The following is a 134,838-nucleotide window of genomic DNA, read 5'->3' as shown; positions in this document are numbered from 1 at the left end:
CCTTGTCGTTAAGCAGTTGTATTTACTGCATATTTCTTTATTTTTTCTTGTTATCAATAAATGACTGTGTTTAAACTTACAAACCCGGTGACTGTAATTATTGGACAGCCAAGAGCCAAAGTTTTGGGGTATTTTTATAAGAATTATTGGTAATATTTACTTGCGTTGTGACTCCGGGACGGGGGGGGGGGGCTGGAATTGACCGCGTACTAACCCATACTCTGCACACTGGGGAATGTTTGCTCATTCTCTCTCTGATCTCCTCTTCCACAGGTCCCCAAGAGATGCCCGACCAGTCCACCTGCCGCCTGCGATTGGCTAGTGCCAAACCTCCCACCTTCTGAGGGAAAAAGGTCGGCATCAGTTAGAACATCAGGCGGTGGCCATGACAGAGGCGACTTGCCGAGCCGGCAGCGAGCCTGGAGTGCGCGGAACTTCCACGATGTTCTGGGGCCATTGTCACAATTGCCGAGAGACTGGCGCGAGTGGACTAATACCGGCCCATTCACAAAACTGGTGGAGAATTGCGTGAGTACATCTAAAGTCGGGTCAGCTTCAGACATGAAATTCACCAGGTCACAAACCTTGGCATCATATGTAAATGTGATGTCATTTACTTAGAATTAGAGAAATTACAGCCCCATAGACAAGGTGAAGGATTAGTACCCATCGATGGTAATTCACCTGAATAACTCCACTGGCGAGGAAGCATTATAAACATCCTCGCGTTGATAAAGAAGTGATTGTGTGCTGCTGGGAGGAGGGATTATGTAATATGATAGACCTTTTACCTAGAATGTTGTACGCTGTGATTGCATTTCCAGACTTAGCAATTGAAGCAGAGACCGTGTCAACATCTGGTAGATGTGCAGTTGCAGTAAATGATGGTTTGGGGAAAAGAATACTGCATCTCCAACCGTGCCCCCCTCCAACCGCGCCCCCCTCCAACCGCGCCCCCCTCCAACCGCGCCCCCCTCCAACCGTGCCCCCCTCCAACCGTGCCCCCCTCCAACCGTGCCCCCCTCCAACCGTGCCCCCCTCCAACCGTGCCCCCCTCCAACCGTGCCCCCCTCCAACCGCGCCCCCCCTCCAACCGCGCCCCCCTCCAACCGCGCCCCCCTCCAACCGCGCCCCCCTCCAACCGCGCCCCCCTCCAACCGCGCCCCCCTCCCGCCGCGCCCCCCTCCCGCCGCGCCCCCCTCCCGCCACAGCCTTCTCCAACCGCATTGCTCAGGGCACCAGGGAGCGGTCCCTGCTCTTTGCTATGGGATGCTATGCAGTCCAAAGATGTGCAGGTTGGGTGGATTGGCCATGACAAATTGTCCAAAATTCTATGATTAACCTAGGACAAAAGTTCGGCGCAACATCGTGGGCCGAAGGGCCTGTTCTGTGCTGTATTTCTCTATCTCTATCTCTATCTTTTTATGTTCACCTGAGAGGATATAGACAGGACCTCCCTTTAAAGGTAACACCTCCTGACAGTACAACATTCCCCCAGTGCTACACTGGAGGGCCAAGCTGGATCTCTGGAGTGGGTCCTGAACTCAAAACCTATTGACTCTGAGGAAGGAGTGTTACGGACTGAGCTATGGCTGACTTCACTTCATATTCAGAGGGTTGACGCAGGTGGCTCAGTGGTTAGCACTGCTGTCTCAAGGCGCCGAGGACCCGGGTTTGATTCCGGGCCCGGGTCACAGTCCTTGTGGAGTTTGCACATCCTCCCCGTGTCTGCGTGGGTCTCACCCCCACAACCCAAAAAGATGTGCCGGGTAGGTGGATTGGCCACGCTAAATTGCCCCTTAATTGGAGAGAAAAAAATAATTGGGTACTCTAAATTTATTTTTTTAAATTCATAGTAAACTGATGAAAGCATCAGAGACGAACTGAGATAACAAGGTTTCCGTCACTCTTACCCATTCCTTCATTTTGTGTTTTATATTTTACACAGGGCAGTAGCAATTCACCGACTGACCAATACACTGAGAACAAGCGGAAAGTTGTGTCTGACTATGCGGCTGGAAACAGAATTGGAGCAGTTATATTCTGATTCTTCAGGAAGTGCTGCTTCATATCCACTCACTCAGTCTGGGCAGAGTCAACGCAAGGTCATCACGGACACCAATTTAAGGCGAGCCTGGTTTGGAAGTCCCTGCTTTGGCTACCGTCCAAATGCCCGTCAACACAACTCTAGCACAGCCTCCTGCTGCCACAACCGTGCCTGGCAGGAACCGGATCTACCGTGTGTGCCGTGCAGTCAAGGGCCCAGCCGCTCAGCAGAGAGCTCCGTGTCAAACAACATCGTCAAACGTTTTCAGACTGATGCTACCAAGACCAGGCACCTGGCAAACGGAACTGACCGGATAACCCTGCCAAAGCCAGTTTTTGTCATTTCTGAAGATCGACAGCCTTTGGTACAAGCTCTAGATCCTGCTAGCCTGTGTGGTGATCTCGGTCACTCTGAGGAAGTAAAGTTTGACGAGGTTAATCGAGCGTCAGAACAGGAACTGAAACGTCCAGCCAATGGGACATCTTAAGTATTCCTGACCTCTGATTCTATCCGATGGATGACGTGTCAAACTTCACGTGTCAACGTAAAGAAACTGAACCGATCCTCCCCCGGGAGAACTGAGGCTGAAATACCAGGTCCATGTGATACATCATCTTCCATAACCACACAAACAGTGACCTACAGCATGGCTGGAAAACATGTAGGAATTACTTGGTACCAGTGACAATGTAATTTATTTTGCTGGGACAATGAGGTTGGAGGAAGTGTGTTCAATATTTTGATTGACAGGTAGTTGGGTTGTCATAAGACAGTTTTCCACTGATTCCTTTAAGCTTGTCAGAACTGCAAGCTTGATAGATCCTGAGGATTACTTATCTCATCGCTAAAATGACAAGAGCTGCATTTGACTACTTCAACTTTCCATTCAGAAGCAACAAAACAATGAGGATTATGGATTTGTACTTGGCTTGAGCTCAGATGACTGTACACCTCAATTACAGGACTACCTTCTGCACAGCTCCTCTGATGAGCTCTTAAGAGTATTTTTGTAGATAAGTGTTGATAACTTTAATTCTGTCATATATTCAATTGGTGAATATTAATTTGCACAATGTGTCAGTGGCAAATATTGGTTTATGAAACTGAAAGTCCTGTATAATCTGTTTACTGAGCTGCAATTCTAAACTTGAGTTGCAGTTTGAAAAATAAATCCATCCCACATTTGGAGACAAAAGCAAAACACTGCAGATCTGAAATAAAAACTCAGCAGGTCGGGCAGCAAGTGTAGAGAGAGAAGCTATTAAAGGTTTGACCATTTGGAAGCATTTTAAAATTCTTGAAATGGGTGGCACCCAATAAGAAATGGCAGTGGACAGTTGATTGGTAAAAGGAAGGCTGATTCATACTTCACCTGTATGATCAGTCAAGCTGGTGAAATATCTGCACACTGCGCACAATCATTTGTCTCTTCCAGTGCAGACCTGAGCAACACAAAAAAAGGTGCAAACTTTATTGGAACAGAGCAGTGGGACACGGATTGAGGGAAGGTTTGAGTTATCTTTTTTTTTTCCTTTTTTCCAATTAAGGGGCAATTTAGCATGTCCAATCCACCTAACCTGCACATCTTTGGGTTGTGGGGGTGAAACCCACGCAAACACGGGGAGAAGGTGCAAACTCCACACGGACAGTGACCCAGAGCCAGGGATTCGAACCCGGGTCCTCAGCGCCGCAGTCCCAGTGCTAACCACTGCGCCACCATGTTCAAGTTAACGATTTTAGATTCTCATGTGGCAATTTATATTCATGGTTAAACTATTATTGCTGGGTTTTTTTCATTCGCACGCATGAAGGGGGTGAAGCTTTTTCAAAATTTAGTGTCAAAATTGTCTTTGGAAATGAGAATATAAAAATCCTGTTTTCTATGCCCAGATCAGTGGGTTGCAGCTTTGTTGTGTGAGATGGTGAATAACCAAGACTGAACTCTAAACCTGATGATCCAATGATAGCTGACGGAACTTCCTCAGCTATCTTGAGTTAACTGTCGAATTGTAGTTTTTTTTTAATGCAAGCTTAATTTAAGAAGAAGAGAACTAGATGAGAATAAATACTTCGACCGAGCTGCAGTGGCCTATTTTCATAGTTGTCATTTGATATGGGCGTTTTGGGTATAGCCATGGAAAATAAACTAAGCTCTGTGCAACTTTCTCTCGGACAATCCCACACTTGTGTCTATGAATGGTTAGGGCTCTGGCTAACGCTTAATGTTACCAAATTCCTGTTGAAGGGACTTTAAAATTAACTTCATCATTCATCACTGAACCAAGTCCGTGCCTTCATAGCATCATACCGCAAATGCTAACTCTTTAAAAAGCAATCGCGCTGGTCCCATTTATTAGCCCTGCCACCATCTCTTTTGCAGGTCCCCTCTTTTTTCCTGCAAGTTTATCCAGTTCCATCGAATCCCCATCCACCATCGTCGCAGTGCATTAATTACACAGAGTACTAAAATAAATTCTCCCACTTTTACTGCCTCACTTTTTACCAATTTAACCTGTGTCCACCGGTTCCCAATATTCCTGCCGGCAGACCTAGTTTCTTTAGCCTTTAATCAAAGACCTTCAAGAGATAGGGCAGCATGGTGGTGCAGTGGTTAGCACTGCTGCTTCACAGCGCTAAGGTCCCAGGTTTGATCCCGGCCCCAGGTCATTGTCCCTGTAGACTTTGCACATTCTCCCCATGTTTGCGCCTCTCCCCCCCCCTCCCCCCCTCCCCCCCCCCCTCTCCCCTCCCCCCCCCCTCTCCCTCCCCCCCCCCTCTCCCTCCCCCCCCCCCCCCCCCCCCCCCCCCCCCTCCCCCAAGAGAGCACTCTTCTTACAAGCCAAAGATGTGCAGGGTAGGTGGATTGTCCATGCAAAATTGCCCTTTAATTGGAAAATAAATGAATTTGGTACTCGGAAGGTAGCACAGGGGTTAGCACTGTTGCTTCACAGCACCAGGGTCCCAGGTTAGATTCCTGGCTTGGATCACTGCACGTTTTCCCTGTGTGCGTGGGTTTCCTCAGGCTGCTCCAGTTTCCTCCCACAAGTCCTGAAAGACGTACTTGTTAGGTGAATTGGACATTCTGAATTCTCCCTTGGTGTACCCGAACAGGCGCCGGAATGTGGCGACTAGGGGCTTTCACAGTAACTTCATTGCAGTGTTAATGTAAGCCTACTTGTGACGCTAATAAAGAATATTATTAGAAATAAAAAAAAAAAATCAAAGACCTTCATGATTTTGAACCTTCCCTGCTCTGAGAATAATCCCAGTTTCCCCAGTCATCAAGATAATTCAACTGAGAGCCTTTAAAATAGATCAAAAATATTGCCAATCCCAGGAGTGATGGTGAACGAGGAGAACAAATACCAGATTTCACTGCATCATGCTCTTCATTTAATAACTATTCCGTCCCGGAGAGGTTTGGGTCATGAATTACTTAATGAGGTCATTCAAATAATAGAAGCTCTATTTTCATCATGATGTGGGAACTGGTACTTGACTAACTGCAGAGAATGATTTTAGTGCTAAATTGTTAAGTATCTAGAGACCGAGGGACCTGCTACTGTCTGGTGTGCCTGAATATCTTGAATAGATGCAAAGAACAGCTGATGTTTGGTACAAATATTAAACATAAGAACTGGTGTTAAAATAGTATCTTGATTATAACTGATCAACAGTCTCAAGCACTTCACAGCCATCAATGCAGGTGAATGCAGCACGCCTCTTCAGCAAATTCACACAAAACAATGAGTTGAATGGCCAGTTAATTGCCTTACCACCCCTCCCATTCTTGTACTTATCGAGGATCTTTGTAGCTAGCCAAGATCTAAACTATCTGCACGAGACACCACAACAGACCATGTCTCAAAGGATTGTTCCGAATATACTTGGGTGAAGCACAGCTGGCAGCACAATGGTGCAGTGGTTAGCACTGCTGCCTCACAGCACCGAGGACCCGGGTTCGATTCTGGCTCCCAGGCCACTGCCTGTGTGGGGTTTGGACATTCTCTCAGTGGGTCTCATTCCCACAACGCAAAACGATATGCAGGGTAGGTGGAATGGCCACGCTAAATTGCAAAGCATATGACTTGGTCCCACTTGGGAGACTTCGAAAGTCGGCAAATGTGCCTGGGATACAGGGGAATTTGATAAGGTAGATTCAATGCTGGCTGAGATGTAGGCGACAGAGGCTGATGATAGATGGCTGCTTTAGTGACTGGAAGCCAGTGTCCAGTGACGTACCACAGGGATTTGTGCTGGGTCCCCTATTATTCGTCATTGGTATAAATGACTATGTTGGGTGGGGGGGGGGGGGGGGGGGGTAGGATCAGTACGTTTGTGGATGACACAAAGGTAGACTAGGTGGTTAACAGTGAGGCTTGGGTTTCAGGAAGATATAGACCGGATGGTCAAATGGGCAGAAAAGTGGCAAATGGAATTTAATCCTGAAAAGATGTTACACTTTGGAAGAAGCAATTTGACAAAAAAATATTCAATGAGGGAGGAAATTGCTGCGGCCTTTACAGTAATCTTTGTATGCTCATTGGCTATAGGTGAAGTTCCCGAGGACTGGAGAGTAGCCAATGTTGTTCCATTGTTTAAGAGCAGCAGGGATAATCCAGGCAATTATAGGCCGGGTGTGCCTTACGTCAGTGGTAGGGAAATTATTGGAAAAGATTCTTCGAGATAAGATTTACTTCCATTTGGAAACAAATGGACTTATTAGTGATGGACTGCATGGTTTTTGTGAAGGGGAGGTTGTGCCTCACTAATTTGATTGAGTTTTTCGAGGAAGTGACAAAAGATGATTGATGAGGGAAAGGCAGTAGATGTTGTGTATGTGGACTTCAGTAAAGCCTTTGGCAAGGTACCTCATGGTAGACTGGCACAAAAGGTGAAGTCACATGGGATCAGAGAGCTGGCAAGATGGATACAGAACAGGTTTGGGCACAGAAGACAGAGGGTAGCAGTAGAAGGGTGCTTTTCTGAATGGAAGGCTGTGACTAGCGGCATTCCAAAGGGATCAGTGCTGGGGCCTTTGTTGTTCGTAGTGTATACAAATGATTTGGAATAAAATGTAGCTGGTCGGATTAGCAAGTTTGCAGACAACAAAAATTGGTGGAGTTGCTAATAGTGAGGAGGATTGTCAGAGGATACAGCAGGATATAAACTGGTTGGAGTGTTGGGCGGAGAAATGGCAGATGGAGTTTAATTCGGATAAGTGTAAGGTAATGTACTTTGGAAGGTCCAATGCATGTAGGAATTACACAACAAATGGTAGAGCTCTTGTGAGTACTGACAGCGAGATCTGGGCATGTCCACCGATCACTGAAAGTGGCAACGCATGTGGATAAGGTGGTCAAGAAGAAATACGGCATGCTGGCCTTCATTGGTCAGGGCATTGAATATAAAAATTGGCAAGTCATGTTGCAGCTGTTCAGGACTTTAGTTAGGCCTTATTTGGAATATTGTGTACAATTCTGGTCACTACACTACAGAAGCAGTTTATTAGGATGTTGCCTGGTAGGGAGGGCATTAGCTATGAGGAGAGGTTTGATAAACTCTGTCTGTTCTCACTGGAACAACGGAGGTTGAGAGACGATGTGATAAGAGGTTTACAAGATTGAGTGGCATGGACAGAGTGGAGTCAGATGCTCTTTCCTAGGGTAGGAGAGTCAAGTACTCGGGGCAATAGGTTTAAAGGGCATGGGGAAAAGTTTAGAACAGATGTGCGAGGCAAGTTTTTTTACACAGAGGGTAGTAAATACATGGAACGTGCTGCCTGAGGAGGTGGTGGGAGCAGTTTCAAGAGCAGCATTTAAGGGACATCTAGACAAATATAGAAGAGGGTGGGAATTGAAGGATACAGACTCCGTAAGTGCATACGGTTTTAGTTTAGGCAGGTACCATGGTCGGCGCAGGCTTGGTGGGCCGAAGGGCCTGTTCCTGTGCTGTATTGGTCCTTGACTGGCACCGCACTGAGAAGTCCTGAGGAACAAAGAGACCGTGGCGTGTTTGGAAATAGATCTCTGAAGGCAGGAAGACAGGTTACTAAGGTGATGAAAAAGGCATATGGTATACTTGCCTTTATCAATCATTGTAGAGATTACAAAAGCAGGGAGGTCATGTTGGAGTTGTATAGAACTTTGGTGAGGCCACAGCTGGAGTACTGGGTGCAGTCCTGGTCGCCACATTATCGGAAGGATGTGACTGCACTGGAGGGGGTGCAGAGGAGATTCACCAGGATGTTTTAGCTGGAGCAGAGAAGATGGGGGGGGGGGGGGGGGGGCGCGCGACCTGATCGAGGGATAGAAGATTATGAGGAGCATGGACTGGGTGGATAGGGAACAGCTATTCCCATTAGTTGAAGGGTCGGTTACGAGAGGACACAAGTTCAAAGTGAGGAGAGGGAGGTTCAGGGGGGGATTTGAGGAAAACTGTTTTTACCCAGAGGGTGGTGACGGTCGAGAATGCAGTGCCTGGGGTGGGGGGGGGGGGGGGGGGGGGGGGAGGCGGGTTGCCTCACATCTTTTAAAAAGTACCTGGATGAGTACTTGGCACGTCTTAACATTCGAGTCTATGGGTCAGGTGCTGGAAAATGGGTTTAGGATTGGCAGATCACGTGACTTTCATGTGGCAGGGTAGACTCGATGGGGGACCTTTTCTGCACTGTATTTTGCTGTTATAAATTGCCCCTTAATTGGGGGAATAAAATGAATTTGGCAATCTAAATTTAAAGAAAAGTGAGGCACTGCTGTGTGTGACGCATTGTCAAAAAAAATCACCAACAGCCATTACCTCTAATATACACAGACTTGCCTGGAGGACAGGAGACTACGTACTAAGATGTGGTTGAAAGGGACAGTAAACACAGCAGTGTTTACAACTTTGAAACCTCATTTGAATGCTAATGAAGTAAAAAAAAATCTGAATTATGTCCTTAATAACAAGTGATTGTTGTGTGGTAACAGGCCCATTTGTTAGTGAGGGAGACCCAGTTATAATTCTATTATCTCTGTGACCTCTAAGTAATTCATGACCTACTGCTAACAAGGACGATTCTGTTATTAAATTGAGGCCACATTGTAACCAATTTGTTCATCAGTCCCGAAACAAATCACAATTTACAATCTAAACAAAAGATTTTTTAAGAAAACAGAAACACTCCATCTGCTTGCAGCTAATTAGTCTTAAATAAATATAATTAAAATATTTTACACTCAGCCCTCAATACATCTTACATTGCTTTCCCAAAATATAATTCAGGACAAAGACTTCTGTAACGAAATTTCAAATTTGTGCTGTTGATGTTCGTTGGAAGGTTTCCAAAATAGTTTGAAAATGGATTCTACAAAGTAGATGATCAGACCTTGGTGCGCTCCTTCTCATCCCTCATTTCAAAAATAAAAATGCTTCCACTAGTTCCTCTCAAGTCCCGAAAGACGGGCAGCACGGTGGCCAGCGCCGGCCCTAGGGTTGCTGCCGCCCCGGGCAAGCTGAACTTCGGCGCCCTTGGGGGGGGGGGCCGAGGGGGGCGGGGCGGACCTGAGGGGGGGGGGGCGGACCCGAGGGGGGGGGGGGAGCGGACCGAGCGGGGGGGGGGGGGGGCCGCCACCACGCATGCGCTGGTTGGCACCTGCCCAACTGCGCATGCGCGGGACCCGAGTCTCTGGCGCCCCCTAGCACATGGCGCCCCGGGCGACTGCCCGAGTTGCCGGTGCCTTGAGCCGGCCCTGACGGTGGCGCAGTGGGTTAGCCCTGCTGCCTCACGGCGCTGAGGTCCCAGGTTTGATCCTGGCTCTGGGTCACTGTCCGTGTGGAGTTTGCACATTCTCCCCGTGTCTGTGTGGGTTTCGCCCCCACAACCCAAAGATGTGCAGGGTAGGTGGATTGGCCACGCTAAATTCCCCCTTAATTGGAAAAAATTAATTGGGTACTCTAAATTTTTTTTTTAAGTCCCGAAAGACGTGGCTGTTAGGTGAATTGGGCATTCTGAATTCTCCCTGCGTACTCGAACAGGCGCCGGAATGTGGCAACTAGGGGATTTTCACAGTGATGTCATTGTAGTGTTAATGTAAACCTACTTGTGACAATAATAAAGATTATTATTACTAGTATTCAGCACCGTTCACCAAATAACAGATACAGGTTGATAAATCCCTAAGGTAGTTTTCTTAATTTTAATTTAGAGTACCCAATTCATTTTTTCCAATTAAGGGGCAATTTAACGTGTTCAATCCACCTACCTTGCACATCTTTGGGTTGTGGGGGTGAAACCCACGCAAACACGGGGAGAATGTGCAAACTCCACACGGACAGTGACCCAGAGCCGGGATCGAACCTGGGACCTCGGCGCCGTGAGACTGCAGTGCTACCACTGAGCCACCGTGCTGCCCCCTAAGGTAGTTTTAATGTTTTGCATTGCTTTGGTTATCCGCTATTCAAGTCGCCTTATCACGAGGTCCAGCTGATGCATTGGTCCACACAAACATAGAGCGAAGTTGGGAGTAACAGCAGTGGACAAATAGGTAACATTCGCTATCCCTCTGTACCCTGACGTGGCTTAGAGAGTTGGAGACAATGGTGATTGTGTGCTGTTCTGTAATGAGAAGAAAGGAATCTGAGAAAGTGGAGGTGAATCATTTTAAATCAATATTTCCTCCTGGAGATACAGATGTGCTGTACTCGGGGTTTCCAAAAGGCCTTTGATAAGGTGTGACAGCAAAGATTATTGCAGAGACGAAAACCATGGTTTAGGGGTAACACAATGGCTTGGATTGAAGATCAGCTCGGTAACCGGAAACAAGAATTGACATAAATGGGTTTTCTGGTTGTGACAAGGGATGTGCCACGTAGATTAGTGCTGGGACCTCAACTTCTTACAATTTATATAAATGACTTGGATGAAGGGACCAAAGTACGGTTGCTAAGTAGGAAAGTAAGTTGTGAAGAGGCCATAAGGCGGCTACAGAGGGATGTAGATAGGTTGCTAAGTAGGAAAGTAAGTTGTGAAGAGGTCATAAGGCGGCTACAAAGGGATGTAGATAGGTTAAGTGAGTGGGCAAAGATCTGTCAAATGGAGTATAATGTGGGCAAATGTGAAAGTGTTTTGCCAAGAATAGAAAAGCTGTTTATTATCTAAATGATGAACGATGGCAGAGCTCGGAGATACAGAGGGATTTCGTGGTTGGAAACCGGAGCACCCATTCAGACACGGGGAGAACATGCAAACTCCACACAAGGCGGAAATTGAACCTGGGACCCTGGCGCTGAGGCAGCAGTGCTAACCACTGTGCCACTCCAGTCATGATGTATTTTTAAAAAATAAATTTAGAGTACCCAATTCATTTTTTCCAATTAAGGGGCAATTTAGCGTGGCCAATCCACCTAGCTTGCACATTTTTGGGTTGTGGGGGCGAAACCCACACAAACATGGGGAGAATGTGCAAACTCCACATGGGTAGTGACCCAGAGCCGGGATCGAACCTGGGACCTCAGCGCCGTGAGGCCACAGTGCTAACCCACTGTCCCACCGTCCTGCCCTAATCATGATCTTATTGAATGGTGAAGCAGGCTCAAGGGGCATGTGGCCTAATCCTGCTCTTACTGTGTTAGTTTGTATGTCAAAGTTTGTATGACACAGGTTGAAGTTCTCAGCTTCTATTGTAATACATTGTGCACATTTCTTGGGTTTTCTTGACAGTGGAAATCATTGTGACAAATCAAGAGCAACAATATTTAGTCTTAGGGTAAAATCTTTTTCCTTTGGACAGTTGTGTCAACAAACGATGGCAAAGGTTTGGGAACAATATCCGTGAGTTCTGAGATAGTGACATTTAAGGGACATCTTGACAAATACATGAATAGGATGGGAATAGAGGGATACGGACCCAGAAAGTGTAGATTTTAGTTTAGACGGGCAGCATGGTCGGCACAGGCTTGGAGGGTTGAAGGGCCTGTTCCTGTGCTGTACTTTTCTTTGTTCTTTGTTCTAACTAAGCAGGGTTCATAGTTAGTCTCCTCTGACCAACTCTTCCAAAAGATCACAAGACAGAGCATCATTAGAAACCTCCCTCTGTACTTCCTCTTCTTTACTCTTTTGTTCTATCTCCTGGAAGTCATGTTACACATTCTTCATAATGATCCTGTGCAAGGAACCAGCTAAGACCATCATGAGTGAGAGGTGGATCTGTTCTGCTGTGTCTCATTGTACCAGCCTCCCCAGACAGGCGCCAGAATGTGGCGACTAGGGGCTTTTCACAGTAACTTCATTGAAGCCTACTCGTGACAATAAGCGATTTTCATTTCATTTCACCAGTGTGTGACTCAGTTCCAACAAACTTTATCATGGAATTAAAGGGTATTCAGACAGAAAGGAACTGAAGCTAATTCCACTCCTTATTTCAATGTTCCGGGCTCCACGTTCCCTATTGGATTTAGTTACATTAATGAGTCCTAGATGTGGTCCCTCTTTAAACGTAAATATCTCTATATCTACCCGACCAAACCCAACTGTAGGCAGCACGATAGCACAGTGCGTAGCACAGTTGCTTCACAGCTCCAGGGTCCCAGGTTCAATTCCCGGCTTGGGTCACTGTCTGTGCGGAGTCTGCACGTTCTCCTCGTGTCTGCGTGGGTTTCCTCCGGGTGCTCCGGTTTCCTTCCAGTCCAAAGATGTGCAGGTTGGGTGGATAGGCCATGTTAAATTGCCCTCGGTGTCCAAAAAGGTTAAGTGGGGTTACAGGGATAGGGGTGGAGGCGTGGGCAGGGTTCTCTTGCCAAGGACCAGTGCAGACTCGATGGGCTGAATTGCCTCCTTCAGCACTGTGAATTCTACAGTTCAAACCCTTGCACAATCCTAACTGATTGCCCTTCCGTCTTCTCTTTTCACCAGTTCAATATGATGTGTGTTTACCATAAGCATGGTTATAAGTTGTATTCTCGAACACCTATAGTGTGGCATGAAGGCCAAGCTGGTCTACATCCTCCTTTAAATCAAAGTCCATCTCCTCGCACAAGATGGGAATCACCGTGGCCATTGTCACAGAAGATCTCAGAATACACCAGACATTGCTTGAAAGGACAGTGGAAGTAGGTCAATATACTTCCAAGAGGAAATAATTATACACTTGGTCCTTTCTCAATGGGTCAGCAATATTCGCCCTTTCCAAGGTCACCAACTCTGGGCAAAAGAAATAAAGGATGTATCACTATAGAGGGTGTGCTGCTGAGTCTTTGAGAGGGGTATGGGGTTCTGCCGAGACCTTTGGGGGGGGGGGGGGGGGGGGGGATAGTATTGGTCATTCACTTGTGCATCACACTACCACTGCAGCCACACAACCCACCCTGAATCCGATAATGCCAGACCCAACCCTGAACCCAAAATCCCAACCTGCCAAGGTCAGGGCACACACGGACAACAAGCCTGCAGAAGATCACCTCACACGGGACGCAAGGCAAAGTTATAGGACAGTCCCAAAAAATCCAGAATGGTTGATTACCCCGAGTGGGACTAACTGGATAGTTCTGTCAAAGATCCAGCACAGGCAGATGGGTCAAATGGCTTCCTTCTGTGTTGCAAGATTCTATGATGATGTCAACTGTGTAATGAAGTCAAAGCCAGAGGTCACAACATGGGTCCTACAGTTTGGTATTTCCACAAGTCAAATTGACCAAATGAACTTTCGGCTCAATATTGAGGCTTATTGTTCCTTCTACACGTTACACATTGTGCCATCATGAAATGCATTGTTCTTGCTAATGGGCATTGAAATGATAAGTTTCTATTTAATGAAGAATCCAATGATATATAATTTATTCTGCAGTAAACCAATGTTTGGAATACATCACCCACAAGCTGAAGCAAAGACATATCCAAAATCTGACATATGAAGCTTGCTATCTTTATTTTATAAATTCCAGTATTGAGGATTGTCTGTTTCTTGGGTGCTGACAGAAACAGAAGGGGCTGACACTTGCCAGTTGAACAATAGTGCAGTTAAAAGAACAATTTGTCTTTAAATGTTCACCCACATATCAAAAACATTTTACAAGTTCAAAAATAATGAAAAAAAAAAATTGTCACAACACTAATGTCGAACCAGTTCAGAATAAACTGCGAATTCTGGAGCTAAGTTTTAAAAGTTAAACTGTGTACTCTTAAATGAAGGTCAATGCAAAATAATTCTGTCCAGGAATGGTTTTTTAATCACGAGGAGTTAACACACAAATTATCCCAGACTGAAACCAGTGCCCTTACTTTTACCCTGTGCTTTAACTCTTATGTACACAATAAGACTATATTTTATTGCAGATAATTAACAGCTGCGTTCCGAGCTCAAACTTAGGCATTAAAGTCATTGAGCTCATCATTTCTATGCAGCTGAGAGGATCTGTGCATCACTTTAATGCCTGAATTTGCTTTTATAAAGAGAAAGAAAACACACCAGGCTGTATACAGTTCTCATCATTTCCATGGAGAATGCAGCAACCTAGCGTTTTAAATGATCTACAACCTTGCTCAACAGAAAACCTTAATATGCCTTTGAAACAGCTACATTGGCTGCATGATGTGCAGGTAAAGAATGTGCCCTGTCATGCTTTCTTGAACCTGAAGCAGTGTTCAAAAGCCCTTCCAGGGAGATTCCAGCAGCTTGCCCAGAGGTAGAAGACATCCAGCAAAATGTCCAACTCAAATTCCTTTGGTCAGAATTGAAAGAAAACTGTTCCTGTTGCAAGAAGCAAATGCAGAAACATCTTGGGTCAGATGGTGAAAATTTGAACAATTCTTTGTATCAACATGATGTATTGTTCCGATTTCCTCGGTCCGAATCAGCTAATTAAAGTTAAATCGCCATGTCACCGGGAAACTGCTACACAGGGTCAAGTAGAAACAGTGTAGGAGCAGCAATCCTGTGACATGCAAAGTTAGAAAACAGCCAGAAGTCTGAATTTATCGATACGTTTGCAATTCCAAGACCATCAGAAACAAAATGGAGTTTGATGTTCATAAATAAAAATTAAGCAGCAATACAGTGCAGATTTATATGTGCCTGGATCTTAATCAGATTGGACTAAACTCATCTGAATCCCTGTGAAACTACTGGCCCATATTACTAACCAGTGCATGTTATTGATACAATAGATACCGTGAAAATAAATACACAACTCGGCTCATTTAATGGATTGATTGAATTCCCAGTTGAAAGGAAGATTGGAAAATTGCATTCATAAGTATCTGCGCACACATACAGACAGATCTAAACATAGCCCGTATAAACTGGTTAAATAAGATCCCCATGGCCAAAGATACACTATTCACTTTAATTAAGTGAACTACAAAAATGTCAGCTATACTCAATTAAATAAAGCAAACTATTCAGATCATCTCTATTACAGATTTTCATCTAAAGTGTTACTTGGAGGTTACTTTTCCGGTTGATTGTTAAACTGCAGAAAACAGTTTAATTTACACATGCCGTTCTGAATTGGAACTATATTCCCTCACAGTGGGTTAAAATCCTGGCACTCCCTCCCTACGATCACTTCAAGAGTACCTAGACCACAAGAATTACAATGAATCAAGGCGGCATCACCCCACCACCTTCATGGACAAATAGAGATTGGCAATAAATGATGTTTATATATCCATTTGGGTTAAAAACAAAAAAGCAATACAACAATCTGCACCCCTCCCCCCCCCCCCCCCCCCCCAAAATTGGCATTTCTTCCAGAATGTTTACCCACCAGTTCTTAACTTGCACCTCATGGCAATTTCAGCAGATCAACATCAAAATTTGAGGACCAGGCCAAATGGGTGCAGAGTTAAGACAGAGGAGGACTGTGACAAAATACTGGAAGGCATAATAAATATGCCGAATGGACATGTAATTGGGAAATGAATTTCAATTTGGATAAGGCAGAGGTGGGACATTAAAAGAAGCAGAGAGAAGAAGATGCACAAATCACTAAAAGTAGCGGTCCAGGGCATCATCAAAAGCAAACACAAGAACTGGGGTTCTCCAGCAAAGGTTGAGGGCTGACTTGATAAATGCCCTCAACATTAAGAAAGGGCTTTATAAGGTGGATGCAAAGCGGGTATTTCTACTTGTCGACTCCAAGGGTAGGGCTATAATCAGAAAGCAGCCACCAACAAATTCAACAGGAAATTCAATTCACCCACAAAGTGGTCAAAATGTGGAATTTGCTACCACAAACAATGACTGAAGTGATTAGCAGACACACATAAGGGGAATCTAGAGGAAGAAAGGAACCAACGGCTATATTAAAGAGGTTACATGAAGGCGGTTGGGAGGCTTCGGTGGAACATAAACGGCAGCATAGACCTACTAGGTTAAATGACCCATTTCTCGATTATAATAACTTTGCAACTTCTCTTAGATAGGAAACAGTCAGAAAGATAAAGGTGCAGATTCCTCCAGCTGCCACAAACATTAACAAATAGCAAAGCGCCGATAAACAGAATAAAACTAACAGTAGGGCAAGTTAACAGGAGCTACATTCATAGTGAACTCCTCATTAGTGAACCAGCAAGGGCAGCATGGTGGCGCAGTGGCTAGCCCTGCTGCCTCACAGCGCCGAGGTCCCAGGTTCGCTCCCGGCTCTGGGTCACTGTCCGTGTGGAGTTTGCACATTCTCCCCGTGTTTGCATGGGTTTCGGCCCCACAACCCAAAGATGTGCAGGGTAGGTGGATTGGCCACCCTAAATTGCCCCTTAATTGGAAAAATGAATCAGGGACGCCAAATTTATAAAAACAAAAGAAAATTAGTGACCCAGCAAACTCTGAACTGACTGTCACTGCATCTGGGGGATGAAGCCAAAAGGGCAACAATTTTTTCTCATTCAATGTCATCCCATCAAACGGCATGTAAAAGTGACTGGGGGCAGCAACAACTCACACTTCATATACTTCAGTAAGAAGTCTTACAACACCAGGTTAAAGTTGTTTGCTTGTTTCTTTCTGGAACCTACCTCTTCATTCACCTGAGGAAGGAGCAGTGCTCCGAAAGCTAGTGATTCGAAACAAACCTGTTGGATTTTAACCTGGTGTTGGAAGACTTCTTACTGTGCTCACCCCAGTCCAATGCCAGCATCTCCACTTCATATACTTGAATCATTAGTGTCTCAAACTCCGGTCAGTCAGATCAAGCAAGTCACACCACAGGGTTTGGACTTGAAGCAGTACAAATGTCGGAACAACCTGACACACAGCTCCAGACCATGGTGGTCCGTTTATTTAATTTTTAAAAGTCACGTGGAAAAGAAAATTCTGGTGCGTTGCCCCAATGAAGACATATAGAGTAGCTGCAGAACTTCCAGGTACCGAGCCCAGACCACCTTGTGTCAACTGAACTGCAGTTTCTGTCCATTTACACTTCTGCTTATACAGTGGTCTTTTCATTAAACAGCCCTAGGTACGATGACTATGCTTATTTTGATTCATTTTAACACAGTAAATTAAAAATCACCGTCTCCTGCTTTGGTGGCTGTGGCTGAAATGATTTTCGCACAATCAGATTTTCAAGGAAATTTAGAAATCAGAAAGTTCAACACAATTTCAAAACTGACGCAGTTAGAGGTTAGGATGGTTCACAGTTCTCATTATCTACAAACACACTCCAGGTATTCACCAGCATGTAGGAAATTAAGTTTTGCTCTTACCTGCCACAAGCACTTATTTTATAAAATGAAACAATAGCAAGGCAAGTTAATACAGAGCCCAATGGGAGCATTGAGATGCCAAATCATTCTGATGGTCCTGCAGGGCTCCTGACCCCATTACGTTCAATCCCAGGATGTCCAAAAATGCATCACAGCCAATGAAGAATTTGTGGAATATCATCACTGTGTAATGCACTGAATTCCTTGTCAGTAATGTACCTTGAATCCCTTGGAATGTTTATCCAAGTTAAAGACACAATCTAAATGCAAGCAGCTGTCGTTGACTGCTGGTACCAGAGATGCATTAGGAACAGGCATAACTGGTGCCTGGTACAGAGACACGAGAAAAAGTCAGCTGTTACCAGGGACATTCACAGTAGTCTTCTGTGTACGACCCAAGTTTTTATTTTGAGTGCTACTGTGGATTCTCATAAAGCAGCAGGGAGAATGGAAGTGCTTATTAAGAATTTTTAAAAAAATACACAAGTACTGAAAAACAATATTGCATGGATTGAACTGTTAAGTCATAATGCCTACTTTACATAAAGTTGCTTGTAACAGCAAGGATATGGCTGTGTATTGAAAAAACTACATGTCATCAAAGCTTTACATATTGCACTCATCAGGACATCTCACAAGAATATCAAATGTAAAGGGAACAATAACTTACACATCATGAAGAGATTTGTTGACAAGTGGACGCAAACTGTATAGGCACTGCCATGGAGAATGCACCAGTTAACTGACTGACAATTAACTGCCAAGTTTTGTTTAAATTCAAACTCGGGAATCTGATTGGTCACAGCATTGCCCTCTTCATTACAGGTACCAACCAGCCCGTGCTTGTAAAATTCAAAATATAGTGTCCAACATTAGATGTGATACCCCGATTGGACTGCACTCGCTAAACAATCCCGAGTGTGCTAAGAATTATACTGACGGGCAGCACGGTGGCCTTGTGGTTAGCACAACCGCCTCACGGCGCTGAGGTCCCAGGTTCGATCCCGGCTCTGGGTCACTGTCCGTGTGGAGTTTGCACATTCTCCCCGTGTCTGCGTGGGTTTCGCCCCCACAACCCAAAAATGTGCAGAGTAGGTGGATTGGCCATGCTAAATTGCCCCTTAATTGAAAAAAATAATTGGGTAATCTAAATTTATAAAAAAAAAAAAAAAAGAAAGAATTATACTGACAACCAGTTTAAGATTATCAGTCAGCCTCGCAGTGTGGATCACTTATGCGGGCTAGAAGCTACAGTGATTAATAAACAAGGCCCTGTTCTTTGCAGACATAAAGAACATGCACAAACATTGTGCCTGTTTCAACTAAACAAAATAGGCAAGAGCCATTCTGATTCATTCTCCAGCACAACACCTTGACCACAGTCATCCTCTGCCTGGTTCAAATTTAAACAACGCTTGGCAATTAATTGTCAGTCGTCAGTTAACTGGTGATTTCTTCAAGGCAATGTCTCTATCAATCAGAGTCCACTTGCTAACTAATCAGCAGTCCTTTCTCATGAAGTATAAATTGCTCTTACGAATTGACCTGATAAATGCAGGACAGAAAACTTTGGAGTATCGTTCTCAGCAATACTCAAGTTCTGCATATGGCTGCATTCATACTCAAACTTTAAAATTAACATCCAACGCCACTTCAGCACTCAAACACATAACCTAGGTGCATACTTCAGTGCAATAGTCAGGGCTGGTTGCATTGCTAAAGATGCCAATTTTCAGTGTTGGGATATATCCCGCTGTCCTGTTCTATATTCCTTCATTAAACACCATAAAAAAAGCAGCTAACTGGTGATGCATCGCACTGCTATCTGTAGAATCTTTCTGTCTGAAGTCCTGTTTGTTTACAGACCAGTGACCACACTGAAATGTGCATTACTGTGAAGAAACTTGGTCACTCCGAGAACATGATAAAGTGCTGCCTAGATGACAAGAGGAAGAAAATTTGTATACTGCCCAAGAACTGACACGTTCAGAGACATTCCTGGATATTTAACGATATCACTCCTTGAATTGATAATTGGCACTTGTGGAGTGTTGGATTACGCCAACCTAACCCATAATATCCGTGTTTGCGTGGGTTTTGCCCCAAAAAACCCAAAGATGTGCAGGGTAGGTGGATTGGCCACGCTAAATTGCCCTTAATTGGAAAAAATGAATTGGGAACTTTAAATTTATTTTAAAAAACTAACCCCTAATCACAAACCAGAAGATGGCGCCGGAGCGAGGCAACGTGAGCTCTCCCCAACAGATCCACTTTTTACTTAACTTATACTCGTTCCTTATTATGTATTTTCTTTTATTCCCCTTTCTTCCCATGTACTTAATGATCTGTTGAGCTGCTCGCAGAAAAATACTTTTCACTATCCCTTGGTACACGTGACAATAAACAAATCCGATCCAAACAGTCCCTTCAATCCAGGAATCTCACTTACCTTTTGGCGCATGCAACGTTTTAAATGCTCGCCTATTATTTAACTTCACTGATCACTAAAATAAACAGAATATTGGAAATATGCAGAAAGAGGCAGATTATCAGAAAATGCTGGAAACAATCCAGGTCAGGCAGCATTTATGGAGGGGGACAAACAGAGTTAACCATCTGGATCGATGACCTTTTAAGGAATTTTTGTTGCTGTTTGTTCCCAAACATTTCTGTTTGTATTTCAGATTTCTAGTTCCCCCTTTTACATCACCTGTCAATCTCCAGCTCAGGGCTTCCCAAACTTTGGGTGAGTGTTGCGAGATGAGATTTTTGGTGCTGTGAGCTGAGTCAGCATTGGCTACTGTGGAACTCGGGCTGAGTGCTAACAACTGCAAAGCTCTCCAAAAGGTAGGTGTTTCTTTTTAAGCAAAAAATGGAAACTTAAACAATTCCCAGCCTCTCCACGCTCCTAGCTCAGAAGCTAAAAACACCCCACCCCACACCAGTTGTAGATAACTCTGAGTTCACATCAAATCTGAGCCATTAAAATGGGGTCATACTGAGATAAAGTTTGGGGAAGCACTGCTCTAACTCTTAAAACAAATGTTTTTGTGAGAAACTCTGACATTTCTCTGACATGAGATAACTCATTCATGGTTAAATGTGGAAGCCAAATAGCCTGAACCTCAACGTAGATTAGAAGATTGAAGTAAATTGAGATTCAGGACACTAGATCTAACATTTACCCTCACTTAACACCTTGCTAGATCCAACGGCATATTTAAATGGTAGCTATTGCTGGAGACTCTGAGCTCAGTAAACTGTTTTTAATCACCATAAAACACACCATTTTTCAAGCAAAAGTTAACGGTTTAGCAGCGCTTATGCAGAATTGAAAAAACATTGCAGAGATTGGGGATCGCCTCAAAACTGCAGAGTCTCATTGTAGAATGACAACCCCCCCCCCATTGTGGTAACACAGGCTGCAGCCGCCGCGCGAGGTCCCTGAACGATGTGAGCACACACGAGCGACACCGTCGAGGACTCGGCCCCATCGGGGAAGGGGCATCGGGGGGAGGTCCTCAGGTGACGGTGGCGTACTCCCCAAGTACGCCGTTTTTAAATGGGCGGAGCATCGCAAAAACAGCATCGCGCGCCCCCCCCCCCCCCCCCCCCCGATTCCGGCGTAAACGGGGATTCTCCGGCCAATTGCCGAACATGATTTTGGCGTTGACAAATCCAGCCCAAGGTGTACAAGTGAACATTTGTTGAGAACATACACACTAGTAAACAGCGAGGGGGATAGTAGCAGATTTCAGGAAGACACTAACTTGTCAAACGGGCAGACGAAATTTAATGCAGAGAAGTGGGAAATAATGCATTTTGGAAGGAAGAAAGAAGTGTATTATCAACAAAATGGAACAAATTTTAAACGGGGTACAGGATGAGAAGTCTGTCGTTTCAGGCAAACAAATTTGTGAAGGCGTCAGGACAAGTTGAGACGGCTGTGAAAAAAATTATTATGGGACCCGGGCTTTATAAAGTGATACATAAGGAAGTTAAGTCTTTTTAAACCACTGCTTTAACCTCAGTTAGAGCAGTGTGCTCAATTCTGCACGGGACTTGGAAAAGGTGCAGAGGAGATTCTGCTACAACTGTACCAGGGATGAAGGGCTTCAGTTGTGTGGAATAAGGAAGTAAGCTGCCATCGTTCTCCTCAAAGTAAAGGTTAGGTTTAATAGAGGTGTTTAAAATTATGAAGGATTCTGGTGGCACGGTGGCGCAGTGGTTAGCACTGTTGCCTCACAGCGCCGAGGACCTGGGTTCAATCCTAGCCCCGGGTCACTGTCCGTGTGGAGCTTGTACATTCTCCCCGTGTCTGCGTGGGTCTCACCCCCACAACCCAAAAGATGTGCCGGGTAGGTGGATTGGCCACACTAAATTGCTCCTTAATTGGGGGGAAAAAAAGAATTGGGCATTTAAATTTATTTTTTTAAATTATGAATATTTGACAAGGAGACTAATTCTTTCAAAGAGCCAGAACAGACACAATGGTCTGAATGGCATGATTCTGGGCAGCACAGAGCTGGTGCAAGGATATTTGCCAGCCTAGGGGAACCTTCAGCCCAATGTGACCCACCCCCACAAATTATTTTTGAGTCTAGTAAAATGTTCCCACACTCATTAACCACTAAAAACTGTCGAACGGATAGGTAGCTGTTGCCTGCCTTCAACCAGGCCAACATGGGCAGCACGGTAGCATGGTGGTTAGCATAAGTGCTTCACAGCTCCAGGGTCCCAGGTTCGGTTCCCGGCTGGGTCACTGTCAGTAGCCAATGTTGTTCCATTGTTTAAGAGCAGCAGGGATAATCCAGGCAATTATAGGCCGGGTGAGCCTTACGTCAGTGGTAGGGAAATTATTGGAAACGATTCTTCGAGATAAAATTTACTTACATTTGGAAACAAATGGACTTATTAGTGATGGACTGCATGGTTTTTGTGAAGGGGAGGTTGTGCCTCACTAATTTGATCGAGTTTTTCGAGGAAGTGACAAAAGATGATAGATGAGGGAAAGACAGTAGATGTTATGGGCAGCATGGTGGTTAGCATAAATGCTTCACAGCTCCAGGGTGGGGGGGGGGGGTTTGTTGGGTTACGGGTATAGGGTGGATACGTGGGTTTGAGTAGGGTGATCATTGCTCGGCACAACATCGAGGGCCGAAGGGCCTGTTCTGTGCTGTACTGTTCTATGTTCTATGTAACCCAGGCACCGGTCTTTGCCTCCCGAGTCCCATCCCACTGCTCCTGCAGCACCATGGCGCTAGTTAGATTTGCGTGACCCCCCCCCCCTCCCGAGGCATGAACTACATCATGAGATCATCACCTGGGGTGGAGTGAGGAAAGGAAGGGAAAGCAATTAAGATGAGCAGCGTGGAGGGAAACGGATGGGAGGCTGCGAGTATGTGGCGCCGGAGCGAGGTGGCTTCTTGCAAGCTGTGCTCAGCATACCCTCTAATTCTATCTTTTACTCTCGTTCTATGCTTCTAAAACTTCATTCTAACTCTTTTAAACTCTCTAACAAGGTCCTTATTCAATTACTTAATTAAGTTGATCTTTTCTCGACACCTTGCTATAACTAACATATTCTACAGTCTCTCCTTCCGTCCCTCTGTACGGTATGCATTGTTTGTACAGCATGCAAGAAACAATACTTTTCACTGTATACTAATACAATGTGACAATAATAAATCAAATCAAATGTGTGGTTTGGGTGGGGCTGGGAAAGAGCGGGTCGCTGTTGTTGCCTGCTGGAAAATTCCAGATGGACAAGGGAGGGATAAAGGCTAGAACTGAAACGGAATAGTGCCCTGCCCCCAGGCACACTTGGTTAAGTTGCTCATGCTCGTAATAGAGTCTTGGCAATATGATTTTAAAGTTTCCGACTTCATCTTATTGCCACGGTGCCAATGCTGGCATCCTGCGACTGCCACCTCCTAAATTCTTGCTGTCCTAGGTGACCACACTAGCCCTGATTTTGCACAGACCACAAATCAGAAGAAGCATCACTTCGAGTACAGTGTGGTTCTCATTCCAGGTGCCCAGTTTCCAACAGAACGGACTGGGCCTCTATATTTCCTACTGCTAGTGTGCGTGCCAACTGGAGAGGAGAGTGAAAACTTATTTAAAACTTGGAAAATGCTAATTAGAATTGTACATCATTACGACAAAATAGTACTCGTAAGTTCCTTAAATTTCTTGCTTAAAATCACTATAGCCTCAGATCGTTATAAACAGCTATGAGCGTTCACGTAAAATAGATTATTCCAGGGTGAAAACATTTGTTCATTTCAAAGATTGATCGATAAAATGTTGAGTGGCAAATACAATTTATCCAAATAAAGTGCTTGTATATAAGACCCAGACTGAGACATTATTAACTGTTTGCAATTGTTCCAGTTTAGTAATTCCAGGTGTGAACCCAGTTTATTTTCTGGCTTTTTCGCTTTGGATAAAGTAATGAGTTACTGTTGGAATTGAGATTTTCGATTGTTCAAATGAACATTCAGATGAAAGTTGGCACCGGATTTAAGATACAGAAGCACTGGAGTGACTATCTCTCTGCAAATTGAAGTTAAACGGTTAAATCATTATTTGGAATTTGCAGCACAGAAGCAGGCCATGCGGCTCCATTGGTCTACACAGGCGCTTACGGCCCACACAGGCGCTTACAGCCCACACAGGCGCTTACGGCCCACACAGGCGCTTACGGCCCACACAGGCGCTTACGTCCCACAAGCCTCCTCCCACCCAATCACCAAAAGCTTTTTTCCTTTCTTTCTTATGTACTTTTCACTGCTCCCCCTCAAATGCATCTAGAATATTTGCCTCAACTACCCCACGATAGCAAGGGCCACTTTCTCACCAGTCTCTAGACAGAGGCAAGTAAAAGTTATAATACAGATCTTGGCTGGCAAAATAAATTAGGAGTAACATAAATGTAATTTCCTCCCCCCGTCCCTTCTGATTGGAAAACTCCTGGCTGGGGCACAGATCCACAGGGAGCTTCTGACATCTCACTCAGGTGATTACTTTTCAACTAAAGACTAGACATTGAGTAAGCAGGCTGGCCCACTACACAATGATTCATGGCTAAGTTCAATATAATCTTCAATTGTCTATGCTCCAACTGCTTGTCACTGGACAATGGATTATCTGATTGCTCTCTTGTCCGGGGACTTTGAAACCAAGTGCTGCAGCCTCACCTCAATCGCGGGAGAGATCAGCGAACAACATTAATGGGAAGTCAAACCTGAGACATGACTGACTTCATGTCTCAGTGTCTTAGTGAATTTACCCATCCAAGTTCTGTTTGAATGCGCACCGGTTTCCGGTGAATACCCTGGGGGTGAGGGGCAGATTTGAGTGCCCTGCCATTTAAGTTTGCCAGGAGCAGGTTCAGGTATGCAGGTATTCAGGTGGCCCATGATTGGGCCACTATGTATAAATGGAACCTGGCTGGCATGGTGGAGGGGGTGAAGGGGGATCCCAAACGGTGGGATGCCCTCCCACTTTCGTTAGCTGGGTGGGTGCAGACGGTCAAGATGAGTGTCTTGCCGAGATTTGTGTTTGTGTTTCAATCCCCCCCAAAGTTCCTGCTAAAGGCGATCTTTGGTAAGGTGGACAGGTTAATGGGCTGGCAAGACACTGCGGATTCAGCGGGTGTCATTACAAAGTAAGCGGCGGTTGGGGGGTGGGGGCCTTGCACTCCCAAATCTGTTGTATTATTACGGGGCGGTGAATCTGGAGAAGGTCTGGCAGAGTTGGTGGGGGAGGAGGGGGCAGAGTTGGTGGGGGAGGAGGGGGCAGAGTTGGTGGGGGAGGAGGGGGCAGAGTTGGTGGGGGAGGAGGGGGCAGAGTTGGTGGGGGAGGAGGGGGCAGAGTTGGTGGGGGAGGAGGGGGCAGAGTTGGTGGGGGAGGAGGGGGCAGAGTTGGTGGGGGAGGAGGGGGCAGAGTTGGTACAGGTGGAGGACGAGGAGGCATTGTGTGGGGGTGTAAGTTTGAGGGCTCTGGCTGCAGCCCCGCTTCTGTTAGCCCCGGGGAAGTATATGGAGAGTCCACGTGGTGGCTTCGTTCTTGAAGGTCTGAAACCATCTAAGGCGGCATTTTGGTTTGTGTGTGTGTGTGTGTGTGTGTGTGTGTGTGTGTGTGTCAGTGCTGGCTCCTATTTGTTTTTTAAAAATAAAGTTAGAGTACCCAATTTCCCCCCCCCCCCAATTTAGGGTCAATTTAGCATAGCCTTGCATCTACCTTGCAAATCTTTTGGGTTGTGGGGGTGAGGCCCAGGCAGACACAGGGAGATATTTTTGTCTTGTTTGTTGCCAGAGGGTGGGGAAGGTTAAGGGGAGAAAATGTCAAACTGTGGGGTTTGTGCTATGATTTTGAAAGATTAATGATTATGTGTTTACGTATGCCCTGGTTTGAATAAAAACATTTTTTTTTTTTTTAAAGAGTGGACGTTGGGCAAGGAATGGTTCAGGGTTGTTCACAATGCTCTCACTGTCAAACAGCATATTGACGTTCGCTACTAATATGTCTCCTTAAATGAAGGAAGGTGTAGGGTGTCCAACGGATCCTAACTCAGGTAAGGAACCTCAGCAGAGGGGAGTAAATCAGAGAAAGACCTGCAAACTTTGGAGAAAGCCCTGAAGAAATTCACTCCAAACAATTCAGAATGATCTTTGTCTTTCTGCAGCCAGACAATGTTTGCATTGGGAGGCGTAGGCAGTCAAAAGTAAGAGCAGGCCCGGAATATAAATTTAAGGGAATTTTTCGCTAAAAATGAATCTGTAGTAATTCTAATTTGTACAATGCTTAGCTTCTATAAAAGATACTGTTCAAATATGTTCAGAGATCATCTGAGTGGGGAATGCTTCAGAAAGCAGCAAATGTTACTTTGCAACTCAGCATTTTTTCGATGCTCAAGTCGTTGAGTTTCCCAGATAATGGTCCAATAAAAGCCACGTTTTTAAAAACATGTTTCAGCTCCAGTTGTTCCAAGCTTAAATAAAAAATATACTCCTATATTGACTGCACAGCAGTAAGAAAAGAACATCAAGAATAATCAATTTTATGTGGAAAACGTGATATTACAGTAGTTTACAGCAGAGCAAACATTTGCAAGCTTTGCTCTGAAACTGCGCACTTTTTTTAATATAGAACTTTTTTTATAATAAATGTTTAAGCACAAGATTCCTACCACATGACAGAAAAATGGATGAACTCCCTGCCAATCGGCTGATCTTGGTCTCATCTTTTAGGTATATTACATTTTACAATGGCCCATAACCTCACAGGTTGATTGTATAAAAAAGATCCCTAAAGACAACTCTTGAAGTTCAAACACAGTCCACCTTCGCCTCCAGGGGCTGCATGGCTTTGATGTCGAGAGACCTCAGTTCTTGAAACGCGTTTGCTCACAGATGTGGTTAAATTTCCTGGAAGGAAAAAGACAAAGGGTTCTGAAAAAGTGGCAAAAGTTCTTTAATTTAACTCATTTCAAAGCAACCCACTTCCCAGTCAATATTAACTCTAATTTATATTACAAGAATCAATCCATATATATATATAAATAATATATATATACACACATCTTGTGCAACCCGGCTGTTCAATGCAATGGGTATACTTGTTGGTCACAAGTAACAACTACATTTATAGCACCTTTTAAGTTGCAAAATGTCCGAAAGTGCTTCATCAAACAAAATTTACGGCGAGCCACAAAAGACAGCATTAAAACATGTGACTAAAAGCTTGGTCGAAGAGGCAAATTTTAAGCATCTTGAAGGAAGTGAGAGAAGAGGATATATTTAGGGAGGGATTCCAGATCTTGGGGTTTGATGAGGTGCCACATAAAAGTCTGATCCAGAAGGAGAGATCACAGGGGATTGGGGGTAGCGTACTAGATTGGACTGAGGATTGGCTGACTGACAGAAAGCAGAGGGTCGGGACAAATGGGTCTTTCTCTGGCTGGTGAACTGTAACCAGCGGGGCGCCACAGGGGTCAGTCCTCGGACCTCAACTGTTTACAATGTACATCAATGATCTGCAAGCAGGAACAGAGTGCAACATAGCAAAATTTGCGGATGATACTAAAATAGGTGGGAAAGCAGGCAGTGGAGAGGAGATAAAGATTTTAGAGACAGATATGGATAGGCTAGGAGATTGGGCCAAAGTTTGGCAGGTGGAGTTTAAGTAGGTAAGTGTGAGATTATCCATTTTGGCCAATAAAAATATAAAGTCAAATTATTTAAATGGAGAGCAGATTTAAGATGTGCCTTGGCAGAGGGATCTGGGTGTCTTGTTAGTGAATCACAGAAAGTTGGTATGCAGGTACAACATATAATTAAAAAGGCAAATGGAATGTTAGCGTTTTTTTTTATAGAACAGTACAGCACAGAACAGGCCCTTCGGCCCTCGATGTTGTGCCGAGCAATGATCACCCCACTTAAACCCACGTAACCCGTATCCCCAATAATACCGCCATTAACCTTACACTATGGGCAATTTAGCGTGGCCAATCCACCTAACCCGCACATCTTTGGACTGTTTATTGCAAAAGAACTGGAGTACAAAAGTAGAGAAGTGTTGTTGCAATTGTATCCAATTGAGGAAGGATGTGGTGGCATTGGAGACAGTTCAGAGGAGATTCTTAAAGGAGAATGGGGATGTGAAACATATCAGCCATGATTGAATGGTGGAGCAGACTCGATGGGCCTAGTGGCCTAATTCTGCTCCTATGTCTTATGGTTTTATTTTGGGGATGAAAGGGTTGACGTACGAGAAGGGATTAAACATTTTGGGCTCATACTTGCTAGAGTTTAGAAGGATGAGAGGGGATCTAGTTGAGATGTATAAAATACTAAATGGGATTGATAAAGCAAACATAGACCAAATGTTCCCCTTTATGGGGTAATCTAGAACGAGAGATCACAGATACAGGTTGAGAAGCGGTAGATTTCGAACTGAGATGAGGAGGAACGACTACTCGCAGAGGTGGTGAATTTGTGGAACTCGCTGCCCCATGGTGCGGTGGAATCTCAATCATTAAATGGTTTCAAGGAGATAGACATATTTCTGATAAAAACAGGTGAAGGGGATATCGGGAACAGGTAGGGAGGTGGATTTGAGGCCATGATATGATTGAATGGCAGAGCAGGCTCGAGGGACTAAATTGCCTGCTTCTGCTCAGAATTCTTATGCTCTTACAACATCAATGGTGGAATGAAGAAAATTAGATTTGAATGAGAAGCCAGTATTGGGGAAAAACAGCATGAGAACATGGAACAGCAAATTACAACTGAATAACCTATTCACAAAAACTCTTGGGTTTCCAAAATGGAGGCGTTGAGAACTTTCAATCAGAAGTCAATTGGAAGCAGCTGGGAAGCCAATCAACCATACTTTTCAGATTAGTCTCAGATTCAGCATCAGCATTTATTACTGGCTCAAATTTATTTTATATATAAACATCCCTCAGCAATGAGCTCATCTCAGATCATTCTCCACAACAAACCAGTTTTTGATCAGACCTCTGCTTTGGTTTGGTGAAACTGAGGCTCTAAATGGACAGGCCATTAAACACAGCTCCTCCACAGCTACAAACATAGAACAGTACAGCACAGAACAGGCCCTTCGGCCCTCAATGTTGTGCTGAGCCATGATCACCCTACTCAAACCCACGTATCCACCCTATACCTGTAACCCAACAACCCCCCCCCCCCCCCCTTAACCTTACTTTTTTATTAGGACACTACGGGCAATCTAGCATGGCCAATCCACCTAACCCGCACATCTTTGGACTGTGGGAGGAAACCGGAGCACCCGGAGGAAACCCACGCACACAGGGGGAGGACGTGCCGACTCCACACAGACAGTGACCCAGCCGGGAATCGAACCTGGGACCCTGGAGCTGTGAAGCATTTATGCTAACCACCATGCTACCCTGCTGCCCTTCCCTTCTGCCTATTAGACAAGTGTTATCAACATAAACACCCACTTTATTCTATAATATACTGACTGGAACAAGGCACAATGATCCTTTTGTAATAACACATCCTCTGATGTATTATGAGCAATGCCACTGGACATCCACTAACGGTGTAAACCTTTTTTGTTCAAACTCGCCGAGACCCTTGCCCCACCCATCCCCTCTCCCTATGTCATCCTGTTCCACATTCAACAGCAGGATTCTGAGGAATGTGGAGGAACAGAGAGATCTTGGGGGTTCATGTCCACAGATCTCTGAAGGTTGCCACTCAAGTGGATAGAGTCGTGAAGAAGGCCTATAGTGTGTAAGTGTTTATTAACGGGGGCTTGAGTTTAAGAGCCGTGGGGTTATGCTGCAGCTGTACAGAACCCTGGTAAGACCACATTTGGAGTATTGTGTGCAGTTCTGGTCACCTCACTATAGGAAGGCTGTGGAAGCATTGGAAAGGGTGGAAAGGAGATTTACCAGGATGCTGCCTGGATTGGCGGGTAGGTCTTATGAAGAAAGGTTGAGGGAGCTAGGGCTTTTCTCTTTGGAGTGAAGGAGGATGAGAGGCGACTTAATAGAGGTTTATATGATGATGAGGGGATAGATTGAGTGGACGTTCAGAGACTATTTCCTCGGTGGATGTAGCTGTTGATAAGGGGGGATAACTATAAGGTTCAGGGTGGGAGATATAGGAGGGATGCCCGAGGTAGGTTCTTTACTCAGAGAGTGGTTGGGATGTGGAATGGACTGCCTGCTGTGATAGTGGAGTCGGACACTTTAGGAACTTTCAAGCGGTTATTGGATAGGCACATGGAGCACACCAGAATGACAGGGAGTGGGACAGCTTGATCTTGGTTGCGGACAATGCTTGGCACAACATCGAGGGCCGAAAGGCCTGTTCTGTGCTGTTCTATTCCACACCTTTCATGCCAGCTCTCTGCCCCCTTGCATAGCCCCTCGTCCCCAAGTCATCTCCACATCCACACTTGCTGACCACTTCACCCCCTCCACTCTGTCCACTTTCTCTTCCCTCTCATTCCCGAGTCATCACCCATCCCTCCTGTGCCAAGCCCTCCCCCCTCAATCCCCACTGCCACCTCTGCCCCCCACAAAGCTATTCCACTCCCCCTCCATCCCCTGTTTCTTGACCTTCCTGTATCACCCCTGCAGCCCATTCTCTTGCGCTGCCCCCCCCCCCCCCCCCCCCCCACACAGCCCCATGCCTCCTAACACATGCAGCCACCTCTCTTCCCTCAGGCTGTCTCCACCACATACCCCTGCTCTCCGACGCCATGTCCTTGTCGTCAATCACCATGAAGATCCCATAATCAAGGCTACGGAACATGGAACACCAAGGGCTCGGCGCCAATAAGTCAGGTCAAAGAGGAGAAGGGGCGAAGGGCCAATAAGCAAGACCAGGAGGCAGTGAGAGCAGAACCAAGTCACTGAGGCCATGGAATTGCAAGAGCAGACGGCCAGTAAGTCAGATGGGTGTGCCAGGCTCCACCCATCAAATCAAACCATTCACCAATCAGAAAATGCAGGCAGACAAAAAGCTGTGCATTACTATTATGGATCACTAAGTGGCTGTGGCAGATTTCATTAAATTGTAGCTAGACATTAAAGCAAGCTGTAAAATGACAGGCAAATGTTTACATTTTTCTCAAGACAAGAGATGAATTAATCTGTTTGGTACTTACATGGCATGATGTGCTTTAACCTGTGTGCGACAGTTTCGACCCCAGTAGCAATTTGGACGTGCAGTTACAGACTCTACAAGATCAATAAGTTGTAATTTAAACCAAAATTTCTTAAAGAGTAGACAAGCTAATTTTGAAAGAATCCTACATTTTCACAGTAACATCATTGCAGTGTTAATGGAAGCCTACCTGTGACACTAATAAAGATTATTATTAGAGCTCTTTTCACTGCACAGAAAAAACATGAAAAATAAAAACATTCTCCCCGTGTTTGCATGGGTCTCACACCCACACCCCAAAGATGTGTAGAGGCAAATTGGCCACACTAAATCGCCCCTTAATTGGAAAAAAAAAAAGAATTGAATACTTTTTAAAAAATGTTAAAAAGAGAAAGAGGCCTATGAGGATACCCTCTGAAAATCAGTGCACAAACAACGATGCTCTTTTTATTATACACAGGTCGGGACACATATTTGTTCTGAGCCAGGGTTTAGAAAACTCCAAAGTACATCATGGAGTTCACCTGACCTACAACTGTTTATTGATTTTGGTTACGATGACGCCTGTCTGAGTTCTTCGGCGCTTTAATCAAAAAACAAATTTTATTCTACTAATTTAGTTAACATTTATATAAACACCACAGTAAGATTTTTTTTATTTTAAATTTAGAGTACCCAATTCAGTTTTTCCAATTAAGGGGCAATTTAGTTTGGCCAATCCACCTATCCTACACGTCTTTGGGTTGTGGGGGCGAAACCCACGCAGACACGGGTTGAATGTGCAAACTCCACACAGACAGTGACCCAGAACCGGGATTGAACCTGGAACCTCGGCGCCGTGAGGCAGCAGTGCTAACCCACTGCGCCACCGTGCTGCCCCACAGTAAGAATTTTTATCAACTACAAACATAAAGGCCCTCACAGCTACAGTATTCTATATAACCCTTAATGGATTCCCCCTTAACGGTTCCAATTCCATAACAAGATCCCATACACCAAAGAAAACTTTTTACCAAAACAGTAGGTAACTATAATCATTGGGGTTTCTTCTTTGTAATAACTTTTTTAAATTGAAAATAGAGACACACTTCTTTCAACCTGTGCAGTTCAAAACCAGTCCAAACTCACAGCGAAAGTAAATCCCACAGATCTCCAAACTCAAAGTGAAAGTAAAAACTCAGCCACAGTCCAGCTCCACCCACAAAATGACATCACTGAAGCCATGTGATAAGACAAAAACATTTCTTAAAGGGACACTCCCATGACATACTAAACTATAATACACTGGGGCACAAATTAACTGAAGTACAATTCATGCCTAATTTAGGAATATCTACTTGAATATTGGTATAAAAGAGACATGTTGAAGTTTTCCACTCATCAGGACACTTTGCAAGAATTTAGAGTACCCAATTAATTTTTTCCAATTAAGGGGCAATTTAGCATGTTCAATCCACCTACCCTGCACATCTTTGGGTGTGGGGGTGAAACCCACGCAGACACGGGGAGAATGTGCAAACTCCACACGGACAGTGACCCAGAGCCAGGATCGAACCTGGGACCTCGGCGCCGTGAGGCTGCAGTGCAACCGTGCTGCCCTTTGCAAGAATGAGGAGAAACAACAATCCATACTGTATGAGTATGGCAGTACGGCAGTATTGTGGATACCACAATTGCTTCACAGCTCCAGGATCCCAGGTTCGATTCCAGCTTGGGTCACTGTCTGTGCGGAGTCTGCACATCCTCCCTGTGTGTGCGTGGGTTTCCTCCCACAGTCCAAAGACATGCAGGTTAGGTGGATTGGCCATGATAAATTGCCCTTAGTGTCCAAAATTGCCCTTAGTGTTGGGTGGGGTTACTGGGTTATGGGGATAGAGTGGAGGTGTTGACCTTGGGTAGGGTGCTCTTTCCAGGAGCTGGTGCAGACCCAATGGGCCGAATGGCCTAATTCTGCACTGCAAATTCTATGATGAGAAGATAATGTTGATTGGTTGACAATTGGACTCTGATCGGTAGAGTCGCTGTGATGCACCAATCGATAGTGACAGACAGATAATTGCCAAGCATCGTTTGAAATTTAAACCAGGCAGCTTGACCCCGACTGATCCAGGCATTGCCCGGAATCAGCAAATGGCTGTTGAGAAACCAGACTTCTTTTGAAAACAAATGTTCTGTTGATTACCTTCAATCTGATCCATAGAGCCCTGAGGATTTATCCAGCCAGTACTCTTATTTTCTAAGAAATGTTTTGGAAATAAATTCCATTTAGATCAATGCATTAATTTGTCCGATTTGCCAGATAATCCTAAGGCTGTTTAGGAAGATACATTTACTCTTGCTTTGAGTTTGGAGCTGGTTTGTGGCTCTCTGGGTTTTACTTTCGCTTTGAGTTTGGACTGGTTTTGAACTGCACAAGTTGAAAGAAGTGTCTCTCTATTTTCAATCTTAAAAGAGTTATTACAAGGAACAAACCCAATGATAAGATGCAATTATTGTTACTTTTCCTCAATGCCCACACTGTGATATTTATCTTCACACAACAGTGCGGAACTTCAAAATTTCCAATAGGCGGGCAGCAACTGTAAATGCTTCCCATCATGGGCGGCACAGTAGCACAGTGGTTAGCACCGTTGCTTCACAGCACCGGGGTCCCGGCTTCGATTCCCGGCTTGGGTCACTGCCTGTGTGGAGTCTGCACGGTCTCCCAGTGTCTGTGACTAGGGGCTTTTCATCGTAATTTCATTTCAGCATTACTGTAAACCTACTTGTGACGCTAATAAAGATTATTATTATTATGGTCCACAAGTGCGTCGAGACATCCCAAGGATGGGACTAGGAATGACATAAAATGTGAGCTACAGCTTCCTTACAAACTGCTGACCAGTCTTTAAATGGAACTAACCTGGAAGTTCTGCAGCAGGAATATTCTGCCTGTACTGATAGGCCAGCTCACGAAAGCTGTGTAGTCCACAACAGTAACAAAGGATAACATTTGTTGTAACATGATAATCTATTTTTTTGAAAAAGTAAAAAGATAAAAATAATGCAGACAGCACTTGTCGATGGAATTAAAGCCCCCACTGTCTTCAGATAACAAGTTAAACCCTTTTAAAATTATTCTGATTTATTACGCTATGCAAAATGTCAAATTTAAAAGAACTGAACATTAGCCAACAGTACTTTACTCCCTAAGTAAAAGCTCCCATGAGGTCTCTTCATTGTCATTTAAATGACATATGATGTCTATGATTGGTTTTTTAACCCAATAGAGAACATGACTGCCATTTAGACAGTAGATAAGCAGCACTGAAGAATTCAAGAGACAATATCCATTGTTATATCAAAGGGCAACCAAATAAAATTTGGCTCTGGTCACCTATTCTCCCTGTGTCTGCATGGGTTTCCTCCGGGTCATCCAGTTTCTTCCCACAGTCCAAAGACATGCAGGTTAGGAGGATTGGACATGCTAAATTGCCCTTAGTGTCCAAAAAAATTAGGAGGGGTTATTGGGTTATGAGGATATGGTGGAAGTGAGGGCTTAAGTGGGTCGGTGAAGACTCGATGGGCCGAATGGCCTCCTTCTGCACTGCATGTTCTATATTCTAATGAGAGTCACATTACTAGTTCCACTCTTGAGACTTAACCACAAAAGCCGAGGCGGACACTCCAGTGTAATGTATGGTCTTTCGGACGCAGGTGGCATGGTAGCACAGTGGTTAGCACTGTTGTTTCATAGTGCCAGTGTCCAGGTTCGATTCCCAGCTTGGGTCGCTGTCTGTGCAGAGTCTGCACGTTCTCCCTGTGTCTGCATGGGTTTCCTCCGGGTGCTCTGGTTTCCTCCCACAAGTCCTGAAAGACGTGTGATTAGGTAACCTGGACACTCTGAATTCTCCCTCAGTGTACCCAAACAGGCGCAGCAGTGTGGGGCTTTTCACAGTAACGTCATTGCAGTGTTAATGTAAGCCTACTTAGGACAATAAAGATTATTATGTTACACTCGGGTCCAGTCAGCCCTGTCAGGTGGAAGCAGAGATCCCATGGCACTATTTTAAAGGGCAAGGTCAGTCTCTTGGTGCCCTGGCCAATATTTACCCCTCAAACATTATCACTAAAACAGATTATCTGGCCATTATCACATTCCTATTTGTGGGATCTTGCTGTGTGCAAATTGGCTGCCACATTACAACAGTGGATAAACTTATGGTACTTCAAAACATTTGCAATGACATTAACATCTTTATTTTAACAGCACTTCTTTCAATTACTCAGGTTAATATCACTGACTTCATTGGCTACAAAGCATTTAGATATTTCCTGTGGTCATGAAAGATGCTAGCTAAATGCAGCTCTTTCTTTAAATAGTTTTCACCATAAATAGTTTTGGTAGTTTTTACACACACCTGCAAGAGCAAACTTGCCTCTCTGAAGAGCCAAAAGACTTTCTTGCAGCATCTCTTTCCAGGTAAGGCCTCTAGATGCAAGGTAGTTCTGAAAGATAATGCCAAGCCATACAAGATTAAGGTTAAATCAAATATCATTACATGCAAAGGCATGTCTGGTATCCAGTTCCAAACTTATTCTGCTCCTGAAATCAGTGTCTAGTTTAACCTTTCACTGGTTTAGCACATATACCAGTACACCGAGAGCAATTCTCCCAAAAGATGAAGCAGTGTTTTGATGATGGGGGTTAAAAGATGTTAGGTGTGGGCAGCACGACGGTGCAGTGGTTAGCACTGGGACTACGGCGCTGAGGACCCGGGTTCGAATCCCGGCCCTGGGGCACTATCCATGTGGAGTTTGCACATTCTCCCCGTGTCTGCGTGGGTTTCACCCCCACAACCCAAAGATGCACAGGTTAGGTGGATTGGCCACGCTAAATTGCCCCTTAATTGGAAAAAATATATAATTGGGTACTCCAAATTTACATTATAAAAAAGATGTGAGGTAACTCATTAGATTACCACAATCTGTTCAAACTTTAAAAAAAAATTCATTTCTGGGATGTGGACATTGCTGTTTAGGCTAGCATTTATTACCCAACCCTAGTGAAAACAAATCCAACACTGATGAATCTAACACTTTAAGGGAATGATCAGCGAAAGGGTTGTTTTTGCAGCCCACAAGAGTTGTGATCAGGCAGTTTTACACAATTGAGGGAAATCATATAGAGCAGAATAGGAGGCCTGGAGTTAGGTAACCTGCCTGTGCCCTCAGCTAGGATCGGAATGCAGTCTCAGGAGAAAACGCTAAAACACATCGACTTACCAAAGTTCTAACTTTCTGCTAATTGACCTCACATCTTGGCACATTTGGTATCAGTCTTAACCGCTCAAGTCTGATGGGTTCAAATCCTACTAAGGGACCCCATAACCTGACTGGAATAGCCAGGACTTCCCCTGGTGCCTTGGCCAACATTATTTTCTCGACCAACACCATGAACAGATTACCCGGCTGATTTGTCTCTGTTTGGAAGACCACACTCTGCACAAAATGCTGCTGTTTAGTTAGAACCATAGCTTCCTTCAAGAGTGCTTTCAGGTGTCCGATTAAGCACCATTCATCCATCCTTCTTCATATTTTGGGTAATAAATTTCCAAATCATGAAGTGGATAGGGAAGCACATTATCAATGCCTACTCTTCACTGTTGCTTCACAGCGCCAGGGACTCGGGTTCGATTCCTGGCTTGGGTCACTGTCTGTGCAGACTCTGCACGTTCTCACCGTGTCTGCGTGGGTTTCCTCCAGGTGCGCCAGTTTCATCCCACAAGTCCTGAAAGACGTACTTGTTAGGTGAATTGGACATTCTGAATTCTCCGTCAGTGTACCTGAACAGGATACAGAATGTGGCGACCAGGGGATTTTCACAGTAACTTCATTGCCGTGTTAATGTAAGCCTACTTGTGACAATAAAGATTATTATAATTGAATGGGAAATATCGGAGGCAGTCCAGGTCACTCTTCCACACATCTCCACAATACCATCAACAAAGGCATGAGAAACAGCAATCCACCTGCCTGGTCGCATCATAGATAACATGCACTCCAGGGTCAACCAGAGACAGGCATCAAAAATGAAAACATTTTTAAAAAATGGAAGCTGGGCATCTTACCTTCAGAATGTCCGATTCGTAGCTATTGCTGTTTAGTATTCCATCCAGACATTTTTCTCCAAAGTTTACATCTGTCAAAAATATATTATCCATTTAGAACTCTCTCAAAGTTCAGATTGACAATTCATAAAAGCCACTGAACAAATGGTTCATATAAGATTTGCTCCTCGGAGACGGGCCCTGCATCAGGTTCTGGAAAACCTAACTTGGAATATAGGGGATGGCAGGACAGCAAGACTAGTTTCATTTCCCCCTAGAAAAAACACATAGAATGGGGCCATCCTGTAAACGTCTACGGTGGTTAACACTGGGGAAGAGTTCCACTCATCAGTACAGATATCTCCCACCACAGTCATTACACAAGAATTCCCGGGAAAAAGGGATTGACAAGTTGCCAAGAGTCAATAATACTGTCGCTGAACTGTAGAATTTACGAACCAGCCAATTACAAACTATCAATCGGGAACCAAGTGGACCTGTAACATCTGTTTAAATAAACTGATCCACGTTAGTGTCTCACTATTGGAGGAGGCCTTTTTTGTACAGTACAATGTATAATGGAAAATATATCTACCACAAAATCTCGCCAAGCAGCCAGAGCATCCCACTCGAGAGCAGCCCCAGTACATGTGGCAGAAGGTCCGTAAACAAATTGTGCCTGGAAAGGACACATTTTCAGAATTACTCGACTGTAACCTGTCCACAAGACAGTCTAGTAATGATACAAAGAGCTGAACAGAGCATTTGTTTAGGCTAAGACAACAGCTGTGTGGAGCAAGGCTCATTTTTGCATTGAGCACTCATGCTCACAGCAAGTTCTACACAAACTAACATTTTAAATGTAGATTTGCACCTCTGGTTTTAAAGGAAAAGGCTGATCTCCATTTTTTCCGTCACTGTTAGAGATCGTAAGTTTTTGAAGGTTTTGAATGGGAACCGCATAGAATACATGTTTAGATTGGACATTAAATAGAACAAGAGTTGAAATGAATTCTACAGAAAGATTAAAATTAATTCAGGGGCGACACGGTGGTGCAGTGGGTTAGCCCTGCTGCCTCAGATACCGAGGTCCCAGGTTCGATCCCAGCCCCGGGTCACTGTCCGTGTGGAGTTTGCACATTCTCCCTGTGTCTTTGTGGGCCTCACCCCCACAACCCAAAGATGTGCAGGGTAGGTGAATTGGACACGCTAAATTGTCCCTCAATTGGAAGAAAAAGAATTGGGTACTCTTTAAAAAAAAGAATTTCGCCCAGTTTCAACTGGCCCATGTTAACTACATTGCAGCAGTCACATGATTATTGTGGACCAATCAGGCTGAAAAATTACATTCCAGAACAAAAATAGGCTATATTTTCAGAACAGCGGGCAGCTAAAGTGCACAAACAACATCTTTAAATTTCAATATCCAATCAATGATTTATGCAAACTGGAGCTCATGCTCATGGTTAAGATCAGCCTTTCCATTGGCAAGGAAGTGGAGTCAGAGATTGCAGTCGCTGCGGCCCAACTCAATTTGTCAGGGCAGCCAAGCAGATGGTTAACCAATAAAAAGTTTATAACGTTGCAAAGTTTCCACGTACATTGCTGAGGTGTAATGGTCGGGTTCTGTTCGCGCTCTGCCCTCCGGTCTGGCATCGGCTGGAAACAGCAAGTGCAAATCATGTGAGGACCACGAGCAGGACAAGTGTAATCCTGGACAGCTTAAAATAAAATCAAAAAACAGACAGCAGTGATACAGTTAGCTGGTTTAGAACGTGCACAAAATAATTCACTTGAGAGATCAGAAAACGTCTACAAATCTGTACATACAAATGGTGTTTTCATCACTGAATACAATCTGATCTAAAAAACAAATGAGAATCTAGATTTCTTCCTCTGTTGCACCGTCAAATGAGTGATCATAATTTAAAGGTAGAAGAGAAAATGCGGGGCAGCACAGTAGCACAGTGGTTAGCACAATTGCTTCACAGCGTCAGGGTCCCAGGTTTGATTCCCAGCTTGGGTCACTGTGCGGAGTCTGCACGTTCTCCCCGTATCTGTGTGGGTTTCCTCCGGTTGCTCCGGTTTCCTCCCACAGTCCGAAAATGTGCCGGTTAGGTGATTTAAAATAGAAGTCAAAATGCTGACGCAATTGAATTTAAAGCAGTTCATTCGCCAGTGCTACAAAAGGTTAGAAGAGTATTGATTATTCTCGTTTGTTATGGGCCAGGGTTTAGAAAACTCCAAAGTATATCATGGAGTTCACCTGACCTACAACTGTTTATTAATTTTGGTTATGAGGAGCACAAGGGCTAACTTTCAGGCGTCATTCAACAGAGGCCTGAAGCACTTTTAATCAAAAACGCAGTTTATTCTACGAATTCAGTTAACATTTTTATAAGCACACAGTGAGCATTTTTATGAACTACAGACATAAATACCCCACACAGCTACAGCACTATGTATAAACCTTAGTAAAATCCCCCTTTAAACTGTCCCAATTTGATAAGATCCCATAAACCAGAAACCCCCTTTCAAAGGTGTGGCCCAGCACACAGCACTCAAGACCTGGTATAGGTACGTCTTGTTTCCTGTCCAAAACAGGTTTGAATTTCCTTCCAGAAAAGAGTTAGCACTTTTAAATTATCAAGTGATCTGGAGACACCTGTTAACAAGTAGAGAGAAAGAGACCAGACAAGACTTCTCTGTCTGAATCCAGCTTCCAAATGTGAAAACAAAAGCAGAAAAATTCAGAGCCACACAACAGCTCCCAGCTCAAAACCTCAGAACCACAGCCCAGCTCCACCCACACAATGACATCACTGAAGCCATTTGATAAGGCAAAACATTTCTTAAAGGGGCAATCCCATGACAGGTTACAAACATATTAAGCAGCATTACAAATCAGATGGTAAACTCAATTTGGAGTGCGTATTAAATCTCACTTGGGATCTACGCTTTTACAGCTCTAACCGAGTTATGCAAAATGATTTTAAATGCAGCTGATTAACATGTTGAAAAAGATGCTGGGAAACGGGATTAGAAGAGTTAGCTCCGACATGGGAACAGTGGGATAAATGCATTCATTCTGCATTGCTGGTTTCATGCCTTTTTCAGGTCTGACATTTCATTGTGGCCAATTCCTGCTGTAATTTTCAATTCACCAGTCAAATCAGCATTGGATAGGAGAATTCAACTACTGACAAATGGCAGACAAGTATTCAAAAATAGGGGCTGGTTTAGCTCACTGAGCTAAATCGCTGGTTTTTAAAGCAAACCATGGCAGGCCAGCACAGGTTCAATTCCCGTACCAGCCTCCCTGAACAGGTGCCGGAATGTGGCAACTAGGGGCTTTTCACAGTAACTTCATTTGAAGCCGACTTGTCACAATAAGCAATTTTCATTTTTCATTTCAAAAGATTAGGTGGGGTTACTGGGATAGGATGGAGCCGTGGGCCTAGGTAAGGTGCTCTTTCGGAGGGTGCAGACTCAATGGGCTGAATTGCCCCCTTCGCCACAGCAGTGACTCGATGAAATAGAGTTAAAATAGGTCAAAACGCAGCCAAAAATACAATCGGTTGGTCTCGTGTGCCATGCCAGTTTGACTCACCAAACACAAATCTGGTTCTATCGTCTCCTTTGACATCACATTTAAAGACTTCTTCTCCCTGTTTAGATCTCTGACAGCTACTCTCATGTAATGGCAACATTACTCATGTTGGTATGTGGATACTTACCAACAGGGATACTGGTAGAGGTTGACGGGTCTTCACTTGTTCTGATACCTGGCAAGAAAGTAGACTGATTGCTCTCAGACCGATACCCAGGACACTGTCTGCAAACAATATGTGGCTGACTGAAAACAGATAGAAAATATAAAATGTAGTCAACCATGGTGAGACAGCAAATTGTATTTAATCTTATTCTAAAGAGCAGGAAAATAAATGTAAAGGAACAACTTGATATACCCTATCAATCCGCAATCAGAATCTATTGTATTATATTGCCATTTCCTATTCTGCATCTCACACGTTTCATGTTGTCTTTGTTAGGAAGTGGAGCTGAATCATCACATGCTTAACGTGCACTAAAGCAGTACCTCTTTATACATTTTATTCAAACATAGTCGTGGTTCGGTCGGTAGCAATCGCGCCCGAGATGGAAGGTTTGGTCCCACTCCAGAGAACAGAGCAGAGGTTGTCTGTCCAGTGTAGTACTGAGGGTGTGCTGTTCTATCCGAGGTGCCGTTCTTCAGAGGTGGTGTCAAACCGACATTCGGTCTGCCCTCAAATAGAAGTAAGAGATTCTATGGGCACCATAACAAATTATTCTGGAACTTTGAGACATGATGGTGTGAAAGGTGCTATACAAATGCAAATTTCTTCTTCCAATTGTCATTAAGCAGTTGAGCCATTTATCCCAAGATCCCTTTAGTGAATCTCAACCAAGGCACAAAACTGCAGCAATAAAACGAGCTTTAACAGCCTGGATATGGGGGTTGAGGAGGGGTGGAGAAGATGAAAAAAATAGATCTGAGATTTCTCTTTGCTATTCAGTGGCATCCTCTCCCAATGTTGTGAATGCACTATACAGTGCACTTTGTACACATTGGGCAAGAACTGGATCAATCGTGACTACAGTGCTGCCATGATTGTGGCCTGATGGCACATATTGTTGATGTTTAAACTTGAAACAAGAGAAGGCCAGTCAACCCCTTGAGCCTGTCCCACAATTCAATGAGATTTTGGCTGACTTGTAACTCCATTCACCTACCCGACCACGCTGACACGAGGAGAATGTGCAAACTCCACACGGACAGTGACCCGGGATCGAACCCGGGTCCTCAGTGGGGTGAAGCAGCAGTGTTAACCACTGTGCCACCGTGCGGCCCATCTTGGGGTTAAAATTAATTGAACCAACTTGTACTGCTTTTTGCAGGAGTGTCTCCTGAATGGATTGGCTCCGGTTTTCAAGTTATATGCCCCTGTTCTAGACTCCACAACAGCAGAAAAAAAACATTTCTCTATCTATCCCATAAATTTGTTTCAAAATCCTGAAACGTTCAATCAAATCACTGCTTAACCGTCTATATCCTACAGGTTACATCTCAGCATCAATTCGCTGTCCTAGCAAAGAACCAACATCGTCAGCACAGGACAGCAGTGGAACAGATGCAGGTTTTTCCCTCCCCTATTAAAATGCAGTTGAAGTCAATATTCATGACACTACAGCTGAGGTATTCCAAGAATGTGACCAGCATTATGTTTGGCTCCTTGGCAATAAAGTTCTGCCAGATGTGGACACTCCATTTTCTGTCTGCGTACTTTCAGTTAAGCTCTGTAACGGTCTGATAATTCAATACAAAGCAGGTCACTTAGTGTTGTTCAGTCATTTCTCCAACTAATTTGGCGTTCTTAAAGCTGCTCAAACTTTAGAATGCGCTTAAACCAACAATCACGCACGTTCTTAACGTGCACAAGGACGGTCTGCTCCTCACACATTTATTCCTGCACATCAAAGCAAGTCTTTCAAAAAACCCACCTAAAATCAGAAGATTCACTGTCGACATCAGACAGTTCCAGAAAATCCTCAGAGCTGACCTCTTCATCGGAGAATGACCGTTTAATCTTCGGCTGTAACATGTCGTGTGTGATTTTATTTCTGGCATCCATGCTTTGCAATTCATCTCCACTACGACACTTCTCTGAAATAGTGAATCACACACAAATGTGATCAAAACAAATCATCAAACCAGTACCATAATGTGGCCATACGTTAGACTGATATCGTGTCCTTTACACTCGCACGTGGACTGGCAAATAAATTAAGATAATTCAAGCAGAAAAGCGGAATTGAGACAAGTGATATATAACACTCTCGGCACCTTTTCCAACAAGGTAGTAATTTCCACTATTTGTGATTTCATAATTGTATTTCTTCTTGTTTATTGCATAAAGTCACTCCCTTTTGCGAGGTTGGATCTTCCTAGCAGAATTAGGTTCCAAGCTAGTAACCAAAAAGTTGTGAATTGCCCAATGTTCATACAATATTTAACACTGTTTCCAATTTGGTCCGTATCTTTATCCCAGATCCATCTTGCCCATTTGCCGCAAACTTAATTATTTTTTAAAAATATATAAGTTTAGAGTACCCAATTCATTTTTTCCAATTAAGGGGCAATTTAGCGTGGTCCACCTACCCTGCACATCTTTGGGTTGTGGGGGTAAAACCCACGCAAACACGGGGAGAATGTGCAAACTCCACACACAGTGACCCAGAGCTGGGATCGAACCTGGGACCTCGGCGCCGTGAGGCAGCAGGCCACCGTGCTGTCCGCCTCAAACTTAATTCTTACTCAGAAGGACAGACTGTGAACTCTCACACAGTATCACTTTGTATTTGTCAACAGGGTTCCCATAAGACAGACACGTTTCTTCGAGATAGTCTCCAGGAGATAACATTTATGAATTTAGACTATCAAGAGGCAATTTCAATGCCTGGTAACTAGGGGCAAGATGTGGATTCACAATTGTGCTATCCACTGATCTTAATAGCTAATCATAAAACTCAAAGGTGCAATTCATGCCCGAAATCACTCCGCAAAACCACACAATGCCCAATATATCAATACACAATTATTTTCCTTTGGATGTGCAGTGATCAGCAAGTCAGCCAATAGCCTCCAATGCGGCTAAATGGAGCTCTCTGAGCCCTCCACTGAATTTTGTCAGAGGTCAGTCTTCGATGATGAGTCATTGACTGGGATGCACCACAGCTGCAGTCCAAATGCCCTGCAAGGAATACGCAATACACAGCCCGTTTTCAGCCACGTAAACGAGTTCAGATTAATTTAATGCAGTAATTATTTGCCTGGGTCTGAGGGGATTGATGCTGGGGTTCGCCGGGGGGGGGGGGGGGGGGGGGGGGGGGTAAAAGGAAAGAGGGAGGCACAGGGGTTGGATAAGGTGGGAAATAGTTAGTAGGAAAGGGAAAGGGGGATTGGGGAATTGTGTATATAAGCCATGTTGGCTGGGGTTTGGTTGTTGGTTGGGTGGGTGTTTTTTACTTTGTTGTTTTTCCTCTTGAAAATTGTTACAATTATACATGCCTTAATAAAAAATTTTTTTTTTTAATAATAATGACTTGCCTGGGTGTTGCAGTAGATAAGCCTCCACCAGATTATTCACCATGTGGTTCTTGCTGATGCGTTCAACGGGACAACGGCAGGTTGGGCAGAGTGAGGAGCGCTCCATCCAGCCCGAGTAACATGCCGCACAGAAAGAGTGCATACACGGTTGAAGGCTGACAAAAGTTGAGGGAGAGGGGAGGCAGAAAGATGAAAATTAGATCCATGGGGTTTATTACTGCCATTCAGTTTTTCCATCTTGCTCCGCAAAGTTTGAACGCTTAATCACTCATTTTTCAGTGTTTCCACTTCTGAACCAATAAATTAGCAAATATGACCAAGCATGCATGTACTACAAGATTTCTTAGCCATTAGCCACCACTGATTGTATGCTAAATACACTACTCTTGGGAGAAATGTTGCTTTCAGTTTGTTTGTCATTGGGACGAGGCAGGTAATACAGCAGCCGAACCTGTCCTGTCATTTCTTTTTGCATCCCCAACCTCAAACTCCACATCACTTGGAGACTATACAAGACTATAGTGTACAAGTTTGTCATTGAAGATAAGAGTATTAAAAATATTATGTTGCGGGGCAGCACGGTGGCCTAGTGGTTAGCACAGCTGCCTCACGGCGCTGAGGTCCCAGGTTCGATCCCGGCTCTGGGTCACTGTCCGTGTGGAGTTTGCACATTCTCCCCGTGTCTGCGTGGGTTTCGGCCCCACAACCCAAAAATGTGCAGAATAGGTGGATTGGCCACACTAAATTGCCCCTTAATTGGAAAAAATAATTGGGTAATCTAAATTTTAAAAAAGAAATAAATAAATATTATGTTGTAGTCTTGCAGCATTGGTAAATAATATTTAAATAAACAATTATTTTAAAGCATGTCAAGTGTTCGGAACTGTCGCTTGTGCCTTAGGAAGGCAAATGCAATGTTAGCATTCATGTGGAGAGGGCTAGAATATACAAGGCCAGGGATGTGCCTCTGAGGCTGTGTACGGCTCTGGTCAGACCCCATTTGGAGTATTGTGAGCAGTTTTGGGCCCCATATCTAGGGAAGGATGTACTGGCCTTGGAAAGGGTTCAGAGGAGGTTCACAAGAATGATCCCTGGAATGAAGAGCTTGTCGTATGAGGAACGGTTGAGGATTCTGGGTCTGTACCCGTTGGGAGTTTGGAAGAATGAGGGGGGGATCTTATTGAAACTTACAGGATATTGCAAGGCCTGGATAGAGTGGACGTGGAGAGGATGTTTCCACTTGTAGGAAAAACTAGAACCAGCGGACATAATCTCAGACTAAAGGGACAATCCTTTAAAACAGAGATGAGGAGGAATTTCTTCAGCCAGAGGGTGGTGTATCCGTGGAACTCTTTGCCGCAGAAGGCTGTGGAGGCCAAGTGTCTTTCAGACACGAGATAGATAGATTCTTGATCAACAAGGGGATCAGGGGTTATGGGGAGAAGGCAGGGGTTATGGGGATAAGGCAGGAGAATGGGGCTGAGAAAAATATCAGCCATGATTGAATGGCGGAGCAGACTCGATGGGCTGAGTGGCCTAATTCTGCTCCTATGTCTTATGGTATTACATAAAGGGCTATTTATAAAGCGTTGACATCTCAATGTACCTGACACAATCATGCAGCAAGTCTTGACAGATGATACAGGTGAGAGTTTCCTCCATTTTGTCTGGCTGCTTTCCTTCCGAGGTCCCTTGATCCTCAGATCTGGCAGTTGAACTTTGACCTTCACTGAGTAGCACTGGATCAGGAATTCCATCATTCTCTATTAAAATATTTTGTATTAAAAATCTATTTAGCAGATGCAAATATTAAAACTCAACTTCTTTGTTGAGTTGGGCAAAAAGAAAAACAGAATCTAACCGTTGAATTTAAAAACAATAGTGCAAATAAGCAATATCTGAATCGTGAAAAGTCTAGCGCAGGCACAATGGGCAAATGGCCTCCTTGTGCTGTCTGATTGTGTTAGTGCTGGAGGTCTGGGTTTTAACCAATTAGAAAAATGATTTGAAGCAAAACATTAAACTGTATTATCTCTCTTCAGATACGGACGTGCCCATTATATTTTTGTTCCAAGTTTTTAAAAAAATGATTGCTCTTCACTTTCTCGTGGGGACAATTATTTACTCGCCTTGCTATTCTTAATTCTTTTTATCCTCTGTTGGAGCAATTGTGCAGAGGTAGGATATATTTCCAGCATCCCTCCTGTACTTCCCAACCGTCGATTCTGCATTAAATTCTACACAGTTAGAGCTGGTTGGCTGTTCTGCTCTGGGGGTAGGCATCACAATACTCACTTGATCTCCACAAATATGCAGGGGTTAACTGGAGAGCAATCACTGAAACTCCGTCTGATATTCCCCCTCCCTAGCTCAGACCAGATGCAGACAATGAAGATTTGGAGATATTCATGGAATGGGGGCCAAGCTGTCTTAAAGACAGAATTTGGGGTTGAAATTCTACAGGGGTTTATGGAGAGGAGTGTGTTTAATTAGTCAACTCTGCAAATAGAATCCAAATACTTATTAAATGAACATGTAAGGTCAATACTTGCCCATTTTCAGTTTCTTTTTGGTTGGTTCTAGGTCCTCTTTGGCCAAGACATCTGAAACAGATGACTTTGGGGTTTCAGGTCCTGGTGTGCTTTCTATATTCACCGGTGTCCTTGAAGGTGATAAAGCAGGACTAGCTGGCTTTGGACACGAAGTCCAAAATGTTGCCAAGCAACTAGGTCCACGTGCAAGCACTGAAGGTCCAGCAGTGGTGGGCACGAGTCCTGTTGAGGAAGTGCATGACTCCATGGTGGAAGCAGTAGGATGGACAATGTCGGAGATTGCTCCAGAGGTACAGAACGGATCGTAGTACGACGTGCATGGCTGTGGTTCCTCTCGGGAAGGATGTTCAACTTGTTTTGAACAAAATGGGGAGGTGACTGCTGTTTGGTCGGAGCTGCTTTCCAAACTCGAGGTTTCTTTAACAATCTGCTCAATCGTACTGCAAGAGGTTCCTGTGCGTGAAAACAATTGGTCGGTAAATGAGAAGCCATTTTCATACTGACATTATAAGTCAATTTATCACTTATTACAAAGCCTTCTAGTTTATGGAGTACTAATTGTGTGCAATTTTCTAACCTGCGATGTGAATAAAATAGGAAGAAAAACCTAGACTGCTACAGCACGGAAGGGGCCATTCAACCCATCACATCTGTGCTGCCCACCAGTCCAATTCTTAGCCTTTTCCCCCTACTCTTCATTTCTTAATTTCTCAAATATTTATCCACTTGTCCTCTACAAGCTATTATGGATTCTGATCTTGACTCTGCATTCAATGTCCGACAAACTCTGTGGAAAAAGTAATCACAAATCTTTCCTGTTCCTTTGGTGAATATCTTCAAATTCACGCCCTTTAATTGTTCATTAGCCAACATAAATAGTTTTCCACAATTTACTTTCATCAAGCTCAATCATTATTAGATCTCTTAACTCTGTGTTCTAATAAAAACAGCTCAGGTTTCTCAAGTTGTGTTCATTTTAAGCAATACTGCAGCACTCAAGTGGGTTCACGTCTCACTGAATTTATAGCACAGTAACAGACCATTTGACCCAAATGTTCCATACTGGTGTTTATTCTCTACAATTAGCCTCGGCCCACCCTGCCTCATCCCATCCCTATATATCATGGAATTAAACATTACAGTTTTCATTAGAAGTTTGCATCTGTTTGGGGTCAATTAGCTCAGTTGGCTGGACGGCTGCTTTGTGATGCAGAGCGACACCAACAGCGGGGATTCAATTCCTGTACCGGCTGAGGTTATTCATCGAGGCCCCGCCTTCTCAACCTTGCCCTTCGCCTGAGGTGTGGTGACCCTCAGGTTAAATCAGCACCAGTCAGCTGTCGAAGGGGAGAGCAGCCTAGGGTCCTCTGGAACTGGGGCACCATTTTTTTTTTTTTTACATTGCATCGGTTTACATTTTCCTTCACCTTTTGGGTAGGAGCAGAAACTGTTCACGTGAACTACCATGAAAATCTAATCGGAAACAATTCTTAATTACCCAATGGATCTTCCAGGTTTTCCTCTTCAGAATTCAGTGCTTTGTACAAATAGGCAACGTCTAAAAGATAAAATAAGAAAGAATATGATGGGGGGAAAAAATCTACTTTTTGCTGAAAATTACATGCCACTAACCAGAGGAAATGGTACAAAAATGTTAGCTGTAAAAGATCCAACTAATGAGGGTGCAATATGCTTCAGGAACTGTCTCCTGGCTGATGTAGGGAGTGTTGAATTATTAAGGTAGATATGGGGGGGAAATTATTCAGTAAAATATCTCATTCCTAATTGCTACGTGTGCACAGTATATGTACTGCAGATGCCAATAAAGCCAAGCTCAGCTATAATCTTTCCTCAAAATTAAATGCCCTGCTTACACTTGAGTCTACAATTACACAAGGAGCTCATCTGTATAACTCTGCTTTAGGAGGGAATAAAAGTTATTGGGGAATTTACCAATGCAAGTCAATTATGCTGATAAAATAACCCCTTTTCTCAATGGCCACAGACTTACCTTAGTGTAGAATAAAATCATTCTGATTTTAGTAGTAAGATTTACTATCTGCAATTCCAAGAAGGTTATCCAGGCTGTGAGATTATCCACACAGTACAATCCAATATCTAATCACACTTCAGAAGTTCTTTCCAGTTTCTGCTCCTTCTGAAGGCATTAGCTCCTTACTGGACAACAAACCCTGGTGCATTTTCAGGCACATGCACAAAGAGACAGAGGCTGATCAGGATCAATGGAGAATAAGGTGCTTGGCGCAACAAATTGTATTTATATTGCACTTTTAACACAATGAAACATCCCCAGGTGCTTCACAGGAGCTTTATGAAATAAAATCTGATACCAAGGTCACATTTAAAAACAAAAATTTAGAGTGCCCAATTATTTTTTTCCAATTAAGGGGCAATTTAGCGTTGCCAATCCACTTAGCCTACACATCTTTGGGTTGTGGGGGCAAAACCCACGCAGACACGGGGAAAATGTGCAAACTCCACATGGACAGTGACCCGGGGCCAGGATTGAACTTAGGATCTCAGCGCCATAGGCAGCAGTGCCAACCACTGTACCACAGCGCCGCCCTTCGAAGGCCACGTAAAGAAGCATTAGAATAGTCTTTTTAAAAAAGCTTGGTCAAAGAAATGTCTTAAAACGAGGCAGAGAGGTTTAAGGAGGAAACTCTAGAGCTAAAGACCTAGGCAACTGAAGGCACATCTGCCAATGTTGGGAGTGATTAAAATTGGGGATGCACAAGGCTGTAAACTGTAAACAGTTCCAGTAAACAGCTACGTAGGACGGCATGGCAGCAAAGGTTAGCACTGCTGCCTCACAGCGCCAGGGACTCGGGTTCAATTCTGGCCTTGGGTAACTGTCTGTGTGGAGTTTGCACATACTCCCCATATCTGTGTGGGTTTCCTCCAGGTGTTCCAGTTTCCTCCCAGTCCAAAGATGGCAGGTTAGGTGAATTGGCTGTGCTAAATTGCCCCTTAGTCCAAAAGGTTAGGTGAGATTACAGGGATAGGGCGGTCTTTTGAATGGTCAGTGCAGACTCGATGGGCTAATGGCCTCCTTCCGCACTGTAAGGACGCAGATATCTGGGGTGGTTTGATGGTTTGGGGCTGGAGGAGACTACAGACATTGGGAGGGAAATGCCATTTGTAAACAAGGATGAGAATTTTTAAATCAACTCTGTGCTTGACCAGGAAGCAATGTAGGTAAGTGAACAGAGAGATGGTGCGTGAAAGAGGACTTGGCTCAAATTAAGACACAGGCAGATGTAGTAGACCAACCAGGTCATAAAGGCACGAATGAGGGCTTCGGCAACAGATGAGTTGTTGCAGGGGCAGAGTTGGGCAATTTTAGAGGTGAAAACAGGTGGTATCAGTGATAGCACAGATAGGTAGTTGGAAGCTTACCTCAAGTTCAAATATAACAGCAATGTTATATGCTGCGAACTGCCTGATTTAGACTCGGGGAGAGGATTGGAGTCAGTAGCTGGGAAATGGAGTTTGGCGTGGGGAACAAAAATAATCTTTAATTAAGGACATTTTTGTTCATTCCGTTCTGGTTGTTGGATAAGCAGCCTGATAATTTTTATTTTTTTAAAATAATTTTTATTGAAATTTTTACAAAATATAAACATCTCAACTCTATTAACAAAACAACCGTGGTAACACCCCAAGAACAATACCCACCCAACTTCAAGAGCAACTACAAACAAAAGAAGAAAAACAAAAGAACACCCAAACAACAATAGGGAAAGAGATAGCACCCGCCACATCCCACAAACCCATGAACACAGTTCTCCCTCCCACCGATCCAAACCGCCCCCCCCCGGGCTGCTGCTGCTGCCGCCGGCCTATTTCCCTACCGTTCCGCCAGGAAGTCCAGGATAGGCTGCCACCGCCTAAAGAACCCTTGTACTGATCCCCTCAGGGGAGCAGCCTGATAATTTAATAACAAATCTTACTTAGCTGTGTACGAGAACAAGCCAAGAACTAACTGCCAAATACAGCTGATTTCTCACGGAGACTGCATAGCAGCTCAAAACGCGATCATGTCCAGACAAATATCAGAAATGGGACATTTCAAATCACAATTAGTACATTTAATCATGCTATCCTTACTCTGATCTGGCTCATTCTTCCTGTAGACAACATAAATGGCATCTCCATTCTGCAACGGGTAAGTCTGTTTCTTCACTACTTTGGATTTGTTGATCACTGTTCCGTTGGTACTGAAAGCAGAAAGTGACAGAACACGTCAGGCTGCTTTCAAGTTTCATGGTGGAGGAGACACATAAAACCAACACTTGTAATGTCAAATCGTCAAAACGCATGCCTTTCAACATTAATTGGGAATCATACCACGCCCAGGTTTAAAACACTACACTTGTTTAAGCAATATAATGAGCGAGTTGACATTATGGTGATAGCATACCCACAAACCACAAATTCTGGTGGCCAAAGTCAAATGCAAAGTAAAACAAGGTGCCACCAGAGTCGGCTTGTGCCTCCGACAGCATCCGACATGCCAGTCAGCAGGGCACCTATTAGGCCACGCAGCGTTGCTCACACACAGCCTGCACACACTGATGTTGTTTCACTAACAATGGTCTGTAAACAACCTCCTGGCCACACAAAGGTATTAATGCCTCAGGGAAAAGTTGCAACTGGTGACTGGAGAGCAAGAACAACTTTGAATTGTTTAATTGCAGATCCAACCCTGGAAAAAGCCACATCATATCGATTCCAGTCTCCCAGGATTTAACCCGCCCAGGGTTCTGCAAGTTTAGCAATTTGCAATGCAAAGCAAACCAAACAGAAGAAGGGAACTTTGTAATTGTTGGATTTGTTATGGGCCAGGGTTTAGAGAACTCCAGAGTGTATCATGGAGTTCACCTGACCCACAACTTTTAATAGATTGTGGTATGGGGAGCACACGGCCCACTCTACAGGTGTGGTACAGCAGAAATGGAAAAGTATTTTGTAAAGCAAAACAATGTTTATTCTATGAACTCAAGTTAACCTTTTTAAAACAGTGAACATCTTAGCAACCATTAATTCAAATACAACCCCCAAAGAATACAACACTAAGTAATCCTTTAAGCTTTCTTTTTAACATCCATAAGACTTAGAACACCTTTTGCCAGAAGCACATTAAGTTTACATTCATTACTGAGAGCATTTATAATTCTGAATTCACCAAATGATCGACACAGTCTTTTCATGGCAGAGAGAACAGTGCACCTGCTCTGTCTGGCTTCAGCTCCAGCTCTGAAAACGAAACTAAAACACAACCTGCAGCCTGCTCAAAAACAAAAGCAAAAAGCTGACAGACAGCCCAGCTCCACCCACTCTCTAACATCACTGCAGTAATAAACACCCACTTCTTAAAGGTACTCTCACTGCAGATATTTGTATACACACCCATTTATAAACACCCATTTCTTAAAGGTACTCTCACATGACAGATTTGATACCATACAAAGTGCAACTCCAGCTGGTGTCAGTGTTACTCAGAAGGTACTCAGCGAGGGTCCCCAAGCGCTTTGAAATTAATGTCAGCTTGGTTTTAAAAGTTCAGAATTGGACTTCACCGCTCTCCAAACATCTGTATCTCTAATTGTCAGAAAACAGCACATGCACATAACAGCTAGAGGTTTCAGCCCGGCAAATATCTACTTTTGTCATGAGCTGCACCATAAATTCAACTGGACTTTTAATGCATTCTGCCGCCATCTGCTGGCAACACAGAACAATTGCAACAAAGAAAAATCTGCAGGATAAAATCTACTTTAAACAGCAAAGTTAGTCAAGCTGGGTTAAGGGGTCACAGGCCAACATTTCAGATTCAGCATTGACCTGTGGTCATGTCTCAGTCAACAAACCACACAAATTGTTTACCTCCCCACCCCTTCCCAGTCTTTCCATCATTGGCTAGACTTTGAGTTAATTGGGTTACAGCTAAATCAGGGGTTTCAGCTTTAACATTTTCACATTAGTATTTTAAATTATAAGTGACCTTTAGAGTCACTCGAACTCCAATACCACATTTAACACCACTACTGCCATGCCCCAAAAAAATAATCTAACCTATAAATCACATCATCTCACTCAAAAATCGTGCTTCAAATTTGTTGCCCGAATATTTTGCATCTAAAATTTGTGTACTTTTTCCGATTTGTAAGGGTTCGAGTTCTCAGCTTCTGGACTGTTTACCCAATATTAATACCACAAGGCTACCTTATAAAAATTAAGTATCACCAGAAGTATAGTAAAGCTCCCTTGACACCCGGAAAGAACCTTAACCCCAAGCGCAGTGCAGAACCTACAAATCCATTAAAATATATTCTTTCCATCTTCCACTCAAGCCACCCTTTCTGTCTTGGGAGTGAAATTGCCACTTTCATGTCAAATGGCTGCCAGTTTGGTTTATTGGCAATAAGAATAGGATTGGGAGTACCCAATTCACTTCAGGCAGGAACCCTGAGGGGCAAAAGGGAAGGTGAAAATTTCATCTCAAGTTTTCATCTCCTTACCTAAAGGAAGATATACTTGCCTTATCTCTCCATGGAGTTAGTGCAACAAAGTTCACCAAACTAATTTCTGGGATGGAGGGATTGCCCAAAAGGGGAAAGATTAAATTGACTTGGGTGGGGGATATTCGGGGATAGTGCAGGAAAATGGTGTTTGAAGGGGCGGCACAGTAACACAGGGGTTAGCACTGTTACTTCACAGCGCCAGAGTCCCAGGTTCATTTCCCGGCTAGTCTGTGCGGAGTCTGCATGTTCTCCCCACGCGGGTTTCCTCCGGGTGCCCCAGTTTCCTCCCACATGTCCTGAAAGACGTGCTTGTTAGGTGAATTGGACATTCTGAATTCTCCCTCTCTGTGTACCCGAACAGGCGCAGGAGTGTGGCGACTAGGGGATTTTCACAGCAACGTCATTGCAGTGTTAATGTAAGCCTACATGTGACAATATTAAAGAGTATTATTATTAATCAGCCAGATTGAATGACAAAGCTGGCTCCAAGGGCTAAATGGCCTACTCCTGCTCTCATTTATTTTGTTTAACGCCATAGGCAGGATCTGAATGCACGTCCCAAAGGTTAGAGGACAGCTTGCTGGAATCCACTGCCCCTCCATTCCAGAAACAGCCAGCATTCTCACATGTGCACAACTAGAGAGAACAGCAGCACCATAGTCTAGCCAATCTTCAGTTTCAGAATAAAAGCAAAATATTGCAGGTGCTGTAAATCTGAAATTAAAAACAGAAAATGCTGGAAAAACCCAAGTCGGTCGGGCAGCATCTGTGAAGAAAACACTCAACCCAGAATATATATGCATGACTTACCTCGTATCCTCCAGCCACACTTGTCCTGTTTTCTCTCGAATTATTTTACAGTGGTCCCCGGAAACGAGCTTATTGCCAGGAAACGACAAATCACAACCTGCAGGAGACAGGCAGTTGATTTTTAATATAGATGGTATTAAATAGTCCATGTCTAAGCATTATATGCACAATGATACAGTAGCTATGTTAACTGACTGGCATCACACCCATTCTTCCCCCTTAGTCATGAACCAAAATGCCACCATCACAGTGGAACTGAATTCTGGCAAATCTGTTCTATATCTAAGGAAATTCAGCATGTCCACATTGACTCTTACCAATTTTTTACAGATGCACCATAGAAAGTATCCTATCTGGCTGCATCACAGCCTGGCAAGGCAACTGCTTGGCCCAAGACCGTAAGAAACTAGAGTCGTGAACACAGCCCAGTCTATCATGCAAACCCCGCCTCCCATCCAGTGACTCTGTCTACACCACCCGCTGCCTTGGGAAAGCGGGCAGCATAATCAAAAATGGCTCCCACCCGGGTTATTCTCTTTTCCATCGGGCAGGAGAACACGCACTAACAGATTCAAAAACAGCTTACGGGCAGCACGGTAGCACAAGTGACTAGCACTGTGGCTTCACAGCGCTAGGGTCCCAGGTTCGATTCCCTGCTGGGTCACTGTCTGTACGGAGTCTGCACGTTCTCCCCGTGTCTGCGTGGGTTTCCTTCGGGTGCTCCGATTTCCTCCCACAGTCCAAAGATGTGCAGGTTAGGTGGACTGGCCATGCTAAATTGCCCGTTAAATGTTAGGAGGGGTAGGAGGGGTTATTGGGTTACGGGGGTAGGGTGTAAGTGAGAGTTTAAGTGGGTCGATGCAGACTTGATGAGCTGAATGGCCTCCTTCTGCACTGTATGTTCTATGTTCTTCCCCGCTGTTACCAGACTCCTGAATGACCCTCTTGGACTGAACTGATTTCTCCACGCATCTTCTCTACTGAGTAGTACTACACTCAGTATGCTTCAACCAATGTCTCTGTATTTACATTGCATATTTATCGTATGTCCTATGTCTTTCATGCATGGAACAATCTGTCTGGGCTGTACACAGAGCAATACTTTTCACTGTACCTCGGTGAAGGCTGCACGTGACAATAAATAAACTAAATTCAAATATTGAGAGACATGCAGGTTCCTGCACTGTCACTTAAAAAACAAACCCCAAGTCATTGAGGGATGGAAATCAATTTGCGCTGCCCTCCATCCAAATCTGGTCTGGACTACAAATGATTTTAGCTCCACACATGGCCAAAGTTTGCAGTGGCAATGACACAAAACCATGAGCATTCAATATTCAACTGAAACTGATGGCAGCTTTGGGAATTCACACAAGTCCAGAATAACTCAGGATTCTAGAATAAATCTAGAAGTTGCTGCCAATTTTCATGCTATTAGACTCCGTATAAAAAGCTTTGAATGAGATAGAACTGTTTTTTTTTTAAACAGTGTACTAAGTGTATAATTAGTGCCAAACACCCTCACTCTCTCTGAAGAACTAATTTTATATTTATCAAACGTAAAAAATCAACTTTCTCTGCAATGGTAAAGAAATTCAACACATTTCTATCTTTTAAAATCTATTTTCAAAGTTTTTGATATTTTAGCTTCTATTTTTTTTAAAATTTAGATTATCCAATTCAATTTTTCCAATTAAAGGGCAATTTAACGTGGCCAATCCACCTAGCCTGCATATCTTTGGGTTGTGGGGGTGAAACCCACGCAAACACGGGGAGAATGTGCAAACTCCACACGGACAGTGACCCAGAGCCGGGATCGAACCTGGGACCTCGGCGCCGTGAGGCAGCAGTGCTAACCCACTGCGCCACCGTGCTGCCCTTTAGCTTCTATTTTAATCCATTTATTTTTGCCATCTGAAAATTAAATTAAAACTGGAAGCCAGTGTTTTTAACTTGCTGGTTTATACTTCTATGTAATTGGCTACCAATCCTGTTTGACAGTATTCCTGCTTCTGGATGCTTGAAGATTCCATTGACTTGATGCCAGATTCAATCTTTTCTGTTCTATTCATTCATGGGATGTGGGGAGCCCTGGCTAAGCCAGCATTTATTGCCCTTCACTAATTACGCTTGAACTGAGTGCATTTCGGAGGGCATTTTAAGAGTCAGCCACATCGCTGTGGATCTGGAGTCACATGTAGGCCAGTCCAGGTAAGGATGGCAGAATTTCTTTCCTTAAGGACATTAGTGAACCAGATGAGTCTTTACGACAATCATCGCTAAGAGTTGATCCCGGGTTTGGAGGGATTTTTTTTATGGGGAGAAGTTAAGAAGGTTCGGCTGATACCCATTGGAGTTTAGAAGAATGAGAGGTGACCTTATTGAGACATATAGGATTCTCAGGGGCTTGCCAACGTAAATGCTGCATCTTAGAACATATAGCGCAGGAGGCCGCCATTCGGGCTATCCGGTCTGCACCGACCTACCTAAGCCCTCACTTCAACCTTATCCCCTTAACTCAATAACCCCTCCTAACCTTTTTGGACACTAAGGGCAATTTAGCATGGCCAATCCACCTAACCTGCACGTCTTTGGAGTGTGGTAGGAAAGCAGAGCCCCTGGAGGAAACCCATGTCGACACGGGGAGAACGTGCAGACAGTGACCCAGCAGGGAATCGAACCTGGGACCCTGGCACTGTGAAGCCACAATGCTAACCACTGTGCTACCGTGCTGCCCACAGTAGAATTAGAATCTTATTTTCCAATTCCAGATTTTGTTTTTCAAATTCAAATTTCATCATCTGTAGTGGTGGGATTCTAACCCAGGTTCCTAAAGGACTACTTTGTGTCCCTGGATAGCTGGTCCAGTGACAATACCACACTGCCTCACCCAAATTAGGGAGCCAAGCAATAAATAGAACATTGAGCAATCTCCCCAAGCCAAGAACAGGTAATCAAACGCTAATGCAATGGGTCTCAGCACCTTAGCTTGGGAAAGGTGCAAAGCAAAAGCTAAAGTTCCTGGTCCTGATTGCTATCACGGTGAAAAATCACATGCACAGAAATTTAGTTCAATAGTTTGCCAACATTCATCATTTTGCCTCACACACGAACCTAGATGATGTTATCTGAGACAACGATCTCTTTAACAGTAGCCATTCTTTGGACTAGCCAGTGGGTTTGTTAAGGTGCTGTACAAATACCACAAATCTGTGGTCCATCAAGGATCAAACCTCTTCAGGGAAGGGAAGAGATCAACAATGCTGGTGGGGGGGGATAAGAATTTTATAAGCAAAAGAATTTGCTTATAAATTACAGAGAAGGAGCAGAATAATCTTAGTGTTTTGCAACCAGGAAAAATCTGAATCACAAACTCCAGTGACTCACTCTGGGGATGTGTGCATTGCAATCAGCTGATTAAATACTGCAGCACATACTTTCCACCAGAGAGGGGGAGGAACACTGCATTATCTTTAATGATTGGTTTCCATAAAAAGTAGTTGAGGCCAACACCCGAGTAACTACAAAGACATCATTTACAACAGTCGCAGAGACAAAGGGGGCGGGGTGGGGAAAGAGGTGATAAACTACAGCACTAAAGCAGAGCAGTCCATTAAACACCAGCCTCCGACTGAAGTCCAGCACGTCTTTACCAGCAGAAGATTGTGTTTAGTGCCAAGTGCAGGTCTTCTTTGAAGACCAGTTGAAACTTCTAACCAATAAGAACTCTGATCAAATTGTGCTGTGGACATGGCAGCACCCAAGAATTAGTCAACTGTCTTTCCCGCTGACCCATTTTTAGAAAGAAAATGGGCAACGTTTCTAAACTAAACATTAAGAATAAAATGACAAAAACATACTGAGCGCCTGCAGCAATGAAACAGGACAGGAACCACCCATCCCAGTGACTGGAAATTCCACGCAGCTGGCTCAGGCAAATTACTTCTTTTTAAAGCTCCAACTGAACTGATAAACAAAGCAATTCCCCAGCCTTTCGAGTGATACGTGAATGGCTGCCCCAGTAACACCAACACTTCATTACTGCTTTCTCATCCTTATTGCATCTCAACCCCTTTGGGCTGTTGCACACTCTGCTACCCAGCCAATTTACTATGGTTCTACGTTTTTTTGGCTAATAAGTCAAAGTTACACTCACATTTTAATTTGCTTCTGGTAGAATTCCTACTCACCGCATAACTTATACAATGAGCACTGCTTTTACACAGTTCCTAACAAGTATGGTCACATGAAGAGCTGCAAATTCAGTCCACGTTTTGCATATTTAAATTTCTTGCCGGTTTAGCTCACTTGGCTAGACAGCTGGTTTCAAATCATAAGACATTACAGTGCAGGAGGCCATTTAGCCCATCGAGTCTGCACCCCACTTAAGCCCGCGCCTCAGCCCGATCCCCGTAACTCTGCCTAACCTTTTTTTTGACGTGGAGATGCCAGCGTTCGACTGGGGTGAGCACAGTAAGAAGTCTTACAACACCAGGTTAAAGACCAACATGTTTGTTACAAACACTAGCTTTCGGAGGACACTGGGCTAAATCGCTGGCTTTTAAAGCAGACCCAGGCAGGCCAGCAGCACGGTTCAATTCCTGTACCAGCCTCCCCAAACAGGCGCCGGGAATGTGGTGACTAGGGGCTTTTCACAGTAACTTCATTTGAAGCCTACTTGTGACAATAAGCGATTTTCATTTTTTCATTTCCTTCCTCAGGTAAATGAAGAGGTATGTTCCAGAAACATATATATCGACAAATTCAAAGATGCCAGACAATGCTTAGAATGTGAGCATTTGCAGGTAATCAAGTCTTTACAAATCCAGAGATAGGGGTAAAGAGGTGTGAATTGTCTCAAGCCAGGACAGTTGGTAGGATTTCGCAAGCCCAGGCCAGATGGTGGGGGGTGAATGTAATGCGACAGGAATCCCAGGTCCCGGTTGAGGCCGCACTCGTGTGCGGAACTTGGCTATAAGTTTCTGCTCAGCGATTCTGCGTTGTCGTGCGTCCTGAAGGCCGCCTCGGAGAACGCTTACCAGGAGATCAGAGGCTGAATGCCCTTGACTGCTGAAGTGTTCCCCGACTGGAAGGGAACATTCCTGCCTGGTGATTATCGCACAATGTCCGATCATTTGTTGTCGCAGCGTCTGCATGGTCTCGCCAATATACCATGCTTCGGGACATCCTTTCCTGCAGCGTATGAGGTAGACGACGTTGGCCGACTCGCACGAGTATGTACCGCATACCAGGTGGGTGTTGTTCTCACGTGTCACGGTGGTATCAATGTCGATGATCTGGCATGTCTTGCAGAGATTGCCATGGCAGGGTTGTGTAATGTCGCGATCGCTGTTCTGAAGGCTGGGTAGTTTGCTGCAAACAATGGTTTGTTTGAGGTTGCACAGTTGTTTGAAGGCAAGTAGTGGGGGTGTGGGGATGACCGTGGCAAGATGTTCATCTTCATCGATGATGTGTTGAAGGCTGCGAAGATGATGTCGTAGTTTCTCAGGCTCCGGGAAAGTACTGGACGACGAACGGTCTGTCGGTTGTGTCCCATGTTTGTCTTCTGAGGAGGTCGGTGCGGTTTTTTGCTGTGAGGTCTCGGCACTCTACACCAGCATCCGCCATGACAACGGCATTGATGCAACAGCCTCAGTACTCAACACCGACAATTGCCAATCTCCTGACAATTCTGCAACTCATCCGCTTCATTCTGGATCACAACGTCTTCACCTCCGACAACAAGTTCTTCATCCAGACGCACGAACAGCTATGGGGACCATATTCGCACCCCAATACGCCAACATCTTCATGCACAAGTTTGAACAAGACCTCCTCACCACACAGGACCTTTAATCGACGTTATATACCTAGAACATAGAACACCACAGAACAGGCCCTTCGGCCCTCGATGTTGTGCCGAGCAATGATCACCCTACTCAAACCCACGTATCCACCCTATACCCGTAACCCAACAACCCCCCCCAACCTTACTTTTTAGGACACTACGGGCAATTTAGCATGGCCAATCCACCTAACCCGCACATCTTTGGACTGTGGGAGGAAACCGGAGCACCCGGAGGAAACCTACTCACACACGGGGAGGACGTGCAGACTCCGCACAGACAGTGACCCAGCCGGGAATCGAACCTGGGACCCTGGAGCTGTGAAGCATTTATGCTAACCACCATGCTACCGTGCTGCCCCCAATACATCACTGGTGTACACTGGTGCAAGATGGTGCAAGAAGGCGTTCAATGGACTTGGACAAGTAAATGGCTAAGTGAATGGCTAAGGCTAAGTGAACGGAATGGAACATAACAGACAGAATATATTGTGAATCAGTGTGAAGTTATCTACTTTGGTAGAACAAAAGCAGAGACAGAATATTTCTTAAATATTGAGAGGTTAGGAAGTGTTGGTGTCCAAAGGGATCTGGGTGGCTGGTTTAGCTCACTGAGCTAAATCGCTGGCTTTTAAAGCAGACCAAGCAGGCCAGCAGCACGGTTCGATTCCCGTACCAGCCTCCCCGGACAGGCACCGGAATGTGGCGACTAGGGGCTTTTCACAGTAACTTCATTGAAGCCTACTCGTGACAATAAGCGATTTTCATTTTCATGAGTCACTAGAACCTAGGTGCAACTATCAAGGCAAATGGTGAGTAGGTATGTTGGCCTAGATCATGAGGGGATTTGAGTAGAGGAGCAAAGATGTCTAGCTGCAATTGTACAGAAGCTTGGTGAGACAGCACCTCGAATATTGTGTACTGTTTTTGTCTCCTTATCTAAGGAAGGATATACTTGCAGTGTAGGTTGAAAACAGGTTGAAAAGGGCAGTTTATTCTATGAAAAGATGTAAAGTTACAGGTAAACAGAAGATTACCTTGATCACATAATTCAAACAATCTAACCTAAACTGCAAATGCCCACGTGGTTTTAAATCCAATTTCACAATTCTTTCAGGACACAGTGTGCATCAGGGAGGCACCAATGACAGCCAATGTATCAATCTGCTAATGAACGGAGATTGGAGGCTGTGGCACTTGTGATGACAGCCCAAGAACATGTTCTGTGTAACTTGTTATGCAACATAGCTAAAAAAAAGATGAACAGCTTTAAAGCAAATTGGCTGGGGGTGGGGATGGTGGCGAGGAATAAGCTTTCTTTGTTCCTGGGATACAAGAACAGAAAAAGAACAAAAAAAATAAAGAAACTGCATTTCAATTATGCCTTTCACAACTATGGGTTACATAATAGCACGCTACCATCAATTAAATACTTTAAGATAAAAGCAAATTACTGCGGGTGCTGGAATCTGAAACAAAAACAGAATTTTAAAAAATAATTTAGAGTATCCAATTAAAGGGCAATTTAGCATGGTCAATCCACCTCCCCTGCACATCTTTGGATTATGGGGGGTGAAATCCACACAGACATGGGGAGAATGTGCAAACTCCATCCGGACAGTGACCCAGGGCCGGGATCAAACCTGGGTCCACGGCGCCGAGGCAGCAATGCTAACCACTGCGCCACCATATCGCCCCACAAAAATAGAAAATACTGGACAATCTCAGCAGGTCTGACTGCATCGGACAGAGAGAAGGGAGCTAACTTCTAAGTGTAGTCACTGTTGTAATGTAGGAAACTTGGTCGTCAACTTGTACACAGCAAGCTCCCAGAAATAGCAGTGTGATAATGACATGATCATGTATTTTTGTGACACTGATTGTAAAGTAAATATTGGTCAGGAGACTGGGGAGAGAACCCATAAAGTCATGGGATAGCTCGTGTCCACCTGTGAAAGCAGACGGGCCTCGGTTTGACAGCACCTCTGAAAGTCCAGCACTCCCTCAATACGGAATCCGGATGTCAGTCTCGATTTTAATATACCATAAGCGATAAGAGCTGCCGCAGACCATTTGAACCTGAACTGATACATCAATGACATTTTTTTCCTTTGGACCCACGGTGAAGAATCACTGAAACGACTATATGATGACATCAATAAATTCCATCCCACTATCAGACTCACCATGGACTATTCTCCAAAATCAGTTCTTAGACACACTCGTCTCCATCATGGACGGTCACCTCAGCACTATGGTTTACCGCAAGCCCACGGATAACCTCACGATGCTCCACTTCTCCAGCTTCCACCCTAAACACATTAAGAAGCCATCCCCTATGGACCAGCCCTCCGTATACACAGGATCTGCTCAGACGAGGAGGAGCGTAACAGACATCTACAGACGCTGAAAGATGCCCTCGTACGAACGGGATATGGCGCTCGACTCATCGATCGACAGTTCCAACGCGCCACAGCAAAAAACCTCACAGACCTCCTCAGAAGACAAACACAGGACACAACCGACAGAGTACCGTTCGTCGTCCAGTACTTTCCCGGAGCAGAGAAACTACAACATCTTCTTCGCAGCCTTCAACACGTCATTGATGAAGATGAACATCTTGCCACGGTCATCCCCACTACTTGCCTTCAAACAACCGCGCAACCTCAAACAAATCATTGTTTGCAGCAAACTACCCAGCCTTCAGAACAGCGATCGCGACACCACACAACCCTGCCATGGCAATCTCTGCAAGACGTGCCAGATCATCGACATGGATATCACCATTACACGCGAGAACACCACCCACCAGGTACGCGGTACATACTCGTGCAACTCGGCCAATGTTGTCTACCTCATACGCTGCAGGAAAGGATGTCCCGAAGCATGGTATATTGGCGAGACCATGCAGACACTGCGACAACAAATGAACGGACATTGTGCGATAATCACCAGGCAGGAATGTTCCCTTCCAGTCGGGGAACACTTCAGCAGTCAGGGGCATTCAGCCTCTGATCTCCGGGTAAGGGTTCTCCAAAGCGGCCTTCAGGACGCACGACAACGCAGAATCGCTGAGCAGAAACTTATAGCCAAGTTCCACACTCGTGAGTGCGGCCTCAACCGGGACCTGGGATTCATGTTGCATTACATTCACCCCCACCATCTGGCCTGGGCTTGCAAAATCCTACCAACACGGCTGGCTTGAGACAATTCACACCTCTTTAACCTGGGGTTACCCCATCTCTGGATCTGTAAAGACTGAATTACCTGCTAATGCTCGCATTCTAAGCATTGTCTGGCATCTTTGAATTTTTCTATACATATGTTTCTGGAACCCACCTCTTCATTCACCTGAGGACGGTGCAGTGCTCCGAAAGCTAGTGTTTGAAACAAACATGTTGGTTTTTAACCTGGTGGTGTAAGACTTCTTACTGTACTAACCTTTTTTTGGACACTGAGGACAATTTATCATGGCCAATCCACCTGACCTGCACATCTTTGGACTGTGGGAGGAAACCGGAGCACCCGGAGGAACCCCACGCACACACGGAGAGAATGTGCCGACTCCGCACAGACAGTGACCCAGCGGGGAATCGAACCTGTAGCTGTGAAGCAACTGTGCTAACCACTGTGCTGCCCCCAAAATGTTGAGGTATACGCTGCTCTTGTGCTTTTGGACCCATTGGAAGTCCTGATGCCTACAAAAGTGTTGTTATTGTCCATGAAGTTTAAACCTTCAATAGTATGATTTCCGCTGTTCAGAACCTTCATGAATGTCACTTCACTGGTCTGTGTTGGAGACTTGGGTTGGATAGCGCAACTTACCCGGATACTTACCATAGATTTATCACATTCTGGTGTAAGGTAAGTAGAAGTCACCCAAGTCCCAGGTTACCATAGGCTGCTTTCCCCTTTGAAGGGGGAGAGCCGACTGGTGGCGATTTAACCTGAGGATCACCACACCTCAAGCGAGGGTCAAGGCTGAGAAGGCAGGACCTCAGCCGGTGCAGGAATTGAACCCGCGCTGTTGGCCTTGATCTGCATCACAAGCCAGCTGTCTAGCCAACTGAGCTAACCCGGCCTTTATGATGCAGAGCAAGGCCTGCAGCGCGGGTTCAATTCCCCAACCGGCTGAGGTTATTCATGCCTTCTCAAGCAGCTTATTGCCACCTGGGACTATGGAGACTTTACCTTTTGGACATATTTGTTCTCTCCCCTCCTTAACGTCAGAGCCAAGGATGGTCACAGAAATGTGAAGATTCTCAGATTCAGGAACAAACCACCCCATCCCTATAACCCAGCAACCCCACGCAACCTCTGACACTGGTAACATCTGACACTGGTGCCATCAGCAGCAAAAGACACAGATAAGCTCAAATTGCCGTTAAAATTAACTGAATACAGCCTCAATGCAAACTCAGTGACACAGCACAACAATGATTTGCTCTGGGTGTTCGTTGTGTGCATGTGCAGTGTGGATGGATGTGGGGGAGTGTCAGTAACAGCAACTGCTCCAAAAGCAGAAAATGCTGGACAATCTCAGCAGGTCTGACAGCATCTGTGAAGAGAGAAGGGAGCTAACGTTTCATAGCTAGATACTGTTTATCTGCAAGGTTAACATTTATAGTGTATAATAAACAAACCTCTACCAGGACTGTGAATGTCAAAAGAAAACACTTGAATTTATTTGGACGGTACAGACAGCACTGTGATAGCTGAAGAAACTGCCACTTTCCCCTTAATAATTGTAAATATCATAGAATTTACAGTGCAGAACGAGGCCAAGAGGCCCATCGAGTCTGCATCGGCCCTTTGGAAAGAGCACCCTACTCAAGCCCACGCCTCCATCCCATCCCTATAACCCAGCAACCCCACGCAACCTTTTTGGACACGAAGGGCAATTTATCATAGCCAATCCACCTAACCTGCACATCTTGGACTGTGGGAGGAAACCGGAGCACCCGGAGGAAACGCACGCAGACACAAAGAGAACGTTCAGACTCCACACAGGCAGTGAGCCCAAGCCGGGAATTCTGGAGCTCTGAAGCAACTGTGCTAACCACTGTGCTACCGCACTGCCCACTTTAATGAGTCTAATTTCTGCTGTGGGATTCAAACCCAGGTCTCCAGACCATTATCCTGGGTCTCTGGATTACCAGCCCAATGACAAAACCACTATGCCATCGCCTCACCAATACGTTCCAGTTATTTGCTGCTTTTGGCAAAACAATGACATTTCGAATAGTTAGGGCACAAGACAATCTTAGAACATAGAACGATACAGCGCAGTACAGGCCCTTCGGCCCTCGATGTTGCACCGACATGGAAAAAATCTAAAGGCCATCTAACCTACACTATGCCCTTATCATCCATATGCTTATCCAATAAATTTTGAAATGCCCTCAATGTTGGCGTGTTCACTACTGTTGCAGGTAGGGCATTCCACGGCCTCACCACTCTTTGCGTAAAAAAACCCACCTCTGACCTCTGTCCTATATCTATTACCCCTCAATTTAAGGCTATGTCCCCTCGTGCTAGCCACCTCCATCCGCGGGAGAAGGCTCTCGCTGTCTACCCTATCTAACCCTCTGATCATTTTGTATGCCTCTATTAAGTCACCTCTTAACCTTCTTCTCTCTAACGAAAACAACCTCAAGTCCATCAGCCTTTCCTCATAAGATTTTCCCTCCATACCAGGCAACATCCTGGTAAATCTCCTCTGCACCCGTTCCAAAGCTTCCACGTCCTTCCTATAATGAGGCGACCAGAACTGTACGCAATACTCCAAATGCGGCCATACTAGAGTTTTGTACAACTGCAACATGACCTCATGGCTCCGGAACTCAATCCCTCTACCAATAAAGGCCAACACACCATAGGCCTTCTTCACAACCCTATCAACCTGGGTGGCAACTTTCAGGGATCTATGTACATGGACACCGAGATCCCTCTGCTCATCCACACTACCAAGAATTTTACCATTAGCCAAATATTCCGCATTTCTGTTATTCTTTCCAAAGTGAATCACCTCACACTTCTCCACATTAAACTCCATTTGCCACCTCTCAGCCCAGCTCTGCAGCTTATCTATGTCCCTCTGTAACCTGCAACATCCTTCCGCACTGTCTACAACTCCACCGACTTTCGTGTCGTCTGCAAATTTACTCACCCATCCTTCTGCGCCCTCCTCTAGGTCATTTATAAAAATGACAAACAGCAACGGCCCCAGAACAGATCCTTGTGGTACGCCACTCGTAACTGAACTCCATTCTGAACATTTCCCATCAACTACCACTCTCTGTCTTCTTTCAACTAGCCAATTTCTGATCCACATCTCTAAATCACCCTCAATCCCCAGCCTCCGTATTTTCTGCAATAGCCGACCGTGGGGAACCTTATCAAACGCTTTACTGAAATCCATATACACCACATCAACTGCTCTACCCTCGTCTACCTGTTCAGTCACCTTCTCAAAGAACTCGATAAGGTTTGTGAGGCATGACCTACCCTTCACAAAACCATGCTGACTGTCCCTAATCATATTATTCCTATCTAGATGATTATAAATCGTATCTTTTATAATCCTCTCCAAGACTTTACCCACCACAGACGTTAGGCTCACCGGCCTATAGTTACCGGGGTTATCTCTACTCCCCTTCTTGAACAAAGGGACCACATTTGCTATCCTCCAGTCCTCTGGCACTATTCCTGTAGCCAATGATGACCTAAAAATCAAAGCCAAAGGCTCAGCAATCTCTTCCCTGGCTTCCCAGAGAATCCTAGGATAAATCCCATCCGGCCCCGGGGACTTATCTATTTTCACCTTGTTCAGAATTGCCAACACTTCTTCCCTACGCACCTCAATGCCATCTATTCTAATAGCCTGGGTCTCAGCATTCTCCTCCACAATATTATCTTTTTCTTGAGTGAATACTGACGAAAAGTATTCATTTAGTATCTCGCTTATCTCCTCAGCCTCCACACACAACTTCCCACCACTGTCCTTGACTGGCCCTACTCTTACCCTAGTCATTCTTTTATTCCTGACATACCTCTAGAAAGCTTTTGGGTTTTCCTTGATCCTACCTGCCAAAGACTTCTCATGTCCCCTCCTTGCTCGTCTCAGCTCTCTCTTTAGATCCTTCCTCGCTTCCTTGTAACTATCAAGCGCCCCAACTGAAACTTCACGCCTCATCTTCACATAGGCCTCCTTCTTCCTCTTAACAAGAGATTCCACTTCTTTGGTAAACCACGGTTCCCTCGCTCGACCCATTCCTCCCTGCCTGACTGGTACGTACTTATCAAGAACATGCAATAGCTGTTCCTTGAACAAGCTCCACAATCTTGTGCCAAGAAAGATGGGATACACTTAAACAAACGGGGATGCATGGAGGAGCGAATGGAAATCTTTTTAGACTGGTTAGGGGAGATGAGGGTAGAAGGAGGGGAGGGGGAGGGGAAAGGAGGCTAGATGGAAAAATTGAATCTTACAAAACCGACCTGTGAATGACTCAGGCATCAGGTATTGGATTCAGCTCTCAACAACAAAAAATAGCAAAACTAAAGTGATGGAGGTCTGGAATGTAAGGCAGTGGTTAGCACTGTTGCTTCACAGCACCAGGATCGACTCCTGGCTTGGGTCACTATCTTGTGCGGAGTCTGCACGTTCTCCCTGTGTCTGCGTGGGTTCCCTCCGGGTGCTCCTGTTTCCTCCCACAAGTCCTGAAAGACGTGCTGCTAGGTGAATTGAACATTCTGAATTCTCCCTCTGTGTACCCGAACAGAAGCCGGAATGTGGCGACTAGGGGATTTTCACAGTAACTTCACTGCAGTGTTAATGTATGCCTACTTGTGACAATAAAGATTATTTTTTAAAATTACTTGGAGGTTCATTCACAAACACCCGAATGGGAATGCAAGTTGTGAGGATGGTGCAAGAAGGCGTTCAATGGACTTGGACAAGTGAATGGCTAAGAAATGAACGGAATGGAACATAACATACAGAATATATTGTGAATCAGCGTGAAGTTATCTACTTTGGTAGAACAAAAGCAGAGACAGAATATTTCTTAAATATTGAGAGGTTAGGAAGTGTTGGTGTCCAAAGGGATCTGGGTGGCTGGTTTAGCTCACTGAGATAAATCGCTGGCTTTTAAAGCAGACCAAGCAGGCCAGCAGCACGGTTCGATTCCCGTACCAGCCTCCCCGGACAGGCGCCGGAATGTGGCGACTAGGGGCTTTTCACTAACTTAATTGAAGCCTACTCGTGACAATAAGCGATTTTCATTTTCATGAGTCACTAGAACCTAGGTGCAACTATCAAGGCAAATGGTGAGTAGGTATGTTGGCCTAGATCATGAGGGGATTTGAGTAGAGGAGCAAAGATGTCTAGCTGCAATTGTACAGAAGCTTGGTGAGACAGCACCTCGAATATTGTGTACTGTTTTTGTCTCCTTATCTAAGGAAGGATATACTTGCGTGTAGGTTGAAAACAGGTTGAAAAGGGCAGTTTATTCTATGAAAAGATATAAAGTTACAGGTAAACAGAAGATTACCTTGATCACATAATTCAAACAATCTAACCTAAACTGCAAATGCCCACGTGGTTATAAATCCAATTTCACAATTCTTTCAGGACACAGTGTGCATCAGGGAGGCACCAATGACAGCCAATGTATCAATCTGCTAATGAACGGAGATTGGAGGCTGTGGCACTTGTGATGACAGCCCAAGAACATGTTCTGTGTAACTTATTATGCAACATAGCTTAAAAAAAATGAACAGCTTTAAAGCAAATTGGCTGGGGGTGGGGATGGTGGCGAGGAATAAGCTTTCTTTGTTCCTGGGATACAAGAACAGAAAAAGAACAAAAAAATAAAGAAACTGCATTTCAATTATGCCTTTCACAACTATGGGTTACATAATAGCACGCTACCATCAATTAAATACTTTAAGATAAAAGCAAATTACTGCGGGTGCTGGAATCTGAAACAAAAACAGAATTTTAAAAAATAATTTAGAGTATCCAATTAAAGGGCAATTTAGCATGGTCAATCCACCTCCCCTGCACATCTTTGGATTATGGGGGGTGAAATCCACACAGACATGGGGAGAATGTGCAAACTCCATCCGGACAGTGACCCAGGGCCGGGATCAAATCCGGGTCCACGGCGCCGTGAGGCAGCAATGCTAACCACTGCGCCACCATATAGCCCCACAAAAATAGAAAATACTGGACAATCTCAGCAGGTCTGACTGCATCGGACAGAGAGAAGGGAGCTAACTTTAAGTGTAGTCACTGTTGTAATGTAGGAAACTTGGTCGTCAACTTGTACACAGCAAGCTCCCAGAAATAGCAGTGTGATAATGACATGATCATGTATTTTTGTGACACTGATTGTAAAGTAAGTATTGGTCAGGAGACTGGGGAGAGAACCCATAAAGTCATGGGATAGCTCGTGTCCACCTGTGAAAGCAGACGGGCCTCGGTTTGACAGCACCTCTGAAAGTCCAGCACTCCCTCAATACGGAATCCGGATGTCAGTCTCGATTTTAATATACCATAAGGGATAAGAGCTGCCGCGACCATTTGAACCTGAACTGCTATTCAACAAGATCACGGACGATCTTCTATCTCAACTCCACCTTCCACACTATCCCCAAATCTCCTAATTCCGTTATTGCCCAAAGATCTGTTGCCCCGTCTTGATACACTCGAGTACTGAGTCTCCACAGTCCTCCGAGGTAGAAAGTTCCAAGATTCACAAAAGTTTAAGTGAAGACATTTTTTATTTCATTCCAAAATGGCTGATCCCTTATCCTGAAATCCATGTTGCAGACTCTCCAATCAGCATTACATTTATGACAGAAAATGGTGGAAAATCTCAGCCGTCTGGCAGATAAGTTAATGTGCGGCACAGTAGAGGTTCGCTTCTCAGCTTGGGTCACTGTCTGTCCGGCGTCTGCACCTTCTCCCGGTGTCTGTGAGGGTTTCCTCTTGGTGCTCCGGATTCCTCCCACTGTGAAAATCCCTAAGTCGCCACACTCCGGCGCCTGTTCGGGTACATGGAAGAAGAATTCAGAATGTCCAATTCACCTAACAGCACGTCTTTCAGGACTTGATACAGGTAGTGATGGCACATTCCCTGCTCGTCATAAATGATGTTTCTTAATGAAGAAATGTGGGGGAACAAGGTCACTGAGAATACAGGAACTCTCAGATCAGAAGAACAATGTGGAAGCAGGAATTAGCACACAATATTAAACAAAGCAGGAAGGAATTCTTCCAGCAACCAACAGTGGAAGGATTCTTATCCTAGTTAGAAGGTTGTAGCTTTAGGTCTGGTACCAGAGACTGGGAAATGCAGAACTAAGGGAGTTCTGGACTGTCAGATGTGTCGTCTTATGGACGAGCTGCCAAACAAAAGATCCCATTGGTCCTTTCTGCCAGGTGAACATCAAATAGTGCTAGGAGATATTTTAAGAGCAAGGCAGTTGCTCTGGCAAACACCTCTAAATAACAGATAATCTAGTCATTATCACATTGCTGTTTCTGGGATCTTGCTGTGCACAAGTAGGCTGTGGCACTTCCTACATTATAAGAGACATTATACTTCAGAAAAAGTACTTCATTGGCTGTGAAGCACTTTGGGACACCCTGAGGTCTTGATGGCGCTAAAAGAAATGCAAATTATTTCTTTATAGACAGAATTAGGGGGATTTCCGGTGGCAACATACAGGTGGAGATTTCACGTTGGGTGGCTCCTGCTGGAGCTTTTGTTTTTTTGGCCCTTCGCACCCAGTTTCTGGGGAGAATTATTCATTGGAAAGTCGAAGGCAACCAAGGATGTCAAAATCCCAGAAAAAGAATCTGGGGAAAAAGGGAGGGAGCAATGTTCCACCTGAGTGAGTGTGGTGGTGGGGGGTTCAGCGGGAGGAAAGATGGCAGGGAGCAGGCTTGCCGATTGGGGCCGCACCCATCACAGTGGATAAGCCAGCCGAAGTGATGGCGGGGGATTTTGAGTGGCTGTTTCCCAAGCACTTTGAGAAGCATCGCGAGGAGATGGTGACCTCGCTCAAGGAGTGGGTGGATGAGACTCTTGCCCCGATGGAGGCGGCTTTGGCAAAGACGTTGATGGAGGTGCGGGAGGAAGGAGACGCGTTGAAAGGGTGGAGGAGGCATTGTTGCAGCACAGCTACAAGTTCACCTCGATGGGCGAGGAGCTGTGGAGGGCGGTAGAGAGTAACAAAGGGCTGACAGCCAAAGTGTGGGACCTGGAGAAGAGGTCACAAAGGCAGAACCGAAGGATGTTGGGGCTGCCTGAGGGGTTGGAGGGCCGGAGGCCAATGGAGTGCTTTGCAGAGATGTTTGCCAAGTTGATGGGGGAGGAGGCCCACCTTCCCTATACGAGTTGGACAGGGGTCACATGTCGATCCAGCCGACACCAAGGGCGAATGAGCCATCAAGAACTGTGATAGTCTGCTTCCACAGCTATCAGTTGAAGGAAAAGGTGCCAAGATGGGCAAAGTTGAATCGAGGGGCGAGACTTTGGTATTCGTATATATCAGGATCTCATGGCCGAACTGGTGAGAAGGCAGACGGCGTTGTACAAAAGCAATGTGAGGTTTGGGGTGGTCTATCCGGCAAAGCGGAGGCTCACACAACTCCAAAGGCTACTGCTTTGACTACTACAGAGGAAGCGGAGATGCTCGTGCATGTTGAAGGACTGGGACTGAAATGAGTTTGAATTTTGCTGGTGTTAATCTCTTCTTTTTTTCTTCTCTTTTTTTTCCTCAAGTTGAGTTTGGGAAAGGATAGTTTGGGGCTTCATGGTGATTGGTTGGGTTTGGGGCTTCATGGTGATTGGTTGGGGTTTGTTTCTTTTGGGTTTGAGGGATTACTGCGTTGGGAGTTTGGGAGATGTGTGTGTGGGGGTTGTTGATGTTGTTTTTTTCTAAGTGGGGGAGGGGGCTCTGGCAGGGGCCACCTTGCAACCAAACGCAAGTTGGCTAGTGACAGGAGCAAGGTTGGGGGGAGGGGTCGCGGTCGTTGGAAATCGTATGGACAGGTTTTGATGGGCTCGGGAGGTGTGAATGGTGGTTTTGGGGGGGGGGGGGGCAGGCAGGCAACAGTGGTTAGCACTGCAGCCTACAGCGCGGAGGACCAGAGTTCGAATCCCGGTCCTGGGTCACTGTCCGTGTGGAGTTTGCACATTCTCCCCGAGTCTGCATGGGTTTCACCCCTACAACCCAAAGGTGGATTGGCCTCACTAAATTGCCCCTTAATTGGGGAAAAATATTGGGTACTCTAAATTTGAATGGTGGGGAGGATGGGAACGATAATGGGAAAGGTGCTGTCGAGTGGAAGTGGATGGGGAGTATATGGGAAGTGGGCGGGGGGGGAAGGCAGATAAGGCTGGATCCTTCCAGTTGGGCGGGGCTAGGAGTAGCGGTTTTGACTGATAGGAGGGGCGAAGCGGCGGGGGGGGAGGTCTGGGTGGTGATGTGGAACGTGCGAGGGTTGGGGGCCGGTGAAGCGAGCGAGTCTTTTAACATTTGAAAGTCTTGAAAACCGACTTGTTGCTGCTGCAAGAGACCCACCTGAGAGTAAAGGAGCAGATGAGGCTTTGAAGGGCTGGGTGAGTCAGATGTTCCATTCAGGCTTTGATAGTAGGGCCCAGGGGTAGCGGTTTTTGTGGGCGAGAGGGTGAGGTACCAGATGGAGAATGTGGCGGCTGACCGGGGGGTAAGTATGTAACAATAACAATAATGCTTTGGAGGGGAGGTTGGTGGGACTGGTTAGCGTGTACGCCGTGAATTGCGATGACAAAGGGTTAATGAAGAAGATGGTGGCTGCCATACCGAATTTAGACACACACCAGTCAATACTGGATGGGGACTTGAATACAGTGCTGAATCCAAATGGACCATGCTCCACAAGGGGTGGGTGTGATCCTGGAGAAGGGGCCGACACAGAGGTCTGCATGGAGGTTGGACGTGGAGTTGTTGGCAAACACAAACTTTTGTACCAAAATGGGAAAGGTGATCGAGTATGGGAATAGGAATGGGGAGGTTTCACCGTCAGTGGTGTGGGAAACATTGAAAGCGGTAGAGGGGGCAAGGTCATCTTGTTTAAGGTTCAGGTGGACAGGGAGGCAAGAGAGGAGTGGCTGGGAGAGGAGATTCTGGAGGGGGGTGGAAGGTATGCGGAGGATCCAATTCCAGATCTTCTGGTGAGGGGGAAGGAATCACAGGCAAGGTTTGACCTTCTGTCCACGGGAAAGACAGTTCGGCAGTCGATGGGGGGGGTTGGGGGGTATACGAGTGCGGGGAGAAGACCGACCGCTTGTTGGCGGGCCAGTTCAGCGGTAGGCGGCTGCGAAAGAGATTGTTCGGGTCTGGGATGGGACAGGGGAGCTGTTGGTGGTGCTGGAGCAGGTGAACAAATTTAGGGAGTTCTTTAAGAATTTGTATCAGAGCCTCCAGGGATGAGTCAGACATGGGGAAGTTTTTGGGGCGGTTGGAGGGTCCCAAGTAGGAGAGGAGAGTGCAGGGCTGGAAGAAGTGCAGCATTGATAGGGAAGATGTAACAGGCGGATGGCTTCATGGTGGAGTTTTATAAAAAGTTGATGGATAGTTGGTGGAGATGTTTGAGGACACGGTTAATAAGGCACAATGGGACAGGCATCCATTTCATTACTGCTTAAAAAGGACAAGGATCTTGTGGAGTGTGGGCCCTACAGGCCAATATCTCTGTTGAATGTGGATGCCAAGATTTTGGCAAAGGTGCTGCCACTCAGGTTGGAGGAGTGCCTTCTGAAGGTAATTGGGGTGGATCATGCGGGGTTCGTAAAGCGCAGGCAGTTGTCATCAAATGTGCAGCGTCTGTTGAATGTGATGCTTTCTCCGGCAGGTGTGCTTCTGTTTGCACTGGCAATAGAGCCCTTGGCCATAGTACTGAGGTGAGGTGGGTGCAGCATAGGATGCCCCTGTGTGCGTATGATCTGTTGCTGTATCTCGCTAACCCAGGCTCTTCAATGGGGGATATATTGAGAGTGCTTAGGAGATGACTATGATTTAACTCATTGTCACATGTACCGAGGCACAGTGAAGAGTATTGTTCTGCGTAGTCTATGCAGATTGTTCATGCATGAAAAAAAATCAGACATACCTAAAGACACAATGTAAATACATAGACACAGGTATCGAGTGAAGCATACGGAATATAGTACTACTCAGTCGAGAAGATGTGTTCTGTCCACAAGAGGGTCATTCAGGAGTCTGGTAACAGCGGGAAAGAAGCTGTTTGAGATTTGGGGCTTCCTTAGGCTACAAGTTAAATTGGGAAAAAGCGAGTGTTTTGTGGTGTCTTCTACAGGGGCAGGAGTCGTGCAGGAGGTGGGTGCCAATTAGGCTGGCAACAACCCACTTTAGGTAACTGGGAGTACAGGTGGCTCGGGACTGGGCTCGGCTCCGTAAGTTGAGTCTGGTGGGCAGAGTTAAGGCAGATTTACTGAGGTGGGATGACCTGCCCCTAATATTTGCAGGCGACTAAGATGAGCATTTTGCTGTGGTTTCTTTTCAGTGCCTGCCAGTCTTTTTGCTGTAATTGTTATTTATAAGGGGAGGATAGATAGGTTTTGTTGGTTGTCTGGGCAGGTACGTTGGTAAGGATTACGAGGGATAGAGGGACACGGACCTCAGAGGATGGAGGCAGGCTCTTATAAGGGGTCAGGGTGCAGGCGCTGGCAACGGTGCCCTCCCGCTGGCCTCAGGGAAGTACTTGGGTAGCCCTGTGGCATGGGCACGCTGAAAATATAGAGGCAATATCAGCAGCACTTTGGGTTGGGGACGGGGTCGATGTTGATGCCGATCCGAGGGAACCATGGGTTTGAGCCTGGGAATATGGATATGAGGTTTATGGGATGGGAGACATGAGGGGTGATGGAAATGAAGGACTTATTTTTAGAAGGACCGTTTGCGAATTTGGAAGAGCTGGGGGAGAACTTTGGGGTCCCACAAAGGGAGATTTTCCGGTACATGCACATACGGGATTTTGCGAAAAGGATTTTTCCCACTTTTCCAGTGCCGCCCTCCCTGCTGTTGGAGGGGGTGGTGTCGGTGATGGGATTGGAGGCAGGCGTCATCTCAGCAATTTATGGGAGGAATTTGGAAGATGACAAACATCTGTGGAGGGGGTGAAGAGCTGGAGATGACGCTGGCGGAGGGGATATGGTGTGAGGTGCTGCGGAGGGTGAATGTCTCAACCTCGTGCGCGAGGCTGGGATTGATACAGCTAAAGGAGGTACATAGAACGCACCTGAAGAAGTCAAGGATGAGCCGGTTATTTGAGGGGGTGGAGGATATTTGTGAGCGGTGTGGGAAGGGCCCAGCCAATCACATTCACATGTTCTGGTCCTGCCCAAAGTTGGAGAAATTTTGGAGGTTGCTCTTCAGCACCATGTCGCCGATCCTGCACGTGGACTGAGAGCCCAGTCCCCTGGGGGCCATATTTGGGGTGTCAGACTCGCTGGAGTTGCAAACGGGAGCCAGGATAGATGTTTTAGCCGTGGCCTTGCTGATTGCGCGCAGGCAGGTCTGTTCGGGGTGGAGGTCAGTTTCTCCGCCATGTGTCTCAAAGTGGCTGGGGGATTTAATGAAGTTCTTGTACTTAGAAAATGTGAAGTGGGGAGGGGTTCAATAAGAGATGGGGTTTATTGAGATTACATTTCAAGGAGCTGGCTACCCTCAACTGCAATGGGGGGGTTGGAGCAAGGTGGGTTAGCGAGTGCAGTGGGGGTTAGCGAGTGCAGTGGGGGTTTGGGGTTTTGTGTTGGTTTTACCTTATAATGGTGTGTTGTCAATGTTAAAATCTGCATTAAAATATATTTTTAAAATGAATACACAGGATCAGGCTCAGCTGTGTCCTGGCCGGCAGAAGTTGACCCAATCACCATTTAAACTCTCACAAGAATCTTCGACTAAATTAACAAGAGCCAGAAGATCCCACAAACAAGGCTCGTCTTTTTGGAAAAAAAAAAGTAAAACTGAAACCTCAGCCAGGGTCTGGCCGCAATCTATTTCCTCTTTCTTTCTGTCAACGAGGATTGGACCTCAAAGTAATCTTTTAAAATTGAAAAATAAGGTGTAATTTAAAATATAAATTTTAGCAATTCTGGGCATTTTGTTCAAAGAGCAGGCAGCCAGTAATAACTTGAACTGAACTATTCTCCCCCTCCCTTCCCCCAACTCACTATCCCTCATTCTCCCTCGTCCCCCCTCATTCTCCCTCACTCCCATCCTTCTCATTCTCTCTCCTCTCACTCACTACCCCCATTCTCCCTCACTCCCACCCTTCTCCCTCACTCCCATTCTCCTCTTCATTCTCCTTCCTTACTCACGACCTCCCATTCTCCCCCTCCCTCATCCTCCCTCCCCACTCGACCTCCCATTCTCCCTCCTCCCCCCTCATTCTCCCTCCCTCCACCCATCCCTCATTCTCCCTCCCTTCCCTCATTCTCAGGGGCTGTTTAGCACACTGGGCTAAATCGCTGGCTTTGAAAGCAGACCAAGGCATGCCAGCAGCACGGTTCGATTCCCGTAACAACCTCCCCGAACAGGCGCCGGAATGTGGCGACTAGGGGCTTTTCACAGTAACTTAATTGAAACCTACTCGTGACAATAAGCGATTTTCATTTCCCCCTCATTCTCCCCCCCCCCTCCCCCTCATTCTCCACCCCTCCCCCCTCATTCTCTACCCCCTTCGCTCCCCCTCCTCCCCTCATTCTCTCCCCCCCCCCCCCCTCTCTCCCCCTCCCCCCCCCCTCTCTCTCCCTCCCCCCCTCTCTCTCTCTCTCTCCCTCCCCCCCTCTCTCTCTCTCTCCCTCCCCCCCTCTCTCTCTCTCTCCCTCCCCCCTCTCCCTCCCTCCCCCCTCTCTCTCTCTCTCCCTCCCCCCTCTCTCTCCCTCCCTCCCCCCTCTCTCTCTCTCCCTCCCTCCCCCTCTCTCTCTCTCTCCCTCCCCCCCCTCTCTCTCTCTCCCTCCCCCCCTCTCTCTCTCCCTCCCCCCGTCTCTCTCCCCCCTCTCTCTCCCTCCCCCCTCCCCTTTCTCTCCCCCCTCATTCTCTCTCCCTCCCCCCCTTCTCTCTCCCTCCCCCCCTTCTCTCTCCCTCCCCCCTTCTCCCTCCCTCCCCCCTTTCGCTCTCCCTCCCTCCCCCCTTTCGCTCTCCCTCCCTCCCCCCTTTCGCTCTCCCTCCCTCCCCCCTTTCGCTCTCCCTCCCTCCCCCCTTTCTCTCTCCCTCCCTCCCCCCTTTCTCTCTCCCTCCCTCCCCCCTTTCGCTCTCCCTCCCTCCCCCCTTTCGCTCTCCCTCCCTCCCCCCTCTCTCTCTCCCTCCCTCCCCCCTTTCTCTCTCCCTCCCTCCCCCCTTTCTCTCTCCCTCCCCCCTTTCTCTCTCCCTCCCTCCCTCCTTTCTCTCTCCCTCCCTCCCCCCTCATTCTCTCTCCCCCCCTCATTCTCCCTCCCCCCTCATTCTCCCTCCCCCCCGCATTCTCTCTCCCTCCCCCCTCATTCTCTCTCCCTCCCCCTCATTCTCTCTCCCTCCCCCCTCATTCTCCCTCCCTCGCCCCTCATTCTCCCTCCCCCCCTCATTCTCTCTCCCTCCCTCCCCCCTTTCTCTCTCCCTCCCTCCCCCCTTTCTCTCTCCCTCCCCCCTTTCTCTCTCCCTCCCTCCCTTCTCTCTCCCTCCCTCCCCCCTCATTCTCACTCCCCCCCTCATTCTCCCTCCCCCCCGCATTCTCTCTCCCTCCCCCCTCATTCTCTCTCCCTCCCCCTCATTCTCCCTCCCTCCCCCCTCATTCTCCCTCCCTCCCCCCTCATTCTCCCTCCCTCCCCCCTCATTCTCCCTCCCTCCCCCCTCATTCTCCCTCCCTCCCTCCCCCCTTTCTCTCTCCCTCCCTCCCCCCTTTCTCTCTCCCTCCCTCCCCCCTTTCTCTCTCCCTCCCTCCCCCCTTTCTCTCTCCCTCCCTCCCCCCTTTCTCTCTGCCTCCCTCCCCCCTTTCTCTCTCCCTCCCTCCCCCCTTTCTCTCTCCCTCCCTCCCCCCTTTCTCTCTCCCTCCCTCCCCCCTTTCTCTCTCCCTCCCTCCCCCCTTTCTCTCTCCCTCCCTCCCCCCTTTCTCTCTCCCTCCCTCCCCCCTTTCTCTCTCCCTCCCCCCCCCCTCATTCTCTCTCTCCCTCCCCCCCCCCTCATTCTCTCTCCCTCCCCCCCCTCATTCTCTCTCCCTCTCCCCCCCTCATTCTCTCTCCCTCCCCCCCCCCATTCTCTCTCCCTCCCCCCCATTCTCTCTCCCTCCCCCCCCATTCTCTCTCCCTCCCCCCCCTCATTCTCTCTCCCTCCCCCCCCTCATTCTCTCTCCCTCCCCCCCCATTCTCTCTCCCTCCCCCCCCCCTCATTCTCTCTCCCTCTCCCCCCCCCCCATTCTCTCTCCCTCTCCCCCCCCCTCATTCCTCTCTCCTCCCCCCCCCTCATTCTCTCTCCCTCCCCCCCCCTCATTCTCTCTCCTCCCCCCGCCCCCTCATTCTCTCTCCCTCCCCCCCCTCATTCTCTCTCCTCCCCCCCCCATTCTCTCTCCCCTCCCCCCCCCCTCATTCTCTCTCCCTCCCCCCCTCATTCTCTCTCCCTCTCCCCCCCCTCATTCTCTCTCCCTCCCCCCCTCATTCTCTCTCCCTCCCCCCCCCCTCATTCTCTCTCTCCCTCCCCCCCCCCTCATTCTCTCGCTCTCCCGCCCCTCATTCTCTCTCCCCTCCTCCCCCCCCCTCATTCTCTCTCCCTCCCCCCCCCTCATTCTCTCTCCTCTCTCTCCCCCCCCATTCTCTCTCCCTCTCCCCCCCCCTCATTCCTCTCTCCCTCCCCCCCCCCCCTCATTCTCTCTCCCTCCCCCCCTCATTCTCTCTCCCTCCCCCCCCCTCATTCTCTCTCCCTCCCCCCTCATTCTCCCTCCCCCCCCTCATTCTCTCTCCCTCCCCCCCCTCATTCTCTCTCCCTCCCCCCCCCTCCCTCCCTCATTCTCTCTCCCTCCCCCCCCTCATTCTCTCTCCCTCCCCCCCCTTTCTCTCTCCCTCCCCCCCCTTTCTCTCTCCCTCCCCCCCCTTTCTCTCTCCCTCCCCCCCCTTTCTCTCTCCCTCCCCCCCCTTTCTCTCTCCCTCCCCCCCTCATTCTCTCTCTCCCTCCCCCCCTCATTCTCTCTCTCCCTCCCCCCCTTTCTCTCTCCCTCCCCCCCCCCTTCTCTCTCCCTCCCCCCCTTTCTCTCTCTCCCACCCCCCCTTTCTCTCTCTCCCACCCCCCCTTTCTCTCTCTCCCACCCCCCCTATTCTCTCTCCCTTCCCCCCCATTCTCTCTCCCTCCCTCCCCCCCCATTCTCTCTCTCTCCCCCCTCCCCCCCATTCTCTCTCTCTCCCCCCCTCCCCCCCATTCTCTCTCTCTCCCCCCTCCCCCCATTCTCTCTCTCTCCCTCCCTCCCCCCCCCATTCTCTCTCTCGCTCCCCCCCTCCCCCCCATTCTCTCTCTCTCCCCCCTCCATTCTCTCGCCCCCATTCTCTCCCCCCCTCCCCCCCATTCTCTCTCTCTCCCCCCTCCCCCCATTCTCTCTCTCTCCCCCGCCTCCCCCCCATTCTCTCTCTCTCCGTCTCTCCCCCCCCCCCATTCTCTCTCTCTCCCCCCCCCCCATTCTCTCTCTCCCCCCCCCATTCTCTCTCTCTCCCCCCCTCCCCCCCATTCTCTCTCTCTCTCCCCCCCCCTCCCCCCATTCTCTCTCTCTCCCCCCCCCTCCCCCCATTCTCTCTCTCTCCCCCCCCTCCCCCCCATGCTCTCTCTCTCCCCCCCCCCTCCCCCCCCTCCCCCCCCCATTCTCTCTCTCTTCCTCCCCCCCCCCCTCCCCCCCCCATTCTCTCTCTCTCCCCCCCCCCTCCCCCCCCATTCTCTCTCTCTCCCCCCCCTCCCCCCCATTCTCTCTCTCTCCCCCCCCCTCCCCCCCATTCTCTCTCTCTCTCCCCCCCCCCCTCCCCCCCATTCTCTCTCTCTCCCCCCCATTCTCTCTCTCTCCCCCCCCCTCCCCCCCATTCTCCTCTCTCTCCCCCCCCCTCCCCCCCATTCTCTCTCTCCCCCCCCCCCCTCCCCCCCATTCTCTCTCTCTCCCCCCCCCCCTCCCCCCCATTCTCTCTCTCTCCCCCCCCCCTCCCCCCCATTCTCTCTCTCTCTCCCCCCCCTCCCCCCCATTCTCTCTCTCTCCCCCCCCCCTCCCCCCCATTCTCTCTCTCTCCCCCCCCCCCCTCCCCCCCATTCTCTCTCTCTCCCCCCCCCCCTCCCCCCCATTCTCTCTCTCTCCCCCCCCCCCCCCCCCCCGGGGGATAATGAAGCCAGTTTCAGGGGGAGGTGGTGGACCTGCTGCCCCGTCCCACTCGGGAGCGGCTGTGGGCCGGCCTCTCTGCATACCCGTTCTCCGAGGCCTCACTCACTCACCCTTCTTCCTGCCGATAGTCCACTCGCTGTTCACCAGCAGGATGTGGCTCTCACTCTCGCGGTCGATGCGGCTCAGGCGGCCCCAGGCCTGGCTCTCCAGCGGCTGCATCCCCCGCCTCAGGCCGCCGGCCATCGCCGCTTCTCCAAGAGCCGGGCAGGGAGCTGAGGAGCCTCCACCGCGCCCCCCGGCTCTGGGCTGGGCCCGCTGACAGCGCAGGGCGGGCCCGGCCGGCCTGAGGGCGGGCCCGGCTTCCCGCCCGCCCCGCGCGCCCCGCGCGCAGCCCCGCCTCCCGGGCGCCGCCATTGGCCGAGCGCCCGCCCGTCCGACCCGCTGTGTGGCCCAGGCCAACGTCAATCAAAGCCCGGCCCCGCAGCCAACGTGTAGTCGGCCACGTGATCGGGGGCGCTTGGCCTCTGCTCTCTGCTGCCCCCCAGGCGCGCCTCCTGGAATTACTGCCTGAGCTCAGACTCAGAGAATGCCTCCAGTGCAGGAGGCCATTCAGCCCATCGAGACTGCACCGACCCTCAGAAAGACTCCCAGATCCGCAAACACTATTTCCCAAACTATTTTTTCACGCCAACAAAAAAAAGCGGCGTTTGAGAGGAGTCCCACTGGACTGTACTTTCATTTGCCTCTTCCTTCCCACCATACACAAAGAACACATCCTCCCAGCTCACACTTGCCCCTAGTTTTGGGTAATTATCTGAAAAGGAACAATGTGAAATGAAATGAAAATCGCGTATTGTCACGAGTAGGCTTCAATGAAGTTAATGTGAAAAGTCCCTAGTCACCACATTCCGGCGCCTGTTCAGGGAGGCTGGTACGGGAATTGAACCGTTCTACTGGCCTGCCTTGGTCTGATTTCAAAGCCAGTGATTTACCCTAGTGTGCTAAACCAGCCCCAATGTGTGGCAGCACGGTGGCGCAGTGGGTTAGCCCTGCTGCCTCACGGTGCCAAGGTTCCAGGTTTGATCCCGGCTCTGGGTCACTGTCCGTGTGGATTTGCACATTCTCCCCGTGTCTGCGTGGGTTTCACCCCCACAACCCAAAGATGACATCGGTGCTATGGAGGATAAGGTTGAATCCATTTGGGTGGAAATCAGGACTAGTAAGGCAAAAAAGTCACTGATAGGAGTAGTCTATCGGCCACCAAATAGTAACGATATGGTGGGGCAGGCAATAAACAAAGAAATAACTGATGCATGTAGAAATGGTACAGCAGTTATCATGGGGGATTTTAATCTACATGTCGATTGGTTTAACCAGGTCGGTCAAGGCAACCGTGAGGAGGAGTTTATAGAATGTATCCGCGATAGTTTCCTAGAACAGTATGTAATGGAACCTACGAGGGAACAAGCGGTCCTAGATCTTGTCCTGTGTAATGAGACAGGATTGATTCATGATCTCATAGTTAGGGATCCTCTCGGAAGGAGCGATCACAATATGGTGGAATTTAAAAAACAGATGGAGGGTGAGAAAGTAAAATCAAATACTAGTGTTTTGTGTTTAAACAAAGGAGATTACAAGGGGATGGGAGAAGAACTAGCTAAGGTAGACTGGGAGCTAAGACTTTATGGTGGAACAGTTGAGGGACAGTGGAGAACCTTCCAAGCGATTTTTCACAGTGCTCAGCAAAGGTTTATACCAACAAAAAGGAAGGACGGAAGAAAGAGGGAAAATCGACCGTGGATATCTAAGGAAATAAGGGAGAGTATCAAATTGAAGGAAAAAGCATATAAAGTGGCAAAGATTGCTGGGAGATTAGAGGACGGGGAAATCTTTAGGGGGCAACAGAAAGCTACTAAAAAAGCTATAAAGAAGAGTAAGATAGAGTATGAGAGTAAACTTGCTCAGAATATTAAAACAGACAGTAAAAGTTTTTACAAATATATAAGACAAAAAAGAGTGGCTAAGGTAAATATTGGTCCTTTAGAGGATGAGAAGGGGGATTTAATAATGGGAGATGAGGAAATGGCTGAGGAACTGAACAGGTTTTTTGGGTCGGTCTTCACAGTGGAAGACACAAATAACATGCCAGCGACTGATAGAAATGAGGCTATGACAGGTGAGGACCTTGAGAGGATTGTTATCACTAAGGAGGTAGTGATGGGCAAGCTAATGGGGCTAAAGGTAGACAAGTCTCCTGGCCCTGATGGAATGCATCCCAGAGTGCTAAAAGAGATGGCTAGGGAAATTGCAGATGCACTAGTGATAATTTACTGAAATTCACTAGACTCTGGGGTGGTCCCGGTGGATTGGAAATTAGCAAACGTGATGCCACTGTTTAAAAAAGGAGGTAGGCAGAAAGCAGGAAATTATAGGCCAGTGAGCTTAACTTCGGTAGTAGGGAAGATGCTGGAATCTATCATCAAGGAAGAAATTGCGAGGCATCTGGATAGAAATTGTCCCATTGGGCAGACGCAACATGGGTTCGTAAAGGGCAGGTCATGCCTAACTAATTTAGTGGAATTTTTTGAGGACATTACCAGTGCAGTAGATAACGGGGAGCCGATGGATGTGGTATATCTGGATTTCCAGAAAGCCTTTGACAAGGTGCCACACAAAAGGTTGCTGCATAAGATAAAGATGCATGGCATTAAGGGTAAAGTAGTAGCATGGATAGAGGATTGGTTAATTAATAGAAAGCAAAGAGTTGGGATAAATGGGTGTTTCTCTGGTTGGCAATCACTAGCTAGTGGTGTCCCTCAGGGATCCGTGTTGGGCCCACAATTGTTCACAATTTACATAGATGATTTGGAGTTGGGGACCAAGGGCAATGTGTCCAAGTTTGCAGATGACACTAAGATGAGTGGTAAAGCGAAAAGTGCAGAGGATACTGGAAGTCTGCAGAGGGATTTGGATAGGTTAAGTGAATGGGATGGGGTCTGGCAGATGGAATACAATATTGACAAATGTGAGGTTATCCATTTTGGTAGGAATAACAGCAAACAGGATTATTATTTAAACGATAAAATATTAAAGCATGCCGCTGTGCAGAGAGACCTGGGTGTGCTAGTGCATGAGTCACAGAAAGTTGGTTTACAGGTGATTAAGAAGGCAAATGGAATTTTGTCCTTCATTGCTAGAGAGATGGAGTTTAAGACTAGGGAGGTTATGTTGCAATTGTATAAGGTGTTAGTGCGGCCACACCTGGAGTATTGTGTTCAGTTTTGGTCTCCTTACTTGAGAAAGGACGTACTGGCGCTGGAGGGTGTGCAGAGGAGATTCACTAGGTTAATCCCAGAGCTGAAGGGGTTGGATTATGAGGAGAGGTTGAGTAGACTGGGACTGTACTCGTTGGAATTTAGAAGGATGAGGGGGGATCTTATAGAAACATTTAAAATTATGAAGGGAATAGATAGGATAGATGCGGGCAGGTTGTTTCCACTGGCGGGTGACAGCAGAACTAGGGGACATAGCCTCAAAATAAGGGGAAGTAGATTTAGGACTGAGTTTAGGAGGAACTTCTTCACCCAAAGGGTTGTGAATCTATGGAATTCCTTGCCCAGTGAAGCAGTTGAGGCTCCTTCATTACATGTTTTTAAGGTAAAGATAGATAGTTTTTTGAAGAATAAAGGGATTAAGGCTTATGGTGTTCGGGCCGGAAAGTGGAGCTGAGTCCACAAAAGATCAGCCATGATCTAATTGAATGGCGGAGCAGGCTCGAGGGGCCAGATGGCCTACTCCTGCTCCTAGTTCTTATGTTCTTATGTTCTTATGTGCAGGATAGGTGGATTGACCATGCTAAATTGCCCCTTAATTGAAAAAATTGAATTGGGTACACTAAGTTAATTTAAAAAAAGAAAAAGTAAAGGAACAATGTGTAGGGTGACAGGGAGGGGGGGGGGGGGGGGGGGGTGGCTGGTTGCTCATTCGGAGGGCTGTTGCAGATGTGATGGGCCAAATGGCCTCCTTCAGTGGTGCTGTAACAATTCTATAATTCTGTGAACGCTCATCTCTGTGGTGATATGCATCACTGTAGATACACAAGGGGTTAATGTAGATCCACTGGGACTAGATAAACACTGGAGGGAGCACCAGAAACATCATGACACGCAGACATTCAACCAATAGGTCAGTAAGATAAGACACGACCAATGAGCAGTCAAGACACACCCAGAGAGGGCTACCCATATAAAAGGACAGGGCACACATGCTCTTTCCATAGGCGACACTCAGAGAGACAGGGGCAGATCGGAAGCATCACACCCACCGCATGGCTTAGAGCAGACTGGTTAGTTAGACTGAGTGAATATAGCAAGATCAGCAGGAGAGTCGAACTCAAATAGGAGAATTATTAACTGTTCGATAAATGTGTTAAACCTATCTCCAAGTCTGAAGCTTCTTGTGTCAGAGTAGACATCAAGGAAGCAGCTGACGCTACATGAAGAAGCATAACACAACAATCTCAAGATATTCTCTCTGCCTGTTCAGAGACAAGTAAGACTTCTTACTGTGCTCACCCCAGTCCAACGCCGGCATCTCCACCACATCATGTTCAGAGACAATTAATTCCTTTTTAAACGGAACTTGTTGTGCAAACATTCCTCTTCTCAACTTTGGAAAAACGATCGTGGTTTCCTGATGTATTCCTTGTGAATAGTCTCCAAGTGTCACTATAGGTTATTTGGTTTCTATACTTTCACCAGACAGCACTTGGGAGACTAATGAGTCACATTGGGATTGCTTTGGATTTACAGTCATAAATCCTCACTCAAGTTGTATTTACAAACACATTTCTTAGCTTCTTTTTTTAAATCATTTGCAATGGAGTCAGAAGGCTCATTGCTGGAGGTAGAACTTTTCCATTTAAACATTTCCACAGTGTTAGGAGCAAGGTGCTGCCAATTACCAAAATGACACTCAGTTGGACTGTTGAGCGACAGAGAAGAAGCAAAAATAGGAGCTCTGGAACGTTCTACAGCGACACTTTCCCAACATTACCTTCCTCACTGCAACCCTCCAATTGATTTGATTGCCCTGTGCTGCCTGGGTGACGCCGGCCTAAGCGCCCATCCCGATTCTAATGTTTGCCAAAACCTGTAACCACACTGCACATTGCAGCAAAGGGACAGTCATCAATCTCAGGGTTCAAGAGCTGTTATAGTCTGTCCAAACGTGACACGATCATCCATGGTCGTATTGAATGGCGGAGCGGGTTCGAGGGGCTGAATTGCCTAATCCTGTTCCTAGTCCTTATGTTCAATCACTCATTCTGCTACCCCAATTGGTGTCAGTGGCTGTTCATTCTCCACAGGAACTGTAGGCTGAGTCCTATACTTTTGCTTTATCCTTTTTTCCAATCATTATTCAAACCAAAGGAGGCCACTCAGCCCTTTGTGCCTATGCTAGCTCTTTCATTGTGCTGGCCAATCTTTTTTTAAATTTAGAGTACCCAATTTTTTTTTCCCCCCAATGAAGGGGCAATTTAGCCTGGCCAATCCACCTACCCTGCACACCTTTGTTTTGTGGGGGTGAGACCCATGGGGAGAATGTGTGCTGACCAACCTGTTCCATACTGCCTCCACTTTTCCAAGAGCCCTACATTTCCCTTTTCACGTATATTTAGGACCTCAGGCATGCCCTCTCCCTCTATCTGTAAACCCCCTTGTTTGGCGCTGAATCAACTCTACTCTTCTTTTTACCACCTTTACTATTTACATGCCTAGAGAAGATGTTTGGATTCCTTTTATGTTAGCTGTCAGTCTTTTCGTACACTCTCTCTTTGCCCCTCTTATTTCTTTTTTCACTTTACCGTTGAACTCTCTGTTTCTCACTTGCATTATCAACCTGACATCTGTTATCAGCATCTTTTTCTGTTTCATCTGAACTGAAGCTGGGCCGACTGCAATTTGCTCTTTGGCACTCTCCACAGCTACCCTAAACCCTGTAATACTATGATCACTGTTCCCTAAATGTTCCCCTACTGACATTTCATCCACGTGATCCACCTCAATCCCCAGCCTAGAAGATCCAGTAATGCCTCCTTCCTAGTTGGACTGGAAACATGCTGATCTCTAGAACAGTGTTTTTCAAACTTTTCTGTCCATTTTTAACCAATCGGCCAACCTTTGCGACCCACGTCAGCCGACCTTCGTGACTCAAGCAGGCTGAACCACACTGCCGGCCTTTGTAACCCACGCTGGCTGACCTCGATGACCCATGCAGCACAAACCTCATGACCCACCATTTTCGCTTACCTGTAACGTGACAGGTGAGCCTGCTCGGTCCTCACAATCTCACTTGCTTTGTCATTTCAATGTTACATCTCTAAGGACTTCAGCAGATGATTTAAGATCTCACTGCATCTGTTGAAAAACATCATGAGATTTGTCCTGGAACTTGCCATATTTAGTCTTAAAATATCTGAGATTTTGGGGCTTTTAAACATTTATTTGGCAGTACTTCCCTGCATATAACACAAATGGGCTTTGCATCCTAATTTGCATTGGCACAATTAACAAAACCATACCTCAAATAATCATCTTTGTTCCTGTTTTCAGCTTCTTCTTCATGGGTTGTTCACCAGACGCCCTGGAGCTCACACCAGCACTGCTGGCAGCTACAAAATAGAGAAATCTCTCTCGCGCCCAGAACACATGACATTAGTATGACCTCCTCTCAGCCGCCACTCCAGGCAGGAAGACTCCAGCATTTAATTAAAAAGAATCTGCTCCTGGGTCAGCGCACTGATGTCAGGAGGTGGCGTTCTGCCTCGCTGGGCTCTGGGCCTACGTACTGCTGAGGGAGCGCGCATGCGCTGAACGGCTGCCATTCTTTAAGCCGGTCGCAGCCGGCGTTTATAAAATCCATGGACCCTCCCAACACCTGTGGGTCACGTCCATGGGCTTGGAAATGACTGCTCTAGAACATTCTCCTGAACACATATCAGAAGCTCTTCCCTCCCTGACCTATGTATATCCAATTCCTCTATGAAAGTTACTATTGAATTTGCTTCTAGCACTCTTACAGGCTGTGCGTTTCAGATCACAACTACTTAGAAACACAGAAAGATTTACACCACAAGAGACCATTCGATCCATTTTGTCCTTGTCAGTCGAATTCTTTGTTCCAGTTCCTATTGATTAAAGCATCTCGAGTGTATATCCAAGTCGTTTCAAATTTGAAGAGGGTTTCTGCCTTGAACATCCTTTCAGATACGGAGTTCCAGAACCCCCCACACTCAGGGTGGAAACATTTGTCCTCAACCCCCCTCTAATTCTTCCACCAATTACTTTAAGTCTTTGCCCACTGGATATTGACCTCACTGCTCGGAGAAATAGGCCCATCTATCCACTTTTTCTAGTCTATTTCCGAGTGTCAAATGTTCCAATTACCCCCCAACATCTTTTATTTTTAGTTTTTTTTAAATTGAGAGTATCCAATTCATTTTTTCCAATTAAGGGGCAATTTAGCGTGGCCAATCCACCTACCCTGCACATCTTCGGGTTCTGGGGGTGAAACCCACGCAGACACGGGGTGAATGTGCAAACTCCCCACGGACAGTGACCCAGGGCTGAATTGAAAATTACAGCCACTGCCTCTGACATCTCCTCTCTTGTCTCCCTCAACAGCCGAGGATATATCCCACCTGGCCATTGGATAAATCCACTTTTAAGGCTGCAAAACTTGCTAATACATCCTCTCTCTCTCTCTCTCTATGTTAATGCCCTTGAATATTTCACAGTCCCCCCCCCCCCCCCCCCCCCAGATGTCTACACCTGTGCTGCCTTTTTCCAGTGAATGAAATTAGCCTTTCCCCAGTTAAGAACTTTTATGCTCAACCCATCCTTATCCGTCAGCAATTATTATCCGAAATCTTCTTTTCTATTTATAAATTTAGAGTACCCAATTCATTTTTTCCAATTAAGGGGCAATTTAGCATGGCCAATCCACCTACCCTGCATATCTTTGGGTTGTGGGGGCGAAACCCACGCAAACACGGGGAGAATGTGCAAACTCCGCATGGACAGTGACCCGGGCCGGGATCGAACCTGGGACCTCGGCGCCGTGAGAATAATTATCCTAAATCTAATTGATTATGGTCACCATCTCCAAAATGCTCTCCTCCTGATTTGCCTTCCACCTGCGTAGGTTCATTTCCAAATTCACTTGTTCAATCCTTCTGTTCGTATACTCACTATTTTCTGGCACAGGGAGCAACCAGACATTATTGCCTTTGAAGTCATGCGTTTCAATTTCCTACCTAACTCCCGAAAGTCTGCTTGCAGGACATGTGTGTGAGTGAGAAGGCGCGTGCGAGTGAGAAGGCGCGGGCGAGTGAGAAGGCGCGGGCGAGTGAGAACGCGCGGGCGAGTGAGAAGGCGCGGGCGAGTGAGAAGGCGCGGGCGAGTGAGAAGGCGCGGGCGAGTGAGAAGGCGCGGGCGAGTGAGAAGGCGCGGGCGAGTGAGAAGGCGCGGGCGAGTGAGAAGGCGCGTGCGAGTGAGAAGGCGCGGGCGAGTGAGAAGGCGCGTGCGAGTGAGAAGGCGCGGGCGAGTGAGAAGGCGCGTGCGAGTGAGAAGGCGCGGGCGAGTGAGAAGGCGCGGGCGAGTGAGAAGGCGCGTGCGAGTGAGAAGGCGCGGGCGAGTGAGAAGGCGCGTGCGAGTGAGAAGGCGCGTGCGAGTGAGAAGGCGCGTGCGAGTGAGAAGGCGCGTGCGAGTGAGAAGGCGCGGGCGAGTGAGAAGGCGCGGGCGAGTGAGAAGGCGCGGGCGAGTGAGAAGGCGCGGGCGAGTGAGAAGGCGCGTGCGAGTGAGAAGGCGCGGGCGAGTGAGAAGGCACGCGAGTAGAACGCACGTGTGAGTGAGAACTGTGAGTGAGAGCACGTGTGTGAGCGAGAACGCGTGTGAGCGAGAACATGTGAGCGAGAACGCTTGCGAGCAACAACGCGGTTGAGCAAGAACACGTGTGAGCGAGAACACGTGAGCGAGAACGCTTGCGAGCAACAACGCGGGTGAGCGGGAACGCCTGTGTGAGTGACACGCCTGTGAGAATTGATGTGACTATCAATTCACTCGAGACAAGAGTAGAAGTAAACCGTGGCTTTAATCAGCTTAGAACAGTGCCTGCCTCGACTGAACCAATACTGAGAACGGCCTACAGGTCAACTGCTCTTTATACCTCCCTTCAAGGGGAGGAGCCATGGGTGGAACCCATACATGTCCCAACATGTTCCCCTGTGGATAATGCCATACAATGGCCCATAGGAGAAGCCCACAAGGGCAACAGCATAGATACAAATACAATGGTGGATTATTGGCATAATACATTCACCACAAGAGTGACAATGCCTGTGTGAGTGAGAACACATGTGAGTGAGAACACGTGTGTGAGTGAGAACAAGTGTGTGAGTAAGAACATGTTTGTGTGTGTCTGGGAGAGAGTGTGTGAGAGAGTGTGAGAGAGAGTGTGAGAGAGAGTGTGTGTGAGAGGGTGTGTGCGAGAGTGTGCGAGAGTGTGCGAGAGAGAGAATGTGCGAGAGAGTGTGCGAGAGAAAGTGTGAGAGAGGGTGAGTGTGAGAGAGAGTGTGTGAGAGAGAGTGTATGAGAGAGAGTGTGTGAGAGAGTGTGAGAGAGAGAGTGTGAGAGAGAGTGTGAGAGAGAGTGTGTAAGAGAGAGTGTATGAGAGAGAGTGTGTGAGAGTGAGTGTGAGAGAGAGTGTGAGAGAGAGTGTATGAGAGAGAGTATGAGAGAGAGTGTATGAGAGAGAGTGTATGAGAGAGAGTGTGAGAGAGAGTGTGAGAGAGTGTATGAGAGAGAGTGTATGAGAGAGAGTGTATGAGAGAGAGTGTGTGAGAGAGAGTGTGAGTGAGTGTGAGAGAGAGTGTATGAGAGAGAGTGTGAGAGAGAGTGAGTGAGAGAGAGAGTGTGAGAGAAAGTGTGAGAGAGAGAGTGTGAGAGAGAGTGAGTGTGAGAGAGTGAGTGTGAGAGAGAGTGAGTGAGAGAGAGTGTGAGAGAGAGAGGGCATGTGAGAGAATGTGTGAGACTGAGTGTGTGAGAGTGTGTGTGCGAGTGTGTGTGAGAGAGAGAGAGAACATGTGAGAGTGTGTGTGAGACTGAGTATGAGAGTGTGAAAGAGTGTGTGAGAGAGAGACGGCATGTGAGAGAGTGTGAGAGAGAGTGTGTAAGAGAGAGTGTGTGAGAGAGTGAGTGTGAGAGAGAGTGTGAGAGAGAGTGTGAGAGAGTGTGTGAGAGAGAGTGAGTGAGAGAGAGTAGGTGGGTGAGTGAGTGTGAGAGAGAGTGTGTGAGAGGGTGAGTGTGAGAGAGAGTGTGTGAGAGAGAGTGTATGAGAGAGAGTGTGTGAGAGAGTGTGAGAGAGAGAGTGTGAGAGAGAGTGTGTAAGAGAGAGTGTATGAGAGAGAGTGTGTGAGAGTGAGTGTGAGAGAGAGTGTGAGAGAGAGTGTATGAGAGAGAGTATGAGAGAGAGTGTATGAGAGAGAGTGTATGAGAGAGAGTGTGAGAGAGAGTGTGAGAGAGTGTATGAGAGAGAGTGTATGAGAGTGTATGAGAGAGAGTGTGTGAGAGAGAGTGTGAGTGAGTGTGAGAGAGAGTGTGAGAGAGAGTGTATGAGAGAGAGTGTGAGAGAGAGTGAGTGAGAGAGAGAGTGTGAGAGAAAGTGTGAGAGAGAGAGTGTGAGAGAGAGTGAGTGTGAGAGAGTGAGTGTGAGAGAGAGTGAGTGAGAGAGAGTGAGTGAGAGAGTGAGTGTGAGAGAGAGTGTATGAGAGAGAGTGAGTGTGAGAGAGAGTGTGAGAGAGTGAGTGTGAGAGAGAGTGTATGAGAGAGAGTGAGTGTGAGCGAGAGTGTGAGAGAGAGTGAGAGAGAGTGAGTGTGAGAGAGTGAGTGTGAGAGAGTGAGTGTGAGAGAGTAGGTGGGTGAGTGAGTGTTTGTGTGTTTGTTTGCGTGTGTGTGTGTGTGTGTGTTTGCGTGTGTGTGTGTGTGTGTGTGTGTTTGCGTGTGTGGGTGTGTGTGGGTGTATGTGATGGTCTCAAATTTTATTTCTGGGCAGTTACCTTCTGAAGATCTGGTAGTTTAGGATCTCAATTTGTGATTGGGGTGGATTGTGTCCTTTAGGAGGATGGAGACGCAGTGATGCAATGTATTGTCACTTGGCAAATAATCCAGAGATCCAGGGTAAATCTTTGGGAATCCGGGTTTGATCCCAAAATGGAAACGACGACAGCAAACCCTGTCGACCCCGCAAACCTCTCCTTACTAACCTCTGGTGGGTTGTGCCAAAAATGAGAGAGCTGACTCACCGACTAGTCAAGCCAGTCACACTCACGGAATCATACCTCACAGATAATATCCCAGTCACCACCATCACCATTCCTGGGAATGTCCTGGCAGGACAGACCCAGCAGAAGTGGTGACATAGGGGTATACAGTCGGGAAGGAGTTGCCCTGGGAGTCCTCAACATCGACCAGAGACCCCAACAAGTCTCATGGCACCAGGTCAAACATGGGCAAGGAAACCTCCTGCTGATTACACGTACCGACCCTCCTCATCTGATGAATCCAACATGTTGAAGACCACTTGGAGGAAGCACTGGACTTCAACTTCAGGAAGCAAAGTACTGTACACACCCCTGTCAGCATCAACGGGGCCAAGGTGGAGATGGTTAGCAGTTTCAAATTCCTAGGGGTGCACATCTCCAAAAATCTGTCCTGGTCCACCCACGTCGACGCTACCACCAAGAAAGCACAACAGCACCTATACTTCCTCAGGAAACTAAGGAAATTCGGCATGTCCACATTAACCCTTACCAACTTTTACAGATCCATCATAGAAAGGATCCTATCGGGCTGCATCACAGCCTGGTATGGCAACTGCTCGGCCCAGGACCGCAAGGAACTTCAGAGAGTCGTGAATACCGCCCAGTCCATCACACGAACCTGCCTCCCATCCATTGATTCCATCTACACCTCCCGCAGCCGGAGGAAAGTGAATGGCGAGGTATGTTCCAGAAACATATATATAGACAAAGTCAAAGATGCCAGACAATGCTTAGAATGCGAGCATTTGCGGGTAATCAAATCATTACAGATTCAGAGATAGGGGGTGATCCCAGGTAAGAGGTGTGAATTGTCTCAAGCCAGGACAGTTGGTAGGATTTTGCAAGTTCAGGCCAGATGGTGGGGGATGAATGTAATGCGACACGAATCCCAGGTCCCGGTTGAGGCCGCACTCATCTGTGAGGAACTTGGCTATAAGTTTCTGCTCGGCGATTCTGCGTTGTTGCGCGTCCTGAAGGCCGCCTTGGAGAACGCTTACCCGGAGATCAGAGGCTGAATGCTCTTGACTGCTGAAGTGTTCCCCGACTGGAAGGGAACATTCCTGCCTGGTGATTATTGCACAATGTCCGATCATTTGTTGTCGCAGCGTCTGCATGGTCTCGCCAATGTACCACGCTTCGGGACATCCTTTCCTGCAGCGTATGAGGTAGACAACATTGGCCGAGTCGCACGAGTATGTACCGCGTACCTGGTGGGTGGTGTTCTCACGTGTCATGGTGGTATCCATGTCGATGATCTGGCACATCTTGCAGAGATTGCCATGGCAGGGTTGTGCGGTGATGTGATCGTTCTGAAGGCTGGGTAGTTTGCTTCAAACGATGGTTTGTTTGAGGTTGAGCGGTTGTTTGAAGGCAAGTAGAGGGGGTGTGGGGATGGCCTTGGCAAGATGTTCATCTTCATCGATGATGTGTTGAAGGCTGCGAAGATGATGTTGTAATTTCTCCACTCCAGGAAAGTACTGGACGACGAACAGTACTCTGTCAGTGGTGTCCCGTGTTTGTCTTCTGAGGAGGTCGGTGCGGTATTTTGCTGTGGCGCGTTGGAACTGTCGATCGATGAGTCGAGCGCCATATCCCGTTGGTACGAGGGCATCTTTCAGCATCTGTAGATGTCGGTTACGCTCCTTCTCGTCTGAGCAGATCCTGTGTATACGGAGGGCTGGTCCATAGGGAATGGCTTCTTTAATGTGTTTAGGGTGGAAGCTGGAGAAGTGGAGCATCGTGAGGTTATCCGTGGGCTTGCGGTAAAGCGAAGCGCTGAGGTGACCGTCCTTGATGGAGACGAGTGTGTCCAAGAATGCAACTGATTTTGGAGAGTAGTCCATGGTGAGTCTGATGGTGAGATGGAACTTATTGATGTCATCGTGTAGTCGTTTCAGTGATTCTTCACCGTGGGTCCAAGGGAAAAAAATGTCATCGATGTATCTGGTGTATAACGTCGGTTGAAGGTCCTGTGTGGTGAGGAAGTCTTGTTCAAACTTGTGCATGAAGATGTTGGTGTATTGAGGTGCAAATTTGGTCCCCATGGCTGTTCCGTGTGTCTGGATGAAGAATTTGTTGTCCAAGGTGAAGATGTTGTGATCTAGAATGAAGCGGATGAGTTGCAGAATTGCATCTGGAGATTGGCAGTTGTCGGTGTTGAAGCTGTTGCAGCAATGCCGTCGTCATGGGGGATGCTGGTGTAGAGTGCCGAGACATCCATGGTAACGAGGAATGTTCCTCGTTCAACTGGTCCATGGGTGCTGGGTTTCTGTAGGAAGTCCGTTGTGTCGCAACAGAAGCTGGACGTACCTTGTACGATGGGTTTCAAGATGCCCTCAATGTGGCCAGAGAGGTTCTCACACAGGGTCCCATTGCCTGAAACGATAGGACGGCCTGGTGTGTTGGCCTTGTGTATTTTCGGGAGGCAGTAGAGATCTCCAACGCGGGGAGTACGTGGGATGAGAGCAAGTAGGGTGCTCTGAAGGTCTGGATCCAAGGTCCTGATCAGTCTGTTGAGTTGGCGGATGTGTTCCTTGGTTGGATCTGCGGGTAACTGTCTGTAGTGTTCCTGGTTGTTGAGTTGTCGGTACACTTCTTTGCAGTAATCCGTTCTGTTCAGTATGACGGTGGCCCCTCCTTTGTTTGCAGGTTTGATGACGATGTTACCAGACTCCTAAATGACCCTCTTATGGACTGACCTCAGTAACACTACACCCTGTATGCTTCATCCAATGCTGGTGCTTATTTGGTTACATTGTATACCTTGTGTTGCCCTATTATGTATTTTCTTTTATTCCCTTTCCTTACCATGTACTGAATGATCTGTTTGAGCTGCTCGCAGAAAAATATTTTTCACTCTACCTCGGTACACGTGACAATAAACAAATCCAAATCCAATCCACTGAGGGTGATAAGGACGCAGAATGTGCTCAGGGTAGGGGGGACTCCAATGTCCATCACCGAGAGTGGCTCGGTAGCACCAGTACTGACGAGCTGGTCGGGTCTTAAAGGACATAGTTGTTAGACTGGGACCATGGCAGGTGGTGAGGGAATCAACAAGAGAGAAAAACATATTTGCCCTCATCCTCACCAACCTGCCTCCTGCAGGTGCATCTGTCCATGACAGTATCGGTAGGAGTGATCACCACACAGTCATTGAAGAGGCAAAGTCCCATCTTCACATTGAGGATACCCTCCATCGTGTTCTGGCACGACCACCTTGCTCAATGGGATAGACTTCAAACAGATCTAGTAACTCAATACTGAATATCCATGAGGCGCTGTGGGCCATCAGCAGCAGCAGAATTGTACCCAACCACAATCTGCAACCTCATGGCCCAGCATATCCCCCACTCTACCATTACCACCAAGCCCGGGGATCAACCTTGGTTCAATGAAGAGGGCAGGAGGGGATGCCAGGAGCAACATCAGGCAGACCGAAAACTGAGGTGTCAACCTGGTGAAGCTACAACACAGGACTACCTGTGTGCCAAACAGCATAAGCAGCAGTGATAGACAGAGCTAAGCGATTCCACAACAGCTGCATCAGATCTAAGCTCTGCAGTCCTGCCACATCCAGCTGTGAATGGTGGTGGACAATTAAACAATTCACTGGAGGAGGAGGCTCCACAATTATCCCCATCCTCAATAATGGAGGAGCCCAGCACATCTGTGCAAAAGACAAGGCTGAGAAGCTGAAAAGTGACACCTCAGGAAGGCTGTGACTAGATTGTCTTATAAGAAATCTGTGCTAAATTTGAAAATCCATTTTAAATTACTGTTTATAAGTTGCTTTCAGATTAAGGTAATAAGGAGAGACATAAAAAGTTAATTTAAAAAAACCAAATTAAAACTAATTGAATAAAATATGGATGGAGGGCCAGGTGATGTGGGAGCTGGTGGACTCCATTGTGGTTCCCAGTGACCACATCTGTATTAAGTGTTAGTTGCATCAGGAACTCCGGTTTAGAGATGGTGAGCTGGAGTTTGAGCTTCGGAAGCTGCGACACATCAGGCAGGGGGAGAGTTACCTGGGCACTGTTTCAGGAGGCAGTCACACCCCTTAGATGAACTACCTTGATTTCGGCCAGTGGTCAGGGACAAGAGGGTTTGACTGTGAGTGTGATAGGTAGAGGGATCCAGAGGGTAGGGTTGCAGGAGCCTCAGCCCTTGTCCTTATCCAACAGGTTCAAGGCTCTTGCTCAGTGTGTGGACAGGAACTGCAGGGAGGGTGAACAAACTGACCATAGCACCATGGTATAGGGAGCCATTCAAATTGGGGGGGGGGAGAAAAGAAATGTAGACGTAATTGAGGCCCATCGAGTCTGCACCGGCTCTTGGAAAGAGCACCCTACCCAAGGTCAACACCTCCACCCTATCCCCATAACCCAGTAACCCCACCCAACACTAAAGGCAATTTTGGACACTAAGGGCAATTTATCACGGCCAATCCACCTAACCTGCACATCTTTGGACTGTGGGAGGAAACCGGAGCACCCGGAGGAAACCCACGCACACACGGGGAGGATGTGCAGACTCCGCACAGAGAGTGACCCAAGCCGGAATCGAACCTGGGACCCTGGAGCTGTGACACAATTGTGCTATCCACAATGCTACCGTGCTGCCCTGTGACCAGGATAGAGAATCCCGAGGGTTGTGTTGCCAGCCTGGTGCTCGAGTTCAGGATATCTAATTTGGGTTGCAGAGGAACTTGGAGTGTGAGGGTGATGATCCAGGTGTTGTGGTCCACGTAGGTACCAGTGACATAGGTAGAATAAGAATATGGAATGATCTGGAAGAAGGAACTGATGGCTCTGTTGCTAAGTTTGCAGATGATACAAAGATCTGTAGAGGGACAGGTAGTATTGAGGAAGCAAGGGGGCAGCAGAAGGATATGGAGAGGCTAGGAGAGTGGGCAATGAAGTGACAGATGGAACACAATGTGGAAAAGTGTGAGGTTATGCACTTTGGAAGGAGAAATGGAGGCATAGACTATTTTCTAAATGGAGAGATACTTCGGAAATCAGAAACACAAAGGGACTTGGGAGTCCTTGTCACAATTCGCGTAAGGTTAATGTGCAGGTTCAGTCGGCAGTTAGGAAGGTAAATGCAATGTTAGCATTCATGTCGAGAGGGCTAGAATACAAGACCAGGGATGTACTTCCAAGGCTGTATAAGGCTCTGGTCAGACCACATTTGGAGTATTGTGAGCAGTTTTGGGCCCCGGATCGAAGGAAGGATGTGCTGGCCTTGGAAAGGGTTTAGAGGAGGTTCACAAGAATGATCCCTGGAATGAAGAGCTTGTCGTATGAGGAACGGTTGAGGACTCTGGGTCTGTACTCGTTGAAGTTTAGAAGGATGAGGGGAGCTCTTATTGAAACTTACAGGATACTGCGAGGCCTGGATAGAGTGGACATGGAGAGGATGTTTCCACTTGTATGAAAAACTAGAACCAGAGGACACCATCTCAGACTAAAGGGACGATCCTTTAAAACAGAGATGAGGAAGAATTTCTTCAGCCAGAGGGTGGTGAATCTGTGAAACTCTTTGCCACAGAAGGCTGTGGAGGCCAAATCACTGAGTGTCTTTAAGACAGAGATAGATAGGTTCTTGACTTATTTATTTTTTAAATTTAGAGTACCCAATTCACTTTTTCCAATTGAGGGGCAATTTAGTGTGGCCAATCCACCGACATTGCACATCTTTTGGGTTGTGGGGCGAAACCCATGCAAACACAGGGAGAATGTGCAAACTGCACACGGACACAGTGCCAGTGGTGATGTGCGTATTTTGGGCTACACTATGGGATGGGACAGGGATTCCCGCTCTCCCCATTGCTTTTTGCCTTGGCGATAGAGCCACTGGCAATGGCGCTCAGGGGGTCGAGATATTGGAATCGAGAACAGGGTTTGCTATAGGCGGATGACTTGTTATTAAATATTTCCGACCCGTTTGGGGGGTTTATGGGGATTTTAGGAGAAGTTGGCCGGTTTTTGGGGTATAAATTGAATATGGGAAAAAGCGAGGTGTTCCTGATCAATGCTCGGGAGCAGGAAAGGAGGTCAGGAGAGTTGCTGTTTAAGGTGGTGGGACGAGCTGTAGATACCTCGGTATCCAGGTTGTGCAGAGCTGCGCCCAGCTGCACAGGTTGAACTTGGCTCGATTGGTAGAGAGGGTGAAGGCGGATTTTAAGAGGTGGGAGTTTAGCCGTTGTGGTGCAGGCAGTAAAAATGACGGAGCTGCCTAGGTTTCTGTCCGTGTTTCGGAACATCCCTATCTTTGTCCCCAAGGCGTTTTTCAGGAAGGCTAATGGGTCGATCCCGGGGTTTATGTGGGCGGGAAGGAGGGGGGGGGGTGAGCAAGGTTGGGGGGGTGGGGGGCTGCTGGCGTTGCCAATTTTGATAAATTATTGGGCTTCAAACATTGCGATGGGAAGGAAATGGGCCGTGGAGGACAGGTCAGTGTGGGGACGGGTGGAGGTGGCATCGTGTAGGGGAATGAGTTTGAGGGCTTTGTTGTTGGCGCCTCTACCACCTCACCGGCCAGGTACTCCATTAGCCCAGTGGTGGTGTCGGGTTTGAGGGTGTGGGGCCAATGTAGGCAGCACTTGGGTTGGAGGGTATGTCATTGTGGGCGCCTATTTGTGATAACCATAGGTTTGTGTCAGCGAGGGGCAGCACGGCAGCACAGTGGGTTAACCCTGTTACCTCACGGCGCTGAGGTCCCAGGTTCAATTCTGACTCTGGGCCACTGTCCATGTGGAGTTTGCACATTCTCCCAGTGGTTCTCAGTGAGGGACTGTGTGAGTGGTTCGCAGTGAGGGACTGTTCACAGTGAGGGACTGTGCGAGTGGTTCGCAGTGAGGGACTGTGTGAGTGGCTCACAGTGAGGGACTGTGTGAGTGGTTCGCAGTGAGGGACTGTTCGCAGTGAGGGACTGTTCGCAGTGAGGGACTGTTCGCAGTGAGGGACCGTGTGAGTGGTTCACAGTGAGGGACTGTTCACAGTGAGGGACTGTGTGAGTGGCTCGCAGTGAGGGACCGTGTGAGTGGTTCGCAGTGAGGGACCGTGTGAGTGGTTCACAGTGAGGGACTGTGTGAGTGGTTCACAGTGAGGGACTGTGTGAGTGGTTCACAGTGAGGGACTGTGTGAGTGGTTCACAGTGAGGGACCGTGTGAGTGGTTCACAGTGAGGGACCGTGTGAGTGGTTCACAGTGAGGGACTGTGTGAGTGGCTCGCAGTGAGGGACTGTTCACAGTGAGGGACTGTGTGAGTGGTTCACAGTGAGGGACTGTGTGAGTGGTTCACAGTGAGGGACTGTGTGAGTGGCTCACAGTGAGGGACTGTGTGAGTGGTTCGCAATGAGGGACTGTGTGAGTGGCTCACAGTGAGGGACCGTTCACAGTGAGGGACTGTGTGAGTGGTTCACAGTGAGGGACTGTGTGAGTGGCTCACAGTGAGGGACTGTGTGAGTGGCTCACAGTGAGGGACCGTGTGAGTGGTTCACAGTGAGGGACTGTGTGAGTGGCTCACAGTGAGGGACCGTGTGAGTGGTTCACAGTGAGGGACTGTTCACAGTGAGGGACCGTGTGAGTGGCTCACAGTGAGGGACCGTGTGAGTGGTTCACAGTGAGGGACCGTGTGAGTGGTTCACAGTGAGGGACCGTGTGAGTGGTTCACAGTGAGGGACCGTGTGAGTGGTTCACAGTGAGGGACTGTGTGAGTGGTTCACAGTGAGGGACTGTGTGAGTGGTTCACAGTGAGGGACTGTGTGAGTGGTTCACAGTGAGGGACCGTGTGAGTGGTTCACAGTGAGGGACCGTGTGAGTGGCTCACAGTGAGGGACCGTGTGAGTGGCTCACAGTGAGGGACCGTGTGAGTGGTTCACAGTGAGGGACTGTTCACAGTGAGGGACTGTGTGAGTGGTTCACAGTGAGGGACTGTGTGAGTGGCTCACAGTGAGGGACTGTGTGAGTGGTTCACAGTGAGGGACTGTGTGAGTGGTTCACAGTGAGGGACTGTGTGAGTGGTTCACAGTGAGGGACTGTGTGAGTGGTTCACAGTGAGGGACTGTGTGAGTGGTTCGCAGTGAGGGACTGTGTGAGTGGTTCACAGTGAGGGACTGTGTGAGTGGTTCGCAGTGAGGGACTGTGTGAGTGGTTCACAGTGAGGGACTGTTCACAGTGAGGGACTGTGTGAGTGGTTCGCAGTGAGGGACTGTGTGAGTGGTTCACAGTGAGGGACTGTGTGAGTGGTTCGCAGTGAGGGACTGTGTGAGTGGCTCGCAGTGAGGGACTGTTCGCAGTGAGGGACTGTGTGAGTGGTTCGCAGTGAGGGACTGTGTGAGTGGTTCGCAGTGAGTGACTGTGTGAGTGGTTCACAGTGAGGGACTGTGTGAGTGGTTCACAGTGAGGGACTGTGTGAGTGGTTCGCAGTGAGGGACTGTGTGAGTGGTTCGCAGTGAGGGACTGTGTGAGGGGTTCGCAGTGAGGGACTGTGTGAGGGGTTCACAGTGAGGGACCGTGTGAGTGGTTCACAGTGAGGGACTATGTGAGTGGCTCACAGTGAGGGACTGTGTGAGTGGTTCGCAGTGAGGGACTGTGTGAGGGGTTCACAGTGAGGGACCGTGTGAGTGGTTCGCAGTGAGGGACTGTTCACAGTGAGGGACTGTGTGAGTGGTTCACAGTGAGGGACCGTGTGAGTGGTTCGCAGTGAGGGACCGTGTGAGTGGTTCGCAGTGAGGGACTGTGTGAGTGGTTCGCAGTGAGGGACTGTGTGAGTGGTTCGCAGTGAGGGACTGTGTGAGTGGCTCACAGTGAGGGACTGTTCGCAGTGAGGGACTGTGTGAGTGGTTCACAGTGAGGGACTGTGTGAGTGGTTCACAGTGAGGGACTGTGTGAGTGGTTCACAGTGAGGGACTGTGTGAGTGGTTCACAGTGAGGGACTGTGTGAGTGGTTCGCAGTGAGGGACTGTGTGAGTGGCTCACAGTGAGGGACTGTGTGAGTGGTTCGCAATGAGGGACTGTGTGAGTGGTTCACAGTGAGGGACTGTGTGAGTGGCTCACAGTGAGGGACTGTGTGAGTGGTTCACAGTGAGGGACTGTTCGCAGTGAGGGACTGTGTGAGTGGCTCACAGTGAGGGACTGTGTGAGTGGTTCGCAGTGAGGGACTGTGTGAGTGGCTCACAGTGAGGGACTGTGTGAGTGGTTCACAGTGAGGGACTGTTCGCAGTGAGGGACCGTGTGAGTGGTTCGCAGTGAGGGACCGTGTGAGTGGCTCGCAGTGAGGGACTGTGTGAGTGGTTCACAGTGAGGGACTGTGTGAGTGGTTCACAGTGAGGGACCGTGTGAGTGGTTCACAGTGAGGGACTGTTCACAGTGAGGGACTGTGTGAGTGGTTCGCAGTGAGGGACTGTGTGAGTGGCTCACAGTGAGGGACCGTGTGAGTGGTTCGCAGTGAGGGACTGTGTGAGTGGTTCGCAGTGAGGGACCGTGTGAGTGGCTCACAGTGAGGGACCGTGTGAGTGGTTCGCAGTGAGGGACCGTGTGAGTGGTTCACAGTGAGGGACTGTGTGAGTGGTTCGCAGTGAGGGACTGTGTGAGTGGCTCACAGTGAGGGACTGTTCGCAGTGAGGGACTGTGTGAGTGGTTCACAGTGAGGGACTGTGTGAGTGGTTCGCAGTGAGGGACCGTGTGAGTGGTTCACAGTGAGGGACTGTGTGAGTGGTTCACAGTGAGGGACTGTGTGAGTGGTTCGCAGTGAGGGACTGTGTGAGTGGCTCACAGTGAGGGACTGTGTGAGTGGTTCGCAGTGAGGGACTGTGTGAGTGGCTCACAGTGAGGGACTGTGTGAGTGGTTCGCAGTGAGGGACTGTGTGAGTGGCTCACAGTGAGGGACTGTGTGAGTGGTTCACAGTGAGGGACTGTTCGCAGTGAGGGACTGTGTGAGTGGCTGACAGTGAGGGACTGTGTGAGTGGTTCACAGTGAGGGACTGTTCGCAGTGAGGGACCGTGTGAGTGGTTCGCAGTGAGGGACCGTGTGAGTGGTTCGCAGTGAGGGACCGTGTGAGTGGCTCACAGTGAGGGACTGTGTGAGTGGTTCACAGTGAGGGACTGTGTGAGTGGTTCACAGTGAGGGACCGTGTGAGTGGCTCACAGTGAGGGACCGTGTGAGTGGTTCGCAGTGAGGGACCGTGTGAGTGGTTCACAGTGAGGGACTGTGTGAGTGGTTCGCAGTGAGGGACTGTTCGCAGTGAGGGACTGTGTGAGTGGTTCGCAGTGAGGGACTGTTCGCAGTGAGGGACTGTGTGAGTGGTTCACAGTGAGGGACTGTGTGAGTGGTTCGCAGTGAGGGACTGTTCGCAGTGAGGGACTGTGTGAGTGGTTCACAGTGAGGGACTGTGTGAGTGGTTCGCAGTGAGGGACTGTGTGAGTGGTTCACAGTGAGGGACTGTGTGAGTGGTTCGCAGTGAGGGACCGTGTGAGTGGCTCACAGTGAGGGACTGTTCGCAGTGAGGGACTGTGTGAGTGGTTCGCAGTGAGGGACTGTGTGAGTGGTTCGCAGTGAGGGACTGTTCGCAGTGAGGGACTGTGTGAGTGGTTCGCAGTGAGGGACTGTGTGAGTGGTTCGCAGTGAGGGACTGTGTGAGTGGCTCGTAGTGAGGGACCGTGTGAGTGGCTCGCAGTGAGGGACTGTGTGAGTGGCTCACAGTGAGGGACTGTCGCAGTGAGGGACTGTGTGAGTGGCTCACAGTGAGGGACTGTCGCAGTGAGGGACTGTGTGAGTGGCTCACAGTGAGGGACTGTTCGCAGTGAGGGACTGTGTGAGTGGTTCGCAGTGAGGGACTGTTCGCAGTGAGGGACTGTGTGAGTGGTTCACAGTGAGGGACTGTGTGAGTGGTTCGCAGTGAGGGACCGTGTGAGTGGCTCACAGTGAGGGACCGTGTGAGTGGTTCACAGTGAGGGACCGTGTGAGTGGTTCACAGTGAGGGACTGTGTGAGTGGTTCGCAGTGAGGGACCGTGTGAGTGGTTCACAGTGAGGGACTGTTCGCAGTGAGGGACCGTGTGAGTGGTTCACAGTGAGGGACTGTGTGAGTGGCTCACAGTGAGGGACCGTGTGAGTGGTTCACAGTGAGGGACTGTGTGAGTGGTTCACAGTGAGGGACCGTGTGAGTGGTTCACAGTGAGGGACCGTGTGAGTGGTTCACAGTGAGGGACCGTGTGAGTGGTTCACAGTGAGGGACCGTGTGAGTGGTTCACAGTGAGGGACTGTGTGAGTGGTTCGCAGTGAGGGACTGTGTGAGTGGTTCGCAGTGAGGGACTGTGTGAGTGGTTCACAGTGAGGGACTGTGTGAGTGGTTCACAGTGAGGGACTGTGTGAGTGGTTCACAGTGAGGGACTGTTCACAGTGAGGGACTGTGTGAGTGGCTCGCAGTGAGGGACTGTGTGAGTGGCTCGCAGTGAGGGACTGTGTGAGTGGCTCACAGTGAGGGACTGTGTGAGTGGTTCACAGTGAGGGACTGTTCACAGTGAGGGACTGTGTGAGTGGCTCGCAGTGAGGGACCGTGTCAGTGGTTCGCAGTGAGGGACCGTGTGAGTGGTTCGCAGTGAGGGACTGTGTGAGTGGCTCACAGTGAGGGACTGTGTGAGTGGCTCACAGTGAGGGACTGTGTGAGTGGCTCACAGTGAGGGACTGTTCACAGTGAGGGACCGTGTGAGTGGCTCACAGTGAGGGACTGTTCACAGTGAGGGACTGTGTGAGTGGTTCACAGTGAGGGACTGTTCACAGTGAGGGACTGTTCACAGTGAGGGACTGTGTGAGTGGTTCACAGTGAGGGACTGTGTGAGTGGTTCACAGTGAGGGACTGTGTGAGTGGTTCACAGTGAGGGACTGTGTGAGTGGTTCACAGTGAGGGACTGTGTGAGTGGTTCACAGTGAGGGACCGTGTGAGTGGTTCACAGTGAGGGACTGTGTGAGTGGTTCACAGTGAGGGACTGTGTGAGTGGTTCACAGTGAGGGACTGTTCACAGTGAGGGACTGTGTGAGTGGTTCACAGTGAGGGACTGTTCACAGTGAGGGACTGTGTGAGTGGCTCACAGTGAGGGACTGTGTGAGTGGTTCACAGTGAGGGACTGTTCGCAGTGAGGGACTGTGTGAGTGGTTCACAGTGAGGGACTGTTCGCAGTGAGGGACTGTGTGAGTGGTTCACAGTGAGGGACTGTGTGAGTGGTTCACAGTGAGGGACTGTGTGAGTGGTTCACAGTGAGGGACTGTTCACAGTGAGGGATTGTGTGAATGGTTCACAGTGAGGGACTGTGTGAGTGGTTCACAGTGAGGGACTGTGTGAGTGGTTCACAGTGAGGGACTGTTCACAGTGAGGGACTGTGTGAGTGGTTCACAGTGAGGGACTGTGTGAGTGGTTCACAGTGAGGGACTGTGTGGCTCACAGTGAGGGACTGTGTTAGTGGTTCACAGTGAGGGACTGTGTGAGTGGGTCACAGTGAGGGACTGTGTGAGTGGTTCACAGTGAGGGACTGTGTGAGTGGTTCGCAGTGAGGGACTGTGTGAGTGGTTCACAGTGAGGGACTGTGTGAGTGGTTCACAGTGAGGGACTGTTCACAGTGAGGGACTGTTCACAGTGAGGGACTGTGTGAATGGTTCACAGTGAGGGACTGTTCACAGTGAGGGACTGTGTGAGTGGTTCACAGTGAGGGACTGTGTGAGTGGTTCACAGTGAGGGACTGTGTGGCTCACAGTGAGGGACTGTGTTAGTGGTTCACAGTGAGGGACTGTGTGAGTGGGTCACAGTGAGGGACTGTGTGAGTGGTTCACAGTGAGGGACTGTGTGAGTGGCTCACAGTGAGGGACTGTGTGAGTGGCTCACAGTGAGGGACTGTGTGAATGGTTCACAGTGAGGGACTGTGTGAATGGTTCACAGTGAGGGACCGTGTGAATGGTTCACAGTGAGGGACTGTTCACAGTGAGGGACTGTGTGAGTGGTTCACAGTGAGGGACCGTGTGAGTGGCTCACAGTGAGGGACCGTGTGAGTGGCTCGCAGTGAGGGACCGTGTGAGTGGCTCGCAGTGAGGGACCGTGTGAGTGGCTCGCAGTGAGGGACCGTGTGAGTGGCTCGCAGTGAGGGACCGTGTGAGTGGCTCGCAGTGAGGGACCGTGTGAGTGGCTCGCAGTGAGGGACCGTGTGAGTGGCTCGCAGTGAGGGACCGTGTGAGTGGCTCGCAGTGAGGGACCGTGTGAGTGGCTCGCAGTGAGGGACCGCTCGCAGTGAGGGACCGCTCGCAGTGAGGGACCGCTCGCAGTGAGGGACCGCTCGCAGTGAGGGACTGTGTGAGTGGTTCGCAGTGAGGGACTGTGTGAGTGGTTCGCAGTGAGGGACTGTTCGCAGTGAGGGACTGTGTGAGTGGTTCACAGTGAGGGACCGTGTGAGTGGCTCCCAGTGAGGGACCGTGTGAGTGGCTCCCAGTGAGGGACCGTGTGAGTGGCTCACAGTGAGGGACCGTGTGAGTGGCTCACAGTGAGGGACCGTGTGAGTGGTTCGCAGTGAGGGACCGTGTGAGTGGTTCGCAGTGAGGGACTGTTCGCAGTGAGGGACTGTGTGAGTGGTTCACAGTGAGGGACTGTGTGAGTGGTTCGCAGTGAGGGACCGTGTGAGTGGCTCGCAGTGAGGGACCGTGTGAGTGGTTCGCAGTGAGGGACCGTGTGAGTGGCTCCCAGTGAGGGACCGTGTGAGTGGTTCGCAGTGAGGGACTGTGTGAATGGTTCACAGTGAGGGACTGTGTGAGTGGTTCACAGTGAGGGACTGTGTGAGTGGCTCACAGTGAGGGACTGTGTGAGTGGTTCACAGTGAGGGACTGTGTGAGTGGTTCACAGTGAGGGACTGTGTGAGTGGCTCACAGTGAGGGACTGTTCGCAGTGAGGGACCGTGTGAGTGGCTGACAGTGAGGGACTGTTCACAGTGAGGGACTGTGTGAGTGGTTCACAGTGAGGGACTGTTCGCAGTGAGGGACTGTGTGAATGGTTCACAGTGAGGGACTGTGTGAGTGGTTCACAGTGAGGGACTGTTCACAGTGAGGGACTGTGTGAGTGGCTCACAGTGAGGGACTGTTCGCAGTGAGGGACTGTGTGAATGGTTCACAGTGAGGGACTGTGTGAGTGGTTCACAGTGAGGGACTGTTCGCAGTGAGGGACTGTGTGAGGGGCTCACAGTGAGGGACTGTTCACAGTGAGGGACTGTGTGAGTGGCTCACAGTGAGGGACTGTTCGCAGTGAGGGACTGTTCGCAGTGAGGGACCGTGTGAGTGGTTCGCAGTGAGGGACCGTGTGAGTGGTTCACAGTGAGGGACTGTGTGAGTGGTTCACAGTGAGGGACTGTGTGAGTGGCTCACAGTGAGGGACTGTGTGAGTGGCTCACAGTGAGGGACTGTTCGCAGTGAGGGACCGTGTGAGTGGCTCACAGTGAGGGACTGTGTGAGTGGCTCACAGTGAGGGACCGTGTGAGTGGTTCACAGTGAGGGACCGTGTGAGTGGCTCGCAGTGAGGGACTGTTCACAGTGAGGGACTGTTCGCAGTGAGGGACTGTGTGAGTGGTTCACAGTGAGGGACTGTGTGAGTGGGTCACAGTGAGGGACTGTGTGAGTGGTTCACAGTGAGGGACTGTGTGAGTGGCTCACAGTGAGGGACTGTGTGGCTCACAGTGAGGGACTGTGTTAGTGGTTCACAGTGAGGGACTGTGTGAGTGGGTCACAGTGAGGGACTGTGTGAGTGGTTCACAGTGAGGGACTGTGTGAGTGGCTCACAGTGAGGGACTGTGTGAGTGGCTCGCAGTGAGGGACCGTGTGAGTGGCTCGCAGTGAGGGACCGTGTGAGTGGCTCGCAGTGAGGGACCGTGTGAGTGGCTCGCAGTGAGGGACCGTGTGAGTGGCTCGCAGTGAGGGACCGTGTGAGTGGCTCGCAGTGAGGGACCGTGTGAGTGGCTCGCAGTGAGGGACCGTGTGAGTGGCTCGCAGTGAGGGACCGTGTGAGTGGCTCGCAGTGAGGGACCGTGTGAGTGGCTCGCAGTGAGGGACCGTGTGAGTGGCTCGCAGTGAGGGACCGTGTGAGTGGCTCGCAGTGAGGGACCGTGTGAGTGGCTCGCAGTGAGGGACCGTGTGAGTGGCTCGCAGTGAGGGACCGCTCGCAGTGAGGGACCGCTCGCAGTGAGGGACCGCTCGCAGTGAGGGACCGCTCGCAGTGAGGGACTGTGTGAGTGGTTCGCAGTGAGGGACTGTGTGAGTGGTTCGCAGTGAGGGACTGTTCGCAGTGAGGGACTGTGTGAGTGGTTCACAGTGAGGGACCGTGTGAGTGGCTCCCAGTGAGGGACCGTGTGAGTGGTTCGCAGTGAGGGACCGTGTGAGTGGTTCGCAGTGAGGGACTGTTCGCAGTGAGGGACTGTGTGAGTGGTTCACAGTGAGGGACTGTGTGAGTGGTTCGCAGTGAGGGACCGTGTGAGTGGCTCGCAGTGAGGGACTGTGTGAGTGGTTCGCAGTGAGGGACCGTGTGAGTGGCTCCCAGTGAGGGACCGTGTGAGTGGTTCACAGTGAGGGACCGTGTGAGTGGCTCACAGTGAGGGACTGTGTGAGTGGCTCACAGTGAGGGACTGTGTGAGTGGTTCGCAGTGAGGGACCGTGTGAATGGTTCACAGTGAGGGACCGTGTGAGTGGTTCACAGTGAGGGACTGTGTGAGTGGCTCACAGTGAGGGACTGTGTGAGTGGTTCACAGTGAGGGACTGTGTGAGTGGTTCACAGTGAGGGACTGTGTGAGTGGCTCACAGTGAGGGACTGTTCGCAGTGAGGGACCGTGTGAGTGGCTGACAGTGAGGGACTGTTCGCAGTGAGGGACTGTGTGAATGGTTCACAGTGAGGGACTGTGTGAGTGGTTCACAGTGAGGGACTGTTCACAGTGAGGGACTGTGTGAATGGTTCACAGTGAGGGACTGTGTGAGTGGTTCACAGTGAGGGACTGTTCACAGTGAGGGACTGTGTGAGTGGCTCACAGTGAGGGACTGTTCGCAGTGAGGGACTGTGTGAATGGTTCACAGTGAGGGACTGTGTGAGTGGTTCACAGTGAGGGACTGTTCGCAGTGAGGGACTGTGTGAGGGGCTCACAGTGAGGGACTGTTCACAGTGAGGGACTGTGTGAGTGGCTCACAGTGAGGGACTGTTCGCAGTGAGGGACTGTTCGCAGTGAGGGACCGTGTGAGTGGTTCGCAGTGAGGGACCGTGTGAGTGGTTCACAGTGAGGGACTGTGTGAGTGGTTCACAGTGAGGGACTGTGTGAGTGGCTCACAGTGAGGGACTGTGTGAGTGGCTCACAGTGAGGGACTGTTCGCAGTGAGGGACCGTGTGAGTGGCTCACAGTGAGGGACTGTGTGAGTGGCTCACAGTGAGGGACCGTGTGAGTGGTTCACAGTGAGGGACCGTTCACAGTGAGGGACTGTGTGAGTGGCTCGCAGTGAGGGACTGTTCACAGTGAGGGACTGTTCGCAGTGAGGGACTGTGTGAGTGGTTCGCAGTGAGGGACTGTGTGAGTGGTTCACAGTGAGGGACCGTGTGAGCGGTTCGCAGTGAGGGACTGTTCACAGTGAGGGACTGTTCGCAGTGAGGGACTGTTCGCAGTGAGGGACTGTTCGCAGTGAGGGACTGTGTGAGTGGTTCACAGTGAGGGACTGTGTGAGTGGCTCACAGTGAGGGACTGTTCACAGTGAGGGACTGTGTGAGTGGTTCGCAGTGAGGGACTGTGTACAGTGAGGGACTGTGTGAGTGGTTCGCAGTGAGGGACCGTGTGAGTGGTTCACAGTGAGGGACCGTGTGAGTGGTTCGCAGTGAGGGACTGTGTGAGTGGTTCGCAGTGAGGGACTGTGTGAGTGGTTCACAGTGAGGGACTGTTCGCAGTGAGGGACCGTGTGAGTGGTTCGCAGTGAGGGACTGTGTGAGTGGTTCGCAGTGAGGGACTGTTCGCAGTGAGGGACTGTGTGAGTGGTTCGCAGTGAGGGACTGTGTGAGTGGTTCGCAGTGAGGGACTGTGTGAGTGGTTCACAGTGAGGGACTGTGTGAGTGGCTCACAGTGAGGGACTGTTCACAGTGAGGGACTGTGTGAGTGGTTCGCAGTGAGGGACTGTGAGTGGTTCGCAGTGAGGGACTGTTCACAGTGAGGGACTGTGTGAGTGGTTCACAGTGAGGGACTGTGTGAGTGGTTCGCAGTGAGGGACTGTGAGTGGTTCGCAGTGAGGGACTGTTCACAGTGAGGGACTGTGTGAGTGGTTCACAGTGAGGGACTGTGTGAGTGGTTCGCAGTGAGGGACTGTGTGAGTGGTTCGCAGTGAGGGACTGTGAGTGGTTCGCAGTGAGGGACTGTGTGAGTGGTTCACAGTGAGGGACTGTGTGAGTGGCTCACAGTGAGGGACTGTTCGCAGTGAGGGACTGTGTGAGTGGCTCACAGTGAGGGACTGTTCGCAGTGAGGGACTGTGTGAGTGGTTCGCAGTGAGGGACTGTGTGAGTGGCTCGCAGTGAGGGACTGTGTGAGTGGCTCACAGTGAGGGACTGTGTGAGTGGTTCGCAGTGAGGGACTGTGTGAGTGGTTCGCAGTGAGGGACTGTGTGAGTGGTTCGCAGTGAGGGACTGTGTGAGTGGTTCGCAGTGAGGGACTGTGTGAGTGGTTCACAGTGAGGGACTGTGTGGCTCACAGTGAGGGACTGTGTGAGTGGGTCACAGTGAGGGACTGTGTGAGTGGTTCACAGTGAGGGACTGTGTGAGTGGTTCACAGTGAGGGACTGTGTGGCTCACAGTGAGGGACTGTGTGAGTGGCTCGCAGTGAGGGACTGTGTGAGTGGCTCACAGTGAGGGGTGGTTCGCAGTGAGGGACTGTGAGTGTGGTTCACAGTGAGGGACTGTGCGAGTGGCTCGCAGTGAGGGACTGTTCGCAGTGAGGGACTGTTCGCAGTGAGGGACTGTGCGAGTGGTTCACAGTGAGGGACTGTTCGCAGTGAGGGACTGTTCGCAGTGAGGGACTGTTCGCAGTGAGGGACTGTGTGAGTGGCTCGCAGTGAGGGACTGTGTGAGTGGCTCGCAGTGAGGGACTGTGTGAGTGGTTCGCAGTGAGGGACTGTGTGAGTGGCTCGCAGTGAGGGACCGTGTGAGTGGTTCGCAGTGAGGGACCGTGTGAGTGGTTCACAGTGAGGGACTGTGTGAGTGGTTCACAGTGAGGGACTGTTCGCAGTGAGGGACTGTGTGAATGGTTCGCAGTGAGGGACTGTGTGAGTGGTTCGCAGTGAGTGAGTGGTTCGCAGTGAGGGACTGTGTGAGTGGCTCACAGTGAGGGACTGTGTGAGTGGCTCGCAGTGAGGGACTGTTCGCAGTGAGGGACTGTGTGAGTGGTTCACAGTGAGGGACTGTGTGAGTGGTTCACAGTGAGGGACTGTTCGCAGTGAGGGACTGTGTGAATGGTTCGCAGTGAGGGACTGTGTGAGTGGTTCGCAGTGAGTGAGTGGTTCGCAGTGAGGGACTGTTCGCAGTGAGGGACTGTGTGAGTGGCTCACAGTGAGGGACTGTGTGAGTGGCTCGCAGTGAGGGACTGTGTGGGTGGCTCGCAGTGAGGGACTGTGTGGGTGGCTCGCAGTGAGGGACTGTGTGGGTGGCTCGCAGTGAGGGACTGTGTGAGTGGCTCGCAGTGAGGGACTGTGTGAGGGACCGTGTGAGTGGCTCACAGTGAGGGACCGTGTGAGTGGCTCACAGTGAGGGACCGTGTGAGTGGCTCACAGTGAGGGACCGTGTGAGTGGCTCACAGTGAGGGACCGTGTGAGTGGCTCGCAGTGAGGGACTGTGTGAGTGGCTCGCAGTGAGGGACTGTTCGCAGTGAGGGACCGTGTGAGTGGTTCACAGTGAGGGACTGTGTGAGTGGCTCGCAGTGAGGGACTGTTCGCAGTGAGGGACCGTGTGAGTGGCTCACAGTGAGGGACTGTGTGAGTGGTTCGCAGTGAGGGACTGTGAGTGGTTCGCAGTGAGGGACTGTTCACAGTGAGGGACTGTGTGAGTGGCTCACAGTGAGGGACTGTGTGAGTGGCTGACAGTGAGGGACTATGTGAGAGGAAACAGGTGCCGTCTTTTCCCGACCTGCATATTGAAGTCCCCCATAATTCTTGTAATATTGCCTTTTTTACATTCCTTTTCTATTTCCTGATTTATTTTCTGCCCCACATCCTGACTACTGCTCGGGGGCCTGTACATAACTCCCATCAGCGTTGTTTTACCTTTGCGATTCCTCAACTCTACCCACAGAGATTCTGTGCCTTCCAACCCTATATCATTTCTTGCTATTGATTTAACTTCATTCCTTACAAACAATGAAACAGATTGTTGTATATTTAGATCCCAGCCCTGATCTCCTTGTAGCGACGTCTCTGTGATGCCCACAACATCGTACCGGCCAATTTCAATCTGCGTAAAAACCTCATTTACCTTGTTCCGTATGCTGCGCGCATTTAGGTACAACAGCGTCAGTCCTGTGTTGACGCAGACACGGAGTACGTACAAACCTCACACAGACAGTCACCTGAGGCTGGAATTGAACCCCTGTCCCTGGCACTGTGAGGCAGCAGTGCTAACCACTGTGCCACCATGCTGCTTAAACAAAGTTCTCCACAGGTTTCATCTCATCAGTAACAATTCCACTACATGCCCACTCCCTCAGTACTGACCCTCTGACAGTGCGGCACTCCCTCAGTACTGACCCTCTGACAGTGCGGCACTCCCTCAGTACTGACCCTCTGACAGTGTCGCACTCCCTCAGTACTGACCCTCTGACAGTGCAGCACTCCCTCGGTACTGACCCTCTGACAGTGCAGCACTCCCTCAGTACTGCCCCTCTGACAGTGCGGTACTCCCTCAGTACTGACCCTCTGACAGTGCAGCACTCCCTCAGTACTGACCCTCTGACAGTGCCGCACTCCCTCAGTACTGACTCTCTGACAGCGCAGCAGTCCCTCAGTACTGACCCTCTGACAGTGCGGTACTCCCTCAGTACTGTCCCTCTGACAGTGCGGCCCTCCCTCAGTACTGACTCTCTGACAGTGCGGCACTCCCTCAGTACTGACCCTCTGACAGTGCAGCACTCCCTCAGTACTGACCCTCTGACAGTGCGGCACTCCCTCAGTACTGACCCTCTGACAGTGTGGCACTCCCTCAGTACTGATCCTCTGACAGTGCGGTACTCCCTCAGTACTGACCCTCTGACAGTGCAGCGCTCCCTCAGTACTGACCCTCTGACAGTGCAGCACTCCCTCAGTACTGACCCTCTGACAGTGCGGAGCTCCCTCAGTACTGACCCTCTGACAGTGCAGCGCTCCCTCAGTACTGACCCTCTGACAGTGCAGCACTCCCTCAGTACTGACCCTCTGACAGTGCGGCACTCCCTCAGTACTGACCCTCTGACAGTGCGGCCCTCCCTCAGTACTGCCCCTCTGACAGTGCGGAACTGATTCAGTACCTTCCTCGAGGTAGGCCGGGTGTTTGTGGTCAAGCCTGTCGGGTGGGACTGGAAGCCACGTTCTCACTGGGCAACAGCTGACACACAAATGAGATCAGCACAAACACAGTTAATGGCACAAATATGATCAGATTAGTGGATAATAAACCATTGCCAGGTTGGCACATTGACATTGGTTGGATGAGAGTTGAGATTTGTTTCTTTAAAACAAGGCCCTGCAAGTTTAACTTCAAACATGATTCTCTGGGGTGTTATACTCGTTGCTCTGGTGCACAGAACTTTTCATTTTGGCAGCATTTCTTGCCAGAAATAAATCCTGTAGGACTTTCACATTCTTCTCTAAGAGCCTATTAATTCCAATTTCAAACGACCGTAACAAGAATGCTCTCTGAATGACAAGTTAAAACCTTGTAGGATTTACTTTGGAAAGCCACAGAAATCCCATTTTTGGGAGAATGGGACATTCCGCGGTTGGGATTCGGAGAGGCACTTAAAAAATACAACTAGTGACGAACTGGTGACTAAAGCTCAATTATTAAAGTATCGTAGCAAGAGAGGACAGATTGCATCTGCAATTCAGACTGCAAGCTGGAATGTATCAGTATCATTCTCAAACTCTCACTATACTCTTAAAGGACGATCAATCAAATACAAAATAATGATCTCAGGACATCCCAAACTCTTCACAGCCATTGAAACACTTTTGAAGGAGACTGGATCCCTGGTCGTGCACTCAGAGCCTGCGCAGACCAGCTGGCAGAGGTATTCACAGACATCTTTAACCTATCCCTACTCCACTCCGAGGTCCCCACCTGCTTCAAGAAGACCACCATCATACCGGTACCAAAGAGCCAGGCAACGTGCCTCAATGACTATCGTCCGGTGGCCCTGACTTCAGTCGTAATGAAGTGCTTCGAGAGGCTGATCATGAAGCGCATCACCTCCATACTCCCAGAACGCCTTGATCCAGTGCAATTTGCATACCGTTGCAACCGGTCCACATCAGACGCCATTTCCCTGGCCCTACACCCATCCCTAGAGCATCTCGAAAACAAGGACTTGTTTAAAGTATCGTAGCAAGAGAGGACAGATTGCAACTTTTACAGATGCCCCATAGAAAGCATCCTATCTGGCTGCATCACAGCCTGGTATGGCAACTGCTCGGCCCAGGACCGCAAGAAACTACAGAGTCGTGAACACCGCCCAGTCCATCACACAAACCTGCCTCCCATCCATTGATTCCATCTACACCTCCCACTGCCTGGGGAAAGCGGGCAGCATAATCAAGGATCCCTCCCACCCGGCTTACTCACTCTTCCAACTTCTTCCATCGGGCAGGAGATACAGAAGTCTGAGAAGACACACGAACTGACTCAAAAACAGCTTCTTCCCCACTGTCACCAGACTCCTAAATGACCCTCTTATGGACTGTCCTCATTAACACTACACCCTGTCTGCTTCATCCGATGCCGGTGCTTATGTAGTTACATTGTATATCTTGTGTTGCCCTATTATGTATTTTCTTTTATTCCCTTTTCTTCCCATGTACTATGATGATCTGCTGAACTGCTTGCAGGAAAATACTTTTCACTGTATCTCGGTACACGTGACAATAAACAAATCCAATCCAATCCAATCCAGGATCAGGAGGAGGCCATTCAGCCCCTCAAGCCTATCCCGCTATTCAGCCAGAACATGGCTAATCTGAACCTCTGGTCCATTTACCCATTAAAAAAAAAAAAATTTAGAGTACCCAATTATTTTTTCCAATTAAGGGGCAATTTAGCGTGGCCAATCTACCTACCCTTCACATCTTTGGGTTGTGGGGGTGAAACCCACGCAGACACGGGGAGAATGTGGAAACTCCATACGGACAGTGATCCAGAGCCGGGATCGAACCTGGGATCCTCAGCGCCGTGAGGCAGCAATGCTAACCACTGCGCCATCGTGCTGCCCCCCATTTACCCATTTTTGATCCTGATCCCTTGATCTTCTAAGCCAACAAAATTCAGTCATCCTCGATTTCTGGTGGCGACTTCGCTGTAGACGATTGCGTACTTAGTGGCTCCCGTGGGAGGAAGTGCTATTTGGCCCTATACACCTGATTAGGCAGCTGAACGAAGCAGGATAAAGCAGCGAGAGGTGCAAGATCCTCTTCATCACAGCAAGCAGACTGAGGGGTCTTCGTGAGTGCGGTTGAAGGCGCGATGACGACGGGCGGCATTTCGGGCGCAGTGGTCGACCGACCTCAACTGGCCATCTTTCTTCCCCTTCAGTTTGAGAAGCAAAGGGGTGAAACCTGGGAAGACCTCAGCTGGGTAACGGATCCAATTCGGGCGGCTGTGGAGAGCGGAGCAGAGATTTGCATCCCAAAGAAATGCAGGATTCGGTGGCCGACCGTGATGACTGGCTAGACTCGTTGGTGGCGGAAATCACCTTCGTAGCAGAAAGTCCATAAGAAGCTACGTGACAAGATAGATGAGCTTAAGAGCCGTAAGAGATGCCAAAATCTTCAGGGCTGCCGGAGGGGATTGAGGGCTCGCAAGCCACGGACTATGTTACACGCATGTTGGTGGAATTGATGGGAGAGAGCCTTTGACCGTCCCCTTTGTAGTGATATCGTAGTTGTGTTGTAATTCACTGATGTACCACTAGGAATCTCACTAGGATATAAGCGAATGTTAAAATCAGCTGACCTCTGACTGGCTGGAGGAAGTGGAAGAGAGAGGTTGCTTGTGCATGATTTTACTATTATTCATCTGTTGTCTTGTATATAGTTTACCCACCATTAATGTTAATAAATCGTTTATAGCTTTAGCTCCAAATGTTCTTGTAATAAATCAGACCATCCGACAAGAACATTACACCCTCAAGGTTGATCAGGCGCACAGAGCGCTGAGAAAGAGGCCAAAGGCGGGTGAGCAGCCGGGGGTGATGGTGGTGTGCCTTCGTAGATTCCTGGACAAGAAGAAAATCTTTCACTGGGAAGGCAAACAAAGAGTAGCACCCAGGAGGGGAGCGTGGTCTGAGCCTATCCAGATTGGGGCACAAAGCTGGACAAGCGATGGGCCCTATTCAACAGGGTCAAGGTGATCCCACACAAGCAAGGCATGAAATTGGGGGTACTGTATCCGGCTCGACTATGAATCCTGTTTCGAAACCAGGAAGCTGTACATGGACACTCCAGAACAAGCGAGCAGGTGACCTCGAGATGTGTTTGACTGGGTTTGGACCATGTTGTTTTTCTTTTCCTCCTCCTCTATTATTCTCTTCCCTATTTTTTTCTAACATTGGCAGTTGTTTGTTCTGGATTTGAGTGCGTACCGGGGGAGATGTGGAGAACGAGACAGGGTTTATTGATGTGTTGGGTGTGGGGGTGTTGAGGAGGGACCGTGGAAGGTGAGGGCCTCTTGTGGTAAGCTGGGAAATGGGGTGATGTGGGGGACAAGATGGAAATGGAGTGGGGCGGACATAGTTTTAGTTTTTTTTCTTTCTTTGGCTGAGATTGTGGGGGTAATGGGCAGCACCGGGGACACAGTGGTTAGCACTGCTGCCTCACGGCACCGAGGACCCGGGTTTGATGCTGACCCCGGGTCACTGTCCATGTGGAGTTTGCATATTCTCTCCGTGTCTGCGTGGGTTTCACCCCCACAAATCAAAGATGTTCAGGGTAGGTGAATTGGCCACTCTAAATTGCCCTGAATTGGAATTTTAAAAAAAAGCTAAAATAAAAGATGGGTGGAGGGGGGGGGGGGAAGAGAGGGGGATAGGGTGGGAGGCTGAAATGGAGAGTATTGTTTGGGTGCAGATGAATAAGAGTTGATGGCAGTAGGCACCTTATGGAGGCCCCATTGAGTGGGAAATTATGACTCGGGGAAGTTGGCTAAGACAGAAATATGGCTGATTAAAGGGGGGGGGGGGGGGGGTGCCCCAAACCCGGTTAGTGACTTGGAATGGTCGGAGACTAAATGGACCTGTTAAACAGTTGCGTGTCTTGGCCCATTTGAAGAGTTTAAAGGCGGGCGTAATATTCTTGCAGGAAACTCGCTTGATGGTGGCGGACCGGACACGATTGGGGACGGGATGGTTGGCTCAGGTTGACTGGGTCCGGCTGTTACATCAGGCACCGGTCGCTCCGGTGGCCAATGTGCTGATGAATCGGGTGAGACAGACTATTTCAGGCTGGACCAGGGGGGAGGCAGGGACGGCCACGTTCCCCACTGCTGTCTGCCCTGGCGGGAGAGCCGTTGGCAATTGCAATGGGAACGCAGGGGATCTGGCGGGGGGGGCACAGGGTCTCGCTCTACGCGGATGATCTACTTCTGTATATTTCAGACCTGCTGGGGGGGGGGGGGGGCGGGGGGCACAGGGTCTCGCTCTACGCGGATGATCTACTTCTGTATATTTCAGACCTGCTGGGGGGGGGGGGGGGGGGGGGGGGGGCACAGGGTCTCGCTCTACGCGGATGATCTACTTCTGTATATTTCAGACCTGCTGGGGGGGGGGGGGGGGGCGGGGGGCACAGGGTCTCGCTCTACGCGGATGATCTACTTCTGTATATTTCAGACCTGCTGGGGGGGGGGGGGGGGGGGGATGGGATGGATTATGGGGATATTAGAGGAATTTGGTCGATTTTCGGGAATAAATTGAATATGGGTAAGAGTGACGTCTTTGCGATTCAGGCGAGGGGGCAGGAGGAGAGATTGGGGGGGGGGGGGGAGAGATGCCGTTCAAGGTGGGGGTGGGAGCTTTCGATATTTGGGTATCCAGGTGTCGCGGGAGTGGGAGCAGCGACACAAGCAGAATCTGGGTCAGTTGGTAGAACAGATGAGGGGGGGACTTTCGGAGGTGGGACGCGCTCCCGCTGTTCATGGCGGAGAGGGTGCAGATACTGAAGATAACGGTGTTTCTGAGATTCCTGTTCATCTTTCAGAGCCTCACAATTTTATCCCCAAGGTGTTCTTGAAAAAAGTAAATGCAGTGATCTGAGTGTTTGTGAGGGCAGGTAAGGCGGGTGAGGCCCCGCGGGTAAGGCCCAGCGGGTAAGGCCCAGCGGGTAAGGCCCAGCGGGTAAGGCCCACGGGTAAGGCCCAGCGGGTAAGGCCCAGCGGGTAAGGCCCACGGGTAAGGCCCAGCGGGTAAGCCCCGCAGGTAAGGACACGAGTTTTGGGGGCACTGTTAACGGTACCTCTGTCGTTCTCGCCGGCCAGGTACTCCCACAAGCCCAGTAGTAGTGGGGGCAATGGCACAATGACGGCAGCAAATGGGGTTGGAGGGGGTGTCAGTGTGGGCACCGATATGTGGTAACCACTGGCTCGCTCCTGGGGGGTGGGTTTTGACCTCCCTGCACCTGCCGCCCCAGGGGGTATAGGATAAGGTGGTGTCGAGAGTAGGTGTGGGAGAGGGGAAGGTTTCAGAGATCTACAAGGAACTGATGGAGTGGGAGGTGGCCGCGATAGGGGAGGTGACGTGAAAATGGGAAGCAGAGCTGTGTGGGAGTTGGAGGCCGGATTATGGGAGTCCGGCTCCTCCGAGATCGGGCCACCACTTTGAAAGGGTGCCGCATATTGTCACAGGCACCTGTCTCGCTCATCCCAAAGAAGGACAAATACTCCGATCAGTGTGGATCTTACCGACTGATCTCACTACTGAAAATTGATGCCAAGCTTCTGGCAAAGGTTATTCTACACGAATAGAGAGAGCCCCCCCTTCCCCAATGCCTCATTAAGCATCCGCACCAACAAGTAACCCAGGAAATCTACCTGAGCCCAGGGCCTTCCCGGACTGCATCGACCCCACACAATCCATCTCGCAGCCCCCACTGGGTCCCCAACTCTTTTGCTCTCGTCTGTTCTACCCTCGGAATCACCAACCTATCTAGAAAATATTATCTTCCCTCATCCCCCGTTGGAGGTTCCGACCTGTATAATTTCCGATGAAAGGCCTCAAAGATTCCGTTAATCTCCTCCAGTTCTGTTACCTCTTTACCTCCCTCATCCCTCAACTTACCAATCTCCCTCGCCGCCACCTGTTTCCTCAATTGAGGAGCAAGCACTCTGCTGACTTTCTCCCGTATTCATATATCAGCCCTCTAACTTTACACAGTTCCCTCACCGAATTTACAGTAGAGTTGTGTGCCTGATTTTATTGGGGGAAGACCAGACGGTGCTTGTTCAGGGCAACAATCAACAAATGTGGGGAGCTCCCTCTATGCCCTCCCTCCGTCCTCCCTTCCTCTGTCCCTCCCTCCCTCCTCCCTTCCCTCCCTCTCTCCGTCCCTCCCTCCCTCCCTCTCTCCGTCCCTCCCTCCCTCTCTCCGTCCCTCTCCTCCCTCTCTCCGTCCCTCCCTCCCTCTCTCCGTCCCCCTCCCTCTCTCCGTCCCTCCCTCCCTCTCTCCGTCTCCTCCCTCCCTCTCTCACTCCTCTCTCCGTCCTCCCTCCCTCTCTCCGTCCTTCCCTCTCTCCGTCCTCCCTCCGTCAAAATGTGGGAAGCTGGATGTGACGATGATGCCTAAAGTGGGGAGGGGGGTGGACATGGTGGTGTCTATGGCTGCGGAGAAGGTGTTTGACCGGGTGAAATGGGCATATTTATTTGATGTACTGGAAAAGTTTGGGTTTGGACAGGGGTTTGGAGACTGTGTCAGGCTATTATTATTTTTTTTAATTTAATTTAATTTTAAAAAAATTTGGACCATCCAATATTTTGTTTCCAATTAAGGGGCAATTTAGCGTGGCCAATCCACTTCCCTGCACATCTTTGGGTTGTGGGGACGAAACCCACGCAAACACGGGGAGAATGTGCAAACATCCACACGGACAGTGACCCAGAGCCGGGATCGAACCTGGGACCTCAGCGCCGTAGGCTGCAATGCTAACCACTGCGCCCCCGTGCTGTCCCATTATTGTTATTAGTTAACTTCCTGACCCAGGAGGTGCAGGCTGGTCTTATCAATAGTGGCCCGAGAGTCAGGGCTGAAGTTTTTTTAAAAATTTAGATTACCCAATTATTTTTTCCAATTAGGGGGCAATTTAGCATGACCAATCCACCTACTCTGCGCATTTTTGGGTTGTGGGGGCGAAACCCACGCAGACACGGGGAGAATGTGCAAACTCCACACGGAGTGACCCAGAGCCGGGATCGAACCTGGGACCTCAGCGCCGTGAGGCAGCTGTGCTAACCACTAGGCCACCGTGCTGCCCTGTCAGGGCTGAAGTTAACTTGATCTAACTGACCCTGGGTCTGAAGGGTCTGAAGGGTCTCTTCCCCCCCCCCCCCCCCCCCGTGCCATGCTATCTGGATTGGGTAGCTGGGCCAGTGTTGAAATACTGGCACCCGCCACATGATGGCAGTGTGGTACTGTCCCTTGGTGCTGTGAGCCACTGATCCATTTCGGAGACACTCTGGAAGTGCCACCCACACACACAGGGTTAAGTAATTCAACTGCTAAATGCAAATGGTAATCTTCAAACCAAGTTGTAAAAACCTTGGTGGGCCCTGGGGCTTGCTGTCAGATAAAAGGCGCTGCTGTGAACATATTCTGCAGCCTCTGTAGCTGTAAAAACGTCCTTTTGGGTGACATTTTTCTCTCAGTCACCGCTGTGATAATTGATAACATGGAGAAATCGAGCATCTGCTCAGGACCAGATATCAATAGACAGAGAAGAGATAAGACCGAAACCCAGTGGCGCGTAATTATTCCAAACGAGGAGCTATTGAGAAACAACAGTGGCTCTTTCCAGAGGGTTCGATAAACTGAATGGAACACTCTTTAAGTGAGACTGTTAAGGGGACGTCTGTAATGTCAGGGGGCACCTTATCAGAGGCAGATTGTTGGCCTTGGGGAGCAGGGCTCAAACAAATAAACTATCTTTACCTGCAACATAACCTTATCAGTCACTATCAATTGTGGGAGTGCTGCCCTGTCTAAACCAGCAGCAAATCTATTTGGAAATGACATTCACACACAAATAGTGAGAGATATCAGCCACTGATAGTAGATAAGCCTGTTCAGACCCTGCGTACACAAACCACACAGGCTCAATATTAACAAGACATGAAAGCGCCTGAGCATAAATTAATTCAAAGCTTTTTTTTTTAAAAACCTGCTTCATTGACCTTACATTTTAGTTTTTAAATTTTAATTTCAATAATCTTTATTGTCACAAGTAGGCTTACATTAACACTGCAATGAAGTTACTGTGAAAAGCCCCTAGTCGCCACATTCCGGCGCCTGTTCGGGTACACAGAGGGAGAATTCAAAATGTCCAATTCACCTAAAAGGCACATCTTTCAGAACTTGTGGGAGGAAACCGGAGCACCCGGAGGAAACCCACGCAGACACGGGGAGAACGTGCAGACTCCGCGCAGACAGTGACCCAAGCCGGGAATCGAACCTGGGACCCTGGAACTATGAAGCAACAATGCTAACCACTGTGCTACCGTGCCATAAGACAAAGGAGCAGAATTAGGCCACTCGGCCCATCGAGTCTGCTCCGCCATTCAATCATGGCTGATATTTTCTCATCCCCATTCTCCTGCCATCTCCCCATAACTCCTGCTGCCCTCTTTGCCCTTGTATCGGTTTGTCACACTCTTTGGGAAGTTTTTAAACCTCCTCCACTTCATTGTTTGATTGGTTACATGAGCAAAGTGCGTCAGTAAAACCATCCACTTGTGTGGAAAAATTTAAGTAACAAGAAAATAACCACAGTTTTAAATACAAGAAGAATATAGTTTGCCTGTGCTCACATTGACTCCCAGTCCAACAATTTAAAAATTCTCATCCTTGGTTTCGTTCCCTCCGGGGCCCCATCCCGTTCTCTGCAAATTTCTCCTACAACAGGCTTCTCTGCCCTCTTCCAGAACCGGCCTCCTGCGCATCCTGAATTCTCATTCCTCCATTATTGCCCGCTGTGCCTTCCGCCATCTGGGCCCTAAAATCATGGATTCCCTCTCCAAACCTCTCCCTAACTCCTTCCCTAAAAATCTGGGATTCCCTTCCTAAACCGTCTCCCTAAAATCATGGATTCCCTCCCTAAACCCTCTCCCTAAAATCATGGATTCCCTCCCTAAACCTCTTGGCCTTTTTCTACTTTAGCTGCTTCAAGCCTCCCCCTTTGTGCGTGTGTTTGGTCACAATTGTCATAAATTCCTCGGAAATGCCCTGGAATATTTCACAACACGGAGGTGCTCTATGTATGCCAGTTGTTGTTGAAATATGTTCCTTAATAATTTATAACGGGGTCCAACAACTCACATTGTGTGTGAAGAGGATGAAAACTAAAATTGGAGGAGGAGGAGGCGGAGTATAAAACAGGGAGACGTGGCTGGGAGAGTGAATGTTGTGGGTCTGCGTAAGAATCGTGGAAAGAGGGGCAAGAGGGGGATGGGGGGGGGGGGAGTAGAGGGGAGTGATTGGGAGAGGGGCAGGGGAGGGAAGGTTTGGGTGGACAGGAGGGGATGAATGAAGGAGGGAGGGAAGGGTAAGGGAGCGTGTAGGGGTGTGAGAGGAGAGGGCAGAAAAGGATGCAGACAGATGTTGGAGGGAATATTCGGTGGAAGGGGAGGAGGGTGGGGGAGGGAGTGGGGAGGAGGGTTGGGAGCGCAGAAGGAAAATGGAGGGCAGAGGTGATGAGGGAGAGGGGAGTGCGGGAAGGGAGGTGTGGTGGTCTTTGTGTTGCTCACCTCAGGATGGTTGGTGCAGTGTTCACAAAGACCACAAAACAGCTGGAACTTGAATAAAGATTTAAATTTATTAACACTACTAATTTGGATTCGACATGTACTCCTAAAGATTACACAGCTGATTGTTAACATATAAACTACACTCATCTACAACTAATCTTAATACTGTTATAAACTATGATCTGCTCTTACTCACACCAATAATACTTCTGACTCTCTCCCACAAGGCTCAGCATCAATGCCTTATATGCTTGTAACTGTAGCTCCCTCTAGTGGCTACTCTAGACATTTCATTAACCCTTGCAGTTATGATAATACCACAGGGGGGAGGGATGGGGGAGAGGAGGCAGAGGAGGAGGGGAAGAGCCAAAAGTCCTCACACAAGTGCAGTTGGTTCAAAGTTTGACTTTTTCTGCGCTCCTGTTTCTGTCTGTAAAATGTGCTGAAATTGAGAGAGGTGTAAATTTAGTGGGTGATTTAATGGCCTTCATTCTCACTGGCAAATGCCCGCTCTCCCAGGCAGAGTGTGGTCACAGTAAGTCCCCCTCTGATCCCGGGATAGCTCACAGTTCCTCCCAGCCAGGAGCATTAGAACACTCGGTACTTCCAGCTGAATAATGTGGCAGCAAATTGTCCATTCCCAATCGATGCCAGATGTGCGGAATCCACAGCAAGAGCTGAGAATTTACTCAGTTGTGGTCCATCGATCGCTTGTTTTTATGACTTGGATTTACAGGATTCTCGCTGGTATTTTGGAGATTGTATTTCATGATTTTGTCCAATTTTCTTTTTACGCAGCGGAATCACTGGCCTGGTGGGATCAGCCGCTGCCCGGTTTCAAATGCCAATGCCGGGCTGGAGCACAGAATGCAGGCTGATATCCCTGTGCAGTGAGAGTTCCGCATGGCTGGAGGCCCTGTCTTTCACAAGAGCTGGTAAATCGAGGCCCCGTCTGCCTTCTGAGGTGAACTTCAAAGACCCCGCGGGGCTATTTTGAAGAATGTCCTGGTCGATATTCAGATCCTCAAACAAATCGCAGAAAGAGATTATCTGGGCTTTATCTTCTTCTTGTTAATGGGATCTTGCTGTGTCCTAATTGTCTGCTATGCTTCCGACGTTAAAAACATCAGCAACAAAGTAATAATAATAAGAGTAATCTTTATTATTGTCACAAGTAGGCTTAAATTAACACTGCAGTGAAGTTACTGTGAAAATCCCCTAGTTGCCACATTCCTGCCCCTGTTCGGGTACACAGAGGGAGAATTCAGAATGTCCAATTCACCCAACAGCACATCTTTCGGGACTTGTGGGAGGAAACCGGAGCACCCGGAGGAAACCCACACAGACACGGGGAGAACGTGTAGACTCCGCACAGGCAGTGACCCAAGCCGATAATCGACCCTGGCACTGTGAAGCAACAGTGCTAACCACTGTGCTACCATGTTGCGTATTTAATTGGCTGGGGCATCCTGATGTCATGAAAGATGGTATGCAAATGCAAGTCTTTCAGTTCGAATGAACCAACTGAATTGGCTCTAATCGCGTAGCCACACAAACCACGAGTGGCACGGTAGCACAGTGGTTAGCACTGTTGCTTAACAGCTCCAGGGTCCCAGGTTCGATTCCTGGCTTGGGTCACTGTCTGTGCAGAGTCTGCACGTTCTCCCCGTGTCTGCGTGGGTTTCCTCCGGGTGCTCCGGTTTCCTCCCACAAGTTCCGAAAGACGTGCTTGTTAGGTAATTTGGACAATCTGAATTCTCCCTCTATGTACCTGAACAGGCGCCAGAATGTGGCGACTAGGGGCTTTCCACAGTAACTTCATTGCAGTGTTAATGTAAGCCTACTTGTGACAATCAAAATTATGATTGCTTTTCTCCTAACCCATTCTTCGGATGCCCCTGTTCTCCAATCTCTGCAAACTCCAACTTCACCAAATTTTCTCTGCAACACTCTCCAACGTTTTTCGACTTTTCAACCAATATTTGAAGTGAAGTTATGTCACGGGACTGGGGAATGCGCGGTGGGGGCAAACTGTCAGACAGCGGAGCAGATACAGAATTCCAGGGTCAACAGTTCATCGACATTGCGGCTCATCAATGTGCTGAGAGCCAGTGTTGAACGTTGTGCTGCAAATTGCCAATTGTGCCCTTAATTAAACACGGTGGATTGTTTGAAAGAGAAAACAGCTTCTGCTACATAAAAATAAATCACCTCGCTCACAACTCCGCTGCAGCTGATGGAACCCGGTGAGGATTTGAACAGGAAACCTGGACCCCGCAGAGCTGTTGAATTGACTGAGTTACCCCCAGGGCAGAAACACCAAAATCCAATCGAAGACAGGAGTGAATCCAAATCATCCAAGAGCTGTTTCCACAGGACACAGCCAGAGATGGTGCTTTATTATCGCTGTTCTGTGTGAGTGAAAGATCTTGCCTGTGTGTGACGTGTCTGACAACGTAAGAGAGACGACAGCAAAAATTTCAACATCGACTTCAATGGAACTGGGAGACGTAACAACTCACCGTTCGGTTTTATACTAACACACAAAGTCAAGTTCATCCTATTGTTCATCTCCCAGGAATTGCCAATCCTGATTGGGTATAACTCTGGACTTATAAAAACTGACCTCTTTGACTGAGCTTTCGGTAACCTGTTTAAACATCTCCTTATGTGGTTTGGTGTCCAATCTGGTTTGATAATCGTGTTACATCACCCTGGGCAAGTGCCCGGTCAATTCCAGCCCCACGTACCCCAGAGTCACAACACAAGTGAGTTAACCAATAATCCTTACTAAAATATCCAAAGTCTTTGGCCCATGGCTGCCTAATGATTAGTCACCAGGTTTGTCAATCAAAACACAATTATTGTTCACTTATAACAAGAATAATGATTTAAAAATTTCAGTAAATACAACTAGATAAGGGGCTGGTTTAGCACACTGGGCTAAACAGCTGGCTTGTAGAACATAGAACATTACAGCGCAGTACAGGCCCTTCGGCCCTCGATGTTGCGCTGACCTGTGAAACACCTCTAAAGCCCATCTACACTATTCCCTTATCGTCCATATGTCTATCCAATGACCATTTGAATGCGTTTAGTGTTGGCGAGTCCACTACTGTTGCAGGCAGCGCATTCCACGCCCTTTCTACTCTCTGAGTAAAGAACCTACCTCTGACATCTGTCCGATATCTATCTCCCCTCAATTTAAAGCTATGTCCCCTCATGCTGGACATCACCATCCGAGGAAAAAGGCTCTCACTGTCCACCCTATCTAATCCTCTGATCATCTTGTATGCCTCAATTAAGTCACCTCTTAACCTTCTTCTCTCTAACAAAAACAGCCTCAAGTCCCTCAGCCTTTCCTCATAAGTTCTTCCCCCATACCAGGCAACATCCTGGTAAATCTCCTCTGCACCCTTTCCAATGCTTCTACATCCTTCCTATAATGCGGCAACCAGAACTGCACGCAATACTCCAAATGCGGCCGCACCAGAGTTTTGTACAGCTGCAACATGACCTCATGGCTCCGAAACTCAATTCCTCTACCAATAAAAGCTAACACACCGTACGCCTTCTTAACAACCCTCTCAACCTGGGTGGCAACTTTCAGGGATCTATGGACATGGACACCGAGATCTCTCTGCTCATCCACACTACCAAGAATCTGACCATTAGCCCAGTACTCTGTCTTCCTGTTATTCCATCTAGAATAAATCATCTCACCTCACTTGAACAAGGCCAGCAGCGTGGGTTCAATTCCCGTTCCAGCCTCCCCGAACAGGCACCGGAATGTGGCGACTAGGGGCTTTTCACAGTAACTTCATTGAAGCCTACTTGTGATAATAAGTGATTATTATATTTCTATTATTATAACCACAAGCTAACCTACTGCCCCCTTTAGCTGTCCCAACATCTAGCCACACACACACACAAGACAGATAAACACAGAGGGGGAAGAAAGGGGGGGAAATTATAAGGATGAAGGTCAAGATATAAGAGTCTTTGCTTCAAATGATGGTTCGTCAGCACGGGTGCCTCACAGCACACAGGTTGATCAAAGTCCTCGGTTTTCAGTCTGCAATGATCTGGAGTTTAGAAATGTATTACTTACAGCTTTTCCCGGAGAGGTCCCTTTTCTTCACATCATATTCTGTTTTCAGTTTGTGGTTTATTTCCAGGCCTCTGCCTTTTCTGGAGAGAGAGTTGATTGGTTCACATCAGCCCTTTTCTGCAGAGAGTGATGGCCTGTAATGCTTCTCCTGCACATAGATACACCCAGACTCCCTGCCAGTTCTGGAGAAAGCAGAGAGGGGAGAGAGAGTGCAGCAGTCCTTCCTCGGGCCAGCCAGGAGTCAGAGCTGAAACCAAAGCTCAACCCTTGAAGCTCTGAAAACATTCCAGTGGGATCAGATCCAATCACAACCCATTACCGGGTAGGGCACAGCCGTTTGGGCCAATTCATTGGCCACCAGCCAAATCAATCAAACTGAGTCATCACTGATGCGGGCAAATCTGTGTCATTGGTGCCGATCCATCTACAATGGCCAATTTAAATTAGCCTTCTGGATCCTTCTGTTTGAATTAAAGTCACAGGTGGCTTACAAGCTGCTTTGCCTTAAAGTCACAGGTCCATGAAACATCCATGGATTAAAGATGTAACAACAAAAATAAAACAAAGGGGAAACATGGGCATAAACTGGCAGGACCCTGACAATTGTTTCTGTGAAGCACCTTGGGACATTTTACTACATTAAAGTCACTATATAAATGCAAATGTATGCTGTCTCAACACATGACTTCATGCCTCTGACTGCCCCACCCAGTTATTATTCGCTTTGCAAATTTTTTTTTTACAACTAATACATTGAAGTGTTAGATAATCATAGAATCCCTACATTGCACAAGGAGGCCTTTTGGCCCAACAAGTCTGCACTGTTCCCCTGAAAGAGCAACCTACGTAGGCCTACTCCTCTCCCCTGTCCCTGTAACCCCACTTAACCTGCGCCACATAGAACATACAGTGCAGAAGGAGGCCATTCGGCCCATCGAGTCTGCACCAACCCACTTAAGCCCTGACTTCCACCCTATTCCCGGAACCCAATAACCCCATCTAACCTTTTTGGTCACTAAGGGTGATTTAGCACAGCCACTCCACCTAACCTGCACGTCTTTGGAGGAAACCAAACCCGGAGGAAATCAAACCCGGAGGAAACCCACGCAGACACGGGGAGAACGCGCAGACTCCGCACAGACAGTGACCCAGCGGGGAATCGAACCTGGGGCCCTGGCACTGTGAGGCAGCAGTGCTAACAACTGTGCCGCTGTTCATTCAAAGCTGTTTTGTTTCAATGTCTTTGGTAATTTTTCTCCTGAGGTGTGACCGTCTTCAGGATTTAAACCTGTCATTCCAGGAGACTCCTGGACTGTCCTCTTGATTACAATCTGAATTCTCCCAGTTCCTGCCTGGTCAGGTTTGGAGAGGGAAGGTTTGGAGTGGGCCGGGGAAGGGGGGGGGGGGGTTGGAGTGTGCCGGGGGAGGGGAGGTTTGGGTTGGGCTGTGGGGGGGGTTTGGGGGGGGCCAGGGGAGGGGAGGGGAGGTTTTCAGTGGGCCGGGGAGGTTTGGGTGGGCTGGTAGAGGGGAGGTTTGGAGGGGGCCGGGAGAGGTTTGGAGTGGGCTGGGGGGGGGGTCAGTCCGGACACAGTACCCCCATCCGGGGGAGGGGGGGGAGGGGGGAGAAAGAGGGTCCTGGGGTCAACCCCTTATCCACAGCCCGAGATCCCACCCCAGCCCCCAGGACCCTTTGTGATGGTTCCCCCCTCTGCAGCCTGGCAGCAGCATAGGGGCACACGCGCAATGGGATAAGGGCCCCCTGATTCCCGCTTGGGGTCCAGCAGTTTCGGGTGTTGGTGCCAGAGGGCGGGGCGCCATTGGCAATGCTGGGGGGGTGGTAGGGACTGAAGAGTGGGGGCTGAAGGGGAGGGTGGCTAAGGAGGAGCAGGTGGGGGGGGGGGGTGACCAGTTCTTACCATGGTGTGGGGGGGGGCGATCACCCCTCCTTAATGAGGGTTTGGGGGTTCTCCCCTTGTCAGAGGGGTGGGGGGGTCAACATTTTCTTTGTGTGGAGGGGGGGGGGGGGGGGGGTTGGGGGCAAATCCCTAGAGGCTGGGAACAGGAAGCCTGTTCTAAATGGCAGCTCGACACCAGTAATGCAGAGAAAGCAGCCAGTTCGCCATTGGGCATTATCTGTGAAGACCACCTCGGCTTTGTTCCGAGCGTCGGTGGGACCCAGTCCTGATTCTCTGCTGGGTGGGGGGGACACAGTCTCTGAAACATGGAAACCTCCCTCGTCTTTCTCTGGTCCACCTCTTTGAGGTGAGGAAGAGGCCGGAGGGGGAGCACAGATTGGGAATACATTTTTTAGGCCGCATTTGGAATTCTGAGTGCAGTTCTGGTCGTCACATTACCAGAAGGATGTGGATGCTTTAGAGAGGGTGCAGAGGAGGTTCACCAGGATGTTGCCTGGTATGGAGGGTGCTAGCTATGAAGACAGGTTGAGTAGATTAGGATTGTTTTCGTTGGAAAGACGGAGGTTGAGGGGGGACCTGATTGAGGTCTGCAAAATTATGAGGTATGGACAGGGTGGATAGCAACAAGCTTTTTCCAAGAGTGGGGGTGTCAGTTACAAGGGGTCACAATTTCAAAGTGAGGGGGAGAAAGTTTAAGGAAGATGTGCGTGGAAAGTTTTTTACGCAGAGGGTGGTGGGTGCCTGGAATGCTTTGCCAGCGGAGGTGGTAGAGGCGGGCACGATAGCATCATTTAAGATGCATCTGGACAGATATATGAACGGGTGGGGAACAGAGGGAAGTACACCTTGGAAAATAGGCAACAGGTTTAGATAAAGGATCTGGATCGGCGCAGGCTGGGAGGGCCGAAGGGCCTGTTCCTGTGCTGTAATTTTCTTTGTTTGTTGTTTTAAATTCAGTCGGTGCAGCGAGGTTAATGGGAGCGAAACAATCAGGACAAAGGTTTTGATTGGACACTGTGAGGGCGGGGTGTTTGCCCTGTGAGGTTGGTCAGGGTGCAACGTTGCTCTTTTATCAAGTTCAGAGTTGGAAGGAAAAGATCTTTCCGGAAAGCAACATCCCGAGCTGTGAAATGAAGAACTTACCTTTCACAACTTCAATTCATTCCAAAGACAACGATTTGGAAGTGAGGTCACTGCTGTAATGTGGGAAAGGGGGACTCAGTTTGGGAGTGTTCTCCCATCGGAATTGTGTCTCAGTCCAGACACTCCGATTCTGATGGAGCACGAACACTGACAGACAACGTTAAATCAAAGCCCGGTCTGAATGCTTGGGCTAGTAGTGACCTGGTCAACCTTCAGTCAACAACACATTTATCGCTCTGTGTGGGATCTTGCCGTGCCCAGATTGGCCACTGCCTTTCCTACATGAGAACAGTGACTACACTTCAAAAAGAGCTCCATTGGCTGGAAAACACGAAGACATCTGGTGGGGGGGGGGAAAATGTCGATCTTTCTTTCGAAGGGTGTTTCCGGGACACAAGAGGGGATTTTTTTTGCCCGCGCAGACACGGGGAGAACGTGCAGGCTCCGCACAGACAGTGACCCGAGCCGGGAATCGCACCTGGGACCCTGGAGCTGTGAAGCAACAGTGCTAACCACTGTGCTGCCCATCGTGCTGGATCGTCAGGGGAGACAAGACAAACCACGCCCCGGATCGGTGGCACCAGCTGACATATTCAGGGCAGCATCAACAAACATACTGAAAATCTTTGGGATGTTTAAACACTTTTCAGCGTGTCAGTGAGGGAGTGTGGAGAGAGAACAATGCAGCACACGAACAGGCCCTACGTCCCTCGAAGCCTGGACCAGTCATGATGCCAACCTTTGGAGGTGGGGAGGGTGTGTGAGTGAAATGTGTAAATGGGTTGGCCACTGGTTCAGGTAGTGGGTTGGGGCGGGTCTGGGGTCACGGAGCGATTGGAAGGTCAGTTGCCGTTAACCAAGAGTTAGATTGGGATTTTCCTGTTGCTGTGACCCTCACGAAGACCACGGGAAGTCGCTGATTCATCTCCCCGCTGGAGGCCCTCCCAATAGGACTCACCAGCAGGGCCTTAAATATCGACTCCCTGAACACGAGCAGCATTCCCGATAGTCCGGGGCTGGGATCATGTGTTTTGGACACTATGGCTGTGGATTTATTGGAGAATAAACCTGCTTTAGCCGATTAGCCTGTGCCTCCTGGAATTATTACAACTGCCAAACATATCCTGGGGAATGATCCAGGTAAGTATATAACTCGCCAAAGTTGAAATGAAATGAAAATGAAAATGGCTTATTGTCACGAGTAGGCTTCAATGAAGTTACTGTGAAAAGCCCCTAGTCGCCACATTCCGGCGCCTGTCCGGGGAGGCTGGTATGGGAGTTGCTGAGTGTAAATCAATGGGAGACTTTTTTTGGAGGGTTCCAGGAAGCAGGGGATTGCTTCCCAGACAATTCCAATGGAGTCAGTTTGTCAGGAGGGTTTTGTTATGCTCGTGACGCAGCATAAGCTGCTTCCTTGATGTGCACTCTTACAAAGGAAGGTTCAGGCTTGGAGATAGCTTTAACACATTTATTGAACTGTTAATCATTCTCCTACTTGGATTCGACTCTCCTGTTAATCCTGCTATAGCTACTCAGACTGACGAACCAGTCTGCTACAATCCACGTGGTGGGTGTGATGTTGAATCAACCCTGTGTACTCACTAAGTGTCTCCACTGGAAAGAGGAAGATCTTGTGTGCTGTGTCCTTTTATATGGGTTGGTGTAATGCCCCCCTGTGGTAGAGTCACCTCTGTGTGTATCGTGAATGCCCATTGGTCGTGTCCTATCTTACTGACCTATTGGTTGAATGTCTGTGTGTCATGTCTCTGGTGCTCCCTCTAGTGTCTATCTAGTCTACGTGTACTTACATGAACCCCTTGTGTATTTACAGTGATGCATATCACCACAAGGAGGGGCTCCATAATGCACCTTAGTGCGTACATCCGGTCTCCAATCAGAAACCAAAAGGTCTCAATCCTCAACGCCACAGAGGTGACTGATTTACAACTGCCAAAGAAGACGGGGCTAGGTTGCAGAATAAACAACCTGCTGACGATTCAGTGACACAGTCGACATTAAGATTGGGGAAAGATGTGCATTTTTCAGGCAGCAGTGCAGAGCCCGAGCATCTGAAACTGGAGCCAAGATCAGTTACAAAAGAAAATTGAAAGCACCTTTCTCTTTCCCAGATCCAAGTAGCTCAGGCCGGCTCCAAGGCACAGAGAGAGACCTCAAGCTGTGAGGATAGAAAAGAAAAAAAAGTTTCCTTTCGCTGCTCTCACGCAAGATTGTGAAAATGCTGGCTCACTGCGAACAGGTTACCGCAGCAACAGGAGAGACTTTAAGCAGCACTATGGGGGAGACAGAGAGGTTTAATACCAGTGCTTCATTCCAGAAACACGGTTCGGCCTCGGCAAGTGTGTGTGTGTCTCCGACAGCTGGTCACATGGACAAGCCGGAGTCTGGCTGTCCATATAATAATTCACTGAATTGGCACAATGACCACTCCAGATCAGGGAGCTGGGTTAAACTCTGGTCCGGGAGGATGAGGCAGGAATGTCCACTCAAGATGGGAATCTTTGGGCAACACGGTGGCGCAGTGGTTAGCACTGGGAGTACGGCGCTGAGGACTCGGTTTCGAATCCCGGCTCTGGGTCACTGTCCGTGTGGAGTTTGCACATTCTCCCCATGTCTGCGTGGGTCTCACTCCCACAACCCAAAGATGTGCAGGGTAGGTGGATTGGCCGCGCTAAATTGCCCCATTGGAAAAAAAGAATTGGGAACACTAAATAAATAAAAAAATGAAGGAAATCTTATCAGCCATGATTGAATGGCGGAGCAGACTTGATGGGCCAAGCAGCCTAATTCTGCTCCTGTGTGTTATGGTCTTATGGAATCTTGGCTACAACCATCAACACCAAACGCAAAACAGATGGGGCAGCTTAACGTGATGCCAGTTTGGAGAACAGTTAAATACCTACCTATCAGTCAGCCCTGTATTGCTGGAATTGCAATATATTGTATACTTTGTCAATCAATGTATTATGTGTAACAGCCAAATTATACAAGGATAAACTCTTCAAATGCTTACTGAGTTGATATTGTGTAAGCCATACATTTGCCTTTCTCAATTCTCTTTAAGTAGAGCAGCACGGTAGCACACCTGGCTACACAGCGCCAGGGCCCCAGGTTCGAATCCCCGCTGGGTCACTGTCTGTGCGGAGTCTGCACCTCCTCCCCGTGTCTGCGTGGGTTTCCTCCGGGTGCTCCGGTTTCCTCCCACAGTCCAAAGATGTGCAGGTTAGGTGGATTGGCCATGATAAATTGCCCCTTAGTGTTTAAAAAAGGTTAGGAGGGATTATTGGGTTATGGGGATAGTGAGGGCTTAAGTGGGTTGGTGCAGACTCGATGGGCCAAATGGCCTCCTTCTGCACTGTATGTTCTATGTATCTATGTAACATTGCTGGCCACGTAATGGCCATTACTCCGAAGCAACAAGATTTCACTTGGAGATATTTGAAAAATGTGATCAAGTGTGATGTTAAAAAACAAAAGTCAATTTTAATTGGTCTCCTTCTGGATTGTAGGGTAGCTCAATGCCCTATTATTTTGATCCCACCTCTGCAAAGTGAATTGGGGCATTTTTACAATGTTCAAGGTGTAATTTAAATGTAAGTTGCTGCTACGACATTTCTTTTTATGTTTAATCGTACCATTGGTTGCCATCACAACCCTCCCTCAGATCTCTCATTGCCGCCAGTGACATGTTTCTGACATATTTGCGGTGTTATGCAAATACCTGTTGATGTTACAAGTTCCTGCCGGTTTTGAACAATGAATTTGAAATGGAACACGTCGCCTCAGGCTCACAAATTAAAAATAACTTGTGTGTGGGGGCAGCGCGGTGGCGCAGTGGCTGGCACAGTTGCCTCACGGCGCCGAGGTCCCAGGTTCGATCCCGGCTCTGGGTCAGTGTCAGTCTGAAGTTTGCACATTCTCCCCATGTCTGCGTGGGTTTCGCCCCCACATCCCAAAGATGTGTAGGTGGAGTGGCCTCGCTAAATTGCCCCTTAATTGGAAAAAATGAATTGGATACTCACAATTTATTTTAAAAAAAAATTTATACTCAATGCCCCGGCCAATGAAGGCAAGCATGCCGTATGCCTTCTTGACTACCTTCTCCACATGTGTTGCCCCTTTCAGTGACCTGTGGACCTGTACACCTGGATCTCTCTGACTGTCAATACTCTTGAGGGTTCTACCATTCACTGTATATTCCCCACCTGCATTAGACCTTCCAAAATGCATTACCTCACATTTGTCCTGGCAAATATTTCTCCTTCAATCAACATCACAAAACCAGATGAACTTATCATCATCACATTGCTGCTTCTGGGAGCTTGCTGTGCATACATTGGCTGTGGTATTTTCTCCAATACTGGCTATATCTGGGCGTAAAAGATTTTGCATAAATAAATTTGGGCAGCAGGGTAGCATGGTGGTTAGCATAAATGCTTCACAGCTCCAGGGTCCCAGGTTCGATTCCCGGTTGGGTCGTTGTCTGTGTGGAGTCTGCACGTCCTCCCCCTGTGTGCGTCGGTTTCCTCCCACAGTCCAAAGATGTGTGGGTTAGGTGGATTGGCCATGCTAAATTCCCCGTAGTGTCCTAATAAAAGTAAGGTTAATGGGGGTTGTTGGGTTACGGATGTAGGGTGGATACGTGGGTTTGAGTAGGGTGATCATGGCTCGGCACAACATTGAGGGCCGAAGGGCCTGTTCTGTGCTGTACTGTTCTATGTTCTAAATATAATTCCATATCAAATATATAAATGTATAAATGTAATTCCATATCAAATATATAAATGTATAAATGTAATTCCATATCAAATGCATGATAGCAAAGTTCTATTTACTCTCCTGTTCACAACACAGTGACCATCAACCGTCCGATCATCATCCCCCCCCCCCCCAATCCCCTTTCCTCCCCCACTAGGAAGCGTGTTTGTGAAGATGTTAAGTACATAGATTTTACATAGAATTTACAGTGCAGAAGGAGGCCATTCAACCCATCGAGTCTGCACCGGCTCCTGGAAAGAGCACCCTACCCAAGGTTAACACCTCCACCCTATCCCTATAACCCAGTAACCCCACCCAACACTAAGGACAATTTTGGACACTAAGGGCAATTTATCATGGCCAATCCACCTAACCTGCACATCTTTGGACTGTGGGAGGAAACCGGAGCACCCGGAGGAAACCCACGCACACACGGGGAGGATGTGCAGACTCCGCACAGACAGTGACCCAAGCCGGAATTGAACCTGGGACCCTG

The 134,838-nt window shown here is 48.1% G+C and overlaps 2 protein-coding genes across 5 annotated transcripts in view; one reads left to right on the top strand and one right to left on the bottom strand.

The window, feature by feature from the left end:
* Positions 1-4,738, top strand: part of si:dkey-112e17.1 — an 82,851-nt gene extending 78,113 nt beyond the window's left edge. Inside the window, exons 6-7 of one of the 2 annotated variants that reach the window (XM_038806998.1) lie at positions 274-528; positions 1,954-4,738. In XM_038806998.1, the coding sequence (XP_038662926.1) occupies positions 274-528; positions 1,954-1,956 (258 nt within the window). In that variant the 3' untranslated portion in view covers positions 1,957-4,738. Of the gene's footprint in view, positions 1-273; positions 529-1,948 lie in introns of both variants that reach the window. The other variant, XM_038806908.1, reaches the window with a different exon arrangement.
* A 9,107-nt stretch (positions 4,739-13,845) lies between these two features.
* chfr (checkpoint with forkhead and ring finger domains, E3 ubiquitin protein ligase) lies at positions 13,846-81,136 on the bottom strand. Of its 3 annotated transcripts, XR_005461821.1 has the most exons (17): positions 80,905-81,135; positions 54,549-54,645; positions 51,322-51,431; positions 48,689-48,748; positions 47,191-47,643; positions 46,245-46,401; positions 44,639-44,793; positions 43,033-43,195; positions 41,229-41,347; positions 39,093-39,212; positions 38,087-38,170; positions 37,513-37,583; positions 35,803-35,890; positions 34,305-34,412; positions 31,404-31,476; positions 26,926-27,163; positions 13,846-14,775 (listed from the first exon to the last, which is right to left on the bottom strand). XR_005461821.1 is itself a non-coding variant. In XM_038806669.1 (16 exons), exons 1-16 carry the CDS (start codon positions 81,035-81,037, stop codon positions 27,121-27,123), a joined length of 2,034 nt encoding a protein of 677 aa, XP_038662597.1. In that variant the 5' UTR covers positions 81,038-81,135; the 3' UTR covers positions 26,780-27,120. The 3 variants fall into 3 exon arrangements, 2 of the variants coding, with proteins under 2 accessions (XP_038662597.1, XP_038662719.1); XM_038806669.1 differs by lacking the exon at positions 13,846-14,775 and having other exon boundaries at positions 26,780-27,163; XM_038806791.1 differs by lacking the exons at positions 13,846-14,775; positions 34,305-34,412 and having other exon boundaries at positions 26,780-27,163; positions 80,905-81,136.
* Positions 81,137-134,838: the final 53,702 nt, after the last annotated feature.

Source organism: Scyliorhinus canicula, chromosome 1, assembly GCF_902713615.1.
Source record: "Scyliorhinus canicula chromosome 1, sScyCan1.1, whole genome shotgun sequence".
In the NCBI taxonomy this organism is placed as follows: Eukaryota; Metazoa; Chordata; class Chondrichthyes; order Carcharhiniformes; family Scyliorhinidae; genus Scyliorhinus; species Scyliorhinus canicula.
Note: the sequence above shows the minus strand (reverse complement) of the source record. Positions and strands in the feature narration are given on the sequence as shown.

Coding starts and splice junctions, on each gene's coding strand:
- chfr (XM_038806669.1), bottom strand. CDS start 81,037: ATGGCCGGCGGCCTGAGGCGGGGGATGCAGCCGCTGGAGAGCCAGGCC. Junction 39,213..41,228: donor CTCTACCAGTATCCCTGTTG/GTAAGTATCCAC, acceptor TTTTATTTTAAG/CTGTCCAGGATTACACTTGT. Junction 37,584..38,086: donor CTGCTTGGCGAGATTTTGTG/GTAGATATATTT, acceptor TATTTTTGACAG/ATGTAAACTTTGGAGAAAAA.